We start from the raw sequence: 116088 nt of genomic DNA, 5'->3' as shown, positions 1-116088 counted from the left end.
AATGAATTATTAGCAGTTGGCTCACTCGTTTTCGCAAAGTTTTATTTATGTAGATTTATATATTCGCTGGTCTTGTAGTCAATTTAAGTTAGTGCACTTTACTGCGCATGAGCAAATCATTCGTGAGATAGAGCCAGAAACCGTCACCAAGGTCTTGGAGGACTGGGTTAACCGGTTGCGCTACTGCTAAGCCAGCCGACACGAAAGAAATTTTGTGTCATGCCCTTTCGAATAAATCAATAATATACTGCAAAAAATTTGAATTTTAAAAAAGAAAATACCCTCTATGTGAATCACCTTGTACAAGGTAAAAATGTTCGTAAAGCAAAAAAATTTCTTGCGTTGTCACAATCCACAGTGAGGCTTTGTACCGTGAAAAACCATATTAATTTATCGTAAAGACGGTCGGATTTTTTTTTTATGTTTTTTTAGTTAAAAAAAATCACCAAAGTCAACAAAACTAAATAAATAAAAACAAATTTCTTCCGTATCCACATAGGTGATTTATTTTTTTTAATTTAAATATTCATTTTTAATCCCCGCTGCTCGTTGAGACTTAATCGATATAGTCAGAAAAATCGGCCACTCTACTTCCTTCTCTTCACCACTTTCATTTGCTGGAACCAATGGGGAGCTGTCATCAAATTTACAACTCCCAGAGAGATGACGCTACTGAAGCATATCGAGGTTATGTTTAGTTAGTAGCATCTCTTTGAAGAAAACACACCAAATTTCAGCCAGATCGGTCAATTTCTTTGTATTTAGTATTCGTTTAAATCGAGGAAGTCGTGTGATTTTCCTTTTCCATCCCGACAACTCACCAGCTCACGCGTCAGCAGTTGTGGTCGCAAAATTAACCCCTTGCCTTGTGAATCGTGCGACGTTTGTATGCCACTTTCGATGAAAGCTTTTCTCGTGCGTAAAAACAATGTCGTACTTGATACGGGGCCAGAAAAAGTCAGCTAATATGTGCTTTTCACGTATCTGCTACGAGGTTCTCATTTTAGGCATGGAAAGAGAATCATGTCTCCCACATGTTGTTTTGAGGCAAAGGGTTTATGAAAATAGGGTTCCAACTGCATTTTACAACCCCCCTATTCTCCAGACGTGGCTCTCTCGGATCCATCGGACTGCTATTTGTTCTCCAATTTGAAGAAATGGCTGGCTGGAAAAAGATTTTATTCAAACGAGGAGGTTATTGCTGAAACGAATGGCTATTTTTCAGATTTTGACAAATGCTATTATTCGGAAGGAATCAACATATTAGAACAGCGTTGAACGAAGTATATAATCCTTAAATGAGACTATTTCGAAAAATAAAAAAGGTTTTCGAACGACCGTCGTAATATCCGGTATATGTACCCAAAATTATTTTGTACCATAACCTTTACCGTATGCCTTATATTGCAGTGTACTAGAACTTAATTCATAGTGCGTTAAACAATATAAGGGGTTAGGAGTAGTCAGAATTTTCAAAAAATTGTTTTTTTGCATTTTATTAATATCTTTAAAATATTGTGTGAAAATTTGAAGTGAATCCGACAAATACTTTTCGAGTTATCCAACAATTAACAAAGGGCGCTCCGGAGCGTTCGGCAACAGCAAATCGGTAGTTTGGAAGCTGAAGAACTATTATATGGCCCAGGAATAGATGGCACAGTGTAAGTAATTAAATAATTAGAATAACTGTACATAAATCGATGGCAAAACTTTAAATGCGTTTTTCTCAAAACTATGTTTTTTGAACTGGTGAACACTGTAACGTAAAAACCGCTTGTAGATTTCAATAAAATTTATAATGCTTTTGAAAAATATAAAAAAACTCGTACCTGATCGAAGGATTTTTTATTTCAAAAATTTCGATTTTCGGTTTTTTCAAAAAAAAGAAGACGAAAAAGCTTCGGGGAAAACGGGCTCCACACAAACAACGATAACTTTTATAATTATTAATTTTTTTTTTCTTTTGTAATTTTGCAAAAGTTAAGTCGAAACATGATGTATTACCCCTACCCCTAATCCCATAAAGGGTGATCAGATCACTTTTTCATGTAGGGGTTTTTTGGCAGATTACGAGCGACTACTGTCAAACCAAATACAAAATTTCTTTCAGTATTCATTGACATTTTTTCATGGCACGACTTACGCCTCAACAACGTTTACAAACCGTACAATTATATATATAATTGGCGCTTACACCCTTTTTGGGTGTTTCGGCCGTGCTCCTCTTCCTATTTGTGGTGTGTGTCTTATTGTTGTTCCCCAAATGGAGGAACCTACAGTTTTAAGCAGACTCCGAGCAGCAAATATTTTTTATGAGGAGCCTTTTCATGGCAGAAATACACTCGGAGGTTTGCCATTGCCTGCCGAGAGGCGACCGCTGTTAGAAAAAACTCTTTTTTTTTGTGTTTCATGCACGTTCTTCCGAATGGTAATCACGCACCAACCCATTCGGCTAAAGCCAAATCGTACAATTGTTTTACGAAAATCGACGTTCTGTGAAAAGTAAAAATGTAGATTCTATCAGATTTCACTATTTTTAATTAAATTTCAAAATACGGGAATTAACAATTATAGGTGAAAATGGCATAATTTAAATGTCCACCATGAGCACGTCTACGGGTAAAATCTGTCAAATAGTCGATTCATGAATGCCCGATTGCTAAGAACGTCTAGATATCGATGTTGAAGGTTACTCAGCAACACTTTGCGCTACAGCAAGGCTGATAGATAGACACTTGACGATAGATACAAGGTTTGCTCGTTAGGTATGGTGGGAAAAAAATGTTGAGGGGAATTTTGGATTCTACGTCATTCGTTTTGAGTTTCACAAAGGCCCTTATTATGAGCAACATTCGATCTTCGACTATAGTCGAAAGTGCTGATCGAACGAATTTTCATTTGGTATTATGGTGCTCATTCGTTGAAGAATAGGACTATTGTGAATTTCGATCGCTCGATGCATTTACAATAGATAATTTTTCTCAGCTGATACAGCAAATCAAAATAAAAGAAAAACCGATTGTGTTGAAATTCTTTGCTAACAACAATTTTAAAAGTTAAAAAAAAGTATTTTTTGTGAAAATGGAGTTGTGGTTCGACGATTCAACGCTCGATGAAAGATTAGTGGAACTAGCTAGATGTAGAAAACAGCTGAGGGGCGCATCCAACCCCCTTGAAATGGCTTCCACTGAGTAAGTTTAGTATTTTCAAAATGTGTTGACGTACTTAATATTACAGAAATTTCCTTACAGTTTTTTAAAGAACTTTAGATTATCTAAAGAGCCGTTTATGAACCTACTGTCCAGTACAAAAAACCAGTTGCAGCAGTGCACCCGAGCCAAGAGCTCTTCACTATTCTCCAAAAAAAGCAACACAAATTATTAATGTGTGTGCAGCTTTGCACAACATTTGCTTGTTTTATAATGTTCAACTTTCGGATGAAGAGTTATCCGATGAGACCCTCAACGATGATGCTGAAGATATTGAAGTGGAGCCAAATAACGGAGAAGCAGAAAACATAAGAAATGAAATTCTTAGAATATTATAGAAAAATCTAAAAAGTATTAAATAGAAACCTTTACGCCACAGTTTCTGTTTTATTTTTGTTATAAATTTTCTTTATTCAATTATTCGTCATTCGAAAAAAATATGTATTTCAGTTCCTCTACGTATTTCAGCCCATACCTGCCAAGGGAAAATAATAAAAAAATAAAAATGTATTTCTATAAACATCACAAAAAAAACATTATTAACCTTAATCCATTTTGCTGCCGTTCTAACTGGTGGTCCCAAGCAATTCAGCTCCGTTGTAAATTCCTCGCAAAATATTAACATATTCCTGCATAATATTAACAAAATTAGTATATATTTATTATTTGGTTACTATAAAACAATAAGTAATCGCAAACAACTTACATTTTAACAAGTTTTCCCACAATAAGCTACACAATCGAAAGCAAAATTGCATTCGACTCTAAATTCGGTATACAACGAAAATTTCGACAGCGTTGCACCGCTCATAATACCAAATTGACATTCGATTTTCGATCTTCGACAACCAACGAATATCGAAGATCGAATGCAACTCATAATAGGGGCCAAAATTTAGCTTTAGCTTAGTGAAGCACAAAATGAATGTACAGATCGTGCAGTTTTTAGTATGGCAGGCTTTTTTCTATCCTTGACAGAATAAGTTTCTTGACATTTTTTCACAAACCTTTGAATTGTCAACTCATTTAGACAATTATTTCCTCCAATAAAATTACGAATTTTTGCGATATGTTGTTTTTTAATAAAGATCGACGATAAGTTTCAATAATTTTAACGCGTTGTTCAAACGTGTAAGTATCGACTGTTAAAAATGTACAGCTGTCCGCTTAACAAATGCTCAAGATGAGATATGAGGAGCTTTTTCATAACAGAAATACTTTCAGAGGCTTCCCATTGCCTGCCAAGGGGCAGAAAAACATTAAACAAACATATCATTTTGCTGTTTCATGCACGGAGAATCGAATCTACCACTTCCAAATGGTAGTCATGCACCAACCCATTCGGCCACGGCGGCCGCTGAAACGGTATAGGCTACTTAAAGCAGTGCACTATTGTAGAGCTCATACTTTTTTATTATTATTATTGTACTTTATTCATTTTAACTGTTCATTTTGAAATGTTAGATTTAAGTGATTTTTGCACATTTTGCATTCAAAGTGAAAATTTTTATTATTATTATTCTTAGTTTTCTAGCTGTTGCGAACTGTTGAATTTTCTAAATATAAAACTTAATATTTTTTAAATTAAAAATTCAATACCTACACCTTTTTCATTCGTTTCATTCCGCGTCCACACTTTTCTCGAATTTCCAGTGCCTCTAAATTTTTTTAATATTTTATGTTTTAAAAAGCCTAAAAACTTCTTAATTAGTAGCATTTTCATTTCAATTAAAACTTGCATTAAAATAATTTACCATTCGTAGTTTAAAGTCTTGGTATAGTGCTGTTGTTGCATTTACATTATTTTAACCCCGGATCACTACGCATTCGTCTAATAGACTACGCACGCCCGCAGTTTTGTGAATTCCATATATTCCCGTCACACCACCACACTAACAAAACTTTCATAAATAGTTAAATCGAAATAATAATTTTACCTATAAAATATTCGGACTTAGCTCAATAGGTATGAGTTATTGGACCAATACCGACTATATGACTCGAAATACTATTGGGTGAAGAGATTCCGAACAACACTAGAATAAGAGGAGTGTAAAAGAGGTATAAAACCTAGTCCCAATACGCTGAATATATTTACTGGCGCTTCGAAAATGATGGACGGAGTAGGTGAAGGGATTTATTGCGCAGAGCTGGGCATCAGGCGGCCAATTAAGCTCCCTGACCATTGCAGTATTTTTCAAGCAGAAGTCTTTGCGGCAGGAAATGCTGCAGGAATAGCACTAGCAAGGGCACCAAGCAACTCCAATATAAATATATTGACTGTCAAGGCAATAAACTCATATGAAATTTCATCTAAAAATGTTCTTAGGACCAGGGAAGCCATAGAGATACTGACCGCAGACAGACGGTTACACATCTATTGGGTACCTGCGCATAAGGGCATTGCAGACCAAAAGCGCTGTTTACATACAACTCGAACAAGAAACCCACATACTGAAACTTTTAAATACGGTATACAATGACATCGCTGCTGACATGAAAACACGGATAGATAGGAGGTGGAATAATGTAGCCACTTGTAAAACCGCGAAAATCATGTGTTCACAGAATGCAGATAAATACACCAGATTCATATTAGCCCTGTCTAGAAAGGAAAGCAGAACTATCGTAGGCGGACTGACACCCCACAATTTGTTAGCGGCACACGCATACAGATTGAGAATTGCGAACAATGATAGCTGCAGATTTTGCAATGAACTGGAAGAGAGGGAAACTCTTGAACAACTTCTATGTTCTTGCCCTGCATTAGTTAGAACCCGAATGAGATGTTTAGGAGTTCTACTATATGTGAGGTTAGAATGGCTCTCAGGGTTAGAGATTCACAGCTTACTTAGATTCGCAAAATATGCAAGCTTATTGCATCAAATCTACAACAAGGAAACGTGATTGCTTTCAGCCAGCCAGGTCAACCTAACCTAAATAGAAATAGTATACGTTAATTTACACTCACTTGTTTGAAATAAAAAAAGGAAATATAAAAATATACTAGTCTTTAATTTGTAGTCTGTGAGACGAATGATTATTGACAGAGTAAACCACTGATGTAAGTTTAGTGATCTAGGGTTAATTTGTGTGTAGTTTTATACATTTCGTCTGTTTCATACACAGTATTATTTTTGGCTGTCCACCACTTACAAATGCAATTTAAATCTTCAATAGCATTTTCCTATTCCTATGCAATTGATTAAATCTCAGTTACGTTTGTTGTTTTTATATAAGATTTTCTCAATTTATTTATTCCATTTTTTTGTTTGTTTGCAATATTCGTTGACTAGAAATTAATACAAAAAAAAAGAAAAAAAAAAATACTTAGCGCTATACTTAAGTAAGTCTTAAAAGTAAACAAAAAAAAGGAAAATATTTCAAGTCAATTTATGAAACTTAAACTAGTGCAAGCAGTGCAATTTATACAAACTTAAGGCAAATTTACATACATACAGCTGACAACAAAAAGTAAATGTCAAGTAGAATGAATGGTAGTTGAAGCATGCAGTGTGTTTAAAAGTAGTACTAAAACTAAACTTTATATAAACTTTATGTACAGAGCTCGTTGGAAAAAATAATTATACACTCATAAAAAAGGTTTACCACAAAGCAGGCAAAACGTATTAATCACTTGAAATAAATGCAAACTGTATGAAATTTCGCAACTGCGGTGTCTATTAACGAATTTGAAAAGCCAAGCAAATATGGAAATTCATCTTTCTGTAATGTCTTGCTTTTTAAATATAAAATTATGCTCTTAACTTTATGTGGAATTGTTGAATTAATCTTTTTAACTTTATAATTTAGTATTGTTGTGCAAAAGTGCCTTGTTTTAATACTTTTGCAGTAGTGTTTTGATAATGCACTTTATTAAAAAAAAAAAGAAAATGCCCAAAAAATGTATGCATAAAAATTCGTTTTTTTTACAATTGTTTGAAAGCAACTTAAAATGCTTAGTTATTTTTTTGTTTTGAAAATGCACGCCGGTGCTTATAAAATAAAAAAGCTTTCTAATTTTCACGCATTCACATTTAGAAAGTTTACATAAATAAAATGCACGCATACAATCATAATACAGTAAGTAAACCGACTGGTAAATATAAATATGGGTTTGTTCGTTTAATTTAATGTTTTTCCGTCGTCCTTTGCTTCTTGCTTATATTATATTATAATTAGGCAGTTATTGTAGTATAAATTGCATTTCTACTTAATTTTGTACAACATAAAAATATAATAAGTTGTAATTAGCAATCGAATTGAATTTGTCTTTTTAATCATTTGTGGCAGTTTTGCGTATAAATTAAAAAAAAATTAGGTGCGTACACTAATTGAGTAAAATTTTTTGTGAGCTGTTTTTCTTTCAAAGTGCACACAAGCTTGTAACTAGGAATATGTTACCGATTTATTGTAAAATGGCTGCATTATTGTTAAATAAATATGTATATAATTAATAGCTAATATGGAAATACATGCTGGTATTATGTGATTAACTGATTCAAGGAAAGGCTGATTTGTTACAAAGATTATTTTTATCAAAGAATGCTATGCAATATGCGTTAAAAAATACGTTAGTTAGCTGGAATTAATGTTGCTTTTGAAAAAATTTAAAAACATAAATTTACGCATGTTTTGTAAATTTTTTAAACATCAAAACTTCAGTTTCATGAAAACAATTACGTTTTTAAGCCATTAAAATACTTTACAATTTATTCACGCCAACATAAAATCAAAATTCGAAAAAAATCGAAAAAGGTAATCGTATATTAAAGCACAATCATGTAAATGTAACTTTTTTCTAACTCAAAATCAGCCTTCTAATTAATTACATAAACGTAGCAAAATTTTAAGCGACCAAAAAATTCTATCAAGTCTCGCATACAAAGTAAATTTTGCGCATTTTTGAAAACATAATTAAATCTAAACACACACACACATTTTTTGCATTAATAATAATAATAATTATGACAGTAATAATAATAATAATAAATTTATATAATTAGTTACAATTACAATTTTGGTAGTCGCCAATAAATGCTGCTTTCATTATTTTCTTGTTTTGCTTTTTATAAAATCACAAATTTAGAATATTGTTCTGTTCCGTTTCAATTAATTATATAATGTTTTGCTTTTTCAAGTCTAATTTTAATTTACAACTTTAGTCGTGTAGCGCTGCATTTCAATTCGCCGCTGGAAATTTAACGCTAGTCGTCGATTTTTTTTATTTTTTAATTATTACTTTGTGTATTCGCAGTGATACGTTTTTTCTTCACTTCAAACAGGTAATTACTAAATATAAAATCTACATATGTATGTATGTACGCTTGTGTTTGCTCTGCTTTAGAGTAAATGCTTTTTTTATTTTACCTTTTTTTCAATTAATTAATTTTTTCTCATTAACTATTTGCTTAAAGTATTCTAGTCTGCGTTTTAATGTTAATATTAATTTAAACTTGTATTTTTTCGTATTTCTTAGTACACTTTAGTTTACGTTTAATCATAAGTGCTGAGTTCTCATTTATTTATGGACATTTTCGTTTCATAATTTATATGTTTAGCGTTCCTCTTAGTTTGGTTGCCCTTTTAAAAGTAGATGCTAATCTTCAACGAAAATTGCGAGTTTTTCAGTTATTCGGCCACGTGCCTATTCGCTACCCCCACCCACAACCCAATTCTTATTCTCAACTGTCTTTGACTGCGAGTAATAATTTGCGTGCTGAGTTTTAACACATGACGGCTTTACTGTTGCTTATTTGATTTCGTTTGATTTGTTTGCTTTTGTTTTGGTATTTTTTATATCATCTTAGGAGACATTTAAGCAAAATTAGGAATTAACTTTTCATCTTTCTCTCTCCCTATATTAAAATTGTTTTATGCATTATTATAATAGTGTTTTAGCTACGGCGAAACTCTACTTTTGGCTTTAGCGTGTTTTTTTATCTTCCATTTCTCTTTCAATGTGTGCCTCAAACGCTCGCTCATGTAGTGTATGTGCGTATAACGTCGCGTATGACGGCCCGACACAGTGGGCACTGACCACCACCAACACCGCGCCATTGCTCGATGGCGCAATCGTAACACATGCACATGTGTCCACACATGTAGAGCACTGAGTCAATTTGGTTTTCGTAGCAAATCGTGCATTCAGCGCCAGTACCGCCGTTACCACTGTGATCCACCACATCCTTCCATTTACTCATCTCTTGGGTGGAATTGCAGCCATTCATCGCAGCCGCGGGCTGTATAAAAGAAAAAAGAAAGAAGGGTAATCGGTTAGAAATGCAGCTAATTATTTTAGATGTTTCAGTTACAGACACTAACAATCGTTGGCGAACCAAGAAATATAATTTAAATGTATAATCACCTCAATAAACTGATTATTGCCAATAGTCGAACAGGCGCCCGCCAACACACCTGACGTAGGTTGCCGCGCAGTGCCCACACCATTGCCAACGCCGCCGCCCCCGCCGCCACCCACACTATTTAGTTCATGTGTAGAATTCGCAGGGGGCAAGTTCACAACCAACACAGTACCACCACCATTAGGCTGTATTTGTATAAGATCACCACTTGATGGCATACTGATCATGTGACCCGTCGCAGTCGCGGTGGCATTACCATTAGCATTGTTGACGGGCGTGACCGCCGCTACTGTCGGTACAGGTACATTACAATGTGTTTGCGATGCCGCATTAGCAGTCAACGAGGCTAATGCCGCCGCAGAACTGTTCATGGTGTTGTGTGATGCTACCGTAAGCGCGGAAGTGTGCAACATCTTGCGCGATTCAGACATTTGACTATTCAGACTATTCATCGATTCGGCGATTGACATATTGGGGTGTTGTGGCAGGCGTTGTGACGAGGGTGCGGATGAGAGTGGTTGTTGCGGATAGCTGACCATGTTGGGTAGTTGTTGGCGGAACATGCGCACCGACTGCGTTGAGCCGTAAACATCGAGGAAGGCCCACAATTGCAGCGATTGATCGACGTGCATAACAACCACAGCTGGTCCATTGTTTTTGCTGATTGTCACTTCACCGTTGGGCGCAACAAAGAAGGCAATCTCGTCACCGCGTTGCGGTTGTGAAGCGATGTCTTTGCTAACGACCCAGTATTCGGGACGATCGAGCAGAAAATCAGAATCGTTGGGTAGATCGGAGGGTTGTAGTGCGGCCGGATTACAGGAGGTAAGGCCAAGCGCCAATGCGCCCAAGTACATCTGTTCGGTTTTGAGTATTTGCACGATCACTTTTTCGCCGATACGTATGGGACGTGCTGTGAACACATAGCCCTGGCAGAAATCATTTTCGGTGCGTGACGCAATGAAGCGATCCAATGAGAGACGCACATTGCGTCCTTTGGTAATGTGAAAGGGTACCGGTATAAGGCGGCCGTTGAGATTGTAACGCAACGGTGGCAGCCCATTGGACATATCTTGCGCGTATGGCATTTGCTCTACTGAAATGTTCAACGACTGCATTGAGGGCAACACATGCCGATCCAAATCCTGTTCAACGGCGGGCAATGAGCGACGTGACTGCTGATGCGGATGGTGTGGATTCAGAGGTATTTGTGGTCCAGGTAATGTGTTACTAGCGCCAATTACAGCGCTATTGCCTGCAGGCAACGCCACTCCGGCGGCAACAAGACCGTTACCGCTCTGTTGATACATATATACACGTGAATCTAGAAATTCGATCGCGGTGCAATTCCCATAGATGTCTACTAAAGTCCAAAGCAGACCACGCGTGTCAATGCCGCTTAGTATGACACCCTTCTCTACATTATTGATGCCGTAGATTACATCGCCGGCCGAATTGACATAGTAATAAAGTATGTTATCTTTTTCGCAATATTGCTCGTGCAGTGCTTTTGCCCAGAAACCAGGACGATTCGTTAAATCGGGGCAAGCGTACTTGGGCAGCGCACCCTCCAGCGTTGCAGGATCGTTGCTGGTGAAGCCGAAACGTATGCCACCATTCCAATTATTCGAGATCTCCGTGAAGCGCACACATATACGTTCGTTGATGCGCACCGGACGTGCAGAGAAAGTGATTGCGCGGCAGAAACTCTCGAAGCGACGCGCTAAGGTGCCATCACGTGATATCCGTATGTTGTCACCGTGGACGCTGTGAAACTGGAGGGGTGGTAAGTTATTGGGGCCAGGGCAGGAGGATGGCGATCGACGGACTAGAAGAAAAAGGAAGTAAAAAGATGAATGATAGATATTTATGTACATATAATATATAAGTATAGAATAGGAAATCAAATTCAGTGAATTATATTTTTTGACATATGTAAATATCCTTATAGCTTATTTTCCTTAGAATTTAACCATAGTTCAGAGCTCTTTTAACTATTAAATCAAAAATATCAAACATTTTCTTCAGGATAAAATTTGTTGAAATAGCTGATTTTTGTCTACATTTGAGAACTGCTTGACCACAGATGGCTACCAGAGTTGTCTTTACTTTTATGTAAAGAGGATTATATGCGAGTTTTATATTTTAGGTTCGCTTTTCGAAATCCAAGAACGAGCTATTTTTTTACGAATATTTTACTGCACAAAACTAAAATAATGATCCCACTGCTTTTGTATAGTTACGATTCTGGCAGCGCCGCAAAATATTTTGTTAAATTGATATGATATGATTGAGTTGAGAAGCTGATGAGTTGTTTCAAATGAAGAAGATATGTATGTAGGTACAAACTATATATGAACCCTCGAAAGTTTAACAGTATAGGACCACTCATATAAAATAAATTAATTATGTTTTCTAATGATCGGGACGCACTTTTAGCAATAGCAACACTTAATTGTAGAGATGTTAAATTTGTAGAGCAAATACATTGAACTATGCAGGTGCATGCAACAATCAAATGAATTCACATTCATATAAAAACTGGTGGCGTTTGTTCGGCTTCCTGTGCGCTTCAATCAAATATGTACATATAAAATCTTGTTTTGGGTTTTTCTTAAAACTACGTTCTTCTTTTCAACATATTCGTATCACCCTCCATACAACAAATAGATGTACATACGTATGTATACAGCAACGCTGCGTATCTACTATTTTTGTAGGTTAGGTTTTTTGTATTAAAATATTTACCTATGTATGTATGTATTTGTATGCACATATCCACATACCCATTACATTTTCTGCAATTATGTATATTTTTATGTACTTATTCATATGTACATATATAACATACACAAGACCCTCTGCATTTGAAAAGCAGCTGGCACATGCCGATTTTCCAATTTTCGAAGTAAATGAAAAGCATGCGAAGAAATAAAACATGTAACAGCCATCGGTAACAGCCTACTTGATCCTTTTTGGTCGTCCTATACTCAACTGGCATAGTCTCAAAAGCATTTGTTTCAATTGTTTTTGCTTTTATACCAGCATCTTGTGTGCCCCCGTCGTTGTTATCCTTGCCAATCGACCAGTTTATTGTCCTCATTTTCAAGTCAGCCAGCAGATGCCATTACTTGATCCCTGCGCTTTTCTATATCAACAAAACGTCTGCAACCTTAAAAGATGTACATATGTATGTAAAGATGTGCATATGTATGTTATGTCGATGCGCCATCAATGCTCCACATTTACACGGTGGCGCGCATGCGTACTCGTTTGTACGTATCTGTGTGTTGGTATGTTAATTTTTTTGTACGGCTGCGCGTCTGTTGCCTTTATCGCTGTTTTTGGCTTTGCTAGCAGAAGGGTAGCTGATTGTTGATTCTTTTGTTGTTTTTTCGCTATTCTGTTGTTGCTGGTATTATGCACGCAAGTGGCACGCGTCTCAGATCGTCCTTATGTCGTCGTTGCGGTTGATTTCAATACAAGTTTTTTGTTTTTTCCTTCAGATGGCGTCAACCGACAAAACTACACAACTCCATGTGGTCATACTTACATATATTGCATGTATCATTTGTATGTTTGTGGCGGTCCTTTGCTGGCAACAGCCGCCGTCTGACGCCGAATCGATTGGTTGTCCGTCAGAACGTCTGTCGGATATATTAGCTCCTGACCTTTTTATACCCACGCACTTATGCCCAAGGGTATTATAATTTTTCTCACATAAGGGTTGTATGTAGCAGCATAAACGAATCAAGAGAGAAAAATGGACTTAGCCATGCTTGTCCGTTGTTACGGTAACTCGTCCAAAAATTAAAATATCTCAGTGAAGCTTAGTACTCCTATGGTATTACTCTCTGGTCTAAGTAGTTTTGTATTGAAAATGGGCGAAATCGTAAATAACCACGCCCACCTGCCTATAATGGCAATTTTCAAAACTAAAAAAAAAACGATATCTGTTATAAATGAAACAAAATTATTCAAATTTGGTCGAAGTAATAAAAAAACTCGACGCAAGTTAAATTTTGAAATAATGGGTGGTACTTCGTTCTTTTTTGAGTAGATGCGTGTATCTCGCATCTTAATAAAATTCAACCAAACTGACTAAACGTATTGCTCTCCATTTCATTTAGATCCGATTTAAATATTTTGTATACACTTTTTAGAGATATGAAGACACAGCCAGGCTACTTTGGCCGCAAATAAATAAGAAAAATATAAAGGAACTGTTTAGTCCTTCAAGGGAGAATATATCGAAGGCCGATCATTGGCTATTTCTCAGGCATTTCATGAGACTAGGAGTTTTCTCCCATGAAAATTGTAGAAGTTTTAGCGATGAGGAAGAGGAAGAAACAGTAGAGCACTTCCTTTGCAATTGTCCATCCGGCCTTGGGTAAAATCAGAGCAGATGTTTGGCATGGGGATGGAATCAATCCTGCGTTTCATAAGAACCACAAAATGGTCACAACGGTCTGTAAGGTCTAAGTGAGTTGGTCGCACAAACCGACTACCACCGTAACCTCAAGATTAAATTTCCGTTTGTCCCTCTGATGTTATCCCCTATAACTCTCATTGTCTATGAGATTGTTTGATTTCGAAAATTAACAGCTAGGCAGAATTACATTTTACTAAAATGTGCGCGCGTATATAAAGTTCGGCCCGGACCGAGCTTCAGCCTACCTTATTTTTTTTTTTTTTTTTTTAATAAAATTGACTTTTTTTTGGTAGAATTCCTTCGCAACTGCTGCTATTTTGGGTAGCTTTTTTTATGTTTAATCATTTTCGCATTTCTTCAAAACTTGATGCATCGTTTATAAATAGTTTTATGTTTACATACGTGCATACAAACATATGTACATTAACCATACCATAAGTTAGGTATGTTCATATACGTTGAAGTGTTGAGCCAACTGCGGTGGCCTGCTCCTGCTTACGGTGCGAATGCCGTTTATAATTACGAATATGCGCTTGCGTATGATATGGAGAATATGTCAGCGCATAGTCGGTGCCTTTACCAAGCTTACTCCTATACTCTACCCACGTACATATAGTGCATATACAGGATCTTTCAAGTTTTTTGTATACAATTTTAAAAAATTCGGCCAATTTTTATTAAAATTTTAAACTTTAACTCAGAATTTTCAGAAAATTTTCGGGTATGCACTTTTATATATCATTGAATTTTGTATAATAAAAATTCTATTTTCAAGTGGTTCAAAAACCGCTTTAATTTTTGACATTTTTTTCTGCTGACGGTGTTAGGTGTTTTCTTTCATATAAAAGAAATGTGGAGTAGACGTTAAATGGAGAAAATGCTCAAGATCACGACTGAAAAAATTCTAAAAAATCAGTTTGATTTTTGATATACTTGAAACTTGCACCGATACCCAATGATATATAAATCTGCATACCCAAAAATGTTCTAAAAGTAAAAAAGTTTGAATTTGTGATGAAAATTTGCTGAATTTTTACAAATATTATACAAAGTTCGAAACTTTGTTTTATATGATTCTTGTTGTGGTATGAACTGTAGTTTTATAAAAAAAAAATGATTGAAATTGCAAAATTAATAAATAAATAGTTAAAACTTATCACTCTCTACTGTAGTAGAGGGGTAGATGTCAATTCTCTTGGAGAAATAAGCATAACTGTGGCTCCATCTCAGCAATTTTATCTTCCAAAACGCCAATTCTGGTTTTTGGTTTAGTAAAAAACTCTATCCAGAGGCGTTAAATCGGATGATCTTGCCGACTAAAAAATTAGCCCGAACTTGAAAGACTCTGCACATACGAGTATCAATTCGAAGCTGTATTTGTGTTTGTTCACATTTGTTTTTGCTTTAAATTACGCTACTTTTTATATACTCTTTTTTATCTAGAAGAACTCGAAAGCAACCCTCCAATATAACTGAGACTTTTGACCACGATGGTGTCATCATCAACTAGATCTGAATGGCCATGCATTATACATACATACAAACATACATAGATGTATTTATGTGCGTAGTTTTTGTTTCGGATCATTCTCTACTTTTCCTTTAAAATTACTCTGGTTGAAAAGGCAATTGAACTGCTGCCGTTGAAATATTTTTAACCACAATCATTATCTGTTTGGCGTGCTGCTGCCGGCCCGCCAATTTTTATGTGACTAATAAATACATACACACGAGTACATTTTTTACGTACTTTTTTTAACTTTACTTCTTTTTTGGCTACAAGTGCTGTCACTTTTGTGTCGCGACATATGCTTGTATATACTATGCCGATAAGTGTTTTGAGATAAACATTTCTTTTTATACTGAATGTCAGCAAAAAAATTATTAACGAACAAGTGAATGATTCCGATGATACATTGATATTTTCGAGTGTGAGCTTCGGTGCTTTCTGAACTTCCACTTTTGATAATCTAATATTTCGCGGAAAACTGTACGAATGATTGTAAATGATAATGTTGTGGTTAACTTGACAATACTTAAAGGGCAATTCCACTTCACTTAACACTGATTAACGAATGATTTTTTAGTTCACTCATATGATTATTTTAGAAAATATGATAGCTAACGAAAACTTCACAGCAAATGCATAAACTTGCATATCAGCTAAATTTTATTTACAATATTTATTTGATAACTTCTTTTGCGTCTATAAGTACAAAATAATTGAAAAAGAAATGAAAATTAGTCTTGCAAAAAAAAAAATTTATATATCGGCACCGAATTCCTCCAAATCCTTCCGGGTGAGTACGGATTTTTTTTTTTGTATTTTGACTATAATATATAGTGCCCGTATAAAGTCACAAAAATCTCCTTTGAAAACAACCTATAGCAGAATTTTCAAAATTGAACAAATTTCAAAATTATTAAAATTTTTCAGTTTACTTCTTATTGCCTTAAGCCTAAAAATAACCCAATATTTAATCTATTTGCATCATCCGACGGAATAATCCGCGACCAAAAACTCTCTCTTCTCATCAAGTACAGAATAATCCGCAATTTATTTATTTTTTTTTTTGAGTTTGAGGAAAATAAATAATTTTGGTAATCCTGTGACACTCTTTTTCAGACAGTAAAAGTCTTGATGACGCAAGGTATTTTAACTACATCGCGCATTTCAAGCGGTGATTCAAAAGGGTTAAAAGAAACGATACGATAATGTACAAAATACTGGGATCACTTGACATGGAATCGCACAAATATTCTCTCAATGTATGGTTGACCAAAGCAAATTAATAGTTTCAAATTATTTTTAAGTTCTATTAGAGTTGAACTAAGCTGCGATATATGTTTGTTATTTCATAGCGCACATCTGTGAAATTCTCAACAAGTTTGATGGATAGTTTTTTGAAAAAAATATAAGTGTAATATAGGTCGTACCAACATCAGCCAGGGATTCTCTTTGACGCAAACTCCAAGCAATGAAAAGCTAGAGCCCGAAATAGTTCATATTTTAATTAATAAATGCTAATTAGTCCCACCCTGCGCTCTTGCTTCATTAGCCTGCCAATATTCTTACAGGACTTTTCAAACTAATGGTAGATTTCTTAAAACATAACTTTTGTATTTTTTAATTCAATTTAATAATTTTGATGCCGCTAATAGAATTTCTTCCTGCTCAAAATATCCTCTTGCTTTTTTTCATACTCAATTCGAAACCGACTCAAATGTAATAAACCAGAAGTTTTGAGTATACGAGTATAATACAACTAACAAATTGGAATTAAGTGAGCGAATATCTGAGTGATTTCAAATGAGAAGACATTCTCAAAATTGTTAAAATGAGTAAAAAATTGGTGAAAGGTGATTTTTGCAACCCCTCAATTGGGCAAAGAGAGTAAACAGAAAGGCTCAAGTAAAGGAGGCAGCAAAAGCAGACAATTGCATTTCATGCGCCCCAGGAACTAAGAGACCAAACAAAATGTGAAACGTTCGCTACTGCGCCCTTAAAAAGTCACTATAATACAACGAGCTCATTGCACACAATTACTCACAAATAAGTTGTAAGGCAGTTTGTAGATAATTTTTGGGGGTTGAAATTTAACGTAAAATCCCAATGAAGGTAAATTCAAAATGCAACTGCGAGCAAACAGAAAAAAAGTAGCACTAAAGTAAGTAAAGCAAATGAGAACGGCAGATGTTCAAATTTCCAAAAATACACGCGCAACGCAAACCACACATACACACACGCAGCCAAACAATGCAAAGTTGTAGCGAACTGCCAGGGTTTCTAACAAAAAAAATGTTTGTGTGCAAATGTATGTGAGGAGTAAGTGTTGAAAAAAGTAGAACGCCGAAAAATTGATAACTGCTTAATATCAAAGGCTATGAATCTACATATGAACGATGAGTAAGAAACGTTTAAGTCGAAGGGAGAAAACACTTTGATAAAACAAGGTTTGAGGTAGTAATACAAGAAGTAACTACTTAAAAATGCAATACACTTCAAGCTAAGAAGGGTTGGTTGGAAGAGGGATACACATGTATGTGCATACAAACATTCACATGCACACAAATTTTATATACAGTTAATAAGTTGTAGTACATGAGAAAAAGAGGGGGCATTAAACCTGGACTTAGACACGCTTAAAAATGAAATTCAATACCACTAACGTCTGAACCCAAAGTCTGCTAAATGCATTTGAGTTTGAGCTCAGCCAGGCGAGCGAATGAACTACGTACTATACGAGTAGAGGGGAACCAGCAGCGGTAAAATCACGAACTTGTTTCGGGCAAGGCAAGCTGTAAGCATATGTGCATACATATGTACACAACCTCATATTGATATACTTACATACATACATATCCTAATGTGTAGGACAAAGCGACAGCCAGCGTTACGGATATGCATAAAACGGGATGAATATTAAGAATACATCCGGTCTCTTGAGGCGATCAGTAGGACATAAAACAAAAACACCAAGTAAGGATGAGAAGTCTTGGACCGTAGAAAGGAAGTAGACTGCGTAAGAGCGCAGATACGTAGCAGCAACAGCAGCAAGCAGAGTACTAATACTTCGCAGCAAGCAACACTACTTCCGGTCTTTAATAGCGCGACTTGACGCACACAAACACGTGAGTATGTATGTGTGTATGCATATCAAACTTACGCGCGGTATCAAATGAACTGGCACTTTGATTGCAGATAGAGAATGAATCGTATTTGTGTGCGTGTGTACACGAATCCAGGCAAAAAAAGGCACGTACGACTATTGTAGTGAACTGAAACATGTTTGATGAGAGCGAGTAAGCAGCTGCAGCTTCAAATGCATTTGGATGCGCAGCAGTTCAAGCAGAGGCACTGGAAATGGTGACAGTGCGGGATTAAATAAATTAAAATATATGCATTATGAATATTGCAAGCGAAAACTAGATACCGAGAATGCGTGAAACATGTTTCATATTTCATATGAAAAAAAATAATAATAAAAATAAAAATTCATTTCACCTGGCTTCAGTGGCAGATTTACATTTTTGTAAATCATATATTATTTTGACAGCGACAGTTATTTCGCGCTCAAAAGAGTGACATAACCCCGACATCGTTTCTCAGCGATACGAAGTTAGTGTCGATATGCTCAAACTATGGGGCGAAATCCTTATTGGATACAACCAAAGGAAGTTTAAAAGACTCATAGACTTTCGGCCAACTGCAGCCAGAGAAAGGCACATACGCTGAATTCAACCCGGCTCTATCCTGCGTTTAATAAGGGAACTGGATCAGGATGAGGTACTGTGATAAGCAGAGGGAACAAAAGACTATGAGGTCGAAGCGCAAACCTCTAAGTAATCTATCTATCTATCTACGCTCCTACAACGTTTCAGAATATTGAAAACTTACATACTTCCAGATTTATGGATTGTCGTTAAAAATTGATGTCATGCGGATGATCCAGAAACAAATATTGCAATACGGCAAAATTAGATTGGAAGGTGGGCTACTGCAGGGCGAATCGAAATACCCATTTGAACGAAGTTATATTTCCCAATTAATTGGCAGGCTCATTCTTTATAATAAACCAAAGACCACTGAAACATTATTAATGGTGCTTTTATGGCATTTTTAAAAAGAAGCACGCCCGTGACACACCCTTTATCCCACATATTAGTTTTAGGATTACTGTGGCTGCAAAATTTGGTGCTATCACTTTATAATTTCCAAGCCAGCGCTGCTGAATACAACCCTGCACTTCCTCTATAATGTATAAACACATATTTTGTATGTATTAGAGCACGAGCCAAGCCAAAAAGAGCTTCGATCAAAAAGAGCCGAACTTTGCCTGAACATTTCGGTAAATATTTTTGTTCAAAAATGTTATAAATCTGTAGTTTTTGTAACATTTTGAATACCCACATTTTTTCCCGATCGCTTGGAAATATCATCTCCATCGAATGTGACTAGTAAGCAGTTGTTCTATGCTGCAAGTCAGATCTGTGCCGGTAGATAGACGAAGTATTTTTTGTTATTTTTATAAACTTAATGTATAAGTATATGAAATTAATGTAATGAAGACTCTTGTACCTGTTTTTGGTTTTTTTTTTATTAATAAAAATATTTGATTTTTAGAAAACCATTGCTTGTCTTTTACTTGTTTTCGGTTCACCTCGGCTCAAATTTGCCGCAATTCAGTTCGGCCTTAAATATCGATGTTTGGTTTGTTCATTCTCTAGTCTGTATTATCTTCAAAAAAAAGGAGAAGGTGAGTATTTTCTACATTAAGCGACCATAAAAAATAGAAAGGAAAACTTTTGCTTAGACACTTTTACAGCGAGAATTGTATCATAAAAAAATGTAACCCTTTGAAGCATCAGCTTGTAAACGTTTCAAATTGATAAGCGTTCGCTTAGTTGATCAAACACATTTGCTGTTCTGAACAAATAAAATTTTATTACAAGCACAAAAAAATTTTACAGTAAATTGAAAAGGAAGAAATAAAAATAACACTAAAATACTAAGGATTTTGCGGAACAAAATAAATATATATTTTGCTCAATACTAAAAATGAAAAGTAAGGAAGCACTAAAGAGGCGATCGCCACAACAAAAAAAAAAAAAACAAAAAACCACAAGCGCCTGCGACTACAAACGTTTTTTGTTGTTTGGTGGTGTAACCAATTGATATTGATGGTCTGTGACTAAATAAAAAAATAACAGTGGAATGTGCAAAATATACAAAAAAGTGCATAATTTGTTATGAATTTATTTTTCAGGTGAGAAAAATGCCTAAAATATCGGTTTGAGTATAACAGAGTGGCGACCATGGAATGATATGACCAAGAAAATATAATAGGCAAGCAATGGCCCTGCAGGGAAGTAAAATAGTACTGGACTGGTGCGCTTCTAGTGATTTTAGACCACGTGGCCACATTCTTGTCAAGCAATGCTTCTTCCTCTTTCTACACAGAAACAATTAGCGATAAGAGTCGCAAGTGCAATCAATTAGTGTGCGTTTGACAAACAAACAAGATTTATTGCGCGCTTTCGCTCAAAAACATTTTATCAAATCTTTAACATATGCATAAATGATTATCTTTTTGTAGAAAATATAAATAATATTACCTTGCAGTCCATAATGCCAAATTCAAGAACTAATAACGAGGTACCCCAATGGGTAACTTTATTTATTAGATATTTGACTTGCACGAGATGCGAGGTGCCTATAACAGGCACGTAAGACAAGATCCGTAGTCGATGGATAAAGACCAACAAGTTAAGAACTACGACGAATCGAAATTCGGCGTTTTCTTCAACACTTCGCTCTATAAACTTCGCAAACAGATTTTTTTTCTAAGTAAAAATCTACAGTTTGGATGCATTGTTTTGGCGTTAAACGATTCATGATGACTTGCCAAACCTTACTGAACAGAAATGTCAACACAGTTTACCATTATCAGCTGCCAAATGATAGTTATCGATATCGGTAGTTCTCATGCAGCTAGAAAACGCCAACAAAATATTTGATTTTTACATCAGCTTTGCCGTAGTCTTGGAACTAACCAATTTATTTTTATCAGGCAGTTGAAAAAAACTTAAAGTTAAATGGCATTTTTTATGTTATGAGTAGTTTAAGCGCTCAGTTAGTAAAGTTCACTTTATTGGTTAGACCAGAAAACGAGAATTAAAAGGAAAAAAGTAAAAAAATTTATTCTATCTTTAAATTGTTGATAAGTTTGGGTAATTGTGAAAAAAAACTCGGTAACTTTTGTAAACTTAAATTAAGAATTCTGCCAGACAAAAAAATTATCGATTGCAGTTTTGTTCTGTGAGTTGTGTTTAACCCACGTGGGGTGCGAAGGGCGTTTTGTAGTTTCGCTTCTCGGAAGGCAGTCGCTAATTTAATAGCTAAAAGTTTTGCAATTTCCAAAATATTACAAATGTGTAACATTATCGTAAGCTCATCCTGCAGGGAGAATTCATATGTACATATGTATGTGGGTATAGACATGAATCGACGAATGACGGGCGGCGGCGCATGCAGTCTTCAGTCACTCGTTGCGCATTACTATTAAGCATTTACAGTTATGATGCTACAAACAACAATAGCATTAACTGTGGCTAAATTTTATTGCCGGCTGTTAGATTTGCAAAAATCTCAACAATGTCGGCAACAGGCTCGCAAACATCAAGCAGGTATGCAGGCATTCAGTCAGCCTTAGGCGCCGCAAGCGTTTGTGGGCATTAAAAAAAGAATCACAGCTTTTCTAAGCACTACTATTGCTTATGAATATTCTGTGTAATTAATATATATGTATGTATGTATAATAAAAAATATTAAATACATTAATGTGCTGCATTGCATGGAACAAATGTGCAACGCATCGCATGTGTGGCAAGCTTATTAAATTAACACGGAAGTCGCCAGCGTCATATTCTCAGATTCACATACTTATACACACATACATGCATGCATAGAAGATAGTTGAAATTATTACAATTTTTTATTTTGTTTCTATTCGTTTTTGCAGTTGGTGTAGCAACAAATTACAAATTGCCACATGTTTAACAATTAACGAGTACATATTTATTTGCTACGCTTTGCAACTACCCAACTAATACTCAGAAATAATATTGCTCATTGATTCATTCATTCATCATTATGCGTTATTATACGTTTCATTCATGCTCAGTACTCCAGCGAATATTGTGGTCAAGTACATTGAATGCGACGTAAGTTGCGCCTAGAAGACTTGTAGCTGTCAACAACCCGCCAGCCACATCCTTTACATCCAATACGAGTGTTAAGTAATACGAGCACATAGCTAGTGGCTAGCCAAACTGACAGTCATTGATATTTCTTGCCAAGGTAGCTAATTTTTTTTTAGTTCTTTGCTATGTTTTCTTTTGTTGTAGAGGAAAAAATTATACAAAACGTGATTTCCTTCCATCGACATCGGCAGTCAGTTGTCCATTCAATTAAACATGCAACCAATTCACCATGCACTAGTTCTCAATGAACTTCTGCTTGTAACAAACATGCTATATAAAGGGTCTTCCCAAAGTGAATACTTCCTAGACCTTTTTTTATGTCATCTGTGTCAGGTAGACAGATGTGCACTTTGACACGATCGAGGGTTAGGTTAGGTTGCTTGCAGGACACGTGGTGAGCCTAAGGCCCATTGTGAAACCTGCATTTGAGTTCAATCCTCTCACTAAGTTGCTTAAGCCACTTAGATCTTTTTAAGAAAGTAACTAGCTCTTGCAGGGAGGCATTTTGCAAATTTTCCAGGTCTTCAAAGAAATAATCGTCAAGAAATTTGGCACGGTTTTTTTGAAGTGCAGGACATTCACAGAGGAGGTGTTGTACCGACTCAATTTCTTCATCTCCACAACTTCTGCAGCAGTCATTGTGAGGTACACCCATTCTACTGGTAAGGGTGCCAATAGTGCAGTGACCTGTTATAACACCTGGGAGGACGCTGGTAGTTGATCTGTTGACTCCAAGCAGACATTTTGTCTTTTTAAGATTCAGTATTGGCGCTTTAAAGACCACTTTTATTAGTTTCTGCAATTACGCTTAAGTCAATCGCAGTGTACATACAGTTCGTTTAGAGGAATGCTAATATCCTCTACCACTCGCTGAAGGTCAAGCTCACAGCGTTTCCTTGCACACTCATCCGCTCATTCATTTCCCTCCACTCCAGATTGGCCGAGGACTACACAATAGAACAACGCGTTAAAACTATTGAAATTTGTTATGAAAATAGTCAGATCGACTAATTTATTTATTTAAGAACAACATATCGCAAAAATCGTGATTTTTTTTTTTTGGTGGAAATAATCATCCGAATGAGTCGACAATGCAAAGTTGGTGAAAAAATTGTAATATAAGAAACTGGTTCTGTTAGCTTAGAAGAAGGACTGACAGACCAAGAACTGGACGTTCTGTTGAGAGTATTGCTGCTTTAGCGCAAAATATTGCTGAACAACCTTTAACATCAATGTCTCGACGTTCTCTACAATTATACATTCATGAATTATCTTAAAAATTGTAATTCTCGTATGACAGCCAATGGACGTGCTCATATATAAATATAATTTCCTATTATTCCGCGTGGGAGCAAAGAGCCACAGCAGTTTGTTTTATCCGAGGCTTTTTTGTTGTGGTTTCGTTGATAGTATAAGGTTTAAGATTAGCAGGTTACCAGCCTACCTTTCCGATTCTGATGCCGAGGTTTCGGCTAAAGATCCCAGACTTGCTGCCAAAAATGTTTGCTTGTTGCAAGAGAATTTCTTCTGTCACAGTTAGCCTTTACTCGGTCGTCAGAGCCTCATCCGTTTTAAACAGTGGGCACCACGTGAAGATAAGGTTGACTGTTAGGAGGGATAGTCTTGTATTCACATATAAATTATTGAAAGCCATATTATGAAAAAAATAAAATAAAAATACTGAATGAAGCTGAATTTTTACATGTTTTATTTTAAAACATCTTCTGAGCGCGTCTTTTGAAAGACCCTTTATTTATTTACTATAAATGTCTGATTTCTTGTGATATCACACTTTGCCACTACAATTTTTCTGCATTAATGTACATTTTTTTTTACTTTGTGTTTTGCACTTTTTGCCGCAGTTGTCCACTTCCTCTGGCTACCTGTATTTGCTGACATTTACAACTATACATTTCTTACAACTTCTAAGCTAAACTCTAATAATATACTATTAGCGTTATTGCCGTCTTTTAGCACTATTAGTGATTCCGTAGCACGTTGCACTCACTAACTGTCATCAGTCGGCGAATACACATATTCGTACATACAATACAGGAAAATAAAATGTTGTCAACATCCGCATGTTGGAGGGTTCGTTGAACAAGTTGCAAGAAATTATTGAAAATTCTTCAGCATTCTTTGGACAATTGAAATATTTTATATTGAATGTGATATTGATTCCAGGCTTGTTATTAATGCTGTTTCATCACTAAATCCTGATCATCAATTCAGTCGTTAACTTAATCCACTAACGGTAACTTTATGCGTGACACTTTCGTAATATTGGACTACAAATAAGGAGACGTAAATCTTAGCTCGACGACTAATTTGATAAAGACTAACAGTTGGTTAGAGACCTAGGGACATCCATAGATGCATATTATGCTTTTAAAACCATTTTCTAATCTCATAAAGAAAGCGGCCGTTACTAACCGAGCGGATAAACTGTGAATAATTTTAAGAGAGGGTTAAAGAAATCAAACTTTTTTTTACAGAATATCTCAAGAATATATTTTTATTTATTTATCAAGCCAATGCATACAATAAATTCATATATACTAAGTGGACATATTTTAGGGTTAATATGCATTAAAGAAAAAGGAAATACAATTAAACTATTTATAATAAAAATTTCAATAATTCAATAGACAATCTTTTGAACATGAAACATCTGCCTCAATAAATTTAGAGTTTTTATTAAACTCGATTAGTACTCTAGTAATAGGAGCATTGGAGGATAATGCGATTTTGAGAGACCAACTACGAACTACGAAGATCTCTGGCTGGAATATTAAAGCAAATCCTCTGAAGTAGCACTGGACAGTCAACAGCACCGCGGTTCAAATCGAAAATGTAAGGCAAAGATAAAATTATGCTCCTGTCCGCAATGAGTTTAAGCCGAGATGCGTAAATTACGCAATGCTTGTGTCAAGTTGACGCTTGTGTCAAAATTGACGAAGATCAGACCTGATTTCTTACCTTTTCGACTTTGAAGCCTTCTTCTGAAACTTGTTATTTTTGACGTGTGTGCCATAACTCAAAATCTACTGTCTTGAAATGTTGGTATTCCGGGAATGTTTTTTTAATAATTATTAATCTTACATTAACAAATTCCAAAATGTTTTTTAGCGAAGATCGGTTTTGGCTTCCAAGTGCTACGAAAAATTGAGAAAACGAAAACATTATCCCAAGGATACCTCGAGAAATATTTCTTTTAGCAAATTAATTTTTTTTTATATTTCAGATGGTTCTACGGCGAGTCATGATATATATCGCAAAGCAACTTTCAAGAGCAACCTTTCGGGAGTACGTAGGTTCCAATCTCCGTGCATAAACATCAAATAATAGAAACGGTTTTTTCTCATAGCGATCGCCCCTCGGCAGGCATGGCAAACCTCCGAGACAATTTCTGCCATGGAAAAGCTCTTCATAAAAAAACCATCTGCTGTTCGGAGTCGACTTAAAATTTTACGTACGAGGCGGGGCTGGTCAAACACCTAACAGAAGTGTGCGTGCCAATTATTTATTTATTTTTTTTATGCACAGGTGCTGAATATTTTGCGGGAGTGCTTGGAAACATTTACCGAAAATGGATTTCTACTTTCTCTTAGCGCATTAAGATCAAACAGATTCTCCCAGGCTTATCAAATCAGATAAACTTAGTTTGTCAATTCAATAGCCATCCAATCACTTGCCCATGCAGTGTAAAAGTTGTAGATACAACAAAAGAAGTTTTGAAAACGTATAATTATCAAAAGATTGCAGTTTGTGGAAAACAAAAACCGCATAAAATCATTTCCCAGATCGCTGGTAACGCGGCCTGGCAATGGTCACTTCCGCTGATTTGCATACTTTGAGATTTATGTCGCATGGGAGGCAGTGAGGCGCAACGAAGCAAAACTATTTGAATGTGAAAAATAAAACCAAGGGAAGCCACAAAAGCTAACCGAGGCAGCGAAGTATTTCTGCGAAATAACCACAATACTAAAATGAAAACATACATATTTACTTCTGTAAACAAAAGTATTAAAGTATGCATTGAAAATCGCTCAGCCAAAGAAGGGACAAAGGCCAGTTAAACAGTTGAGAAACTGCCGCCGATAGCCAGGCAAACAGCCCGCCAGCAAAGCGAGTCGGCAGCAGCTTAGATGAACGAGTGAGCGAACATCAAGTGTGATGAACTTCTTAATCTGTGAAAATGTGCACACGACTCCGCTAAATAGTAGTGGGCACTGCACTTGCCGGCGACAGCGGCGTATTTCCGCTATTTTTATTCTTCAAAACAAAACAAAACAGTGCACTTTTCAATTTTATCGAAATAAATAAAACAAACAAATCGTAACGAGAGAACTGCCGCCGCTGATACTTTAGAATGCATGGGAGCTCATCAGTTGGACAATTGCGATAGAGTTGTCAGCCAGTCGTTGAGGTCAAAGTGGAGTGCAATGCACTGCGACAGAGGTTGTTTGTTGGTGCGCATTGCGAAATATGAGGCTTTGGACAACGCAAACCGCAAAACAAGAAGATTATGTACTAAGTGCAACAACAACAAGAACAACAACAAAAGCGTCAAAATGGCACAATAAAGTGAAGTAGGAGACTATGAGTACATTGCGAATTCGAGAGCTGGCCAGTTATTGGATATCTTACGCCTGCAAAGGGAAAAGAACAAAAAAAAAAGAGATATTTGTAATCTAATAGATAAATTGTATGCATTGTTGTTGATGCATGTAAAACAAGCTATGCATGGCGAGATTGCTTACAACGACCGGCGAATTGTGTTACGCTTTGTAACTTTATCGCGATTGCAATAAAAATGTAGTGTAGTGTATTTGCGTAAATGTTGTAGAAATAATAAAAATTACACATCAACAACATTATTTCAACAACTCTTTCGGCTATCTCTTTCGAAGTTTTCGACGGTGCGTCCATTTTTGGTAAAGCTTGACATAACAATCCACTGTTTACTGCAAAAATGTTTAACTCTCGTTTCAGAAATCTTAGTCTTATATACGAGATGCAGCTATTAAGTTACGAGACTAACGCTGTACAACTTTTTATTTTGATTTCATAACATAGTGGCAGACCGTCGTCATCGAAAACTAATGAAAACATCAATTAAAGTGTAAGAAAAGTTGATCAATAACCGCAAACTAACCATGAGAGAACTGACAGGGAACTTGAATATTGTTTATAGATCTGTTGAGGATATTTAGTTTATGATTTGGGTTTGCATCAGGTTGCTGCAAAGTTCGTTCCAAAGCTACTGAATGTCATGCAAAAAATAGACCGCGTCGATATCGGCAAAGACATGATTGCCAAGCCTGAATCCGACCCAAAATTCATCAAACGCATCATTACTGGAGACGAGACGTGGGTTTATGAGAACGACACGCAATCCAGATATCAAGGAGTGAGTGGAGAGCTCCGAATGAGCCAAGACCAAAAACAACCACATTTTTTTCAGTCAAAGCAGAAAGCGATGCTAATTTTTTCAGGTTTTTATAGATTACAACGGTGTTGTACACCACAATTTTTTGCCAGAAACTCAGACAGACTATTATGTGGGCGTTATAAGGCATTTATGTGAAGCATTTTACCCAAAAAAAGAAAGAATTTTTGACCAAGAATGAAATGAATATCATCCAGCAGCCATCGAATTCACCAGATAAGGCTCCCTGCGTTTGCCTTATGTCTGATCGAGTCAAAAAACCACTGCCGGGAACGCGTTTTAATAGCCGAAAGGAAGTAATGGAAAAATCGAAGACGGCTCTTATGGCTATACCGAAAATAGAGTTCGAGAAATATTTCGATAGCTGTATCAAACGCTGACATAAGTGCGTTGCAGTTGATGAGGAGTACTTTGAAGGCGATAATATAACTTTTGAGGAGGAAACTTGAATCTTGAATTTTCTAAATATATTCCGGGAACTTTTTGATCAAAGTGAAATGCACATGCATTTTTTTTAAACGGACTGTAAAATATTAAATTTCGAAGGGATTGAAGCACATCAGGGGCTTGAGCATTTCAAATGTATGCCAGGCTCTCAAAATTTTATTAAAACACTTCAAAGTATGTATTTAGTAAACATATTTTTATTAGTTTTTTTTTATGTTGGTGTTTGTGTTTTGTAAAAACTAAATATCTATGCATGTAACTTTAGCGCGTACGAAAGGTAAGAAAAATAATTTACATTTTTTCTATAAAAACCACTCATTTTCCCTTATTAACACCCGGCAGAGGTGAATGTGAATGACCTTAGAACTCTTAACCAACACAGTCGGAAGCTCTTTCAGCGGTAAAGTTAAAAACTAAGTCACAGTCAGCTTTTTAATGTGGTTAAATGAGCGTTTTGTTTAAATTAATTAAAATTTAGCCACAGAAAAAATGTGCGTGTGTTCGCAAACATACTTATGTATATGAATATATGTATATATGTATGCAGGTCCATCCATTTATCGTAGCGTTTGTTTGAACCCATTACTTTGTCGAAGGCCACTTAAAAGTAAACATTTTTCGATGCAGATGCTTTTAATTTTACTTTTTTCGCTGCTCGGGGCACACTCAAAAAAGTACTCTAAAAGAGGATAAGTAGAGCGCGCTCGGGAGGCAATGCATTTCTAAATACTTATACATACATACACCTACAATATGAAATTTATTTTGTTTTTGTTTTTTGGTTTGTTTGTTAATTTTCCAACACTTAAATTAATGATGTGTCCATTAGGTATGAAGAAGGAAAGAAGTGAGTAGATGAAAATGCTAGGCTGCCGAACATCGTATTTTCTTACACACTCGAATAATACGATATTATTATCTACGAAATAATAAGAAATTATGGATGCGTGAAGTGGCTGAAACTGAAATCCCCTATTTCATAGAAGCTTCAAGCTTTATTATGAATTTAATTGCTTCAGCGAAGGCTTACCGTAGTTTAGGCATCCAAAAACTAAGGCTACAAATAAAATACCAAAAGCCACGGTAAAAACATAAACAAAATATTTAAAATGCAATGTATTTGCTGGTGATTGCCACTCTTCCTCGGTCATATTTTTGGCCTGCAACAATTACAACGGTTCGATAAACTACGAGCAACCAAACACACAAAGCGCTCGTGTAGAAGCAGCGTAAGGTAAAAATAACTCCACAAACGCCTTCATACAAATGTACATTCATACATACTTATATATCTGCACACATATATTTTTACATATACGAGTATGCATGCACTGGGTGCATATATTATGCACCAGCAGCTACGCCCGCAGTGTTGATGCGATTTCTCAGAAGGGGTCGCATGCTTCAGTGCCCAAAGTATGGGCCTGCAGATAGGCAGAAATGAGACAGCAGCCAAGACGAAAAAGAAGCGCGAGTACTCGTCATTTTGAAGTAAAGAAATAAGCGTGAAAAATTTGTAGTAGTGGGGTGGCATGATGATGGCTCATTATAAACATAGCAACAACACACATACTCGTACACACACAAGCGCAACTAAAACAGAAAAGGTATAAAAAATTGGTTGCTTTTTCTAATACTACAGAAATGTTTTAGAGCAGAAATTTTTATTTGGTGTTGTTGAACTGGGAAGCAATTTGAACGACTAGAAAATTTCTATGCCTGCTCGCCACGCTTTCAGCCAGCAACAGCTGCTATAAAGTTAATTATATTTGATGCGAGCCGGTGAGGTAATTTGCGGTTCAAGCGTATAGGAAGTTTTTCGTATTTGGGTTCATGCATAGATAGCGACTAAAAGAATACAGAAGGCATTTTGAAAAACGAAACATTCAATAAAATGAAATAAAATAATATATAATTAATTTAGGAAATAAAATAAAAAATACAAGTAATGTAACAAGTAGTAGTAGTAAAACAAAACAAAACTAAATTAAAGTTGAACAAAATTTAATTCAATTAAGTGAAAAAGATGATATAAATGATATAAAATCATAAAAAGCAATTCAATTAAGAAAAATAAAGGAATTAAGAAAAAATAAAGAAATTAATAAAAGAAATAAAAAATTAAGTAAAGAAATTAATAAAAACAAAAAACAAATAAGTGAAGAAATTTAAAACACGATTAATTTTTAATTAAATAATTTTTTAAATCGAATTTAATAATAAATGAAATAAATATAAAACGGACAGTTACATTGTCCACTATCATAAATTAGGATTTATCAGCATAAGAGCCCCAATAAAAATAAATAATTGGCGCGTACACTTCTGGTATTTGGCCGAGCTCCTTCTCCTATTTGTGGCGGCGTCTTGATATTGTTCCAGAAATCGAGGGACCTGCAAGTTTACGCCGACTCGGAATGGCAAAGGTTTTTTTGTAACGAGACCTTTTTCATGGATGAAATACACTCGGAGGTTTTCCATTGCCTCTCGACTGGCGGCCGCTATTGGAAAAAACGTTTTCTATCATTTTGCTGTTTCATGCACGGAGATTTGAATCTCCACACTTCCGAATGGTAGTCACGCACCAACCCATTCGTCTACGGCAGCCGCAGGATCAACTGGGGATCCCGGCAGCAGGCGCTATTTAGAACTCGGTAGGTATTTAGAAAAGCAAAGCCCAATCAAGAACAACATTCCACAAATTTCTCCTCCTGCTATTTTATGCATCCACATGTAGAAATTTAGGTAGGTATTCAACTAATTATGAGAAAAAATTGTCGTATAATGAAAAAGATTAAATATCACACGAACGGAGTAATACCAGAAAATCATTCTTTCATTCGGAATTATGGTATTGCGTGGACAACCTCACTACGCTTGGTAACGTTAGAAAATGAAAGTTCAGAAAAGAACCTTTTTGCACTTGAGATGAATAATTCTCGCAATTCGCGACGCAGAGCAATTTTAAACAACGAAGGGTTCAAGAATCAAATAAAACATAAGTAAGTTAATAAAATGCGGAATATTTGAATTTCTTAAGTTGTAATTTTTATGCCATTTGGACATTTAGCAAATACCATCCCGAAGTCTCGTGAAGACTGGTCGATCGGTCTAATTTTGCACCTCTCTTTCCATAGCCAGTCTTCACTCGCAAATAGTGAGCTGGTTGCTGATCTCCACCTGTGGTTCATAAGCAAAATCTAGTGGTTTGACGTGCCGCCACAAAAAGTAAACCAAAACAGTAAAACGACATGACCGAAACGTTCAAGTGAAAGGTCCATTTCTTGAAAGCATTCGTTCGTATCCCAAAAAGTGATGGATATGTATAGCTATCGGAATTGTTATTGATAACCAAAACATCGCGCCCCATTATTCGGTAGCACACAAAATGCCTGTTCTGAAAACTTTTGGGCCAAGGATACCACCTGCTGTATGCAAAATACACAAGCAGTCATTTTTGCTTATATTTTTATTATGTTATGGGTTTTAGGGAGTCTAGTGAGCATTGCAGTTCACTTCAAATATTATTCATATATTCATTAAACCATAAATTAGTATCATCTCTAAACATAATTTAAAGCCAATTCACCGAATGTCTTGCGTAAACGAATGTGAATTTTTTGAGTTATGACTTTATTTGAGCAAACCAGCAGTGTATCTACTTGCACACTCCTTTTGCAAAATATTTCGCTTAAGAAATATAAAACGCACACATTTTCTTCTACTTTTGCTGAGTAAAAGAACTTTTCAGAAATATTCATAAACTCAAAATAATTAAAACAAATATTATATGATGAACAACCCACTCGGACACCAACACTTCAGCATAGTATATTTTTCCCCCCACGCTTACATGAATTGAAAATACACAGTGCACCCATACACTAATCAACGCCACTTTGAGCCCATGAGCCTACACAAATTGTTTTGCATCTAATTAACAAAACAAATCGCTGCACCACGCATCATTTTGCATAGGTCAACGCTGTCGACGCCTGCGCCGTGTACCATTAGTACGCAAATGGGGTGCGTGACGCACTGCCACGTGCCGCTGACACAACATGCTAAATAAAAACAACAACAATGTCAACCGTTCACCCGCAAAAGAAGAGCAGTGTCTAGACTTCTGCAGGCGTCGTGACATCAATTTCTCATATTGTGGTTGTTGCTTTATGGTGATATTGATTTTTAACCGGCACAAGTCGAATTGGTGGCAGCACGCGCCGGAAAAACAGTAGGCGAAAGGTTAGTGCTGCACAATAATGCCGGCAAATGACGAGTGTAAAAAATTAAAACATCGAACTTCAGCAATTAGTTGAGGAAAGGAAGAGCAAATCGTGCCGAAAGGTGGCATACGAGCTGCATAATTGATTGAGTAGCCGCCTATGATACAAAAAGAAACCGGAAGTGCGTAGGTTGGCTGACCAATGGTAATATAAAATTGTACGCATAAAAAGTGTGGTGGACTTGAAAGATGACAGCGGCGTTTGTCGCAACTTTCTTTTGAAGTCAAATGTAAGGCAATAATAATATTGTAATAAGGAAAGTGATTCGAAAAAAAGGGTTTCAATTCAAAAGAGTAAGAAAAAGATAGCTGTTAGGAACTGCTTGGACCGAAGTATTAATTTTTGAAAACAAACTAACTTAAAGACAATGGAAGTATTGGCTTATAACTTCAGACGGACGAATGGACGTAAATACAATGAAACCTCTCCTAATGGACACCTCTATTAATTAGATGGACATCTCACGGTCATTTTTTCTTATATAAGTATACATATATAGAAGTATACATTTCGAAAGAAATTACTCTCTTAGCCAGACGCCATTTCCATAAAAGGTTCACAAAAATCTCTATTTAGCGGACGCGAACTTTTTATCAAAGGACATTAAGATTTCTTTTCATAACAAATCAAACAAAAACCACTGTTGAACGGTCGCGGACAAAATATAAAAAATGTTAGTGAGCAGCTACTTGCATACATACTTACATACATAATTGTCATTTATACCCTTAGTTGGGTTGTTTGGCCGAGCTCTTCCTCTTTTTTGTGGTACGCGTCTTAGATTTTTCCATAACTCCGAACGGCAGATATTTTTTATGGGGAGCTTTTTCATGGCAGAAATACACACTCGGGGCGTTGTCATTGCCTGTCGAGGGGCGACCGCTATTAGAAAAAATTTGCTCTACCCTTTGAGATTTCAAGCCCGAGGTTTTGAACTACCGAATGGTAGTCACGCACGAACCCATTCGAGCTCAGATGGAAATTTAGTCTTGACATACTCGTAAAAAGAATGACCTTGGTTCCTACCAAGTCTCAATAATGGGTGTGGGGCAGCCCATTTTTCAAAATTTTTCTTTTATCGTAATTTTTTTTTCTTCGTAATATTTGAAAAAAGCTTCATTGACTTATGGATGGACATATATTAAAATACAATACCCTTGTGTTTAAGTGTGCGCCGGTATAAAAATATGTAATGGAGTTGAGAACAAATACCCATATCACTAAGTTTAAGAAAATGTAAATAAACAAAAAATTAGAACCTAAAAGTTAACACATAAATTTAGTAGAGAGAATTTTTTTCATAAAAAAGGCCACAAATAACACTTACATAGCTTTGCACTCAGCCTGGGCATGGCACGCTTGAACGGATTAACAAAACATTTTCAATTTACAAGTTTTAAAAATATTTAGAAATAAAATGCTAATAGAATCAAAATGCAGTGTCTAGACTTCTGCAGGCGTCGTGACATCAATTTCTCATATTGTGGTTGTTGCTTTATGGTGATATTGATTTTTAACCGGCACAAGTCGAATTGGTGGCAGCACGCGCCGGAAAAACAGTAGGCGAAAGGTTAGTGCTGCACAATAATGCCGGCAAATGACGAGTGTAAAAAATTAAAACATCGAACTTCAGCAATTAGTTGAGGAAAGGAAGAGCAAATCGTGCCGAAAGGTGGCATACGAGCTGCATAATTGATTGAGTAGCCGCCTATGATACAAAAAGAAACCGGAAGTGCGTAGGTTGGCTGACCAATGGTAATATAAAATTGTACGCATAAAAAGTGTGGTGGACTTGAAAGATGACAGCGGCGTTTGTCGCAACTTTCTTTTGAAGTCAAATGTAAGGCAATAATAATATTGTAATAAGGAAAGTGATTCGAAAAAAAGGGTTTCAATTCAAAAGAGTAAGAAAAAGATAGCTGTTAGGAACTGCTTGGACCGAAGTATTAATTTTTGAAAACAAACTAACTTAAAGACAATGGAAGTATTGGCTTATAACTTCAGACGGACGAATGGACGTAAATACAATGAAACCTCTCCTAATGGACACCTCTATTAATTAGATGGACATCTCACGGTCATTTTTTCTTATATAAGTATACATATATAGAAGTATACATTTCGAAAGAAATTACTCTCTTAGCCAGACGCCATTTCCATAAAAGGTTCACAAAAATCTCTATTTAGCGGACGCGAACTTTTTATCAAAGGACATTAAGATTTCTTTTCATAACAAATCAAACAAAAACCACTGTTGAACGGTCGCGGACAAAATATAAAAAATGTTAGTGAGCAGCTACTTGCATACATACTTACATACATAATTGTCATTTATACCCTTAGTTGGGTTGTTTGGCCGAGCTCTTCCTCTTTTTTGTGGTACGCGTCTTAGATTTTTCCATAACTCCGAACGGCAGATATTTTTTATGGGGAGCTTTTTCATGGCAGAAATACACACTCGGGGCGTTGTCATTGCCTGTCGAGGGGCGACCGCTATTAGAAAAAATTTGCTCTACCCTTTGAGATTTCAAGCCCGAGGTTTTGAACTACCGAATGGTAGTCACGCACGAACCCATTCGAGCTCAGATGGAAATTTAGTCTTGACATACTCGTAAAAAGAATGACCTTGGTTCCTACCAAGTCTCAATAATGGGTGTGGGGCAGCCCATTTTTCAAAATTTTTCTTTTATCGTAATTTTTTTTTCTTCGTAATATTTGAAAAAAGCTTCATTGACTTATGGATGGACATATATTAAAATACAATACCCTTGTGTTTAAGTGTGCGCCGGTATAAAAATATGTAATGGAGTTGAGAACAAATACCCATATCACTAAGTTTAAGAAAATGTAAATAAACAAAAAATTAGAACCTAAAAGTTAACACATAAATTTAGTAGAGAGAATTTTTTTCATAAAAAAGGCCACAAATAACACTTACATAGCTTTGCACTCAGCCTGGGCATGGCACGCTTGAACGGATTAACAAAACATTTTCAATTTACAAGTTTTAAAAATATTTAGAAATAAAATGCTAATAGAATCAAAATGCAGCTTACACCCACGAACAAATTACGCACGATCAAGTCGTCAATATTAATTTTCCCAATCCACCTACGGCACCCAGATTAAGTCGCCCAAAGAGTGGAAAGTAGAAAACGGAGATTGCATTCATGCAATACGCAGAGTGACCTATAGCCAGTCAAACAATAACAATCACCCACATTCGGTAAAAATTGTTGGAAACTTAAGAAAAACAAAACATGAATAAAAAATTGTGTCATTTGACGCGATCAAGTGGAAATCGATTAATAAACCAATCTAAAAAATACTTCAAGTGGTATTCACTATGTGTGGGCATCGCCAACGCCAACACAGGCAGATCGATGTGTGAGTAATTTTGCGTGGTAGAAAAATTATACTTGAATGCACTTATGCACATGCTTGCATGCACGCCCATGTAAATATGTTTTATTGTAAAATGTGAAATGTTTTATTATTTTAAAACATGAAAAATAAAATATTATTCAAATTCATACAAGATTTATATATTCCAGTATTTTGTTATTAAAGTAAATAAAAAATATGTTTTTAAGTAGGTGCTAATAATTAAGCGGAAGAGTCGGAACAGCATTTGATGCAATGCAGACAGCCGGATATTGTAGTAAACGGTTGACCGAATGATGGCCGATTTACCATTGAGGCATAGAGTTTTTTAATTAGTTAAACCACTTTAAGTTCACCATATATTTTTTATTTACTGTGAAGTTCGGGCACGAATGACTTTTACTAATTTACCATACCATAAATTACTACTGAAATTCTTACTTGCCGGTCGCTACTTTAAAAGCTCTTCCCTCTATTTTCTGTAGGAATGTCCCACAATTCAAGTCAGCATATGCACTTTATTGAATGTTTCTGTTACAGTTTTTTGAATATAGAATAGAATAGAAAGGAATATAGAATATATTCGTTGCAAATAGAAAAAAATAGTAGGCCGAAAATGTTTAATAGGGGTCTTAAACATCTGGGAACAATTAATTTTTATTATATTACAATTCATTTTTATTATTTAACATCGCCATACTTTTTTTTTGCGCTTGAAAATTTCGAAATGTGAGCCAAGTCGGTGGCATTTGCGGGAGTTATTGGTTTCTGCCTTCAAATAAAAACATCTGTGGCTACGATGCGTGGAATGCTTATAAAAGCTCTTGAGAGGCTTCTGAACCAACGTACCCCGAATGGTTTCAATGCAAAGACTATGGTCTGGTTAAGGTAGTAGACAAGGAGCGGCCGGAATAAATAAAAAAATGCATAAACAGTAGAGTTGCTGTCATTACTGGATAAAGATATGAAGATTCGTGACAGACGCAACTTTCAAATTCATTAGGTCTGACTCAGTTATGCATTTTTCATCGTTTGATGGCATTCATGGTGAAGGATTTAGTAATAAGGAAATTTAGTGGCGTTTGACTTGAACTAGAGAGGCTTCGAACGACGCTTTTTCTAGAACGAACAGCTGCTTCAACAGCAAAATGTGGTTTCTGCAGTGAATAGTAACTGGCGATAGAAATGAGATCGATTGCAAAAAACAAAAAACATGCAACAGCATCGGCTGTCAATAGATAATATTTTTAAGAATTACTTATTTCACTTATCTACAAAATATAGATGTTTAAACCAAACACATCGAAGTAGCCATAACTAAATTTATTACTAACCATTAATATAATAATACTATATGCGCCCTCTCTTTGTCAATGCATAAATACAATTTGTCAAATCATAAATACATTTGGGCAGCTCTCCATAAAGCTTATGTCTGATTAACAGCCCATTTCTTTCAACACAAAAACTTACGTATATGTTTTTGTTTCATTTGTTTAGAGAAAAGATAGTATTTGGTTATTAACGACAACGTATTACTATATTATGCTGCCAGCTACGTTTTATTGTTGTGACTACACGCGTTTCGCTTTATTAGCATCATAAGTCTGACTAAAGTCGTCAACAAATAAAACACTGGTGTTGAATTATGTAGTTTGCTGTAATGCCTTGTAATTTTATTATTGAACGAGTATATTGTCTCAGGTATCACAGGCATATTGTTTATTAACTTATTTCTATCTATGAATATATGTACGTAGATATGTTGTTGTTATTATTTAACGTTTGGTTTTGTATGTGGTTTAAGTTTTCCTAATTTTTTCTTATTTCATTCTCATCTGAGGGTTGCATCTTAATAGTTAAGTTGTTTTAGCTGGGCAAAATTTTTGTTTAGCTAATTGATGGCTTACGGCAGTATTCCCATGCATAGAAAAAATTAGTTATTATGATTGCAAGAACTATTATATTTTGCTATGCAGAATGCGCACTCTGTGATTTGCTCCACAATCACAAAAGGAGTAAAAATTACTAAAAAAAAGTTACTTTTGAGAGAATTGGTGATAAGAATAATCTTGTATGCTTTTGTATTTTTATATCATTTGACCAAAATTTATTTAAGCAGATGGAGCCAAGCGAGGAATTTCTAATCAAAATGAAAATGTAAACATTGAGCAGCTGTTTTTCCGTGCAGAAATGTTCAACTCATTTGCTGAATTATATGACATTCTTACTTGTCATTGTTCGCTGAGTATATCTATGACTACTGACAATGAGAATTTAACTTTTATAACAAGTTACGGCTATTGCAAAGCCCGAACTTGGCTGTTAATTTTATGAAAATTATGTATTCTATGCAGCGTGCTCTTCTAAGGAATTAATTTGCATCCTTATAGACTATTAAAGCGATCAGTTTGCAAAAATTACAAAAGCCTTAAATAAAATTTATCAAAAAAGAGGGGAAAAATGCAAAAGAAAAACAACAATTCTTATTCATGTTTTGTTAGCACAAAAAAGGTAAGTTTAAGGCCGGCGGGCCAATTAGATGTCCTAAATTCAGTAGTTTTCGCGAACCGTTGTAGGATGAGAAAAAAAACAATTAGCCAAATGAAGTTTTGGGGATAGTTTAATATATATTTGAACTAAAAAAAAAAAATTTGTACAATCTCCAACAATATATTGTAAGCCGAGTTATCAATAGATTCCCAGAGCGCCTGTATCCAACTTCTGTACAAGATACAACTTGCAATTTTCATCTGAAAACAAAAAAAAAAAGATGATTAATTTTGATGTAATTATCTTCTATGTGAACTAGAAAACATACAAAAACTTTTTTAAGCGACTTTTTTACCCAGTTGAGGAGTTTTTTTTTTCCTTGAAAAACCACTTTTTTTTCTACCTTCCCCAAAAATTCGAATTTTATGTGTTTCTTAGTTCACATCGAAGATAATTACATCAAAATTAATAATCTTTTTTTTTTTTGTTTTCAGATGAAAATTGCAAGTTGTATCCTGTACAGAAGTTGGATACAGGCGCTCTGGGAATCTATTGATAACTCGGCTTACAATATATTGTTGGAGATTGTACAAATTTTTTTTTTTAGTTCAAATATATATTAAACTATCCCCAAAACTTCATTTGGCTAATTGTTTTTTTTCTCATCCTACAACGCTTCGCGAAAACTACTGAATTTAGGACATCTAATTGGCCCGCCGGCCTTAAGGGAAATATAAACAATTAAACAATTAAAAGGCAAAAAAAATGTTTTAAATAGGAAAATAGATACACAAAAGAAGGAAATTTCATTGCAGCTATATTTTGTATTATCAAGCAGATTTTTGCCATTTCTAAAGATGAAAGCATTAAACAAACATTGCCAAATTGGAACTTTTTGGGAAGGGAGAGTTTTTATAAAATATTTTAAAGTTTCCCTCAAGCGTTTAGAAGAGCCTTTAGAGTAGTGATGGGCAAACTCAGCACATTTGCTCTGTGCATCAGCGTGTGCTTCTGCGTGCGTAAAAGTGCTAGGTGAAGGGGGATAACAAAGCACAGGGAAGAAACAGAAAAATTGAGCGAGTTGTGTCTGTGTTTGTACCCTGAATGAGAGAGCAATTATTCTTGAATTCTTACCAGGGATGCCAACTTTTAACTTCATATCAACAAATTTCTAAAAAAATAGGTTTTTTTGGTACATTTTTCTTCAATAACTAAATTTAATACAATACATATTACACTTTCTATTATAATAATGAATTAAGATAATGAACAACAATAAACAAGCAATTAAACATTTCAAAAGTTCGCGTAATACTGTTTTTTAATTGCTAGATGTAAAGAAAGTTAAGACCTCTGAAAATATTTAATTTGAGATTAAATTAAAATCTTACATATTGGAAAGCAATGTCAGTTAAATCTTCAATAATATTGATCACTGCATATACTGACGAATCTGTAAATTATTCACACTTATGTTATGATTACTTAAATGGTTTTTGAGATCGGATATATTTTTTTAAATTGAGCTAAGAAATCCAGAAAATCAATTTTTTTAGCAAATTACTTTATAAAACTGCAAACTCTCTTCAGCTAACGAAGTTTGTCGAATGTTTCAGAATTTTTAGCTACTGAATGATACCATTTTTTCTTTTATTTTTCACAAAAAGTGGACGTGATTGATAACTAATTTCGCCCATCTAAATCCAATACACCCTGATATGCACAACTGCAAATAAAAATAAACAACTAAGAGTATATACAATACTCATGTATATAAATTATGAATAATAAAATCAACAATACCCAAAATTGATTCCCACATTTAACAACTGCGGCAACTCTTACTCATAACTTTTGACATTTCATAAATAAAATCAGTTTTTTTGTGATTTCTTCATTTTTCGACGATATTATTTGAGACCGTAAGTTACATATTATTGTCGCATAAAAAAACACTAATATTAAGTGTATTTGTATGGTGTGGATGCAGTGAAAGTGCTGAAAATTCTATTTAAAAATTTGAAACGGCGAACGTCAAAACAAAGTGCACTGTGTTCAACTGCCGACAAAAACCCAAATTTATTTCTAATGTGTAATATATTACTCTGTTTTAACTTTTAATTCAGATAAACAAAGTTAAATAAAATATTAAATATAAAACATTTGGTTCAGCATGACCTCAAATAAAAGAACATTGTTAAATTTGAATCCGAAGTGGAGTGTAACTTTTTTATGCAAATATGTAGACGGAGAATCACAATGCCTTGTATGTGAAAAACGTGTGGTGTGTAAGGTTTTTAACATAAAGAGACATTATGAGCTGCACAGGAGTGATTATGATGAATATGTAGGAAAAGAAAGGAAAAGTATATACAAATCCTTAAGTCTAAGCGAAGAGCCCGATTCGATGTGCCAAATTACAGAAGGTCGGAAAAATTCAAATTATTCAAATTTTTTTTTTAATTTCTTAGGAAAGCGAAGATTACGTTGTAGATGCAAAGCGTGCAACTTATGAAATCGCGTTAAACCTTGTTCGTGAGAATCGTGCATTTCCGGATGGCGAATTGGTGAAGTTTTGTATATTAAAAGCAGTAGGAATTTTGTCCCCTTATCTCGTAGAACTATAAGCAGACGCGTAGATGAAATGGCGGAAATTACAGAATCGCAGTTAAAAGAGCGTATAAAATCATTCACAGCGATTTCATTGGCAATTGACAAAAGTACAGATATATCCGACATAGCCCAATTAGCGATTTTTATCCGAGGAGTTGATGCCCACCTAAATATATGTGAAGAACTTTTGGACATTATTCCAGTGACAGGGACGACTAAAGGTGAAGATTTATTTCAATGTGTTAATGAATGTACTGTACGTATGGGTGTATCATGACGAAAAGTGATTTGCGTTGCCACCGATGGTGCGAAATCCATGAGCGGATGCAAACAAATTTCTCTAATCATTTTTGTGTACTTTGTCATACTGTGCACATTGCCATATGCGTGTGATTTGAATTTGAGAGCAACTAAGTACTCACCAAGAATACCCACTCTGCTATGATAATTTCCTCAATGTTTTTTGAAAAAATCCTCTATTTTTTTTAATGGAAACATGTATAAATTGTCCTTTTTAACAAAATAAAATGTATAACATCCATTGTTTAAATAAAACTTGGCTGGTTGAGATTACTGTTCGCTGTTGTGACCAGCACTCTTTAAAAAAAAATGCACTAATATAAAAACATACGATATACGATCATTCAGAAAAATATACACCGATTTGTCAGTACAAATTTATCTCCACATAGTTTAGCAACTATGAAACTTTGACATGCGAATGTTCAAACTTCTTGATTATAAAATCGCCTATGCTTCTTGGTTACAAAAATTATAAAAGTAAATAAAATAGAAATTTGCAAAGATGATGTTAATATTCAAAGAAGCGTTTCCAATAAAAAAAAACCAAAAGCATTTTATTATTTCATATGAACGATCAACACTTCGAAATCCCTTAACATGGAATGAAGTCCCCTTATCTGGTAACTTTGCTGTTGGCAAAGCTTCAGTCTCTTTTTTACAAACACATATGCGTTGCTCAGAAGTGATTAATATACGTACACGCCTATTGCTTACCCTTCTAATGTAAGTTTGTCGCCCCCCCATCTAGCACTTTGCTAGCACGCTCTGCTGCGAGCGTGCCACGCTGCTGCCCGTCCCTACTTTAGAGTATCGTTCTAATCGACGAACACTAGCTTTAACAAAAACAAAAATACTTATAAGCTTTCTTAAGTTAAGAAGAATTTTTAATTTAAAAAATTCTGAGAAAGCCCCAACGTAATTTGCATTAATTTCATACATTTTTTTTTATCACTATTTTTTATTGCTCTCTAACAGCTTCCATTTCATTTAATTGTCAGCGCAGCAGGGGTTAATATGCGCGTGACCTTTTTTGACAGTTGTTTCAAGACGAAGAAAAACAAACAGCAGCAAACTTTAAGTAGAGTGCAATTTAAATGGCGCGCAGTTACCAGAGACAAGAGCTCTGAAGTCGAGAATACAATTATTTACAAGTACATACAATACATTAGGATGGGGCGGTTTTGCAACGATTTTTATTGTAACGAATAAAAATTATTACACCACATATGGCTAAAATGCATTTCGAGTTTCCAAAGATTGACTTTATGGAACATAGAATTCTCTATGTACACTGACCGACAATTAAAATACGGTGATCAAGTTCATATACCATAGTAGCATTAAACCAAGTACATTGCTCTTATGTCCTCACCAACAGCCTTATTTACAACAATAATGTGCTAATGTGCCAATAATACATTGAAACTCCATATTTTTTCTTACGAAGAATACATTTTTGATACTTATTTCTACCTTAGAAGTCCGTTACGATATTTTTGAAATCTTTTTTAAATAATTATAAAAAACGAAGTATTAAAAAACGGACTTAAGAAAAAAATTAAAATAACTATTACAAAGGGCGAATTTAATTTTCATCCAAGTGTGCCCTCTATCTGGGCAACCATTTCAACTTAAGTAAATATCGATGTTATACTGTAAACGTTAAAAGTGAGTTTTTAAAGTACTCAGAAAATTAAATTTTCATACAATTTTTTCATGAAAAAAGAAATCCGACAATATCTAAAAAAAAATAATTTATTCTGACTCCATATAAAAAATTTGTACATGAAATTGATGTATCAAATGCCGTGGTTATTTTTAGTATGCATAGAAAATTCTATGTTGTTCCATAAAACTCAAATTTTGGGACCAATCATATTCGTTAAAAATCAAATTTGGAACCTCGAAAGGCGTTGCTCGTACTAACAAGATATAATAATAGAGAGACCGCGCTGTAGAGGTTTCGAAAAATTGTATGCCATACAAATCGCTCCGCTCTAATATAAGCACATTTCTTACATGAGTGTATGTGTATAGTACATTCATCTCATCTATTTAGGTAAATGTTGCTTGCTATGTGGACTTTTTTGGTTTTGCATTCCATTGCGTAAAATCAATTTAACCATCAAATTCAAGTGTAGCAACAAGCGAAACCTGATTTACCGTTCAATGAATGCGCAAAATTCCCACGCTAGCGAAACCGATATCGGCCAGTGTTACCAATCGACGGTACATAAATTGTCAGTAATGCGGCGAATGAGACGAAATAAGTAAGAAAAAAAGTTTGAAAACCAAAATAGGAAAGATTACTTAAGTTGTAGGAAAAAAGTTTGCGAAATCGCAAGAAACACAAATTGTGAACGCAGAAATAAGCAAAGCAGGAATTACTTGAAAAAAAGAAGAAATAATATTGCACAAATGTAAATGCAATTGGAAGATAAAGTGACGAAAAAGAAGCTACAGCATCACATTTTTCCCACGATACCAAATTTGTGTATTGGAAGAGGGAATGAAGTCCAAGTAACATATCGACCCTCTTCACGCCAACCACAACTAAAATAGCAGCCACTTACAACAAGGTAATTTGGTACATGCAACAAAAATAATCTTCTCAACAAGCTACTCACTGCAATCGGCATGCGAATCGCAGTGGCAGCAAGCTGAGCTGGAGCCGTTTCAGGAATTGCTCTCAAAAAAAAGGCATCAACTGTTAGTTGAAACTGTTTCTGGTCGGGGGTATGCAACAAAAACGATTTTAGCGGCAGAAGCTCCTACACTGACGGTTATAACGGCACTTGAGGTTAAAATACTCACGTTGCAGGTAGCAGCGAAGGCTTTGTGGTTCATGCCACAGGATATGTGGCAGCCGAATGCTAGCTGACAAGCGCATCAAAAACTCGCCGCGAACAAATATCGATATGTGGCAACAAATGCAGCGCGGATCTGCAGTCAGCCAATTACACTTGTGCTCACATAATTCAGACTATAAATGGAAGAAAATTCCCAACATCGTATGGAAAAAAATATTCAAATTGAATTGGCTATAAAACTGCATGCCCCGGAGTTTTCTAGGAATTCTGATTAAAAAGGTGAAAATTTTGAACATTTTTTGAAATTTGTTAGGTTAGGTATAAATGAAATTTGTTAAGCTTTTGTGAATTTTGTAAGTGAACTTTGATTCATACAGTTTTCGTTATACTCATGCAATCAAAATTATTTTTATATAGTACAAAATTTAGTAAGATAAATATTGCGAATATTGTAAAAGGATAAAGTGACTTACTTATATAAACACCAGTGTATGTATGATATGTACATAAGTACTATGGTATGGCGTAGTGGATAATAATGGATTGATAATGTGAAAAACGTGCAAGAGGCATCAACTTGCAAGTAGGTTAGTCATAAATGCCTATGTACATACATGCAAGTACTCGTATATTGGCGATTAGGTAGTCAATTTGGAGTCGTGTGTGTCAAAGATTTTCGATCAAAAGCAGTTTTTTTGAAGGCAGGCGACACGTTGCAAAAAGAAAGCAAAAGATGGCGCTAAGCACACAGTTAGAGGATGAGGAGATAGCTGAGCGTCGCCTGCATGAAAATCCACTTGGTAAATATTTCGTATAGCCCAGCGAGCTAACTCGCACAGCCAATAATAAACTCATTTATGTATTTATAGATCAGTATGTACATTAGGGTGGGTCAAATGTTTTATCTTCCGTATTTCGGCGATTGAATTATTCTTCTGCTAGATTCATTGATTCATACCTCCAAAATGGATTTCGAGCCACCTTGTTTTTAGTTTTATTTATTATTACTCAAGCAACTGTAGTGCTAACATGTCAGTTGGAGGTCCGTAGTTCACTTGTTTCGAATTTTCCAATGCATCATATGGAAGACGATATGACAGCTCATTTAAATGTAAAAGACACAACAACAAATGTAATGGTATTATTAACTGTATTTCAAATTATTTACTTACACCGTACAAAACAAAAAAAAACAAGATTCTGACAATGGATTCTGGTAATGGAGACGAAACAAATTTTATGTGTATCGCGATTTGAAAGTTTAGGTCTGAATTTTATTTTATAGGACTCTATGTGATGCTTACATTTTAGGTATATATGTAATATAATTCAGAAATTCCATGTAAAAAAAGAGGAAAATCTTTGTGAAAAAAACTGGACCTTTCTCTAACGGAATAAACATTTAAACACGTTTTCCGTATTTCTAGCGTTTAAGTTGAATATTGATCTTTGGTTTATTAGTATCAACGAAATCGAATATTGAGAATTTGTATGCTATTTTCACCTTTGTTTGGAAGATAGGTTGAAAGAAATCTTAAAGAACTCAGCCAAAAAATTAGTCCGTTCATGCAAAATTTTTAAACATTTTTATGCATACTTTTTACAGTTAAACATATGACAGAAATGTGAGGTGATTTTTTGGAAAAAATATTTTCTAAAAGTAATTTTATTTAAAAAAAATATTTACTTTTAAATCGGTCCAGTTCACGTAAATCCTAATATTTTTCCGAAATCTTTTGGCAGAAGACTTACATTCTATTATTCCAGTGAAAAAACCGCAACTTTTTTTGTCACCCTAATGTGCACGTACGCAAATGGTGAATAACCTTCCGTGTTCATTGCACTTTTGGCCCATTATTTTAGGCGAAAATTCCTCAGAAAATAGCAAGGAGAAAAAATTATACGCGAGAACAAAAAAAAAGGTCGATAAGGAGCAAAAACTAGTAACTTCAATCAATTCCCGAAAATCCAACAGCCATCTATCTCTTCGCGCGGATTTGCACACAAAGCAGCTGCACTCGAAATACCTGCGCTGCAAGGCGCGATTACCAGAAACTCCAACACATTAAAAATTCTGACATCGACACCAACACATGTAAACAAAGCACTTATTGAAATGAGTGGCATTTTTCTCCAACTTAAGGTCATCCGCCTAATGCCTGCATTTTACAACGCTTCCAAAATCTTTGAGTGCCATAGAGTGTCAAAAGCTTTGCTGAAGTCGGCAATTATCACGAGACGGTGATAGTCTTTTCCCAGGTTTTCGTTTGTTACATTAGCAAACTGCCCTAACAGTTGAATAAAGTTTTTTACCCACTTTAGATAGCGTAATGGTTCCTTACTATTATTTGAAATTTATTATAAAAAAATTCTAACAATTACATCTTCCAAGAGTTGTTCTTTCAGGCTGCATACTCGTATACATACACACACACACGCACCAGTATGCAGTTACCTGTATCAACTGATTGGCACCACCACTGTGCTGCTGGTACGCATTTGGATTTGGAAACAAAAATAATAAAAGGTAAATGTTGGAAGTGTAGTAAAATATCTGGTAACTTTAACCAGCTGTAGTTTGGATAAGTCTCAGAAGAAAATGGATAAGTAGTAATGATACAAAAAGAGAGAAAGGTAGATAAAGAAATGAAAACAATAAATCTTAAAAAACTATCGAAGATTTTCTGTGCTACAAAGTAAACTAAAGGACAGCAACCCCCGCAGCTGGCTGGCTGGAAGGTGGTGCTGAGAAATCAATTTCATTGGCTACGAGCGCAATCAAGCCAGCTGCTTATGCGCCCACTGACATATTAATTACGTACAGCACGTTTTGATCCAGCGAACATGAATCGTACGTGTTCAACTTCACGAAGGTGAATAAGAATAGAACATAATTGTGAGAACTCTCGTTCAGGTGTATACAGTTCAACTGGCTTTCAACTGACTTTACCTCCACACACGTAGAGATCAATAAAAATCTGTAGTAATTGGTTTCGAGACCAATGAGAGCAAACGTTATATGTACATACTCGTATATAAGTATACTACAACTGCGCATTAGGGTGGCAGTTATTTTGCAAGATTATTTTTTTATTGGTGCTACCCCCAGATTGGTTCCTTTATATATAAAAATGGTGGAAAAAAAGTTTGAAGTAAATTTGGTAAGTGGAAAGTGTGCCCCCGGGCCTTCAAAGTTTCAAAAAACCCGAAAATTCGTAGTATAAGTACTAGTAGTAAGTAAAGTAGCCGAGCATTTAGTTTATCATATTACAATGATAATTCAAATTATTACGCTTAAAAAAATATATTCAATGCAGAATCCACCAAGTCATTCGACCCTTGCTTTTTGACAATTCTGTCAAAAATGTTGCATTTTTCTTCAATTTCTGAATTACAAAAACAAAACGGAAGTTAAAATATGTGAGATAACTTATCAACTGATCACATTTCGAAATTCGAAATGAAAATAGATTTCTTCAAACAGATTTCCGCGCATAAAAAATTGGGTTCGCGTTTTGACTAACGTACACATGGTGTCTTGGATAATATCAATATCAAAAACTAGTACTAGTATCAAATAAAGTAGGCGAGCATTTCGTTTCTGAAATAACAACGGTAATTCAAATTTGTATGGCTAAAAAAGTTTTGTATTAAAGTTTTTTAAAAAAATCATTAGTTGCGTACAGCATTTGAAGTGAAGACATTCGGTAGTACAATGTCGCGACCTCTATTACGAGAAAAAGTGTATCTGCTCGGGTATTATTCAAATGAAATTTTTGGAAACAAACTTCCATCTGTAAAACAAACGTTACAAGTTTTTTTTTTCAATTTACGGGTGTGTAAGTTAACAATACGAGGCAGTGCTTCACTAGCTGTGCGGGAAGTGATGATATATTGGGAGAAAGCCCGAATTCCGACGCAAGAACTAAAGAACTGTATACCAAAGTTAGATGGTCTCTATCAGCAGTGGCGGCAACTTCAAAAGCATGCTGCAAGAACGTCGATGGATCATAAGAAAAAAGAAAAAGATTTCGTTGAAAAACTCTTCGTCCTCTCTAGCTACCTATTTAACATGAATATTTTTGTATATCAAACTAAATCGTACTTATATTGTTAATACTAATATATTTCTAACTCAATCTGATATACTGACGACGTCGAGTTCAAGCAGCGGAGAAGATTTAGAAGCGCGTGCTTCAGAGGAAATTCCGCAATGCTCAAAACATTTGTCTGTACCAGCAAAACAAAAAAGAGGACGACAAATAATAATAACTCCTAAGCTTGCTGCTGCTTTAGATAAGTGCAAAATCAGTGACAGGAATACAGTTCATATTCTTATAGCTACACTTGAACCCCTTGGTCAAGATGTGGAGAGTTTTGCGATCAACAGGTGATCTATTAAAAAATTCTCGTGAGAAACTCCGCGGAAAAAAGCTACCGAAATCAAAAATATCTTTAAGGATAAGGAATTGCCTGCCGCTACGATACATTGGAATAGTAAATTACTGCCATCACTAACAGGTAAAGAGACAGTAGACCGACTTCCTGTTATTCTTTCAAATTGCGGTGCTGATCAACTTCTTGGTGTACCTGCATTGCCATCAGGGAGTGGAAAAGAACAGGCAACAGCTGTTTGCGAAACCCTTGAGAAATGGGGCCTTCAGGACTACGTAGAAGCATTGGTTTGTGACACTACTGCCTCTAATACGGGCGCTTTTAATGGTGCGTGTGTTTTGATTGAAAGCTTTCTAGAAAAAGATCTCTTATATTTGCCTTGCCGCCATCACATATACGAAATCATTTTAAAAGCCGTTTTCGAGGAGAAGATGGATAAAACTACCGGCCCAACCGTACCAATCTTAAAAAAGTTCCAAATTGCATGGCCTAAAATAAATTTAAATAATTTTAAAATCGGAATCGTGAATAAGAAGATCAGAAAACATTTGGATCCGGTCGATGTTTCCCGAGTTCTTGATTTTATACGAAGCATGTTGCAAGAACAACAGCCGAGAGAGGATTATCGAGAATTTTTACAATTGGCTGCTATTTTTCTTGGCGAAATACCATCTCGTAGAGTATCCTTCCGGGCTCCAGGAGCTATCCATCATGCAAGGTGGATGGCTAAGGCTATTTATTGCTTTAAGATATTCATGTTTCGTGATGAATTTAAATTATCACCGCGTGAGGAAAATGCAATTTGTGATATTTGCATTTTCCTTATCAGTATATATATCGAAGCGTGGTTTTGTGCACCTTCTGCAGCCAAAGCCCCATTTTTGGATTTCAGTGTTCTTTCCAAAATTTATAAATACCGGACAGTTGACGAAGACATCTCTCGTGTGGCTTTATAAAAAATAAAAAATCATTTGTGGTATTTATCACCTGAATCCATCGCCTTGGCCTTCTTTGACCCAAATGTGACGGCAGAATCAAAAATTAAAATGGTAAAAGCGTTGAATCGTGAAACTGATGCTGAATGTGAAAAAAGTATGAAAAGGATAACCGTGGAAACAAGCCAAGTTACAGAATTATTAAACCAAGGACTTGAACAATTTGTCTCCAACAAATCAAAACGATTCGTTATAAGATTTAACAAAATTACGAATTCCTATGCACAGATCCTGCCCGGTGGCACAAACATGAAGATTTCTTTAATTTTAATTCATTTTCATTTTATTTTCTTCAATGAGTTATTTCTTTTTTTAGTTATTTTTATATGTTGTTATTAAACTAAATTGCAATGAAGTAAGTGTCATATGGAACTATATATGCTAAATACTGTATGCATAATAATTTCCTTCTTCAATTTATATATGTATGTATAATTTAATATACTTTACCAATTAAATTCTTTGACTACTTATTTACGCTGTATATATACTCATGTAAAATAAAAAACACACTTTTAATGAAATTAAAATTTTTTGTCATTTTGGGGTAAATTTTGCATATTGAAAGGCTCGGGGGCACACCTTTCCCCTATCCGATTGGCACCAAATTTCACAGAGGTCATTTTTATATAGAATGGAACCAAACTGGAGGGTAGCCCGCGAAAAAATATTGTTTTAAAAAAACAGGTCAAATAACTGCCACGCTACTGCGCATGAATGTATAAGTATGTGAAAACTACGATGCTATGTTAAAGGATGATGTAAAACAGGAGGATGTGATGTAATGTATATTTCGAAAACCATGAGCCCGTCTCCCCGAGAAGATGTGGGAAGAATACCCTGAAAATGTTTTCCAGCAGGAGCAAGTATTAGAGAAATAACACGTCACCCTTTCCAAATTCAATCCATTCAATCCAAATCCATTTTTTGGGTCGATCGTAAAAAGTTATTTGACTGTCATTTGTCATGTGTGGGTACTGAAGTTGAGTTGTATAGAATTACCCAAATATACAACGTATAGGCATGAAAATCCGATGCAAAATTGTGGGAGTTTGACGAAAATTCGAAAATGTGGTGACAGTGACATTCCGCTTCGTTGTAAATTTATCATCAAACAAAATTGCATGGATGTGGTGGGATTTCTCTTATCGAAAATTTTTAAAGGAAAGGTTTATGCCAATAAACCAAGAACATTTCATGAATTGGAAGGTGAAATTAGACGCGGCATTGATAAAATTGGGCCGGCACTATGAAAGGTACACACCTTAAGAGGCAATCATTCACCAGATATTGAATTCATACTATGACGCATAACATTCTACACTATCTACACTTTTTTTTCCAATGCCAAGTTCAGAAAGTTTTAATTTTTTTTGTTTGCTTTCAAATTTCCAAATAGGCGAACTTAGTGGAACACCAGTGTGTACTTCAGGCAGTCGATGGTTTTCTAAGTAAAACTGAGCATTATTTCATAGCAAATACAATTGAATAAAAAAAACAATATTTGTATCTTTTACTACATATAAATTACCGTTTAATTTGTGATATCATCGATATCATCAAATTCCTTCCAGATGGTCAATTTTACGATCAACTCAGTTTCCCACTGGGTAATTTGCATTTTTTCGTCTTTTATTTGTCAAAGTTTTTATTTATTTCTTTGAGCGCACAAACGCAGCCTAGATTCATTTATGAAAACCAGTTTTTCGCATTTTGCATGAAAGCGAAAACGGCTGTGCGATGGGAAAACTTCAACAGAAATCGAAATATTCATATGGTAAACGTAAATATTGAAATTAGGCAATGAATCCACAAATAAAGGCGGCTAATGCCAAGATTAAAGTGATTAAGAAAAAAAGCACGTACAAAGCGTATTATTTGAAGGCGGTATTTTAAAAAGGCTGAAGATTTTAAGCATTTGCTTAATTTGGTTTACCATTAGTGCCGCTTATGTTGTTCAAAAAAGAGATGTGAACATTAAAAATTCATTATAACAGCGTTAAGATATGTGTAAACGTACATACATACAAATATGTTCCTCAAGTCAGATTTTTCATATTCCGGTTTCAAATTAAATTTCTGCAAGTTAATAGGTGACTCAGTTCAAGCAGATTTTTCAAATCCTTTCGGCTAGAGCGGACGCGCCTTTTTATACTACATTTAATTATTGAGACTAATAGAGAATTTATTAAATTTCATTAGGCGCTTTCAAGGGTTAATTAAAGTCATTAAATCTCTTAATACGAACCACAAATTTTCATTCGCTATAACGGTAATTGATATATAACTATATTTTTTTCGGAGAAAATGAAACAAACTGACCAAAATTTGGTACAAATGAACCCAAGAAGAAAAATACGGCGCCAGTATAATAAAATTTGGAAAAATGGGTGGTATCTCCGTCCGTCCGTCTAATGTTACAGTCTATAACTCGGGGAAAAGTTTAGATAGTTTTGCGAAACACCGCAAGGTACGTTTATGTTAAAAATTGGCGAAATTTTTTGAGATATAGCCCACCTCCCATGTAACGTTCATTTGCAAAAATTTGCAAACCATAACTCCCATTAACAGGCAGCCTAAATTAAATTTTCCTAAAATGTGTGCGGGTATATAAAGTTCACTTCGGACCGAATTTAACCTGCCTTACTTTTTTCCAATTTAGCAAAATTGAGTATTGTATGTTTTGAGTATGAATTATTTAAAAAGCATGTATGAGTAATGCCAAAGAGTAAATATGACTGTAAAGTGCATGCTATTAAAACATGCTTGTGCTTCGTGATGGGGGATTCCTGAGGAATTATAAAAAATTAACAATTATCACAGTTTAAAATAGCCATATAGTGGCTATTAAATGTATTGAATTGGTGAAAAATTGCGCTGTATGACGAAATTGAAAGTATTGAAGTAAAAAAAAATTAATTGATAATTATCAGGAGTGGATGTGGTCATAAATTATTTTTATAGATGTAACAATAGACTTAATCTTTTCAAAATAGCCATAAAATCATTCAATAAAATCATAGACAGAATAAAAGAAATTTCCCATAGAAATAATATTAATTTCAAGTGCCGCTGACAACACATGAATATTGGCTGCAATGATGACGCATGCGCGAAAGATAACTGAGCGTGTGGGAAGTACAGGAATTCTAACAACAGAGAACCCACAATTGAATTACAAAGCTCACTCAGGAGAGCAAGTAAGAGTACTCGTACTGCAAGTGAGTGCAAGTGTGAGCCAGCGGCTTAAACAAATAACCAAGTTAATAGCTAAGCAGCGGAAAAGCCATTTTTTCTTATTTTCTGCCGATAAACAATGAAGTCATAGAGCTTATGGCGCCTCATACCCAAAACAAGCAAAAGTCAGCTAAGCAGTTATATGAACAAAAAAAAAAAGATAGAAAAAAATACAAAAGAGGTAAAAAAAGCAAAACAACAAATAAATAACAACAAGCAACAGAAACAAGAAAAGTGGGTTAAAGTAAACCGTGAGAAGATAAGAAATGACATCGGTTGAGCAAACGTAACAATAAGTTTAGAGGAATCACGGAAGGAAGCACGGAAAAAAGAGGGCAGACACAGTTGAGTTGATTGTCTAAGCGGGAAGGAAGGTGAGTGGAGAAAATAATCAGGGAGATAGCAATAAAACTTGTTGAATAATAAGGTAGACAAGCGAATGAAGAATTGAAGATTTGGAGGTTTATACGGCTGATTCAGCAGTCGATGGCAAGTTGGCGTGTGAAGTAAGTAGATGTTTGTAGGCAGCTGGATTGCAAGGTAAGAATATGCAAAGAGAACTGATTGATGTGGGTATAGCTGGAAAAATTGACGAAAAAGGGAAGGTGAAGTATACAGAAAGCAGTAAATATTTTTGGTGGTAATGAAAAAGAAGAGCTTCTAGATAAACATATGCGGATAGGCAGAATATAAGAAAGGGGAAGGTTAAAAAAGCAGTACAAGAATTATTCTGCACATTATGGGGTGTGTAATTTATATGTAGACATATTCAAAGAGATTTTTTTGAGATGCTTTTTGATGGCGAAGACGTAACTGCCTGCCAAGAGACGACCTTAATTAGAAAAAAAACTGTGTCCACCATTTAATATAATATTTCGTTAGCGAGCATCGAGCTCAAATTGACTTATAAAATATTTGTATCGCTCCTAACTTTATTAACATCTTGAAATACAACACAGAGTGTGGGAAAAAGGCCCTTTAAATATACACAAAGGCTTTCAATTTATTTCGAAAAATTAAAAAAAAATATAGGGTGAAGTTTTAGAAATATAATTGCAAGTTGTTTCTTAATTGTAGTCAAAGATGGCATTTTACAAAATTCCTACTTCAGTTTAAATCGAAAAATCGTCTGACATTAAGATTGGGCACATTATCTTTATGGTGCAATATTTTCCATTGTAAATAATTCCACATTTTATATTCTGTCGGGTGTTTTTTTTTGCTGCATGACAACAACAACATAACGATAACAACAACAGCTGGTGATAGCAAACAGTGTCTTGGCCAGTTAATGAATCGTTCAGCGCCAGCACAATGCGCCCAATTTTGGAAATTCTCTTTGAAAAAAAAAATCTGTTCAAGAAGTTCATAGAGCGAAGTGTTGAAGAATATGCCGAAATGTCGATTGTCGTTCTCAACTTGTTAGCCTTTGCCCTTCGACTATATGGAAAATTGTATGCAAGGATCTTAGCTTACGTGGCTATAAAATACAGCTCGGGCAAGAGTTCAAGCCAAATGACGTCAAAGATTGAAAACAGTAGTCAAAAAATGCCATGAAATTATCTATGCACCAGATTATATTAAAAAATAATATACTATTTCTGTTAACATTTTAAGATCTCACCGATATCATTATTTTACCATTGTTGCCACCAAACATGAAATGCAGATAATAAAATAAGACTTCAAAAAGCAACTTAAAAGTGAGGGCTCCTACGTCACGGAGCAACAAGGAAGAAAAGCAACATTTTTTTGGTCGCCAAATTGTGTTAGTCTTCTTAAGAAAGGCGTGCACGATGAACTTGATAACCATCGCTGAGTGCGAGTATACGAGTACATTTATCTAATATGTAAAATTATGCATCATTTAGAAGACTTAAGTGGCTTCGGGAGCTGTTGAAAGCTGAGAGGGATAAGTGTAAAATACGTGCCAAAGTGGGTTGCAATGAATCACCGTCACTTAATACCAAGCCTAAATAGTTTATTATTGATGTGCAAAGATAAAGAGTCTTAATACAAAAGGTAAATAATACACAAATATTTAAATGCGCAGAAGTGTAACGGACTTGAAGAGCAAACAGATAGTAGTGGAAAAGTGGTGCTTAGCAAAGTCAAGTACTCCGATAAAGCATGAATTGTACATTAACGTTTGACGACTCATTCACTTCACATGTTTATAATGGCAACGCGCACAGCAGCGGCAATTGCTTGAAAGTGGGCTGCAGCGAACAACAGCTGATTAAGCGTTACGATGTGATGAGAAAAATATTTGAAGTAATAAAAAGAAAAAATCACGCGCACACAAAAAAATTGCAAGTAAACAAACTGGTTTTCCTCTCCAATGGAGTTGCAAAGCAAAATGGCACGCACACACATACAACACATATATATGTATGTTAAATATTTTACCCTCCAAATGAAGTTCATTGAGAGCTGCATTGAGGTGCGGTACACGTACGCGACAAAACTTTTTCTACAAGAGGTGCTGACTCTGCCTGCCATTTCATTGCAAAGTCTCGAAGCTGCTGAATTGCCATTAGACCGCGAACAAATGCACTCACATGCGGTTGACAAAGTGAGTGCATACACATACATGTACATCTATATATAATATGTACGAGCTTCAAACCAGAATTTATTCCCAGCATTAAGTGACGTATGCCGCTAGGTAGACAAGCGGCGAATAGCCAACAGCCAGCTGGAGCGCCGGCGAAGACAATTGAAAAGATAAAAAAGAAGAAAATTAAGTTAATGCCAGAAAAAACTTTAAACGGTTGCGTGCGTTGACTGAAGTATGTACAAATGTACATACGAGTGCTTTTCCGTTTTTTGTTTGCCGCCAAACGAGCTTTGCAGAAGCGCATTGCGAAGAGCAACACACCAAAGGCAAAGAAAAACAACAAAAAATAATAATTGTTGTTATTTTGCTTAGTTTTTGTTGCAAGCGATAATATTTCTATCGGCTGATTGTACACGCACAATAACAACACAAGAAACACACACATAACCACATACACTACGAATGTATGCGAAAACAATTAAGCAGTAGAAGGGACGGGACGAGCCTACTGGGCGTATGAGTTATGTGTTAGGCACGCAAGCAGAAGAGGCAGCGCTGCCGATATGCATATGTAGGTACTATACGTACATACATATGTATAGTGTCAAATCATGCGAGTGAGTGTGTGACAATCGGTTTATTGTTTGGGTATTGTTTTAGCTGAAGTGCTTTTCAGTTAAGGTCGCACATGAGTGCTAGAAAAACGTCGATGTACGAAGAAAGCGCAGAACAGCAGAGAAAAATGTATTGAGAAAAAAATAATAATAAATAAAATGTTAATTTATATGAAGAGTGCGAGAAAAATCACGATAATATTTTTTCACAGGAAAACCAAGTAAATTTTAATTGAATGAATGAATAGTGTTATCCACACACATACATACAGACATACATATTATATGTGCATGCATACAACTTTTTTATGTTGTTTATTTCTTTTTATTAACAACAACAAAATTTATTGTTTACTCTGAACTACAAGCTAAGAAATGAGTATTGGGGCCGTAAAGGGCGCATAGAAGTGTAGTTGAATGGAGACGAAATTAGTTGTAGGTGTACCGGACAGCTGTTAAATAAACGCTATGAACAGCATATATGAATTTTTAATTTGTAACCACAAATGTGGGAATATACATTGTTCAAGCATTTTTAGTATTACTATTCATGCCATTACTTAAGGGAAAAAAGCGCAAAATAGATAATTAAGCAAACACAATAAAATGAATAAAAATAAGAAAAGTTTTAATTAGCCCTGTGTTTCAGGCATTACGGGGCAGCAGCAGTTAATTAAAAAAAACTGCTGGCAGCGGCTTTTCAGATGCTTTTGTACAATTTTTCCTTGCGAAGTAAAATCTTCATTAAAACGGCATGCATATATTTTTCAAATTATTAATAAGCAGATAAAATGGCCATAAATACTCTATAAGCAAAATATTAAATAATCAAATTGTAATATTATGAGTTCCCATACGGCTAATATGTACTACCGCTATGTACTTGAAACCGCCTATGGGCACTTGAATATTACCCCAGGCATCTCTATAAGAATATCAGCTGGTTAGTTCGAAAATTTTGTTGACCATGAAAGGCAATATACATTTAATTTACAAAAGTAAATGTGCGATTTTTAGTTATTTATGTAATTTCAAAAGTGGGGAAATAAAAGCAGATTTAGGGAAATTAATAAAAATTGTAATGCTCTAAACTATACATACAACATGTGTCATAATTTAATTAAAATTATTTTTAAGGCACTATACAAGGTGGCGAAAAATTAATCATCCATTTTTGTTTTTGTATGTAAAAAATTTGTATTGTACCTTTACGCGCTACATTGCGTTCCTCTTTGTATGCTGCTGCTTTTGTAAATAACGTAAGAGGTTCCCGAAATTAGTCGCTGCAGATAAGATACAAGCGAATAGTGTTGCAAAACACAACAAAGTTTGTCTTATTTGGGTGCCTGGGCATTGTGGTATTAGAAGGAACAAGTTGGCTGATAAACTGGCTAATGAAGCGCTCTGCAATTCTGCATCGATTCAACTATGGATTGACGACTCCATGAGGTCTACCCATAGAAGACGTTGGTCTGAATTGGACTCCTGCAGAGTAACCAAATGCTTTGTGAAAGAAACAGGTAGGAAATTAGCGACCTTCCTTCTAAAACTTAGTAGGAACGACCTGAGAGTAGTGATGGGTGTAATAACAGACACCACGCCTGTGGTCAGCATATGGCTACCATGGGAAAGAAGGTGGTTTTTGGAATGCTAAAATGTTTGGTCATAGTACAATTCGAGATGCCCGAGGGCTAAACGCCAATCTATCAGGCTACATTACCGCTACCCTAGACTTCAGATGTTTCCCACGCGAAAGGAATGAAAGTTAAATTTAGTAGTCAAAGATGATACCACCGCGCTTTACATCGATAGATCCATGATGGATTGCGGCGTCGGCGCAAGAGTATATTTGGAAGATCTCCTGGGGAACTGGCACAGTGTTTTTCAAGCCGAAGATCTCGTGATAAAGGAAGCATGCAGAAGAATTAGGAACCATCCACAACATCTATCGGAATATGTATGCAGCCATCACCAATAACCAATTCAAAAATCATCAGTCAATGCAAAGAAGAACTTAATGATTTAGCGCGCACGACAGACATCACTCTCATCGGGGTACCTGGCCATAGAAGCATAGAAGGAAATGAAAAGACTGATGAACTGCAAGACTTCGGACATTCTATATCGAATCCCAATTGGTAGAAACAGGCTGTCCCCAAGGCGTGCGCAAAAAGGAGATCTCTTCGCTATTCCAGAATCAAGCCGTAGACAGATGGACTAACACCGATACCTGCAAAATAACTAAACAAACGTGGCCCCATTTCAACAAATCCAGAACTGACAAGTTGTTAAGAAAGTCATGAGCAAACATATTCAGAATTATGTCAACAACCCGCCACTGGGCTTAAGGAGACCATGACATAAAGATGGAATGGCCGTACAACGGTGGATGCAGAAGCAGCCATGAAGAAGAATCTAAGGGAACAGTATTTCGCTATCTGTGTGAGTATCCAAGTCTGGGTGTTCTACGACAGAGAATTTTAGGGGAATTCTCGGTGGTTAACTTGAAAGAAATTGCAGAAAACTGAAAAGTGAAAAATCTTATGAAAAGTATCGCTTTATTTTAAACGATCCCACGTACACAGAAATATTATTTTCCACAAAACTATATGAATAGTGTTGGAAACCTAACAATTTGGGTAAGTTGAGACACACAAAAAAGAAGTGAATAAAAATAAAAATCCTCCCCAATCTACGAAAATCGACTGTAGGTAGCGCTCAACAGGCAGATAAAGACTTTAAATAATAGAAATGAAGCGAAAGGGATGTTTTTTTTTTCAAATTTGTTTTCACAAGACGGTGGCTGTTAGGGGAACTTCGTTTCTAAGGAATACATAAAAACGGAGCCATCTACATATATAAGAAAACAGCAAATTGAATTAAATATTTACCTGCGTATAAAGGTTATAATCAAAGAGCCTGTGGAAAGTAACACAGCAAAAATGCTTGAAGGAATTTTACTGGAAATGAATTTATTAAAATTCGCACAACAATTTGTATGTATGGCGACCCAAATTGCTCCGCAGCCCCTAAGTAAAAATAATTTCAGGTAATAACACAATACTCCACCTAAACGCCAGGCTTAAACATTTTCTTCTTTCGTATTTTATAGTAAGGCTCAATAGATAAATATATAATCCTGTTTTCTTTTTTGTATTTTAGATAGAAAAACCGCATCGAAGGTTTCACTTAAAAATAATTAAATTCTCTAAAGTATTTTTTACTCTTCGGTGTAATGAAAAGTGATTGTTAAAATTACTTATCGCCCACATTTTCACCGTCAAGAAATATTAAACTGGCTCTGAGCTTCATCTGGGTACCTGGGTACCAATAATTCACAATGTATGTATAGTTACAGCAGCTTTTACTTGCTGGATATTTTAAATCGTGTTTTCTTTTATTTTTCATTAAAAATATTTTATAAATTTCCTTTCTAATAATATTTAATTTTATCAATATTATAAAAAATTGTGCATCTCGATACTAACCTAAACCGAAACGTTTCTTGATCTTCTTCAATATGTGCAGCTTTTTGTTTGACATGCGATGATTTGGGCACTCCACAACAACAACCTGGCCGCCAGGTCCTGTGCTGGTTGACACATAATTGTTTGCTTGATTTTCCGATAAACCCATGGCGTAGTGATTTTTAATTTGTGCTGGCAAATAATAAATTAACTTTGGTTCAACAAACTTGCGGCGAGCAAGTTGCACAGATATTGCGTTCAAACAAAATAAATTAAATTAAATTTAAAAAAAAATTAATGTCGTATGACTTTTTGGTATGAAAGATATGTGTTAAGCACTAACAACAAGAGTAACTTATATTAAGTATTAAGTTTTTGTCAGAACATTTTGTTTATTTGATTATTTTATGGTTTTTGAAAACACATTAATTCAGTTTTTTGTGCCGTTTTTTAATTTGAGTTCTTATTTTTATTATTATTTTTATTATTACATATTTTACCGTGTATTTGCTTCACTTTTGCATCAAAGTTTCTGTAACATATTACCGTATTTTGAATTTCCGTTCAGGTGTTTTCTTTCTGTTTATTTATAACAAAGCTTCTTCCACCAATTTTACAATTTTTATGATCGACTGATCTTTTTAATTACAGCGCACCGCTTCCTGCTTTAGAATTTAGCTGCGACTTTTTTTTGCCCTGCGAGCGGAAGCAATGAATATTAGCTTCACCGATAGTCAACACAAAACTTACTGCAACGGCAGTCAACAACGACGCGCATTGACTGTAGAAGAAATGCTTCTAAATGACGTTGTTTGGTGGCAGCGCAAGCTAGCTAGCATTGGCTATAACCAAACGAACAAGCGAAAAGAAAACCGAACGTGCGGGCCAGTGACCGAATGTACAGAGAGCTTCTTGCGAATCGCGCGAAAGTCAATCTAAACTGCCTGACGTGAGAATATTAACTGAATAACCCTGTCGTCATCGTCGTTGGTGTCACACAGTTCCTGGCGAAGAAAGGCCAGGTCAACAATGTTGAGTATAGTGGAGCAGCTGAAAACCAACAGCACACTCAGTAGTAATTCACTCACTCAAACTTATTTTGCGCTCGGCTATATGAGTACTACACTCAAAATGTGTAGGCAGACGGTAAGTAAACAAATGTGCGACGTGGTGCTGAGTTGAATTTTAAATAAATGAGCGATAAAGTATAAAGCAAATACATTCACATGCAAACATAAATGCATGCAGACATCCCCAGCCAGGCATGCGTTTTTATGTTAGTAAACTATCTGCGCGATTGCACAGGCACATTTTCGACAGACACACCGACAAACTAAGTGACTAACTGCTGCAGCCGCTGCCTGCTGTTGCTGGCTTCTTGGCTTGCTGTTGCTGGTTCTTCTCGATTGTGTGCAGGCATACCGACCGCCTGCTAACCTGAATACAGCAACAACAATGTATGCATACATGCTGGAAGTATTACGAGTGTTGTTGTTGTTGATGGCGTCTTCATATGCTGGTAGAATTGCAGCTGTTTCGTTATTTTTACACATTTTCTATTCATTCTGCCTTGGCACTGTGCTTCACTCAATTCACTCAAGCAGTTTGAATGCTTTGCACTCCCTTCCAGCAACAATTTGCTCCGATCATTTTATTATTGTTGTTGTTTATGTTATGTAGGCAAATGTGGATAAAACTATCTGTAGCAGTTTTTTTTTTTTGGCTTGGCATTGCGAATGGTACAGGGTTTATATGGTGGTGTTGGTGGTGGTGGCTTTTGTTTCCTCACCCAACCGTAACCGCGACGTGCACCGGTGCAAAAATTCAATTGCGAATAATTTCGTTTCGATTGAGCGCGCATTTGTGCTCAAAAAGAGAGAAAAAAGGCAGTCGTTAAAATTGTACATTATTTTTCTTTTCACGATTTTTTTATTCATACGCTTTAATTTTGTGTTGCTCACTCAAATACATAAATAAAAAATTCGAAATAAACGAAATGCTCTTGCAAATCACAATATTATTGTGCGAGAATAAGTATTATTGGCATTTATGGTGGAATGATTGTGGGAATTGGAGTATTGCAGTTTCCATAATTTTCGCATTTTTTTATTTTATTTTAATAATAGCAATTATTGCTTGAAATTTACATATTGGACAAGGTCATAATCAAAAACTTATTAATTTGTGTGTAGAGCAAATTAACAACAGAACTTACATATATTAATAAATGGTCTAATGCACTTATACAAGGGTTGCTTTGTATATTGCATTTCTGGCCTAACAATGAAAAAAAGAGCATTGGTGGCTGAAAACGGTTTTATCTTTTTTCAAAATATTCTTCAAAATAATCAATAAACTTTTGCAATCGTTTGAACCAATATTCGAACTTTGTCCAGTCACGGTGCCAGGGCGTTTTTAACCCCTTACTGCATGAATTGATAAAGAGTTGAAAGAAAATTGTTTCACGATGGAAGTAGCTTTATTTAATTATCAATAAGGCATATTAAAAGAAAAATAATGAAAAAATTTTATATTTTAGTCTTTTTCTTTTACGGAACCATACATAAAAACGAGTTGTAAAGTATAGAAAACAGTTGAACATACTTTTTTTTGTCAAAATGTACCTACGCTTTACTCTGTTATCGTTTTTTCAAAATAAATCACTCGCACTTCAATTCTGCTTTTTCACCCACTTGCACAAAACCGAGGTTATTTCGAAATGTCATAAAATTATAGACAACTTTTGAAGTGAAACTTCTTAGGCGTCGATGGACGAGCGAGAATGGAGAGCAAAATTACAAGGCTCGGAGTAGTGCGCGTTGTTGCCACGGTTTGTGTCCGGCGTTTACCTACACCGGTCGACCTTTCTCCGTTGTTTGTAAATTTTGTCTATTTATATTCTCTGCAAATGCTCTGAATATATTTAGATATTTTCTCTCTCTCTCTCTCTCTCATTGTCTCTCGGGTCTCTCCCTTTCTTTGTCTGCCTTGAAAGTTTCACTTCTGTTATGTGTACTACGCTACACGTTTTTTTTTGCGTTTTATCATTGCTAAAAATATATTTGATGGATTAAATAGTTTGAAGTAATTGGAAATAAAATTGGAACAAAACTACAATACCTATGGGCTCATATGCGTAAAGGGTTAATTTGTGTGGGATGCAACGTGAGTACACCTTAATCTAAATCTTATTGGTGCTCGTCGCACTAATGCCCAAGGATGCCTCAATCTCACGGTAAGTGGCAAGACGATCTTGCTCAATCATTTCCCGCACAACATCGATATTTCCTGGCACAACTGATTTTGGACGACCTTGCCTGGGCTCGTCAGTGAGCGAACAGCGACCACTGGATCAGCAGCTGATTTTCACGGTCCAGAACCATATTGTGGTTTTAACCGGGCAGAAACTAAATGCTAGGTAAATAGTGGGAAGAATACTCAAAGAATTACACATTGAGAAGTCACACAAAGCTCAGTCAAATAAAAATGCTTACTTTTACTTACTTCTTTTACTCACAATAGCGAAATGCGCAACATACGTAAAGTAGATATAAAGCAAATAGGTGGCTTTCTGACAGATCACTATTACTAATTTTGACATCTCTCAAAAATTCACATTGGGAATGAGACAGAGTGTACCATCTGTCTGGCGGATGATGAAACTACAGAGCACATCTTGTGCAGCTGTATTGTCTTGGCAATCTTGGATCCGAAAGAAATCAAGAATGTTCCTGTTGCAGATATTCTGAATTTTGTCCGCTAGGCGTTAAATTTATTGAAAAAATTTGGTCTTCCACCAATTGCCAACCTAAGGCAGGAAACCTCTAGGTTAAATAGAACCTTATGTAATACATTTAAGGTATTAGTGGCAGTCATTAGGACTAGTATTAACTACTTCTAAAACATGTATATTAGTAGAACACAAAGGATCTTTTAGGTCGAAGTGTAGGCTATTGGGCACACTACAGACACAAAATTGTTATTATTATTATTACGCATAATTCTTCTTTAGACATTGACTTCCAAGTGATAAAAAAACTGTTTAAAACTCCGCATGTAAGAATTTATTTTTTCTTGGTACTACTCGACCTAAAGAAAAACTTTTTCATGAATTGTTATAAGATGGTCAAAAGCACTGAGCATAAGTCACAGTTACCGAAACTTAAAATTTTCACACATGGTCTGTTCGTTCTCCTACAAATTTTTTAAAGGAAGAGCGGAACCAGCAGCGGGGAAAAATATAAACAACGCCTAAAGTAAAACATGTGGGTGAAGTTTGTCGAGTCATGATTTTGAACAGTAAAGTACAATTTGTAGAAAAAACAGCACCAAAGATGTCACAAATAAAAATATGTTCGAAGTCCGAGTCAAAGCGGGAGGGCTCAGCTCACGCTACTAAGCGCAATGATATGGCCAGTAGGTATGTATAGTAAAAATTAAGAAAATAAAATTTTCTTGTAAAATTTTCGTTCTTTTTTCCATCCAGTCTCTTTGTTAAATCGATAAATAGTTGTATACCCTGCTCAAGAACTTCTCTTTGAGGTTTTGGATTCATTATACTCTGCTTTTTTTAGTTGTCCTGAGGCTAGGAGTTTGACCTCAAATAATTTTATACATACTAAATCGTGTTCGCAGTCGAAATTGTGCGGTGGAGCTTAAACTCAACCTTTAAGCCCAATATAGCGCGGCCTTATCCAAGTATGCGCAGCACAAAAATATCAATCTAAATAAAACAAATTCTACTCCAGTCGAGGTAAGAAATACTTCTAAAAAGCTGAAGTAGAAGTATTTGAAATGAACACCTTTACTTCTGACGCTATGAACTAGAATCGTTATTCCTATTTTAATAAACTCAATTGGCCTTCATCTCGAAAAATTAGCAATAAAGAAACATTAATTTTACAACTCTTTCTCATACATTTTTCAATTAATTATTGCAAATAAAATTTAAAAAAATGTAAAAATTGCGATAACTGATTCTTCGAAATGTCTTTTTTAAGACAGCACTCTTAAAAAATGTACTTTGGAGTAGGTTAGGTTAGGTTATACTGGCTGGCCGAAGCCACGCAGAGACCATTTTGGTCCATAGCGATACCAGATCAGAGTCCTATTTAGCGAAAATATGCATCACTCAAGATGCGCGTACTGCTCGCGAATTTTAGGAGTCGATCGAGCTCCAGTTCAGGAATAGATTCTAGCCTTTCAAAGCTGCAAGCACGCAGGTAGCATAGTCTAGTTTTCGAGAGAGCTGGACAGCAGCATAGAAGTACTTTGAAGTATAAGATGAGACATTTCGGTGACATATCTGACCACCCAGATCGGCCGATCTTACCCCTATCAACTCTTTTGTGGGGATATCGCAAAAGTGAAATCTGTTAAACACACCCAGCGACTAACTCAGCACTAAAAGAAAATATTGTTCATGAGGTTAAGGGCATCACGACATCACTTTTCCAGCAAGTGGTACTCAGTACGGAGGCCAGATTCCAAGAGTGCGTCCTAAGTAACGATCAACATTTGGAGTAAATAATTAAAGAAATAAAATTCGCACTTCTTTATAGGAGTTATTCTTCATAATAGTTTTATCACTAGTAAATCTTTTTTAATTTAGTTTTATTTAACTTTTAATTCATAATTCTGCCTCTGCACACCCTTACCACTAAAGAAAATACTCGTCATTGAGTAGTGATTTCAAGAATCATTTGCTTTTAAATTTTTTCGCAAGGAAAATACAAAGTAGAATAAGAAATCTAAACGTAAAAATTTAAGGGATGCTATCAAATAAAATAAAAATGATGTGTGCTGCTGAGTCGTTATCCTGTGGTTTTACAGCAAGAAATGTTGAAAAAAATCTGAGCAGATGTTTAAAAATTGTGTGGGAGTAGATATACCATGGCATAGAGGCACACACATACCAATAAATATACGAACAAGCTGAAATAGAGGGTATAAATGCCGGGTAAGTCTTATGTATGTGAATCCAAGGACTTCAGGCAATAAGAAAAACAGTGGCCGGACAAGGAAGAAAAGTATGCATCCATGTGGACACAATGCAGCAACACAACAAGAAATTTGGAGACACACATATGTATGTATGTATGTAAGTAAGCAGTGAAATAAAAATAAATATTATAAGTAGTTCGACTGAATTTTGAGTACATATTTATAGAGCGATTCCATGACTGGTGAAGTATTTTGTACATTGTCGTCAATTCTTCTAAAAATTGGTCTATTTGTAGGCTTGAGTATAATAAGAAGTAAACTGAAAAAGTTGAAAAAAATGTTGATATAATTTAAAAAACACTCGAATATATAGCTTTTTAATGTGAAATATCTTCGGTTCTTTTTCACATTTTTATAATACATATATACATTTTTTTTATTTTTTGGTATAAAATGTACTTAAAAAAATATTATTTTTTTTTATCAGTAGCTGAGACTATGCTCAGAAATCCCTGCAAACCATAATAGGATCCCCGCTGATGTCTCGTACGTATTGAAATATAACTCAGAAAGTTATGGGGATGCCATTAATTAATTTAATTACTCGTCAGTGAGTTGCGTGTTAATCTGAAATATTAAGAGCAACAATAGGAAGAGTCATATTATTAGATTCCTAACTTGCTGCTCTCTCGCCTTTACTTATTTGTGATATTGGGGCAGGTAGAAGTTTACGAGTGCACAAATATTTGGTTAAGAATTTGAAGACAGTCAATTATTTTTTTGCCCAAATTATGTAATATCAAAGATTAATAACTTTATAGTAAGTATATTTAATAGTTGGAAATAAGTTTTGCTCACATATGATAAAATCGTCATATGTCCCATAGTGAAACTCAGTTGAACAACAGTAAGTCTGCATGTTTAGTGTTTTCAGAATTTGTAAAAGAACTTCAATGTTTCAGCTAGGGCCTAGGACTCGAAAAACTAATAATAATCTATAAAGGTATGATATGAACAAATTGGGTATAGGTATTGAATGAAAGAAAAATATAAAGGCAATCCAAAATTGTATTTTGCTTACAATTATCCTTCTTAAAACATACAAATAATGCCTTCATCCTACAATATCCTTGAAGATCTATAAAAGCATATAAAAAACATGGTAAGCAAAAAGAGTAAATTTTCAGATTTTTTGATTGTTTTTTGTGTGAGTATGCAAGTTCCTCGTAGATATGCAGGCATGTTTTGAAAATCGTACGACTTAGAATTGGATCCGAAATAGTAATTCGTGCGATTTTGTTCGGGGTCTACTGTAACTCGTTCTATTTCATTTAAATTCGAATTGAAGTTCGAAACAGTTGATTTCTCTTTGCCAATTAAATAAAGCAAATACAAAAAGATTCCGCTGCATACAGGTCCCAATTTTTTTTGTTTTTTAAGTTCAAGTTGAAAAATGGACTATTTATTTAATTATTTTGTAATTTCAATTATTTTTTTAATACTTTTTTTCATACTAAAACATGCACCATATAAAAAAGTTTCGAACTTTGTATAACATTTGTAAAAATACGACAAATTTTTATCAAAATTTCAAACTTTTTACTCGGAATTTTTAGAAAATATTCGGGTATGCAGTTTTATGCGTCATTGAATTTTGGTATAATAAAGTGCAAGTTTCAAGTGGTTCAAAAATCGCGTTGATTTTTGAATAATTTCTTTCTGCTGACGGCATACGAAAAATGTGCAGTAGGTGTTGAATGAAGAAAATTAACAAGATAAAATTTTCAAAAATCAGTGTGATTTTTTTTCCTACATTCTCAAGCCGTTTTGCTCTGCCAATAATTCTTATTGGTTTTCAACGGCCCGGCAAAGTCGTCAAATTTAGTCCCTTACCTATTCCTGTACTTTTCTATAATATTTTGTGTATGCTTTCGCAAATCTCACCCAGCTTTGCTGAAATATTAGTTCGGAGAAAAAAATCCATTATTTTTGCTTATAACTTTTTTATGCCAGTTAACTTCGATTATTAATGTGATTTTTTAAATTGCACGTAATTAGCTGTTACAGCATCGGCACAATAAATACCATTCCCAATTTCAGAGGCCTGGGGAAAACCAAAGGAAAACTGTAAAATGTACCGAATTTTCTGTTTTCCATTGTTAACACCCTGTAACTTATAACAGAATGTAACACATAATAAACAGCAAAAGAATGTTTTTATTGTGAAATGTCACCTTGACAGCGAGCATAAATTTTAAATTGTTTGATCCATACTTTATGAGAAAATAATGAATTTCTTTTACGCCGAGCTAATAATTTCGGCCCAAGGCCAATAATTTTGCCTAGGGGCAGTCTTGAATTCCCAAACTCGCGATCGTTTTGATGATTATGGGATAACCAAGATTTGCCAATGGTTTGGGGATGTTCATCTTCTGTTGCTGCAGCTTTTTTTCTATACCAAAACTTTTTGCATAATGTATGCCCTTAATAGCCGTTGCTCCCGATACCACGTTGAAACTTTTTACGAATGCATCCCTTCCTTAGCAAACATTCAAAATGCATTGATTATATTATTTGATTAAATAAAACTTATTTTTTTGCCATTCATTAACGCCTTTCTGTGGCGACCATTCAGCATTTAACAATTTATAAAAATGTTAAAAACAATCGAAGTTATTTCTCTTATAAAAAAATTCTCTGGCGAATTTTTCAACATTGAATAAATCTCAAAATTATTAATTATTTTCAGTTTACTTCTTAATATACTGAAGCATACAAATAAACCAATTTTTAGAATAATTTATTTGTGATCCGAGATACGTGGATCACTTGACATGAAACCGCTCACCATCAAATGGTCTTCACATGCTTATACATACATAAATATTAAATAAAACAGTTTAGTGAATTATTGCAAAGCCATCAAACGAAAGGTATTTACTCTATGCTGTACCAACAACCTAACGAAACTACCACGAAGCACCAAAAATATTTCACGCTTGCGCGTCTTATCAAAAATTAAACAAACGCCGAAAACAAGCTGATATTTTCTAGAGTGATGAGGTGAGCAATCAATATTTAAACTCTTTTTTCGGTTGGGTTTGTCATTATGTGAATGCTTTTTTTTGTGTGTTTGTGGTGATAATTTTACACCTGGAATTTGCAAATACAAAAAACAAGCGAATAAATAAAACTATTCAAAGGAATAAACACGATTACAACGTTTACACGTACAGCAAACAAGGCATTATAGCATTAAGGCAGTTAGGCAGACTGGCAGACGGTCGAGCAAGCGGCCTGCGTGACGGCTGTTTAGCAGACTGGTTCAATGAATTGCCGGATGATGGCGGTAAGAAGTGGTCGATTGCACGACATTCACTTCATTGTGGCACGCAAATGCGAAATGAATGCCACATGCCAAGCGAAGGCGATGGCAAACAAATGCACACAATGAAACAAGTTGTCCCCCTTTCTTGTCTTTTTTCTACCCTTTTCATGACGCTGCCATAAATGTGGTCGTGTGCGAGGCTGAAGTGCTTTTGTTGACAACATTTTCATCAACCGATGGACAAACATACGCACACAGATATTCTTGCATATAATTTATATTTTATTTGCACAAACAGCTGACGCTGCATCCATCCCCAATTTGCCAACCACAGCCACCATCTACATCGTCATCATCATCATCATCTTTGGCGTTGGCAACACATGCTTTCGCCTAACCCGGCTAGCTGCAACGGAGACAGAGGTTTTTTTCCTTGCAGTTTTTTTTTCTTCGTTTTTCATTTTGCATCTTTGATATTAAAACTTTAAATGGTTTTCATTAAATGAATGTACGTGAAAGTGTGTGTTCGTACATTTTTTCTTTGCAAAACGCCAAGCAGGAAGGAAAGACCGACAGGACGGAAGGAAGGCAGGAAAACCAGCTGCAGTCTGCGTTTGTTAGTAATTATTGCAACCCCAGCAGCCGCTACAGCAACTGATGCAGCACCGCGAACGGACACGCGGACCAACACACAATATTTCCAGTTGTCGACGGCTGCAAAATATTAAAACACAAATGCATATAAATTGGCAAATCCAAGCCAGTCTATTTGGAATTCTTATTAGAGAAATATAATTTTAGAGTAACACCCCACGAAAAAATCGGTTCTGTTTTCCCAACGGATTTGTAAAATTTACTATATTTCAAGACTTCCGCCAAAAAATTTCGGAAAAATATTAAGATTAACGTCAGCTGAACCGAATTTTCAAAAATCTCACCTCATGCAGCGCTCACGGTTGACAGTAACGTGCACTCTAATTGCAGGCTTGGAACTGTATGGGCTAATTATGCCCACAAAACTATAATGGTTCTTTCAAAAGATGCGCCTAAATGTTGTTTCAAAATAACTCAAGTAAAAATTAAGATTTTGTTTTTTTAGGTTTTACTGCTTTCATTCATTATTTATTATTACGAGGAATCGAACCAGCTACTTAGGAGGGAACATTTGTAAGTTTTCATCTTCTTCAACTGCTTCACAGTTGGTGATTAAGTGTGCCATGGGCTCCTCTTCATCACAGCAGAACTTGCATAAACTAGTGCTAGATAGTCCTATTGCATTGAAATGTTTATTGCAAGCAAAGTGGCCTGTAAGTGTTCCACAGAGTAATCTGAGGCCCTTTTTGTCTAGGTTAGAGACAATTTTGCTCTTATGATATTAAAGTTCAGGAACTTTTTGGAGTGATTAAGGCCGTTTGTACCGTTCCAGTATTCCTTGGTTTTTATTTGGATCCATTTTTTTTGTTTCCTGTTTTAGGTTGTTTTTGTGTTTAAGTTGAAAAATGGGGTTGGTCCAATAAATGGCCCTTCCGCCTATTTTTAAAAAAAGTCTGTCCTTTTATAAAAGTCTGCCTTCTCGTTTCCTTTGCGTCCCTCATGTCCTGGTACCCAAATCAGAAAAACCTGATTGAGAGTCGTAAGTTTGTTGAGTGAATTGTTACACTCTATAAGGTCTTTTGAATTGAACGGTGAGCTATTTAAGGCTAGTTGACTGTCAGAAAGCATTTTAATTTTTACTTTTTTGAACCCTCTCTTGGAAACGATTTCCACTGTTTCCATTATGGCGAAAAGCTCCGCACTGAAAATTGTGGTATCGGTATTCCTGTTCCTACTCCCTGGGGCGTTTTGTAGCCATCTGTACACCATTACACTTTACTTTACTTTTACAAAAAACTCCAATCTGGTCTGTCCGTCCTTTTCTATCCTCGGTAGAACCAGCTCCTTGAAATTTTTTCAGCAACCTTAGAATTGTCTACTCATTCGGACGATTATTTCCACCAAAAGAATTACAAATTTTGTGATATGTTGTTCTTAAAGACCGACGATTTTCATAATAAGTTTCAATCATTTTAACCCTACAGTAGTCGCGCCCCTGAAACTGACGTAATTGGTCGCGCGGTCTACATATGTAATCCATTTTAAAATTAAAAATACAAAAGATAAATATTTAATTCTTTCATTGCTTTTGTTTTAAATATTCTTCTTATTGTTTAATTTATTAATATTAATCAAAAATAACATAAATAAACTTTCAGTTCTTGCATAAAATAAATAAAAACCAAAACATCATTTTTTAACAAAAAATTAAGATACTTCACAAAAGTATAAAATATATATAAAATAACCAGAAGATAATTGAGATATTTTAATTATTTTCGAAACATGACAAACATACAGTCTTGGAATGATCAGGACAAATGCGTTTATTGCAAGCGTTACACACTTTACGGATGCTTTTATTACGGGCCCTTCCACAATCGTGGCAACGGCCGACGTAGTTATTGTGCGTTGGACCTTGATAAGTTACAACTTGTGGAAGATCCAGGAAGTCTTTTATTTTACATTTTTAGTGTTCTAGGTAGCGTGGTAAGTGTTAATCTTTGGTGAGCCAGTGGTTTCATCCAAGACAAGGCTAAGGCTATGAGAAAATCACGCCTTTTGACAGATTCATAGTTACTGTTTGCAGTGTAAATGCATAATGCGTTGAGAGCACTGAGGTTTACAAGATTATAGAACTTAGTCAGCGGCCACCTTCTCGAATTCCTAGATACGTCATAAAGAGAACATACATTGTCAACCAGATCAACGCCATTTTTAGTGCGATTATAGTATGTTATTATTTCCGGCTTTCGTTGATCTCCGTTGTCAGAATCAATCGCTGTATCGTTGAGCATTGTAGACATGGCTATTACCACTTTCTTGGCTTTTAGTACATAAGAAACCAGAGTATATGGAGAGTGGAATCCAAATTTTGAGGAGCATATTGGATTGCCTCTAGCTATGAATTCCCGGTGAACTTCGCTTTTATCTTTTCGAACGGTAGCAACCATTGTAATTCCATTATCAAATCATTGCTTTGCTATTTTCAGAGAGGAAAACCAATTGTCCATAGTAATATTGATATGTCTATTCGAAATAGGTTGCACCATTCTCATCACGATATCAAATCTCTCGTTGCTTAACCGAAATGGACCTTCGGGTTGTTGGCCGGCGTAAATTTCTAAGTTATAGGTGTAGGGGTAATGAACATCTACAAGTGCAAAAACTTTCAGTCCATACTTAGCAGGTTTATTTGGAATATACTGCCGAAAAGAACAACGCCCTCTGAAGGACAAGAGTTGTTCGTCCAAAGTCATTTCAGCAGAGTAGCATACATATGCAAATATTATCAGAAAAGTTCCACAAAATTGTAAAATGAAAAAGTATGCCAAAAGTCCACTTTTCTTTACAAAGTATAACTAGCTATTAGCATAAAACCTAATTTAAAATACTTACGTAATCGGTCGCGCGGCATACATACGTAGACCATGAATTTCACGAACCTCTAGCGATAAAACTGCATTCGACAATTAACAGCGGAACACTGAGAGAGACTCTCTATTTGTTAGTTACAAGTAGCAAAAATCTCCGATGAAATCGATGCAAGATTTTCAAGAAATTTAAAATTTAACAATGGTGGATTACATATGTAGACCGCGCGACTACTGCAGGGTTAACGCCTTATTCCATCGTGTAAAATTGTATGTATCTGTCTACTTGACAAATGTCAAAGATGATATAAAAAAGATACCGTCTAGGAATTATTCACTACTGCAAACTAGGCGTCACTTTTGAAAGACCTTTTATAAAGTGTATTTCGTTTTTCAGAATCAACATCACTACAAATGGTACTATTTTCCTTATTCCCAATACCTGAGCTCCCCATAAAAAAACATCAACAGAAGCTACTGTAGAACTGTAGTTTCTTGCATTTGCAAGAAAACATCAAGACGCATAGTAAAAATTGGAGAAAAAGCTTTCCCTGAACACCTTCAAGGGTTAATGGGACAGTCTGTAAGTATATATATATTATTATTCTTACAAATCGTCACTAACTGGTAACCGAAGGGTAACACTCTGACTAACCAACAAGTCAAATTGGTGTTAAGAAAATAAAAACAAAAAACTAATAAGAAAATCGGCACAAAAAGTAACTATTCATGCAGCAACCAAGCAAAACAGTTTATCGACTTTTTAAAATCTTCAAACAATAAATAGTACCTGTTTATTTCACAAAGGAAGCTATGTAATAACGCCATTGGCGTAGTAAATAGGGAAAGATGAAAATTCAGTAAAAACCAGTGCACCATTGTGCACCATTGAGCAATTTAAGTACAAAAAATTTCAAAAATCAAAAGGAATCATAAATAACAGTTTATTGCCTTGATTTTGAACAAAAAAATAAGTAAAATAAAAAATGCACCTTTCCATCTCTTTGGTATTTTTTTCTAGATTTATTTCTTTTAATCAAAATAAAAAAAATTCACAAAATGTTTCTAAACTCACGTTACAGCTGATAAGTAAGCGCAGAGAATTGAGCACATACATATGTATGGACATATGTATCTACGTACACATATAAAATGTCTGTAGATAATGTAAGGACATGCGAAGCAGGTAAATAGACCCGCTGCGTCTGCGCACTATGCACGAAAAATACAAAATTTTCAAGCACAAACCGTAAACTTCTCCCAGGACGATAGGCCAACCGAATGTCTGATATAAATACATTTGTACGTATGTACATACGTACACAATAATGTGATTGAATCGACATGTGTGCAACACCAGTACACTGTGAACGACTCAATGCGTATGGAGCGCGGGTAATTTTTCCTATCCGACAAATAGTTGGCTGGAAATCACAAGCATTTGCGAGTGGGAGAGATTTGAAAGGTAAAATGTCTGCACACCTTTGCATTTACGGGTGCACAGCCAGACACCCAATTAACACACATCCATGCATACTAAACACACATACATATGTGCGTTGATTTTGAAGGATATTTGAAATTTGCGCCTTGGCGTTTACTATTTCGGCAAACACTTCATGCAGCGCCGTAAAATTTCAATATTTTTCTTTCGCTAACTTCTTGTTAAATAATTCGCTTTGGTACTTAAATACGAGTATACATATATATGTATGTATATTGATGCTGTAGCAAGTCATACATTGGTTTGTCTTATTTTTATATGTAGATGAAAACGTACCTACATGCCAACATATGTGTATTATAAGGACATATGTTTCGCAATGCAAGAATCGCCCTCTGCCTATTCAAAAATGCCAACACTCGAGAAAGTACTTCAGTCCTAATTGACATATGGTAACGTTAGATGCGCGAGGTCGAAGGAACTGTAGTACTTCATATGCATGCATACGTACATACGTATGTAAATATAATCACCGTGTATTTACCTACAAACACACAGCGACATGCGCAGCTCCAGAATCAAACGGCGAATAGTAAATGCTCCTTTCGCTGTCTTTGCTATTTCCTTTAAATTTACCCTGCAGGGAAAAGCCAAACTAGGATGGAAACATTCTAGCTCAGATACTGACATTTAATAGAAGATATTATAATGTAGAGTATACACGCTCCAACCGTTGTATCAATGGCTGTTTAGTATGCACGTTCCAAAGTGAGTGTTGTCCACCTTTATTATTCTCATATTCATGGTGTTGAACATTTCGCAAAATACATGAGTCAAGTGAAATTTTTTCAATAATAATAATTGATGAAATTTTAATTTATTTATTACTTAATTTTTTTTTTAATTTTTTAATTAATTAATTAATTTTTTTCTTTATATTTTTTTAAATGTATTTATTTTCTGTGTAAATGACTTAAAAGGAAAATGTAAACAAAGTTGGTTGTACAATCGGTTCCAACTCATTGTACAACCGCTAACTACGCCCACCAAAAATTAAAACATTTAATTTTCATGCAACCGTTGGACCAACGTGGAATATCGGTTTATCCAACATGTCCATGTTGATACTTTGCATAATAGTTCGTCATCGAGCAGAATAATATCAAGAGTAAAAAAATCAAAATGTCTGCAAATTAACTGTTTTTTTGAATAAAAAACGGTATTTTCAAAGAAGGGAAAGACGGTCTTTCCAAAGAAGGGACATTGCAGAAAAATAGGAAACACATAAACCTAGCGTTAATTTTATTTACGTTCCTAAAGTGAATACCTCAAGTTTTATTTATTTATTATATATACCCAAGATGAAGTTCAAAATAAACAAGACTGGCGTCATAAAAATGTTTTTGATGCCGCCATTTTTTCAATGAGTTAGTGAATTCAAAGTTACATCCCTAGCTGACTTCCAGTGAGAGCTTGGTGACATTCGGTTCAGTGGAAGCGAAGTTATTGCGTCTAAAGTGTCAGTATACAGGGTTGGCCATATTAAACTGACCCATGTGATTATTAAAAAAATATGGAAAAAGAAAAATTTTTTTGTGTTTCATTGTGAAAAACATTTAATTTAGTTCAAGGAGATTCGTTTACATCACTTTTTGAATATGATATCGCGCAAGTGGTCGCCCTTAGCTCGTATAGCGTAATGTGCCCGTTTTTCGGCGTTTTCCATAGTTTTGGCCAGCGTCTCGGCCGATATGGCGGCTATTTCCCGTCGGATATTGGCCTTAAGTGCGCCTAGTGTCTTTGGCTTGTTGACGTAAACCTTAGATTTCAAATAGCCCCAAAGAAAAAAGGCCGGTGGCGTCAAATCCGGTGATCGTGGCGGCCAGTCAAAATCGCCGCTTTTTGATATCAAACGGCCAGGGAACAAAGTCTTCAATAAGTTGACGGTGGCTCGTGCTGTGTGTGGTGGTGCGCCATCTTGCTGAAACCAGAAGTGCTCCATACCATTTTCACGAACAATCGGCATCACAAAATCGGTTATCATGGCCCGATAACGCTCTTGATTGACGGTCAATGGTTGGTGTTGACCATTTTCAAAGAAGAACGGCCCAATGACCATATCAGCGCAAATGCCACACCAGACTGTAACTTTTTGGTCGTGGAGAGGTACCTCTTCAATAATTTGAGGGTTTTCAGTGGCGTAGAAACGGCAATTTTGCTTATTTACGGTTCCGTTCAAGGAGAAATGGGCCTCATCACTCATAATGATTTGATGACGTTGCGTTTTTACAATCGAGAAGGAATTTTGAATGTACAGCTGAACAATTTCAGCGCGTTCTATTGGGGTGTACTGTTTCATGGTATAAATCTCCTTCGACTGACGCTTCCAACGCGGTATGTCATTAGCTGATCTGAAATTACAGTAAAAAGTTATAGGGTTACTCAATGGGTCAGTTTAATATGGCCAACCCTGTATTTGTGTCATTGGTACAAAAATGAGATTCGAACAAAGGGCGAATATCAAATTTTGTTTTAAAATCGGTAAAACGTTTACAGAAACATTTGAATTGATGAAAAAAGTTTATGGCGATGAGTGTCTATCTCGTGCCAGAGTTCATGTGTGGTTTACACGTTTCAGAAATTGTTCTGAGGACATAAATGACAATGATCATACGGGCCACCCAAAATCAGTAATATCATCGTCGAAATTCATGGAATAGTTGAATATCTCCAAAACATCGATTTATTTCATTTTAACTGATCATTTGGGCTTACGAAAGGTCTGTGCTCGTTTTATTCCGCCCTCGTAAAAGACGTGCCGCTGCTGAAAGTAGGTAACTGGATGCCACATCAATTTAAGGAGAGGGATATCGAGAGACGATTGGTGACGTGTGAGATGCTTCTTGAACGGCAGAAAAGAAAAGGTTTTCTGCATCACATCGTCTCTAGCGATGAAAAATGGATCTACTAGTTGAGCCTGCCAGGTGAATCAGGTCCATCGACAGAGAAATAAAATATTCATGCTTCAAATGTTATGTTGTGCATCTGGTGGGATCAGAAGGGTGTCATCTATTATGAACTCCAAAACCATCTGAAACCATCACTGGCGATCGTTACCGACTGCAACTAATGCCTTTGAATCGAGCTCTCAAAGAAAAGCAGCCGGAATGGGACTGTAAACATGACAAACTGATTTTTCTGCATGACAACGCCAGGCCACACATAGCTAAATCGGTCCAGAAATATTTAGAGGGACTGAATTGGAAATCCTTGCTCCACCCGCCGTATTCCCCAGACATTGCACCTTCGGATTACCATCTGTTCCGATGAATGCAGTCAACCCTTATGGGAGAGCGGTTCACTTCCTACAGGAGCATCGCAAACTGGCTCAATCAATGGATCAAGTCAAAAGAACTGGAATTTGGTATGCTGCCTGAAAGATGGAGTAAAGTTGTAGCTTCCAATGGCACATATGTACTTCACGTAAAATCATGTATTATTTATATTAATTGTTTAAATAATTCGTACCTCTGGCTAAGAAAGGACGGAAACTTATTCCCATACCCAATAGAATATTTTAAAACGGTGCAATGAAATGGAATGGATGTTTTTTTTCATCTTTTAACTAGCCTAAAACTGGTTATTTTAGGAACACATTGGAGTAAAAATTTTTTGATTAGTATGAATTTGTATTTTAACTGGTACTTTGCTGATGTATTTTAACTGGTATTTATCTGGTGAGCAGACCGGATAACTGACATTTCGTAAAACATCGCCATGTTAAAAATACCACTTGCTAATAGGAAAAAAACATAGAACACGAACTGGATGAGCTAAAAAGAGGACTGGTAGTATTTGCGTGCAGGGTACTTACATGCACATACAGTTATGTATACATATTTATTGGAGTATGCATTCTTTACTTTTTCACCCTCTTTAAAATTTAATATTTTATGAATTTTAAATTACATTTATCTTATATCGACAGCAGTCGCCACAGCAGCCACGGCATATGTTCATTTTTATACAAATACAAATTTGCTACACTTTCCTGCCATTTATCTTCATATGCAATGGTAATCTAATGAAGCTGGAAAAAGAAAGGTAAGATAATAAATGAAAACAAACATTTCGGAAGGAAATTTCATTAGCGTTGAAAGAAGCCGGAAATTATTTATTCTGTGAAGCCAACTTGATCATATGTGTTTTGGAATGATCGTTGCAGAGAAATGTATGTAGGTATGTATGTACATACATTTACGCATATGGGTGTACTTATGTACATAGATGAATTATAAAAAGAGAAAGTTCCAATTGATAAGATGGCTCATTAAAGATTGGCAGCTTAGGCGGTCATGGCGTAATAGGAAGTAGCAAAATTAAGAATACCAACATATTTGAGAATACCAGACATATTGATTAATTTTAATGATCAATGTCCATCCTTAACACATTTAATATAATATTTATATTATTATATTTCATATTTGTCTTTTTAATGGACTTAGCAAGGCGAATTCATATATGGAGATAGCAGTAGAACAGTTTTTTTCTTGCGAGTTGATTGTTTGTATGTCAAAGGTAGAATTTTTGTTTCCTGTTTTGATTGGTGGGCTTGAATCGCGACACTCGTCATCGAGAAAGCAATTGTATCGAAAAAAATTTCATGACGTGCCGAGTAACTCGTTAACCGCATTCAATACGGAGCGAATTTAAATTTCCCAGAACAACACTGATCTTACTACATATGACATCTATTACATGTCAAGTCAACACAAAATAATACAAATAGTATTTGTAATTTTAGCGCGTGTGATTAGTCTACGGCACGTTAAATTTATAGAATAATTAAGTTTATGCAGAAACACTGGGTTAGCTAAATGTTTGTATTATTCAGGGGAAAAACTTTAAAATGTCCAACAGAAGATGAATAAATGACAAAAGCAATTCCATGGTTTGTCTGAGTAAAGTTTTATTCAGGGCATGCTCGGAAGTCTTTTATTTGGAAGAAAATGCTCAACATCGAAGGCATAAAAAGGTTGTCAAAATTCAACTCGATATTTGAACTTTTAAACTTACACATTATTGTACTGAAATTGAAATATCTTAAATTTTTGTGAATTTTGCGCACAAAGTTTGGAACTTTGATTTATAAGGCTTTTGTTATATACGGGGTCCGGCACTCGAAGTGTAACTAATTAAAATGGTCAGAAATAAGTTTGGAAAATTACTTTTATTCAATTCAAAGTAAAGAATGTGCGAAAATAATACAAAATTAAGAATCAATTTACTTTTACTCGATATGACCACCTTCTGCCGTGAGACAATCCAGAAACGAATCGCAAACTGCCCGAATGTGATTTGCAGGTATTTTGGCCCACTCGCGGATAATGGCTTTTTTCAGCGCCTCGAGGCTGGTGAATCTTTTAGTTTGGACCTTGCTCTCCAAAATGGTCCAAAGAGAATAATCCATAGTATTCGCGCCTGGTGAGTTTTAGAGTCATTGTGTGGACGTTATGAAGTTCGGAACATTGTTTTTTTAGCCATTCTTGGTTCACTTGAACTTTGTGAGACGATGCTGAGTCCTGTTGAAACGTCCATAGTCTGCCACCAAAATGCTTAGCTGCCCACGGCTTCAAAGCAACCTCCAAAATACTCTCCCGATAATATTTCGCTTTTACCTTCATGCCAGGCCCGATGAAAACGATGAAAACGCCCATCTGCGGTCACAGCGGCCCAAACCATTACCTGTGGCGGGTATTATTTGGGAGTTTACGAATTGCTCAATTTGAAAAACTTTTTCGTCAGAAAACACAATGTTCGGAAATTTACTGCTTTCGACCAAGCGAAGCAACTCCTTCGCTACTTCAAGTCTGACTTGTTGCTGCTTTGGTGTGAGATCATGCGCCTTTTGGGATCTCGCTCAAGTCGCTTCTTCACTTTTTGAACCATTTCACTTGACGTTGCAATCTCTTGATGACCACCTCCATGACGTTTTGCGATGCTACCAATATCATTGTAACGAGTAATGGTGCGATAAACGAAAACTTTATTTACTTTAAGGTGATTTTCCAGCCAAATACATATAATGCAATCACACTATTACGTTTGAAATGCATTACTGATTTTATTTTTTTCGCGTTTACTCTCGGCAAAATGCTTCCACGCGCTTGTGAACAATACTATGGACTGTAATTTAGCTATCTAACAGATAGCTAATGCACGAATGTGACTTACATCAGCTGCGCGAGCGGTCTGAAGTTGATTTCACTTCGAGTGCCGGACCCTGTAATGAGCTATACTTCTATAAAAAAATAACAAAACAAAAATTGTTATGAAAAATATTGCGAATATTGTAAAAATATAAAGTGACTTAATTATGTGGGCACAAGTGTATATATTTGAAAAAAAAAAAATTATCCTGTTATCTCTTAGAAACCTAAGCTTAAAAGACTTCTTTGATCGTAGTCATCTGAAATGCTTTTAAAACCGGCGCTAGCTCTTGCAAACAGAGATGAAAATCTAGCTAGAGGCATCCAAGGAAGACTTGCACAAATATAAGAAGCAACTGTCAAACAGATAAAATATCGGGTGGATTTAAAATGATAATACAGAAACAGAACACAACAGAAATATTGTTGGAATGTCTTCTTTATTACAATCAGGTAAATAATTTATGTTTAATTTCTATTATAATCTGTTAGATAAAAGATTTAAAATCAAAGCATTGACATGCTGAATAAAACACTGTACAACGCAAAAAAATTATAAATTTCCGATAATGAATTCTGATAGAGGATAAAAAATGTATACATACGTGCAACGGCGATTTGAAAGTTTACGTCTGAGTTTTCACCCTTTTCAACATTCTAATGGCAAATCAGCAAAGGAAACTGTTTGATCTTTGCATGGAAAAACAAAAGGAAACATTTTAACCCTCTAACTTCTCAATACATAGATGGGTATTTTCATCTCATTTGATGAACAAAACTATTTGCCATAAATTTCTATTATAAACACACCAAAGCTCAAATTTCAATTTAAAGGACCGACGCAACTTGTATCCCACCAAAATAAAATTCTGACGTAAACTTTCAAACCCAAAATAATGCAGTTTTTTTTGCTACCCTCTACCGTCGCCTAATTACGTGACTTCCTATGCCGATTAACCATATGAATATGCAAGAAGTGGAACTTTGACTTTCCCTAAAATAAACTCAAACGTAAACTTTCAAATTGCCGATACATTTTTATTTTTGTTTAATCGATCAAAAGTCGATTTTAAAGTGCTGCTCTTTTATGTCACCTTCCACCCATATTTTTAGAGAGGATGTGAATTGTCATTTCCAAAAATGCAATCTATTCTCAATTCCAATTAGAAGATCAGACAATCTATCTGGTTTATCGCAATAAAATCATTGAGAGGAAGTTCCCTATATGACTCATAGTTAAAGAAGCGGAGGGCGTGTCACCTTCCACCCCTAGTTTTGAAGAGGATGTGAATTGTCATTCCCAAAAATGGTACCTTCAACCACCTAGGCCTTCTATGCGTCCCAACAGACTGCTTAGGAAAAGCGCTGAAAATTACAATTCTTACTTGCGTTTTCACTTGTTTTAGAAAAATGAATTTATGGAAAATCAAATTCTTGCAATTTTACTATATTGCTAATTTAACAAATTTCTAGCAGAACTCTGCGTAGGCGGTCGTCTGCCACGATTAAAAAAATAATCCTCAGCAATCATCTCCGGCTTTTCATACAAAATTATGCTTGGCTTGTTCGGTGTTTTTTTGGTTGGCTTTGCACAAGAAATTTGGCATGAAAACAACCAGCTGTTTATGACATTAAGAATTCCCAATGCAAAAACAAAATAATACCTACATGTAGTTTTTTACTTATATACGGTTAAAAATTCGCCTTGGTTGCCGCATTCCAATAGAAAGTGTTATTGGAAGCGGAAGTACGAATATGTAAACACCAACACACCAAAAACACAACCCCTATACAACAAAAACAACGCATTGTAGCATTGTAGCACATGCACGGAGCTTCAGACCGCAAAAACAAAAAAACCACAAACAAGTGCACGTACAAATCATATGTATGCACAATTATATTGAAGCTTACAACCGCACATCGAAAGTGCTTTGTCGATTAATAAAATTAAAACTTTAAAAATATATTTGGTGTTAATTTATAAATTTGTCTTTTAGCTTTACTGCAAACACTTTTCAGCTGATATTTCCGATTGTCCAAAACTCAAAAATCTAATAGGAATTCACTGCAACAACTTACCGATTTTACCAGCGGTCTGTCCCATGGCTGCGTTTTTTCGTTACTTAGTTAGTAATTTTGTGTTATCGCACAATTGGCACATGCGTTCATATTCACAGTTTATTCATAGCCGGTATTGTACACTAAAATTGTAGGAATATTAATATAATTTCACTAATTTTTCATAGCTATTTTGCAAATGCGGAACCAACAGAAGAAACCAGAGAACTTGGCATTTCAGGCAGAGCTGTGTTTCGTTGGTTTAATAATAGTTGCAGCGCCGACGACAGAGGCCGTTGTTTGAATTGTGGCTTATCCAGTGCTTATAGGCTTAAATTTGCGAAAAAAAAATAAGCCTAATTATTCCAATTTCTCAGAAAATTTTTTGAAAGTGCCTAACATTGTATTGACTCGACATTAATAAATTATATGTTAGGTAATAATTGATAGAAGGAAATCATACAAATTAGAATCGATTTATCAAGAAAAAAATGCTCTAAAAAATTGTTGCTATTATTTATTGACTGTAATATCGCGTATTTTGTTGTTGGCTGAATTTTTCAAATATTAGTATGAGGGCACTTGGCTCTGCGACCTGAAAGAGCTATTGTGCCCCCTTCATGGAATCAGAGTATTTGTTTGAGAACAACTTCGTTAATAAATGTTTCTATTTGTCTTATTTCATTGGGTTTTATTTCCTCCTCTGGTAAAATATGTTTATCCAGGAGTTTGTCCTGCTTCTACATCAGTGTTGAGCACGATGTCAGCACATACTCGTATTTGGAGGTATCATCTTCAACGCCTCGATCTTGCTATCTTTAGCCAACGTTACCGCTACGTCAGCTTTTATGATATTTTGAACCGACTTTTTAATTCGGTCTGCTTCTTTAACTGGGCTTTCCGCAACTTCTGGGGGGTTGTTATCCTCGATGTGACTTTAGCCACAGATTCTTTATAATCACGTCCTTTGTGTCAGTGGACGAGAGTCGAGCCGAAGTTGTCGTTTATCCTACAGATGCTCTCCTTGACTGGTTTTCGATGCCGATTGATAACAGTTTCCCAGTTTTCAGGTTCTTGCTGCTAAATACGACCTACAGGTGTGTACGCAGATGCTTGTTCTTGGTGATGATGCGGTGCAGAAGCTTATTTGTTTCAATGCCAACTGCTCCTAGTAGATTCACAGCCATTAGGCGTACAGCCGGTCCTGAACCTTTTCAACCGGACATTTTTGGCGCAATTTTCAAGCAGTTAGTTGACAGTTTCCTCAGTTACACAATTGACTAGAGTAATAAGCTTAGCCTAACTTTTATACCTTCGAATTCAAGTTTGGATTTGCACCCCTTATACACCTTCTCTAAGAGAAGCTCCTCAACCCTTCTCTCTCTGGCATTAAGCCTTCTTTGGATTAACGTAGATAGCATTTGGTGCGTGTGCCACTCACACTAGTATGTTTTCCAATCTCCCTGCACCTGAAAGTTTGCACATAAACCTACCAAATACTTATGCTTGGCTTTGAAGCATCCTTGGAGAAACTAAAAGTAAATGAAGACTGACCGCAGAAATGATCCTGTGAAGTATGATCTTGAAATACAGTGCAAACTTCTATTAAATTGAATCTAGAGTCCAATTGCCCTGGACTTTCCTTCCGTGATTTTATCACTTTACGAGGGGTAGGTAGGAACATATACGAGGAAAGAAAAAAAAATTATTGAATGAACGATTTAAAAAAATGTCGGTAAATCAATCTATTTGGAAATGTTTATTCTTGGTTTCCATTTCCTTCCACTAATTTAATTTTTTCTTTTTCGTTATTTTTACTGCCGTGACGGCACTTAGGAGAGCACAATTTTATAACCTGTCATTCCTAGTTTGCGTTGTTGCATGTCGAGACAGAGGGTAAATTTGGCTGTCATTCTAACGAACTCACCTCTATAAATCTGCCATGAATACAACATTGCCACCATACTTGACTAACAAACGTCAAACTTCAAACGTCAAACGTGAAACGTCGTTTTCGCAACAAGGAGTAAAAATTTATTTTTACGAAAGTGAAAACGGTTTCAGATATAAAATAACTAATTAATTTTTTGGAACATATTTAAAACGGACTGAAGAAATACCATCAATTTATTGCCTGTATTGTGTGTGCAAATTTTGTGAAAACTAAACAATGGCGGATCCACTGAGTCTCCTGCGCCAGTACAACATAAACAAAAAAGAAATTATTGAACGTGATAATCAAATAATTTTCGGTGAATTCTCTTGGCCGAAAAATGTGAAAACAAATTATTTAAAATATGGGTAAGTAGACCTACGTGGCGATTTGCTTAAATATTTAACCGAGCATACCTTAATTGCTACGAATTTTATACGCAGTTCCGGGAAGAAAGGGGCGCCACGCGAATATTACACGTTGGAATGTTTATTATATCTGCTAAAAAATGTTATGCTCCAGCACTCGGTGTATGTGCGGCAATGTGCTGTTAGTATCCAATTAATTTTTTGTATAATTGGTGCATCGAAACTTACCTTATCTACTCCACAGGCAGAGGATATACCGGCTGTCAATCGGCCCGATCGCAAAGAGTTGCTTGCCTATCTTAATGGCGAGACTTCAACATGCGCTAGTATAGATAAAAGTGCCCCACTTGAAATCCCCACACAAGTAAAACGACCTGCAGACGGAGATGGGCCGGCGGGTGATTCACTTGCGAAGAAGGCACGCTTTGAAGAAACGCAAGTGCAGAAGGTGCGTGAGCAGCTGGCAGCACGTTGGGATGTCAACAAAAAAGAAACTACGGTCAACATAGATAATATCAAATCGCTCTCGGAAACGATGTCCGTAGAGAAGATTGCTGCTATCAAAGCAAAGCGCTTGGCCAACAAACGTACTACCATCAAACGCACGGACAATGAAGATGCCATGGCTACAGATTTACGTGCCATACTTGATTATGATGTGGATTCAACGAAGCATATAATAAGTCGCGAACGGCAATGGCGCACGCGTACAACGATTTTGCAGAGTGCGGGCAAAATGTTTGCAAAAAATATCTTTGCTATTCTGCAAGGCATAAAGGCGCGTGAAGAGGGACGAAATAGGCCGGCAGCACAACAAGCAATTAAAATGCCAGAACCGGCGCGTATTGCCAAACCGCAACCACAACTGACGCAATATAATCGTTACGATCAGGAGCGTTTCAACAGGCAGAAAGAAGGTTTGCTGTCTACTCTGAGCTTAATTTTAAAAATTCTGAGTATTTTGTCGTTCTGCAGAAACCGAGGGATTCAAAATCGACACACTGGGAACTTACCATGGCATGTCACTGAAATCAGTGACAGAGGGATCACTGGCACAACGCAAGGCAAATATGGCACCCCAAATACGTAAGTTAGTTTATTCTATTTAGAAAACTATATTTAATGGAAAATTTAACTACAGCTGGTCGTCCAAAGGAACTGCTGCCTACTGCTCAAGCTCGTCAAGTAGCGCCATCGGCCCAGAAACGAGTCTCACGTACGCCCATAATTATAATACCTTCCGCCAATACCAGCCTCATCACAATGTATAATGCCAAGGACATTTTGCAGGAATTGAAATTTATCTCGACAGAAGATAAGAAACGTGCAGGTGGTACACGCGATAACGAAGTCTTGTTGCAGGTACGTTTTCGAAACGGAAGCAAACACAAATTATTTTGTCCAATGTAACCGGAGCGACCTAGTTGTATATTCATTAAATTGAGTTTATTTATTCATAATCATTGCCTGAATATGAGAAATTGTTTCATGTTTTTGCGGTAGCAGTATTTCATTTGCTTGTTATTAACTTATTCTAAATAAATGTATTATTATTTGACTTGTAGCGCAAACGAAACAACCAAACTGTGCCTTATCGTATTATCGATAACCCTCAGAAGCTTTCGGCTCAAGATTGGCAGCGAGTTGTGGCAGTATTTGTAATGGGGCCTGCTTGGCAGTTCAAAGGCTGGCCTTGGGATGGCAACCCGGTCGAAATTTTCTCCAAAAGTAAATAGGTTGCATTACACCGCATCAGAAAAATATCATAATATGAATTTCCTCTGTCTTTTCGCAGTTTGTGCTTTTCACTTACGCTTTAGCGAACTGAAACTGGACACCAACGTAGCAAAGTGGTCCGTTACGGTGTTGAATCTTTCTCAGAATAAACGACATTTAGACCGCGCTGTATTAATGACTTTCTGGGAGACTTTGGATAAGTGAGTAGAATAATCAGAAATTGTTATAGATAATATTTTAAATGAAAACAATTTATATGTTACAGATACATGGCAAAAAATAAACCTGATTTAAGATTTTGAAGCACCTGTACACGCGTTGTCGCAAAATCTGTGCTTACTAATGCTGCAGCACATCATACAATCCTCTATTGTGCTAGATATGAGGGAGACTTGTATTTTTATTTTTCAGAAAGAAACGTTGTAGTTAGTAGTTCAATTAATTTAAAATAACCTCGAAAATATAATGCATTATCACTGTCGACAAAATGGAAAGAAATTCGCTTCTCATGTCTTTTTCAAGCGCGCAGCACGTTTATATGACTGAATTGTTCTCCTTCCACAACATAGTAATACATTAAAAAAACACAACTTCATCGAAACCGTTTCATTTTCATTTACTGCAAAGAAGCCAGCCTGCAAGCCTCCTGCGAGACATAATACATACCTAGTATGTTAAAAACCAAAAACAAATTACATATATAAAAAAATTAATATTGTTTATTGTAGCTACTAAAGAGTTAAATATATAAACGTCACTAATAGTTTTATAAACAGGTGAGTACATTTATTTGGAAAAGTTCTTGTCTGAAATTTCATAAAACTGGGGACCACAACAGACCAATCGGAACGTGGAATGTCCACACAATAAAGTGTCTGAAAAAATTAATACAATCATCTTTTTTTACAGCAATTTTTTCAACAATCACAAGTGATGCGATAATTTTTTAATACAATCAATTAAACACCAAATAATTAATTATTTCCATTCTCCACTTGGTCACTTTACATTGCTCCAATTTGCAATATCGGCAGAAACAAATGAAAAGCCTTTTCGATATGTTGCGTGGCGACTAGCATTTCAGCGAAAAGCGTACTTATACAAGTATTCGCGAAATCCTCTGGCACTATTTGGGGGTCCAGCTTGATAGCCGTTAATGCTGCAGCAAAACGATTTGTCAGCCCATTTAAGTGTATATTGAACTGCTTGCACAATTGGACAATACAATCAACTTCGTTGGCCGTGCTATGATGTTCTTTCACCAACAACAATTCAGCGATTTTATGTAATTTATTCATTTGTATAGCACACGCTTGAGCTAGTGTGGTAAGGCCTTGAGCAAAAGTCTCCTGTACGGTGTCTTTGGTGACAACCGTGGGCGTAATGTGGAGCCATTCCAGCGCTTTTGACCAGTTGCTGTAAAAATAATGGCACATATCTAATGTAAAACAAGTCCAAACAAAGCTAGCCACTTTAACCTACCTCGTTATGTCATCGAAGCTGATTGCCAAATCTGCATCTTCTATGGCGCTCATTAAACGTGCATTTAACTCCTTTGCATCGTAGTCCCCATCGCTTTCTCCTTCCAAATCTTCCAACTCCATAAGTTCTTTTACTTCCGTGATTGTCTCTTGCAAATCGGTAAGCGCATTGCCACTAACTGCGTCCTGTAATTTCTGCAATTTAAGTGTTGATTCTTTAGATAATATTTCCAATGCTTCCAGGTGTACCAGGCCACATTCGTTTTCGAAAAGCAGATCGAAACGTAGCATTTCACGTGATTTCTCCAGTTTCATCTCTTTTAATGTATTTTCTAATTGATCAGCATCTTTTTTAGCCTCTTTAAGTATCTACAAGTAAGGAAATTGATAATTATACTATATAACAACATTCTATTTACTCTCTTCACCAACCTGGCTTAAGTTTGGCCTCTCCGCCTCCAAGCCGAGCAATTTTCGTTTATTCTTTAAGAGCGGGTCATTCTCTTGTAATATGTGCATTGTTTTTTTCCCGATTCCCTCAAGCGTATCCAAACCTGTGTTCAATACTTTTGTTCCAATCGTTGTTACTCCACTAACAATATTTAAACTAAATACAGGCGCCGCCTCTTCCTCCTGCTGAACATTATGTGATCGGCTATCACTTAAAACGTTTTGATTTTCGTTTTTATCCTGCACTGTTGGCGTTTCCGACTCACTTTTAGCCTTTGTTGCCTCGGCAGCCTGCATACGTACCAACTCCTCCGGATCGGGTACACCAATTACTTGATTAAGCCCTTGGCTCACAGTTGACGTAATATTTCCAAACCCTTCAGAAGCTGTGGAAATGACTGAAGAGACTACACCTCCGAAGAGACCACCCCAACCTGTATTTGGCCTTTGGGCTGTTAAAGGATTTTGTCTTTTTTGGCTCATTGACTCTGTGGATGCGTCCTTGTTGCTATTGATGTCTTGCTTGATTTCTTCTACATTTTCCACTGTTTTCGAATTTGAGGAATGAATATTATTATTAGTTGGACTTGACTTTTCGCTATTGTGGTTTTGTCCCAACAAATTATCATCCTGTGCATCATCGAAGTTATCCTCTGCATCACCCCAATCATCCCAATCGTCATCGTCGTCGTCGCCCTGACCCGATTCGTTTTTCTCAGGCACAGACCTGTTAATATGTTTAGCTTCACTTTTGGTCGACATAATTTCCTAAATAGGAATTCACTTTGTATCTAAGTTTACGCGAAAATATTTCCTTTTATTTACGTGTCGTTGTTGAAGGTAAAAATAGGGATGGCCCAACCTATGAGCAATTCGATGCAACGACTATGTATACAAGGTGATAACAAGAGTGTTAGAATACAAGATTGCGTCTTCCGAATTCGCTGCAACGTCACGCCTGTGGAATATACAAACAAACGGAAGGGAAACTACTTGCTTGTGAAGAGAAAACGTAAACGAAAGAACTGGAATTTAGAATAATATATATTGGGCAACTTTTGGCAAACTATTATGTCTTTATTAATGAAACTTGGTGGAGATCTTAGTGAGGTGTTAAGGAACACTCTTTATAACTCCAAATTATTCGGGAAATAATAATTTCATAATTATTTGCCTTCAAAATGCCCTTTGGAACTTCACTATAATCTGCCACATTACACTATATATTTTTAAAACTGTTTTTACTTATTTTTATCCTTATATTCGAATTATTTTTATTAAAATTAAATGCAAATGCATTTGTCCATACAGTCACTTTCCAATTTTAAACGCGAATAATTGTATAATTCTAATTACTTTATAATTTTTGTGATACGCTTAATATCATTGTGTTTAAGTTTAGATGAGTTGTATGTTTTTATTTTCAAAAATATTTCTCAACTTAAAATTACAGCAAAAAATACTGCAGTTTTACAATGAACCTTCCACTGAACATCCCTGCACACGAACTTCGTTTTTTATATCAGGTGTATGGCAACACCAATTTTTCGCTAAATTAGAGAAATTTAACATTAAATTACTTAAAAACTATAAGCCTCCGGCAGGTTCGGTTTTCATTTTTAAGATGGGGATACACCCCTCTATCGCCCCCTTTTAACTTTTTTTCAAAGCGATATACATTATACTAAAGTTTTCCCAACGAAAGCAATAGATAGCCAAATCCGACGTCATGCCTCAAAAATATACAAACAAATGGAAGGGAATTTACTTGTTTGTGAAGTTGGGGGACTAACGAAAGCAATAAACTGCCAAACACAAAAAATTATACACCACACACACACATATTTATCTTGACGTCAGGCCATACTGAATATTTACGAACAAGTAATTTATCTTCCTCTTGTTTTTCTTAATTATTTGCTTTGTATTATAGCTCATGATGTTAACCTGTTGTCAAAAATCGCGGAAAATAAAATAGTGGTTTTCGGATGACGCCATCTTTAATTTCTACATATACACCATGAGGTGGTGGTATTAAAAGGAAATTAATGAAAGGGAATTAGGAGAACTTTTATTTATAATCAATTCGAAGAGCAATAAACAAACCGTCCAAGGTTCCACTATATATCAGATAACCGAATTTGAGATTGCGGCGAGGATATGGGTCGTCGTCCAGTTGTTGGCTCTTATTTCCACATACCTACAATGAAATTGGACGTTACACCAAATATGAACATCTCATTGGGCAAGGGCAGCACTGAAGGCTCTATCGAGGAAGCCTTAGCACGAGTGATAGAATGCAAGATTGTGCCTTCCCAATTCGCTGCAGATATACAAACAAAAGGACATACAAACAAAATAGTAAAATAGTGAAAAAAGAAGCTCGACTTAGTCAAACACTCTTGGCTTCTATTTGTACAATGTATCAAAGACGTATAAAACATGGAGTTGCATTTGTCGGTCCATTTCGCTACCTAAGCCTAACCAAACTCGGCTAGAAAATTTACTACCAAAAACAAATTAGCTCTCATTAAAATTAGTCTTGATTCTAATTGATTTTGGGTTGGTGAATGTCCGTGCCTAAATTCTCGTAGAACTCTCATAAATTATGATAATGCACAAAAATTTACTTACAAACTAAGAGGAATAAATTTGAAACTCAAGAAAATTTGCTCAAAGAACTTTTAAAGAGAATTAGGTGCAAATCCCGGCCCGCTCCCTAATAAAGCTCGTCTAGGAAATTCACCACCAAAAACCAATTGGAAGTAATTAAAATCAATTACGATTCTGAGTGGTTTTGGGTAAGAAATTTCAAGAAGAGAAATGAAGTTTGCTCTGCTTGCCAAATTGTTTATTTATTCGTTGATGGTAGTAACTCACAAATTACTTATTGCTTACAATTGCTTACGACAGAGATCGCCAAGAACTGATATTGTGTTGGCGATATACGAAAAAATCAACACATCTAACGTTGACGTTACTTCGCTGCTGTTTGGAGGACAACTGATTTTAAGAGCGTAAAAATAGGTGTGAAATGAGCGTAAATGAAGGGAATATCTAAATATTTTAAAATCCATCGTGTAGCAGACGCCTTAAATATTATGCATTTCGGATCACGATCCGTCAATATTTCACCCTAAATGGTCAATAAATTTACATTTACAGTCTCAGTACCTGCTATATGCCGACGACTTAAAAATCTTAAGATCGATTACTAGTGTACAAGACATCAAAATTCTCCAGAGTGATATTGACTTATTGTCGGCCTGGTTCAGCAGAAAGAAACTAGGCCTGAATATCAAAAAGTGTGCCGCAGTACCTTTCTCAAGATCGCACGTCTGTACTCCAACCAACTACAATTTAAAGAACGAGACAATAAGTGAAATCGACAGCATAAAGGATCTAGCGTTTAAAACTCTTGGTTTTATTACTAGAACCAGCAAGGACTTCACAAATCCCAACACCTTACTGAGCCTTTTCTCCTCCTTAGTCCTTCCAATTCTGGAATATGGCACAGTAATCTGGTCTCCTTTTACTGACTCTGCAATCAAACGCGTTGAACGAGTACAAGTGAAACTCTGCAGAAACCTGGATTACCGATACAGTCGCCAAGGAGGATACAGATGAACACTTGAGATTTATGACCAGTTCCACATCAATAATTTGCAAGCACGTCGGCAGGTAGCGGACCTAATATTCTTTTTCAAAGTTGTGAATGGCCTGATCGATGCCCCAGATATCAATAGTTGCTTTGAATTCGCACCTGTTGGACTTCCACTGAGACGCAATCGCCTGCTAAAAACCACAAGGACAACTAAAAACTATGTTTTTAACGGTCCACATAACCGAATAGCTAGGATCGTCAACTCTCTGCACAACGAGGTAGACTTTTACAGCGGATCACTCAATACCTTCGTACCAGATATTAAATCACGTCTATTACCATACCCCTAGGTCAAACAACATTTCGACATTTTTTTTTTAATCAATTAATTGTTACAAATACCCTATTAATTTGTTTAAACCTTTCCCCACAAAATTCATTTTTTCTCTTTTCATTAATTGTTACTAAGTTGTATATTACCGATTGGCGTTTGTGTATTAAATAAATAAATATCACCTTTGAATATTATGACCATTTGGGTCATCGTCATATTTATTAACTATTTAGGGTTCTCCAAAGTATTTCAATTAATCCATACAATTTGTATAAAATTAACAAAACACCATACGTAAACACTTTCCTGAATTTCTATGTTCATTTCTTCATCAAAATTCTTCTACAACATATTTTTGGCTTGTCTTTTTATTCTATTAAAATTTGGAAAATAACTCGAATACAACTCAATAAACCGGCTGATAAGGAGAATATAGTTGCATTTCTTGACCCAGCGCTATCATACAAGAAATCATATAAATAAAAAGGTGTAGGACTCATGAAACAAAAATATATGAGCTTTATTGGCATTTTGGATTGTTATTTACAAAAAATTGTCATATTATTTTAAAACAACTTTATTGCCAATAAGGTTACCACAACATATTGCGCGGTTTATGGCTGTTTAGCACTTTCGACTTTTGTTTTTTGCAAGTTTGTAGATTACATTCCACAAAAGCATCTCTGCAATTGTACTTTCCTTCGTTTCGGTAGTCGGCTGAGTTCGGCCATTTTTCTTTTTCTTTTACTGAACGAGTGAAGTAGACGTTCGACGCGTTTTTCGTTCGTGTGCTGAAAATTTGCAAGAACTTGGTATAAGTTTTTCTTATTCACAAATAGTTGATGAAATTCAACCAAAAAAAGACTATATGTATACGAAAAGTGTTTAGTATATTCAGCGATATTAACTATTTAAAATTTCAGTAGCCCATGTGAAAAAACTGATGAGATAGCAAAAAAAGAATATACTGCCGTATACACCAAAAAAAAAAAAAAAAAGTCCCTTAACTGAACTGAAACTCTTAATAGATAGAGAAAAGACAATTTTGGTTTTATTTCTTCTCGATTTCTATATACAATAGAAGCAGTGTAAGCAAGTGAGCAAGCATTCGAGATTTTCCTAAACGGAAAGAAAGAAAAAACCAGCAACTGATTGGAGGGTAATATGAGTAATGCTATTAACCAAAATGGCACAGGTCTAGAGCAGCAGGTAAGTTTCATGAAAAGAATGATTGTGATAATAATGTATATAATAGTGCAGGTGTAAAAGTGATTTATAAATGGTGAATTCAGTTTTTCTAAATGTTTATTAAAAAAATTATTGATTTCATAACATATTACAACTATACATGCTGTCCTTCCTATCGCAGTCTACCGCTTTAGCTACCCGTTCGTTTCGACCCCGTCGTGCGGCGTTCGTACAATTTCATCGTTTCGTTGATTGTGAATTACATATTTCGTTTCGCTTTTACATTCTTTTTATTACTTAATTTCCCTTTTTTGTCAATCATCACATTTCTTTTTCGCTAAGTAATTCTTCTCTTTGTTGTAAGATTTTTAGTTTTTTATTTCGCCAATTTGTTCCGCTTGTCTATTTTCATTGGATGTTCTACTTCGCTTTGCTTCGATTATCATTAAGCCGAGTTTACCAAAGAACATAAAGTTTTTTATGTTCAGAGTTTATTGGCTCATTTGGGAGGCCCTTTCCGCGGCAATTGTTGCTACAAGTTTACGCTGGTGCAGTTAGTATACCCGTGTACTTGTGCCCAAGAGTATTATAATTTTATTCACAAAACGGTAGTATGTAACAGCATGAAAGAATCGAGATAAAAAAAGACCTGTGTATATATACCAAAAAGCTCATAATGATGAGAGATATTGAAAATGGGCGAAATCGGTCAATCAACAAGTCCACCTTCCATACATCGATATTTTAAAAAAAGAAATAAATATGATGTAAAATTAATGCAACCACAATTTGGTAAAAACTTTAAACCCATGAAAAGAAAGCCGCAAGTAACATTTTTAAAAGTAGGTGGTGTCATCCCATCTTTGAGTAGATAGTGTATCCTTAGATTCGACATATTAATATTATTGATATCGGATAAAAGTCACGCAGTACGGTAGCATCACATCAGCTTGGTGAAGTAGTATTATATTATTGTCCCTAACTGGGAGCAAAGGTACCTTGGGTACCTTGGCTAGGAAATTCACCACCCATAACCAAATTAGAACTAAATAGACTCAGTACAGATTCTAATTGTTTTTTGTGTGTCGGATTTCTTAGCCTGGATGTAGTCAGAATCAGTGTAGATAGACATATAAACATATTTTATATATTATGTGATAAAATATGGAACATACATTAGAAATTTATATATACGTATATATGTAGAGGTAGAAGAACAGCACAATCTGTAAACCTTTAATTACAGTAATTAGAATATTAACAGTAAAGGATAGAGAAAGCTCAGATCTTCTACCTTCTACTGGTTTCTTATTTATTACAAGTAGCCGTATCGAATGATGGCAGAGGTTCTGAAAAATTTAGGGTTCGTAGAGCAAACTTCAGGACAATTTTTTGAGCACATAAAATACGACTCTACAAGTTTTTTTGGGCAGGCCTCCAAAGAAATATGTACAGCATTCCAAATTCTAAACTTATTTATTACACCTTACGAAACACAACATCGGGCACGATTTCGCACCAACTGCGGAATATGGCTACTGAAAGAAAAATTTGAAGATAACTCCAATAGTCTTGTGAATTTTTGTGGGACCTCTGAAGAGGCTATAAAAGGCTCGGGAATTATACCTTTTACTGGGACAACACAAAAGCACTGAATCTCTGTCTTAACAGACAGTTTTGAATCGGAAAACAAAAGGATTAATTTGTGTTAAAGTCTGAGTGAGGAAATTAGAGCTTGTTTTATTCACTATTCGCTAGGTGGTTGGTGAATCAGAAGTAACTATTATGCAATTAATATGCACAGCGCAGCAAAGGTGAGCTTAATATCAAAATAAACACCCAAATTCGCTAACAGAATTAAGCATCGAGTGGTGGGTAATGTGATACGACGTATGAGTTGGGAGCAGTTTTAAAAATGACAAACGTAATTTTTTTGGTATATTATTGGTTTATTTGAAAGAGAAAGAATTCCATCGTTCCTTCTGGGTCGCCAAATCCAACGGCGTCAAATCACAGCTTAAGTGAGCCCGAAAAAATGGATGATTGTCATAATTTTTTAAATATGTTTTAGAACTTTTATTCAAATGAGGCATATATCATACTGAAGGGTAAGTCTCGAAGAATACATTTTGGTGTTTTTATTTTAAAAAATGTTATTATTTGTTGTTGATATCGAACAAATAAAAAAATTTCTCGATATGAAAACCGCTTTTCGCCAAAAAAAACGATTTTTGAGGGGTTGAAAAATTAAAAAAATTAATTCCAGAACTATGCAAATATTTATAAAATGTGAACAGTTCAGATTCACCAGGTTGTAACTTCGAATAATAAAAAAAAAAGTTTATGCAAATCGATCAAATAGTTTTTGATAATCGCGTCTAAAGTTTTGCGTGCACTTCATTTATGGATAAAGGTCGCGTGCTTCCACGGTCTGTAACTTTCGTTCTAGTGCTCCGATCTTTATGATTTTTTGAATTTATATTTTAAAGATGATGCCATAAAAAAATTTTCGATTTTTTAGTCCAACACAAGGTATATAACCCCTTAATTGACATCGCTGAGGCGGATTATGATAATAGGATTACCGAACTTGGCCTGCAAAAGATCGATCGTTGACAAGAATGGCATTTCCGAAAACTGAGCCAATAAGGTCACCGCAAAAAAACCGCACTGAACTGTCACTTTCTGATCATGCATTGGCTTCTCGGTGATCACTTTCTAATAAACGCACTCTTGGGGCTACACATTGGCTTTGAAAATAAATGTTCAATATTTCTGTTTGTTTGTTTATTCTCTAAACTGACGCCATGGCACTTGAGAAGGTGCAATCTTGTATTCTATCATTCTTAGATTTCGGCTATTTGTTTCGTTGTCGGCGGATAAGAGTCTTTTTATTTTTCTTAACATTTTTATTTTATGGTTATGTAAACATAAAAATAAGAAACCAAGTGTTTATATCCGCTTATAGGAGCAAGATTGGTTCTTAAAATGCTATGTAAAAGTTGGTTCATGGCTTTTTGTCCGATTATGAGAAGTTCTCGCAAGTAGTGGTAGTCTCTGTGAATAGTAGTCACGCACCAACCTATTCAGCTACGGCGGCCGCCATACCTGCTAAATTAAAAAAAATTGTGTCATGTTATGTCATATTGTTTTTTTTATTATTTTTTTTTTTATTATTTTTTTTTTATTATTTTTTTTTTATATTGTTTTGAAAATTAAAAAAAACGTTGCCTATTCCTGTGCATATATATATGTATATATATATTTAATTTATATTAACACTAGTTTATATTAACATTGCGAATGATTCATTTGTTATTTTAGTTAAGTCTCTGATTACAGTGCATTGATTTGTTCATAATTAGGGAACAAATCAATGCACTGCAGTGTTAATTCCTAAACTAGTGAAGTAGTTTTTAAAGTAATTTTAATCCGTTAGTATTAGTTGTTTCATTGTTATGCTTCAAGGATTGACGGTAATGAATCCCGCAAAAAATGAGTAACTGTTCTTGTCTGAATTTATTTTCTTCTCATTCATCATTCGCGCATTGTTGCCGGGCGGCGTTGGCCTGTTAGCAATTTTGTCGACGTCATTATACAATATGTAGTTATACACACGCATACATTTGCACATGAAGCTAAAAGAAATAGTATAATTATGCCTTAATTTATTTAACATTTTGCTGTTGTGGAGAATTTCGCATATTAATACATATGTATTTCTACAGTCACCAACGTGTAAGTATGTGGCTGGTGCGAATTATGCTATGGGCCATTCCGTTGTGACGTGGGACGTGAGTGGGACGTTTTTACTCGTTTTTTGACAAGCATTTAAATATTTCAAAAAGTAGATAATACTCAAATAATCAATCCACTCAATAGAGATAGTATGCGTTTTTGATGTACATATTAAGTTAATTATACTTCTATAACAAGCGCATACGTGTGATGTGTGGGGGAAAACAAATACGCTTAATTCTCGAGATACTCGTATTAAAGAGTATATTTTTTAAATAATAAAAGAAAAAAAAAATGGAAAAGTTTGTGACGGACAGAGCACTGTTTCGTGACAGGTGGAACGAGTAGAAACCACTTCCATATAGGTATGCATATTTATTCAAGCACTAGGTGTATTTTTTTTTAGCTATTTTTATTAATATTTAAGTGAGAATTACATCTATTTCGTAAGTCAGAAAAACTGAAAAGCAAAATTCATGATAGGCGCCACTTTTCACGGAATGGCCCATACACTCTTATTTGTATGTATGCATTACATATGTACATATGCATAAGTATAATTTGTATTATATTTGAAAACAGCGCAGTGCACTCTAGACGTGTGTACAGCGTTGGCGATTTTTTCGATCGTTTTTTTTTTTTTACGAATATCGCTTTAATTGTGTGATGACTGGGAGATACGTGCAGTAGAATCAAAATGTAGATTTTTTGAAATTGTATGTGTAATAGAAACCACGTGCGGGAAGCAAAATCTTCCGTAGCTTTTAAGAGAGGTTAATCACAATCAAGTTTTGCAGCTTTTGGCGGCAACGAAATTTTATACTATTTCGGTGTATTAGTGCTATGGGCTAAGCGTTTTCTCTGTCATTTCGACACTCAACGTCTCAGAGCAAATTTGTGCTACCAAAAAAAAAAAAAAAAAAAAATAATAATAATAATAATTCAAACTGGATTTTTATGGGTTGTGGCGAAGTTTGAGTTTCATGTAATCAAAATCGGAAATACTTTTATTCTAGACAACCCCTTCTAATTTTCCGCTCTTGCAACACAAGCGAGCAATCATTTTCTGTGCTTTTTATAAATTGTTTTAGAGAATGGATCATTGGCTGAGCGACTTCGACTGGCGTGTCGTCGTCTACACTATTCTTATTTTGTTTCTATCGGATGTTTTGTTGTTTTTATGTGTAAATGTGTTTATGTAGATAACGATTTAAAACGCGGCCAGCAAAAGGTTAGTAATATTTCCTTAGAAACAACAACACAGCTCTTGAGCAATATTTTTCCTGAATAAACAAATTTAATGGGATCACCTGGTAATTTGAAAAAAAAGTTATGTTGCGATACCATCGTTCGGTGGGAAAGTCTACATTGACCTATTTGTATAATTCTCGCCATATTTTCTTGCTTTAATTTGTCTTATTCTCTTTTTATACGTGTTTTCACTGTTTTTTCACTCATTTCATGCAGCTTCTTTTTCCGTAAGCTTAATACGATTTCCCTAACGCATTGTTATTGTATTATGTTTGACCGTGTTTTGTAGCACCTTGCTTGCTGCCTTGTTTTTTTTTGTTTTTTTTTTTTACAAGGTAGCCACTTGTTCGGATTACAGGTAGTGATATTTATCAAGATCATTGTGTGAGCGTGCTAAAATTCTTTTAGCAGAAAAAGCAATCGCAAGAATTAGTTATTTTTAAATGGGACCAATTTCTTTATGAGAAATGCATTGATATTACTTCATTTTTTATAGAACTTTAGAAAGAAAATCAAATATTTGAGCTTCCTAGCTTTGTATGCGGGCGGCCGCCGTAGCCGAATGGGTTGGTGCGTGATTACCATTCGGAATTCGCCGAGAGGTCGTTAGTTCGAATCTCGGTGAAGGCAAAATTAATAAAAACATTTTTCTAATAGCGGTCGCCCCTCGGCAGGCAATGGCAAACCTCCGAGTGTATTTCTGCCATGAAAAAGCTCCTCATAAAAATATCTGCCGTTCGGAGTCGGCTTGAAACTGTAGGTCCCTCCATTTGTGGAACAACATCAAGACGCACACCACAAATAGGAGGAGGAGCTCGGCCAAACACCTAACAGAAGTGTACGCGCCAATTATTTATTTATTTTTTATTTTTATTAAAAAATTACGACATGTTTTGATAATCCCTTCTAAGTACTTCAATGTGTCATTGAACTCTAGGTGAGGTGGAGGAGACAGAATGAAAATAAATAGTATTTTTCTTTATATCTTAGTTCTGTTGATTTTCCATCAAGTGGAAACTACAAATTTAAGCTACTTTCGAATATTTTCACTTTCCATAAAATTGAGGAAAATATTCTTATACTGTCAATTTTCTTGTTTATCAGAAGCTTGACTTTTCAATTTTAATTTCCATAATGAAAAACATTGGTGGAAATGGTTGGAAAGTTGGTAAGTTTATGCTGGAAATTATATGGCGCCTTACATCAGATCTCGCAACATATGTAAAACACCGCACTATTATTTTAGATATTTAAGTATCTGCTTTGTTTTTCTCCAATATAATATTTCTACTACTTACTATTCATAATACTTTTAGGTTGCTGGTCTGGACTTGAATGGCGGCAAAGCTAATAATAGCAGCCCCATAACAACGAAGAGTTCATCTAATTCCGGCGTTTATATCCCTCCACATCTTCGCGGAGGTGGCAACAGCGCACCTAACGCTAATAGTGATAATCGCGAGGAGAGAACTCCATCGTCAAAGTACGAAGGCAGAGAACAGCGCGGCGGCGGCGGTGGAGAGTATCGCAGAGGCGGCGGTGGTCGTGGTTATAACAATTCTGGTGGTGGTTACGGCGGCGGTGGGCGTCGTGGTGGTGGAGGCAGATACGAGGAGAACAGCGGCGGTTTCGAAGGTAAGTCAATTTAAAATGTGACTGGTGTTTGAAAGAGATTCGAAATGTGGGAAAAATAAATAAAATTTTCTAATTTTTCCCCATTTACAGTTGAAGGTGAAACCCGACGAGGTGGAGAAGATTGGAATCGTGGAGGTCGTGGCCCGCAAAATTCGCGAACATTTGATAGGCGGGAAAACGGAGGCTATCGTGGCGGACGCAATCAAGGCCAGGGCGGTGGTGCCGGTAGTGGAAATACCAGTAATCGTAATAGTGAAACCTTCGACGATCAAGCACAACCACAACAACCTCGCAACGATCGTTGGCAGGAACCAGAGCGTCGCCCAGAAGACGGTGCACAGCAACGCAACGAAAGAGGCGGAGGTGGTGGTGGCAACGGCGGAGAACGTAACTATGGCGGACGATGGAAGGAAGATCGCCGCGGCGACATCGACTACACTAAATTGGGACCACGTGATGAACGCGTGGAGACGGAACTGTTCGGTGTCGGCAACACCGGCATTAACTTTGACAAATACGAGGATATACCCGTGGAAGCGACGGGACAGAATGTACCGCCTAACATCGTATCGTTTGATGACGTGCAGCTGACCGAGATCGTACGCAATAACGTGATGTTGGCTAGATATGATAAACCGACACCGGTGCAGAAATATGCGATCCCAATTATAATAAATGGGCGCGATTTAATGGCCTGCGCACAAACCGGGTCGGGCAAGACAGCAGCTTTTTTGCTGCCTATTCTCAATCAAATGTATGAGCATGGCATGACGCCGCCACCGCAAAATAATCGCCAGTACAGTCGCCGTAAGCAGTATCCGCTTGGGCTAGTACTGGCACCGACGCGCGAGCTCGCCACACAGATTTTCGAGGAGGCCAAGAAGTTTGCGTATCGCTCTCGTATGCGTCCCGCTGTACTCTACGGCGGTAATAATACAAGTGAGCAAATGCGTGAATTGGATCGTGGCTGCCATCTGATTGTGGCTACGCCGGGTCGTCTGGAGGATATGATTACACGCGGAAAGGTGGGTTTGGACAACATACGATTTTTGGTATTGGATGAGGCCGATCGTATGTTGGACATGGGTTTCGAACCTCAAATCCGACGCATTGTAGAGCAATCTAATATGCCACCAACTGGGCAGAGGCAAACTTTGATGTTCTCGGCTACTTTCCCCAAACAAATACAAGAGCTGGCATCTGATTTTCTTAGCAATTATATATTCTTGGCTGTGGGACGTGTTGGCTCCACATCGGAGAATATAACCCAAACTATTTTATGGGTATACGAACAAGATAAGCGTTCATATTTGCTTGATCTATTGTCGTCGATACGCGCCGGTGCAGAGTACTCAAAGGATAGTTTAACGCTTATCTTCGTAGAAACGAAAAAAGGCGCCGACGCACTGGAAGAGTTCCTCTACCAATGCAATCATCCGGTGACAAGTATTCACGGTGATCGTACACAAAAAGAACGTGAGGAGGCTTTACGTTGCTTCCGTTCCGGCGATTGTCCCATTTTGGTTGCCACTGCGGTGGCAGCACGTGGCTTGGACATTCCTCATGTGAAGCACGTTATTAACTTCGACCTGCCCTCAGATGTGGAGGAGTACGTACATCGCATTGGTCGTACAGGCCGTATGGGCAATCTCGGTGTTGCTACATCGTTTTTCAATGAGAAGAATCGCAATATTTGTGGTGATTTGCTGGAGTTGCTCGTCGAGACAAAGCAGGAAGTTCCTGGTTTTCTTGAAGAGATGCTCTCATCAGACCGCACGCATAGTGGCAATCGGCGACGTGGAGGCGGTGGTGTTGGACGCTACGGCGGCGGTTTTGGCTCTCGTGATTACCGTCAAACTTCTGGCGGAGGCGGTGGTGGAGGTGGCCCCCGTAGCGGTGGTGGTGGTGGTGCTCCCCGAAGCGGCGGAGGTGGAGGCGGTGGATCGTACCGCAGCAATGGTAAGCAGTATTGGCGAATTGAGGAGTTATAGTCCAAAGATTTATTTTTATAAAAAGAAAGTTTCTGTGTTTTAAAGTTTAGTTATATTAAAAATGTAAATAAGTTACGCTATTTAGAAAATAGATATTCTTAACCCTAGATCATTAAACTTAAATCAGTGTTACTCTCTCACTAATAATTCGCCTCACAGCCTACAGATTAAAAACAAGTATATTTTTATATTTCAAACAAATGAGTGTAAATTAAGAGAAGTATTATATTATTTCTATTTAATTTATTATGTAAATTCTGCTAGTAAGGTGGTGTGACGGGAATATTTAGAATTCGCAAAACTGCAGGCGTACATGGTCTATTAGACGAATGATCTAGGGTTAAGCTTCAGACTCATATTGAAGAACTCAAAAAAAAACAACGGAAACAATTTTATTTTTTTATATAGTTGCCGCTTTCGATTCACCACTTCTTTGTTTGCTAGAGAATTCCACTGCTCGCTAAGCGGCAAATTTGTATGTAACGTAATGTGTATGCGCATTTGTTTAACCGCTTAGCTCAAAAGCGGACAAGTGTATGTAAGCAGGGCTTTTTTTTGTTATTTTGCATACTTTAGCCGCAATGCTTTGAAAATCAACGGGATTGTGACCGTTCTATGGCGGGATATTTTCAGGGGGACGCTTTGTAAATTAATGAAATTACATAACAGTTTGTATAAACGAAATCAATGCTGTGTTCAAGGGGGTTTTTTTTTATTCACTACGCGCTAGGTTCTGGGTGGTTGGTGAATCGAAAGCAGCTATTTTCTAAATTCATTGCAGAAAGTCTCAATTTAAATTTACACTTTCAGGTGGCAGTTCTGGTGGTGGCTACTATGGCGGTAGTGGAGGTGGAGGTGGAGGTGGTGGCTCTTACGGAGGCAGTTACTCGGCATCTCATGCTAACTCCAACTCCGGTCCCGATTGGTGGGGAAGTTAAATAAAGTGAATTGATTGCGAATATCCGCTGAAAGCGAAAAATCAAATAAATGAAATGTATGAAAAAGTAAACAAAAAGATGAAATCAGCAACTGCAAAATATAAGGGTTGAGAGAGTGCAAAGCAAAGCAAGATTAACAATGCATACGGAAGACATTATAAAAAGGAAACATAATGGAAGCGGAACTGCGAAAAAAAAAATAGAAATTATATATTACAATTATTTATGTATAGATTACTAATTTTATAAAACAGTAAACATTCAAACAAATCATATACACATTTATACAAATAAGGAAATATTATCCCTTCCCACACCAAAAGGTACACATTCGTCCAAAAGGATTTCACACATACAAAATTAAACATCCAAACGGATCCTAATGAATTTCTCAAATTTGCTCCTAAGTATTTTCTTTTATAAGAATACCTATATAAAGAAAGACACACACACACTGGAGAATTACATAAATGGCTCATATTTATTGAAATAATAAACAATGGCAAACCCTGCAACAATAATAAAAGAAAATTTTAAATTATATTATAAAATACGAAAAGGCGTAAGCAATTGAAATACGAAGAAATTTTAAAAGGAGCACGAATGGGAATACAGTAACACTTTGAATTGAATGTGTGAGTGAATGATTGCAGAGGGCATGCAAATGCATATGCGCGCGTTGAGTTAAGCAACAGTTTAGCTGGAAAAGTATTGAATAAGGTGTGGTTGAAGGGTCGATCGATTCGGTTCGTTTGCCGAATCGTGATGGTGAAATACATTCGAATGCACTTACTCAATTGTTATGATTATTAGAGAAAAAACGTATAACAAGAAGAAACACAAGAGAACAGATACAATTGACATTTTTGAATTTCATTTTTATTATTAATAAATGTAATAATGTAATCTAATTGCATTGGAAAGCACTTGAAAAAATGACGAATCTGAAACAAGTTGAAAAATATAACTCTTATTAAAAGCAACTAAAAGCGTTGGAAAAAACGTACTTGCAATAAGAAATGTAATAATTAAAATCAGTATACAGCGGATATATATAAAAAAAAAAAACGAGAATCGTCAGCAACAACAATTTCAAATAGTAAATTACAACAAAACCTACAACAAATACAATAAAAAAATATATATTAAACAAGTTTGCTAAATAAATGTACTTTTTAGCAAATGAAAAAAAAGATGTTTCATTCATACTAGCGCGACTAAGTAAATTTATAGTGTCAAGCTTGGATAAGCAAGAGCTGAGTGTGGCGCAACTCTATCTTCCTTAAGGTGGTTTTTCCTTAACCAAGAATCTTACTTACGGAAATGAAATAAACGGGTTTTCTTACTTGCAAAAACAAAAAAAATGCGAATTTGCTGTAGTTATTTCCTCATTGTAAAAGTATTTCAAATACGTTGCTACTTCCCGTAGTGGTTTTAAAAATTTGTTGATTGTGTAGAAGAGAAATTTGCGCACCTAAGTTTTTGAGTCTATTTTATTTATTTATTCCAGAAATCAAGAAAACATGATTCCAAAGTGAATACTAAAACTAAAGAATAATAAAAGTATATAATTAAATTACAAAATAACGTCTAACTAAACTAAAAATAGAGTTGAATGGTACAGAAAATTCTTATTCTGAAACCGAGAAATCTAGCATGTTAGAATTCGAGATTTCATTAACCCTTCGTTGGGCACCTGGGCCTGGACAGACTTTGGACGTGAATATAGTATATTTCTATTATAGCTAACGACTCGAGCTTTCAGGTACCTTCCTAATATTTAATTTGCTATCAATTTATAAAATAATCTTTTAAAAAGGATCCTCGAACAGGTCGAAAAAAGGCCGGACTCAGATGATCAACCGGATGTTTTAAAAAAGGTGTCCAACGGAGGGTTAAAATCACGGAGTGCACGTTCAAATATTTAACCGATTGATATAGAAAGGACGAGAGTTACGAAGAAGGAAAAAATACCAGCAGAGAGCAGAGCAAACCTCATTAACGTTGAAAACGAATGAGAGAGATCACATATGGATCTTCTACTTTCTTAAAAACTTGAAGTTAATAAATAGCAAACGGGGTGTGTAATATGGGATATGATCAGAAAGCTTGAATAATCTCGGTACAAATTTAAGAGACACCTTTTGCTCACGTTCAAATCAGCAATTAAAATTTTTTGTAGTATGGCCGCCAAATAAACGCGGCTTATTTCAACCAAGAACTCGAAAAAATTTAAGCTATTGCGTCCTAATACAGAATGTGATTTTGATAAGATGAATTTGTGGAACAACATTAGGACGCACATCAATAAATAGGGGCAGGAGCTCTGCCAAACACCTAACAGAAGTGTACACGCAAATTATTTATTTATTTTACGATGAAATCAATTATTTTACCTGGGAGTAGCTGTACGAACGAAATTGACAGGCAGTAGGCTTCCTCGACCACTGTAAACGAAAGAAGAACCATGTATGTAGATGCACTTGGAACGCCCCATTCATACGGCAGCCAGTTCTACGCTACCGGAACGACACGGATTTATATCCGGCCAAGGACTGCCACTCCGGCAGCATTGACCGTACATATAATGGGAATGTTTGTACTGCTACAACAACAACTTGCAATGCCCTTTCTATTGATGAGTATCTAAGGTTCTGTAATTCACTTCCGAGTGAATTTCATTAAAATTTTCTGATAATTACATGAAATCCACTCGGAAATGAATTACAGAACCCGCCCGAATATCTCGCCCAAGGAAATAAACTTCAAAGATCGCTTCAATAGTATGGAATGTACGTGCGAAAGCTTTCACTGTGGAACTTTAGTCCAACGTTCGGATAATTGGGCCTGTATAACAAAACCTCAGTTATTTTTATAAAAAAATAGAATATGTACTTGACTGTTACGTAATCAAAAAACAGAAACCAAATCAAAGACATAGGACCAGTGTATTAGATGAATCTACGCAAGATAACTAATAGTCATTCGTTGCAATCTTGTGTTTTGTCACTTCAATTGAAAAGAATGACAATTTTCAAATCTTATACTTTTGACGAGATAATGTCTTATAATTCGATTTAGCCGGCTGCACGCACGAAAAAATGTGTCGTTATCTTGCTCAATCGTCGTTATCTTGCTCATTCGCCGTTACCTTGCTTGAACTACAAGCGAGAGCGCGGAACAAACGACATAGAGCACAATCGGCCCCCGCATTCGGCAACGTTCGATATCTGGCTCTCTGCTACTTGAGTGAGCATATATATGTGCATATGTATATGCGCATATGTATATAAATTCACATATTTGTATATGCATATGCCTTCTTCCTGTGTGCATGGTAATGCACCATTTCTCTGTTGAGAATAGGACGATGATAGGGTGTTTCGAGTGTAATGTGTCTTAAAAAAGGCAAATCGATGATGGTGCCTCTTAGTGTTGTTGACTTACTAACGTCTGATGCTCAATCGAAATTGAACATATCTGTCATAAATTTGATAAATGTTTCGTCATTTTTCACGTTTGTGTAAATGTAACTTGTCCTATTCCATTGCGATTCCATTTACCTCCTTTTCTATATCCATACAAAATATCTATCAAACAAATAAAATTAAAATTTTGTTTTGAAAATTGCAACCATTACATCAGTATTTTCTTATGACGTTGTCACGTTAAACTATCGTCAGTAAACCGACTTTACGATACGAATTTTAATTTTCGAACTGTTCCCAGTGAAGTTGGATTCATCGCACGAGTATTCCCTATTGCCGTCTGCCCATGTGTATAAGCATGTAATTTTGTGTAAGCACTTCCTTTTATATTGGACATCCAATACGAGCGAACAGTGGGGGGATGGGGCCCACCGAAGAATTATCCCTCAAAGCGAGTAAAGAAAAGGGGTGCACAACAAAATAAACAAGAAAAATGATTTCAGTTATTTCATATAATTATTTAAAAAATTTATTATGTTGATTGTTTACAAAAACAAAAAAAATTAGAAATCATTTTGTTTCAAGAATTATCAAAAATATTAACTTTAAGGACTTTGTTTCGTTGATATCAAAACAAAATGCCAAGAGGAATTTCGTTTCAATTTTTTGGGAAAATATGTATGCTCAGTTCTAGTTGCACCATTATACCATTTCAATAAAATTTAATTATTTTGATACACAACACGAATCTTTTAATGAATGCGCCCTGCTTGGAGCCGAAATAAATATATTTTGTAAATTAATAAAATTAAATACTTTATATTTATAATTTATTTATGTTATATGGTACACTTAACGTTTATAACATCAATTATTTCAGAAGAAAAATTTAATTTTGTTTATTGTTAAAACTAATGTCATTATGCAGCCCTAGTAAAAAGGGGCTGCAGATTTGACTAGTTTTTTTTTAATTTATGGGAGAAATACGCGTTTTCAGCAGAAATGCAACTGGAATTGGTGTTTCAATGAAAAAACTAAAAGTTTAAGTTTAAAAATTAATTTGGTTACGAATTTTATTACAATCTAAGTTTTTATGAACTTACATTTAAACGTAAAACAAGCATTTATGTAATATATATAAAATAAAATAAAACATCACTTTTCAACATTCTATAGCTTTTAATGTGCAGCAGTCCTAGTTAGAGGCATTGTGTGCAATATTCAAATTCACAAAAAAAATTTATCAATAATTAAACGTCCGATTTTTGGTTGAGTGCCGCATATCCAACGGGAATCTCTTTTAATTCAGATTTAAGACATAAAAATTCGCCACCAATGCACATTAAAGTCGTTGTAATTGCATTCAATAACCACCAACTGACATTTGATGGAAAATTCGAGTTATACCACCAACAGATGAGTAAATGTATGAAGTGGAATGTGCAGCTGTAATATGGAAATAATATAAGTAAATAAATACACACGATGTAGTATAAATATTTTGTCTACTCTAACAGCACTTACCTAAAATCTAAACATAACTTCGCACGACGTACAATGAACCACAACGCCAACGAAGCAACAAATGAATTGAGCACAAATGCGAGAATTATCAGTCGCCCACCTGCATCTGAAATGTGTATTTCCTTACCCACAAATAATAATTACATTAGAAGCTATACAATTTTTATTCCTTAACATACTTACATGATACTCGAAAACATTATCCAAAGTGTAATTATCGCCAGCCAATATGTTTGCGAAGAATACCAGTAGACCTAATGTAAAGTATATGCAGGATTGCATGGAGATGATCTGTGTTATTAGCAACATGGGATCCCATTGCGTATTACGAAATGTGCCCGCCTTCATAGCGTGACACTATTAATACCTTTCGTTCGTTTAAAGTCCTATATATTTCGATATTTCACTGTTTTTGTTGTTCAAAACAAGAAAAATAGTTAAATCGTTAGCGAAAAAAGAAAATAAACATTACAAAAGGTAAATGTCAAATGTTTCCTATTTGTGCATGTCAATTCAATGTCATCTGATATGAAGTGCTGCCAGTGTGAAACCAAATTACAAAATTTTTCTATACTACCGTTGCTAATGAAAATCTTATAAGAGTATTTCCAACCAAGAATATAATAATGAGAATTATTTTCAATAAATTAGTAAGGGTGGAAAAATAAAGCTAAAATTTTCAATTCAGAAAAATCGTAATATTTGGAAGTTGTAGACTTAAAATCAATTGTGAAAATTTAGTAAAAATACTTGTAAATCATTTTTTGAAAATTTACCTTGCTAACGATATTGAAATATATGTTGTCAGGATTTAATCGTTCCCATCACACTTTACATAAGATACGAAAAGCTTTGGATATAAAAGTGTTAAATTGTTTTGTTGATTTTCATACCGTTATTTAAATAGCTAAAAAAAAATAATTATTATTCAGTTAGTTGCCACTTACGTAAACTTATTTATTTAGCACCCAATCCCTAGTTGTTACTCTCGGGCATAAACCATTGCAAATCATTTTCCATGCCCGATTTTCTGATTTGAATACTGTGCTCGATGATGAGCTCAATCCACATTTCTTCAACCTACATATATCATAACTTTATCAGCCATCATTTGAGTAAGAATACACAATTTTCGGAAAAGGATGTATACATTTTTTTAATGTCTACCACAAACTTGTACTTGCCAATGATTCGAAAGTGAAAAACTTAATTAGAAGTCAGATGACCTACTTATGTTTGGTACTTTTCAAATTACGATATGTAAACTTGACGTATTGTCCTGTTCATAATATGTGATACAGAATTCGCAAGTTTATCTGTTAGCTTTGGTAAATACTATTCTCAGTGATGAAGCAGAAAATAATGAATTTTTTATTTCAAGTCTGAGTTACAAATTATAAAAAACTAAGCTTATAATTATTTATTTATCCGTAAAGTGTGAAAATGTTGAGTATTTATTCTTCATCAGTAAAGTTACTTGTATAATATCCATTTCGAAATTCAATGAATAGATTTGTAATACAGCAAATGATGGCTTTATAAATCAGAACAACATCGCAGTGGCAGTTTCAAAGTTTTTCGGAGATGAGGATGAGCTTGGTGAAAAGCGTACGGTTTTATATATATATAATTATATATTTTTTTCTTTTATAAGAATTTTTCACAATACTTACTATAAGTTTTACACAACTTTAGGACATGGGGGATATGTTCATGAAAAAATGTGATATTGATGAAGATGGACTTATTTCATTCCAAGTTTCGAAAACTACGGTTACTAAACAACCGTAATTGATGAAATTTTTGGGTCGCTGTTTGTCTACGGGCACAGGCACCACAGTAATTTCTTTGTACGCAAGTATTTTATCTAAAACTTTTAATGATAAATAATTATATGAGTTCATAACTTAAATGCATCGAATAAATGAAATAAATAAAATTTTTGGGTCATCTATGATGCGCAAAAAAAAAGTAGATTAAAACCAAAAATATTACTTCATCAGCGCTCATCAATAATCATTCCTTTAAAGCTTATATTTTATCTATCTATTGATCATTACAATACGCTTCTACGACAAACTTACTTTAACAGGTCACATGAGTTAATCCGATCAGATTCACATAGTGACTATAACATACTTGTCTTTCATGTGTCCCTTCATAAAAAAAATACCCATGCTCAAAATAAAAACACTATTTTGAGGCCATAAAACGAAAAATTAATGAACCTTTATTGCTTAAATATTCACACTTTCTCCATTAACTATTGCATAACAACAAGAAAACAAAATATATAAGTTACACTACATAAAATTACCATACTAACAATGTTAGCGTACATTTTTCTTTATACTTTCGGCATAGTACTTTAATACTTTTAGCTTAAAATCATTTAGTGCATTTGCGCCCACTTTTGTATTTGTATATTAAGTAATGAGGCTCAGCGCATCGGCGACACGTTGAGTATCTGGAATTTTTCTTAAGTAAAGGCGAAATTGCACCACAAATTTGCAAATGGAACGTATACAGAATTTCGGAATTTGCTGCTTAGTTATATAGTTAGATGTTTAGTTAGTTCATTGAGAAACTTTACAATTATACGACGAATAATACAAATGCATGCAAGCTGGCATATATGTAATCCCTCAGCTTAGTTATGATAATTTACTTCATAACGAAGTTTTTGTGTAATTCGGGAGTGATATTGTACACGAATTTCAGAACTTCTTCGATAACAGGTTCCTTGCGTGAAACAATCGCACGGTCCATTTCGGCTAACTTGGTACGTGTGTCAGCATCGATCTTAGCGGCGACACCTTCACGTGAGCCCATATGCTAAAAAGCGAATATATTTATTGTGGTTTTACTTGCAAGAAAAAACAATGTGCGGTGAATGGAATGGAATTTATCATTCCATTAATCACTTACCTTGGCTTCGAATTCCTTGAACTGACGTTCACGTTCCTGGCGGTATTTCTCAATTTCCTCGGTAGCCTCATCTTTGGCTTGTTTCAACCTTCTTGCCTTGCCTGGAGTATCAAACCAAAAAAAAAAAATAATAATAATAATGGCATAACAATAAATCTTGTAACATTTCTCAAAGTAATTAGTAACTTCTCTGTTCAATAATTGCTTATCACATGACCCCTTTGATTACTTATTTTGGGGCAAGTATGGAAAACTTGTTTTATTGTTACTTACGTTTTCTTGCCTCTGCTACCTTCTCGGCGGCCTTCTTTTCAGCAGCGAGTAGCTGTTGGATACCTTGCGTTTGGCTAGTCATTTCACTTTTAATATTTTAAGAAAACTTAAATAAAATCACTTCGCAACTACGCTGTAAAGTTTTCTAACTTCGTTCCACACAAGACAAGGAGAAAAATCCAAGTGACGTTCGTTGTGTGACAAACGTAGTCACATGAAAAATCCACCTATTGATTGAGTGGAATGTAAGCGTTCGGTAAACGAGACTCGTTTGAGGTTCGGATAAGTGGGGTTTATTGGATTTTGTTGCGCTGCCAGATCAGTTTTATCGCGAGTGAATAAGAAAGATATGTCAAACATTGTGAAAAAGCATTCCTTTAAGTACATGAAATGCATGTTTCTACCATAAAATGACTAATTAAAACAATAAATTTTTGACAAATTGTAAAATGAGCTTTTTATGAAACTTAAAATTATTAATTTAAAAATAATTTTCTGCACTCATCTGATAAGGGGTGTCGTTTATTATGAACAATTTTTTACCTCATTTGAATTTCCATGTTCACAGTAGGCATATTTGATTCAATGGAAGTCACGTGGCTTCAATCGTCAATATTTATTTTATTTGAATATTTAATAACTCGGTAATTTTGGCAATATCTTGCTGACACTTCTATGATGCGCACAAAACCGCCCTGGTATCGATACCAGAATCAAATGATACCTCAGATTTGAGTATTGGCCTCTGGAACGATCCAGCATGCTGTCCAGCAGGTTTATATGTGTGCGTGTCGGGTGCTTGACGCTAATATCTAAAATTTTTGATTTTCATCAAGCAAAAGCCGACAACAAGTATGTGTGACACGAAGCAAGTACGAGTGTCACCCGACACGCACACATATAAGCCTGGTGGACAAGCATGCTGGATCGTCACCAGAGGCCATATAGATATAAATATATGTACTGGTATCGAAAGTAAAGTATCGATAATTTACTCTTTAGTACTTGCTACTGCAGTATGGAATAACGTAAATATGGAAAAAATGTCAAGAAAGGTCAATGTTAAGGTCAAGCTTAGTTATGTGGCTGGTTACTTTATTTTTTGGTGGTGCCATTGAGGTCGGAATCGGAGCAATCCTACAAGTGGTCGCATTTCCAAGTAAAAATAAACGAAAAGCGCTCCGCTTCATTTTGTATTTGAAGTGTTTGAAGGGATGGTGATAAAATAAAGGTATAAGTACTAATATTGCATGACGTATTATAATATTTGGATTGATATCGGCAGAACACGAAAAATTGAACGTTACAACAACGATGGGATCCTGATAGAGATATGGTTCAATTTATAAGTCGTTCTGATCATTTTGTTTTGCATTGTTAGTTTGGCAGCGGAGTCTTTTGCAATTGGTAGCACTGACCAGTTCTGTATATGAATATTTACAGAAACATGAAATTATGTGGGGTAAATTAAGAAGCGATACATTTTATATTGAATCATATTTTTGCAAAAAATTTTAATGCTATGTCAGTAGGCCTACACTATTACGACAATCGGTATTCCGTTACCAGAATGACCTGGAATTATGTCGGGCCAAGCATAGTCACTCCAGCAGCATTCCCCAAATATTTGAATTTATTATAATAGCTTTTGCTATACTCTTTTACGTTGATTTTCATTTGAATATCGTTCTATTGAAAATGTGTAGTATTTATAGAGCTTTCGTCTTCTATTAACACTTTATCGTCAATGTTAGCATGATCTAGATAACAAACGAATACATCCGCGTATACATAATCACATTTGTTATTACTACCCATTAGTGCTATTAACACACTTAAAAATGATCCGGAACGTTCCTTGGGAATTGATAGGGATATTGAACTGAATAACCCAATAAAACAAGCTAAATAACGAGATAGTATCGAAAGGAAGTGCTTATATTGCTATCAATAGTATTGCCACATAACTATAGATTACCAATATACCTGGTATCGAAACGAAAGTATCGATACTAAGTCTTTAGCATCATCACAATTGACAATTTAGAATATTTTCATCCTAAAAAGGAAATCATTGAAAACAATTTTAGAATTATTCGGTTAAACAAGACGTGTCGTGTGTAAAAATCGGGAAAATTTCACACGTTTAAAAATGGAAAAGGCTGCAGCTAAAACTAAAAAAGAAGCTAAAGATGAAAAACAAAAGGATCAGAAGATCGAAGAGCAAGTAAGTCAACGACTTATGGGATGTATATCTATGTATAAATTATCCCGGTGCTATGCCGGCTAACGAGGCCAAGGTGCTTTGTATTATAAATTTTAAACCTTTCGTAATGTGTGGCGCATTCATTTTGATGATAGATAATGAAAACGCTGGAGGAAGAGGCGGCAGGAGCTGCACCAGAGGAGAAATTTGTATTGCTACTCCGCAAGCACGTGGAAAGTGAACGTGGAGCTAGAAAACTGCGTCAGGAAATGAAGGTTCAGGAGAAACAATTGGAGACAGTATTACGAGAAAAGGAAAATTTACAGCGCGAATACAATAAAAGTGTGCTCATGCGGTATGGTGTAAAAATAAATGCCTGGAAAAATGAATACAATAACTTTTTTTGCATATAGTGACAAATTACAGGAAGTTTGCCGTGAGCAGCAAAAGCTAATAAAATCGGTGAAGAATGAAAGCATACAAAAAATACGAGAGGAAGAAGAGCGACGTAAGGAAAGCCAATCAAAATTCCAAACATCGTTGAATGAGATCACACAATCCTTAACTAAAAACAACGAGGAAAATCTGAAATTGCGTGACCACAATTTAGAAATGACTAAAAAGTAAATGAAAAGTTTTAGCTGAAACATTTAAGAAACTAATTTTTTGATAATAATGTGCAGATTGAAAATGTTGGCGGAGCAATATCATATGCGTGAACAACAGCTGGAGAAATTGAATGAGCAGGTGCAGTTGGAGTCGCAATTGCATCAAGCCAAGTTGAATAAGGTGCAAGTGGAAGCTGCTATGGAGAAAGAAATTTTGCTTAAGTGAGTACCTATTGCGAAATTACCAATACATGACTACATAAGCCGATGTAAAACTTGTTTTAGGGAAAAGCAAATCGCTTTAGAAAAGTTTGTGCATTCGCAAAAATTACTGCGAGAATTGACGGAGCGCGAGGCAGCACTTAAGGAGCAACTTACGCTGTACACAGCTAAATATGACGATTTTCAGAGTTCCCTGCAGAAGTCCAATGATATTTTCGCGACATATAAAGTAGAATTGGAGAGGGTAATTAAACATTTACGAACATTTTTATGGTTTTAACGGGGGCCCAACATAATAATTATCAAATAATTCAATTTGAAATGTCAAAGACAAAATATTCTTGTAGACAAGAATTTTCGATGTGTTTAAGGTCCCCAAGAACTCCTCTGTGCATCCTTTTTACTTTTCGAGCTTTTTTGAAAAAAGTTGGATATAAACTGTTAAAAGTTGACTTTTTTTCATTCAAACAATAACTGTTAAAATGTGACTTATTTTTTTCGGCAGAAAGAAAAGGATTAGCTAAATAACAAAAAAGCCCTCAGTGTAATTTAGATAATTTTGGTATAGAGGGATTCGTCTTGATTTTTAAAAATATATAATTGTGAGTATTGGGTAATTCTGACTCAACAAACGAAAAAAAAAAAACAAGTAAGGAAGCTAAATTCGGTCTTTCTGAACTTTATATACTCGCGCATATTTTAGTAAAATTTAATTTGGGCTGGCAGTTAATTTTGCAAATTCAAACCTCAAACTTAATATGAGAACAAAAGAGTTAATTGTGGCTATATTTTGCTGCTAAATAAATAAAGATAATATTGAATTTAAATTTATTTGAGAAGTCCGCACGAGACTGCTTATTGGGATTCATTTAAAATAAATGGAATATTAAAAAAAACCCGATATCCGGCAACCTTTTGTGTTAAAGAAAATGCATTGAACAAAGTTAAAAAAAACGAAATTAAATACTTTTTGCTCATTCCGAAAAAGGCAATCCTAATTTTCTCCATAAAAAAAAGAAATGATCGTATTTCAAAACTTTCAACAAAAAAAGATTTATTTAAGCAGATTATTTGTGAATTTATTGCTACTAAGCTTTAAAAGCCAAATAATTTTGGCATTGTGACCGAACACTTTATGTTGATGTGTTTCTTCAAAATTTAAGTGCTTTTTTTACGAGTTCTTCAGGCCGATTCCTCACGAAAATAGCAGCTCAGAAGAACGTGCGTACTATGATTATTTGACTGAAAAAAGAAAACGTTTAGCAGCTATTTTTTTTTTCAAATACAAGAACAGCAAACAAAAACTTTTTTCTCGAAACTTTTATTAGAAAAGCCATAACCGTTTGGGTCCCTGGGTTTTGTGCTATTTTCAACTTCCAAAATAAAACTTTTATTCAACACAGATGGCCAAGAATACACGGAAATTAGAAAAGGAAACACTTGAATGGAAAACAAAGTGGGAAAAGAGCAACGCCATACTTATCGAGTTGGCTACGGAGAAAAAAGAACGCGATGAACACGCTGCTCGTTGCAGCAAACAAGTCGAACAGCTACAAAAATTGCTGCGCGCCCTACAAAATGAACGTTCCCATCTCTATAAGGTACTGCGCGACAATAATGTCGAGTGTCCCGCCATGCCGGCACTACCCCCAGAGCCCGAGCCCATACAAACCGCGCCAGCAACAAGTAGTGGTGGCGCATCAGACAAGGATAAAATGGAGATCATGTCACGTAACTGCGCCGAGCTGAAGCAAACTCTCGCTAATCTGCAAAGTCAAATGAAATTTTTGAATGTTGCTACAGGGGTAAGTACCGATGCTATAGCTAAAGGCGGTCAAACGGCCGCTAAACAGCAACAATCCGAGGATGCAAATAAGAAACGCCAGCGTAAAAAACAAAAATCAAAAAGCAATAAGAATGGTAAAGAATCTTCCCCTGCTATCGGCACGGAGTTGCTAAATGGCATCGTAA

The 116088-nt window shown here is 35.6% G+C and overlaps 7 protein-coding genes, 1 long non-coding RNA gene and 1 pseudogene across 9 annotated transcripts in view; 4 read left to right on the top strand and 5 right to left on the bottom strand.

Annotated features, from left to right (window-relative positions):
- Positions 1–6382: 6382 nt before the first annotated feature.
- Positions 6383–82538, bottom strand: LOC128866235 (protein neuralized). Of its 2 annotated transcripts, none has more exons than XM_054106813.1 (3): positions 59847–60790; positions 9577–11402; positions 6383–9451 (listed from the first exon to the last, which is right to left on the bottom strand). In XM_054106813.1, exons 1-3 carry the CDS (start codon positions 59992–59994, stop codon positions 9191–9193), a joined length of 2235 nt encoding a protein of 744 aa, XP_053962788.1. In that variant the 5' UTR covers positions 59995–60790; the 3' UTR covers positions 6383–9190. The 2 variants fall into 2 exon arrangements, with proteins under 2 accessions (XP_053962788.1, XP_053962797.1); XM_054106822.1 differs by lacking the exon at positions 59847–60790 and adding an exon at positions 82302–82538 and having other exon boundaries at positions 6392–9451.
- On the top strand, positions 26946–28691 carry LOC128866246 (uncharacterized). The gene is made up of 3 exons (XR_008454923.1): positions 26946–27706; positions 27849–27894; positions 27967–28691. It is a non-coding gene; the product is annotated as an uncharacterized LOC128866246 (long non-coding RNA).
- A 1174-nt stretch (positions 82539–83712) lies between the features above and the next one.
- On the bottom strand, positions 83713–83864 carry LOC128856171 (small nucleolar RNA U3; annotated as a pseudogene).
- Positions 83865–84255: 391 nt separating this feature from the next.
- LOC128866221 (parafibromin) lies at positions 84256–87091 on the top strand. The gene is made up of 8 exons (XM_054106787.1): positions 84256–84581; positions 84657–84762; positions 84826–85498; positions 85557–85667; positions 85723–85943; positions 86147–86309; positions 86377–86518; positions 86584–87091. Exons 1-8 carry the CDS (start codon positions 84451–84453, stop codon positions 86618–86620), a joined length of 1584 nt encoding a protein of 527 aa, XP_053962762.1. The 5' UTR covers positions 84256–84450; the 3' UTR covers positions 86621–87091.
- LOC128866231 (protein FAM114A2) lies at positions 87016–89148 on the bottom strand. Its single transcript, XM_054106799.1, has 3 exons — positions 88232–89148; positions 87801–88168; positions 87016–87734 (listed from the first exon to the last, which is right to left on the bottom strand). The coding sequence occupies exons 1-3, from the start codon at positions 89009–89011 to the stop codon at positions 87323–87325; spliced, it is 1560 nt and encodes a 519-aa protein (XP_053962774.1). The 5' UTR covers positions 89012–89148; the 3' UTR covers positions 87016–87322.
- Positions 89149–92918: 3770 nt separating this feature from the next.
- Positions 92919–104018, top strand: LOC128866209 (ATP-dependent RNA helicase bel). Its single transcript, XM_054106760.1, has 5 exons — positions 92919–92999; positions 93111–93396; positions 99681–99999; positions 100090–101958; positions 102801–104018. Exons 2-5 carry the CDS (start codon positions 93352–93354, stop codon positions 102926–102928), a joined length of 2361 nt encoding a protein of 786 aa, XP_053962735.1. The 5' UTR covers positions 92919–92999; positions 93111–93351; the 3' UTR covers positions 102929–104018.
- Positions 104019–107397: 3379 nt separating this feature from the next.
- On the bottom strand, positions 107398–108377 carry LOC128866216 (protein SYS1 homolog). Its single transcript, XM_054106773.1, has 3 exons — positions 108064–108377; positions 107881–108002; positions 107398–107802 (listed from the first exon to the last, which is right to left on the bottom strand). Exons 1-3 carry the CDS (start codon positions 108226–108228, stop codon positions 107607–107609), a joined length of 483 nt encoding a protein of 160 aa, XP_053962748.1. The 5' UTR covers positions 108229–108377; the 3' UTR covers positions 107398–107606.
- A 1699-nt stretch (positions 108378–110076) lies between these two features.
- On the bottom strand, positions 110077–111287 carry LOC128856938 (V-type proton ATPase subunit G). The gene is made up of 3 exons (XM_054092396.1): positions 111082–111287; positions 110809–110909; positions 110077–110715 (listed from the first exon to the last, which is right to left on the bottom strand). The coding sequence occupies exons 1-3, from the start codon at positions 111161–111163 to the stop codon at positions 110545–110547; spliced, it is 354 nt and encodes a 117-aa protein (XP_053948371.1). The 5' UTR covers positions 111164–111287; the 3' UTR covers positions 110077–110544.
- A 1798-nt stretch (positions 111288–113085) lies between these two features.
- Positions 113086–116088, top strand: part of LOC128866202 (gamma-taxilin) — a 3939-nt gene continuing 936 nt past the window's right edge. Inside the window, exons 1-6 of the mRNA XM_054106747.1 lie at positions 113086–113308; positions 113443–113642; positions 113701–113910; positions 113971–114117; positions 114181–114361; positions 115521–116088. The exon at positions 115521–116088 is cut by the window's right edge and continues 936 nt beyond it. Of these exons, the coding sequence (XP_053962722.1) occupies positions 113234–113308; positions 113443–113642; positions 113701–113910; positions 113971–114117; positions 114181–114361; positions 115521–116088 (1381 nt within the window). The 5' untranslated portion in view covers positions 113086–113233. The remainder of the gene's footprint in view (positions 113309–113442; positions 113643–113700; positions 113911–113970; positions 114118–114180; positions 114362–115520) is intronic.

This window comes from Anastrepha ludens, chromosome 2 (assembly GCF_028408465.1).
Source record: "Anastrepha ludens isolate Willacy chromosome 2, idAnaLude1.1, whole genome shotgun sequence".
Classification (NCBI taxonomy): Eukaryota; Metazoa; Arthropoda; class Insecta; order Diptera; family Tephritidae; genus Anastrepha; species Anastrepha ludens.
Note: the sequence above shows the minus strand (reverse complement) of the source record. Positions and strands in the feature narration are given on the sequence as shown.

Coding starts and splice junctions, on each gene's coding strand:
- LOC128866216 (XM_054106773.1), bottom strand. CDS start 108,228: ATGAAGGCGGGCACATTTCGTAATACGCAATGGGATCCCATGTTGCTA. Junction 108,003..108,063: donor ATAATGTTTTCGAGTATCAT/GTAAGTATGTTA, acceptor TTTGTGGGTAAG/GAAATACACATTTCAGATGC. Junction 107,803..107,880: donor AAGTTATGTTTAGATTTTAG/GTAAGTGCTGTT, acceptor TCCATATTACAG/CTGCACATTCCACTTCATAC.
- LOC128866209 (XM_054106760.1), top strand. CDS start 93,352: ATGAGTAATGCTATTAACCAAAATGGCACAGGTCTAGAGCAGCAG. Junction 93,397..99,680: donor GCACAGGTCTAGAGCAGCAG/GTAAGTTTCATG, acceptor TAATACTTTTAG/GTTGCTGGTCTGGACTTGAA. Junction 100,000..100,089: donor GAACAGCGGCGGTTTCGAAG/GTAAGTCAATTT, acceptor CCCCATTTACAG/TTGAAGGTGAAACCCGACGA.
- LOC128866221 (XM_054106787.1), top strand. CDS start 84,451: ATGGCGGATCCACTGAGTCTCCTGCGCCAGTACAACATAAACAAAAAA. Junction 84,582..84,656: donor ACAAATTATTTAAAATATGG/GTAAGTAGACCT, acceptor TTTTATACGCAG/TTCCGGGAAGAAAGGGGCGC. Junction 85,668..85,722: donor AAATATGGCACCCCAAATAC/GTAAGTTAGTTT, acceptor ATTTAACTACAG/CTGGTCGTCCAAAGGAACTG.
- LOC128866231 (XM_054106799.1), bottom strand. CDS start 89,011: ATGTCGACCAAAAGTGAAGCTAAACATATTAACAGGTCTGTGCCTGAG. Junction 88,169..88,231: donor AGAGGCCAAACTTAAGCCAG/GTTGGTGAAGAG, acceptor CCTTACTTGTAG/ATACTTAAAGAGGCTAAAAA. Junction 87,735..87,800: donor AGCTTCGATGACATAACGAG/GTAGGTTAAAGT, acceptor TTATTTTTACAG/CAACTGGTCAAAAGCGCTGG.
- LOC128866235 (XM_054106813.1), bottom strand. CDS start 59,994: ATGGGTTTATCGGAAAATCAAGCAAACAATTATGTGTCAACCAGCACA. Junction 11,403..59,846: donor CAAGAAACGTTTCGGTTTAG/GTTAGTATCGAG, acceptor TTTTTCTTCTAG/TCCGTCGATCGCCATCCTCC. Junction 9,452..9,576: donor GCAATAATCAGTTTATTGAG/GTGATTATACAT, acceptor TCTTTTATACAG/CCCGCGGCTGCGATGAATGG.
- LOC128856938 (XM_054092396.1), bottom strand. CDS start 111,163: ATGACTAGCCAAACGCAAGGTATCCAACAGCTACTCGCTGCTGAAAAG. Junction 110,910..111,081: donor GGTAGCAGAGGCAAGAAAAC/GTAAGTAACAAT, acceptor TTGATACTCCAG/GCAAGGCAAGAAGGTTGAAA. Junction 110,716..110,808: donor TCAAGGAATTCGAAGCCAAG/GTAAGTGATTAA, acceptor TTCGCTTTTTAG/CATATGGGCTCACGTGAAGG.